Raw genomic sequence first — 144,179 nt, forward strand, 5'->3', positions numbered from 1 at the left:
ATTATGAAAAACCTGAGCTGATGGAAAAGCAGTAAAAACACATGGAAACTCAGGACAACATCAAACAAGCTTAGATTGCAATAAAAAATTCTAGTTTGTTTGATGTACAATATGAAAATTTGGCATAATTTTTAAAAACCATTATAGTGATTCTGACATGCACAGTTTCAGAATAATAAATACACAATTTGGACTTTGCTGTTAAGATCTCGGTAAGAGAACAAAGAATTTTCCCAACTACATCTCTCTATATTGACCTTTATGCATTCACCCTCAAGCCAAGCCAAGACTGCCCCATAAGCCTGCCCCCGCCTGCCCCAGCTAGCTCCACACCACCTTCTTCCTTTCTCACTTCCTGACTGTCCCCTAACCTCAGCATGTTCAAATTGTAAGACCCAGCTCCAATGCTACCTCCTCCATTGTATTTTCTGTATTACTCCAGCCAGATATAACCAAATCTTTCCAACTTCCTCTGGTACTTTCTGTCTGCTCTTGTATGACTAACCAGTTTTTAACCTTAAACTATGATTATTTTAATTCACAGATATATTTTTGTTGATGAAGCCAGAGACAAAGACTTATTATCACTGTGTTTCCTAGAGTACTTAGTACAGACACACATTAAACGTGTAGTAAAAAAATAAATCAGTGAAGAAAGAAAGGGTACTACACTTCAATAACTGATATTTTATCTGGGTATAATTGTGTATAAGGGGAGAGACAGAAAAATGATTTCAAAGAAAATATCTTAACAAAAACAAATAAATATTTGAGTTGTTTAAAATCAGATTATCTCACACGAAACACTGTTGATATTTTTGGCCAAATAATTCTTTATTGTGGGGGCCTATACTGTATATAGTAAATTGTTTAGAATTATCTCTGGCCTCTACTCACTAGATGCCACTTTCACCCCTTCTGTCCATGGTGACAACCAAAAAATATATCCAGAAAATCACAACTCCTGACGAGAATGGGAAAGATGACAGAAAACTTGAGATGAGCAACTTTACTGATTTTCAACAGGGAAGAAAGGTGGATACCAAAATCCCAACTAGTCCCTAAAATATTGTTGAAATGTTTCATGTTGGCAACATTTATGAAGAAATGGTGGTCACTAGGATTAAACATGGATCTATTATGATCAAACCTCTACTGACTTCATTTCCTTATACGATCATACAAATTGGAAAATACATCTGGCAGGATACCCTTATAAAACTGAATTGCCATCCACCTGATAGAGTTCCTTCAAGAAAAAGTCTGCAGTAAATAAATTAAGGGACCTTCCATCTTTAAGATTGTAAGACTGAAGGTACTATACCGTACTCAGGTCACACTTGGTCTCACTGATAAAGCTCAAGGGGAAGAGTTCCTGGTAGAGCAGCCTGAGGATCACAGAGTAATGTTTTTGCTGAAGGTAATTTTCCTGAGTCTCACAGGAAGATGAAAACAAAGATCAATGTTGATCCACCATGTGACTTTAAGTTTCAAGAGGACAGAAGTGATACCTGTTGGGTTCATTATTCACCTGGCACATAATAGGAGCTCATAATTATTATTAAATGAATAAATATCACAGATTGCCTTGGTCCATTTGATACCAAAATATATAAACTGGTTGGCTTATAAATAACAGAAATTTATTCCTCACAGTTCTGGGGACTGGGAAGTTCAAGGTCAAGGCACCAGCAAATTCAATGTTTGGTGAGGGCCTGTTTCCTGGCTCATAGGTGGCACCTTCTTGTTGTGTTTTCACATGGTGGAAGGGGCCTCTTTCGTAAAGCCAAAGTCCCCTTCATTAGGGCTCTGCCCTCTTGACCTAATCACTTCTCAAATGCCTCATCTTCTGACACCATCACCTGGGGTTAGGATTTTAACATATAAGTTTGGCAGAGGGGGGTGGGGCACAAACATGCAGCCCATAGCACAAATTACTTTTTACTATACCTATTCATGAAAGCAAGATTGTGGTCTTTACTCTAAGGATCCAGAAGGCTAAACTATACTTATTCCTTGGGTGAAAGTTTAAAGTTGTAAAGTATTAGACAAGCTGAGAAAAAATTTCTTTGCTGCTTCTTTTGAGATTACTTACAAATAAGCAAAAACATATTATCCTCCAAAGATGCTACCCTGGTGCTCTCCTAGCAGTTGAACTACACTAAACACAGTTTTCCCTTCCTTGCCTGCTGCCACATCAGTGTGGAAAGAAGGGCTGATGGTTTTTCCTTCTTCAGCACATGAGAGGAAGACTCAAGAACAGACATTCACAGTGAATCCAGTCTTTTCGCACACTCTGAGGGTCATGTTTTTGTGTCCCCACATTTTCAGGGCAGAGGAAGGTGGTGGGAAGCCTAGCATGACAATCAATACCAAAATTGCAACTCCATGATAAGAGATGCTGTCAACGTGGTAATGACTTGTTTAAACATTTATTAAACCACTTCACAACAAATAGTAACACATGAAGTGTTATCCTCACATTTCACAGCAACATCACTTCTAAGGAGAAAAAAATGCTAGCCAAACTGTTTTAAAATCTTCATCAAGATATTATTTAGTTAATATTTAGGGGTTTAATTTTTCCCATTTGTTCACAAAGAAAAAATGTTTCTATAAATGAATTTTGCAACCAAATGCAAGCTTGGTTGTATTATTATTGCTAAAAAATAAATATCTGAAATGGGGAAATTCAACATTAGAATATCTACAGTACAATAACTTTCACCTTCTTCTATGTACTTTTCAGGTCTTCTCTTCTTCATTGACTTTTAGAGATCATGAATTATAACAAAGTTATTACTGACACCAAAATAACAATTTATAAAATTATGTGAACTTAATGTTTAACAAGACATATTTTTTTCATTATTTTTTAAACCTTTTTTTTTGAGATGGAGTCTGGCTCTGTTGCCCAGGCTGGAGTGCAGTGGCACAAACTCGGTTCACGGCAACCTCCACCTCCCAGGTTCAAGCAATTCTCCTGCCTCAGCCTTCTGAGTAGCTGGGATTACAGGTGCCTGCCACCACATGAAAATTTTATAAAATACACTCTTATTAGTCATCCCTAAAATATTTCCATTCTCTTTCTATATATATTCTCTCAGAGAATGGGGTAGTCATCTATACATACATATACATTGTGTATATATTTATACTTTCATGTAAAATATTGCTGGAACTGGTTAAAGAAAGTTATTGATAGTGTAACATTTTAATGTCTATTTATTACCCAGTCATTTAGCTCTAGATTAGTTGAGATGTATGTTAGCCTATTGAAGCAAGAAGCCATTAAAGTGCAATGGTTATTAAAGACATCAAGGTTTCGGTACATAGTTCAGGACTGGAGTGGCAGTTCAATGGAGCTAGAGATGAAAAATCCTTCTTTAATTTCACTTTACTACCCACCAGGACTTGCCTGCCTGCAGTTGAAGATGGCTCAGTACAATGACCACTGGGTTCTCATTCCAAATGAGAATGTTGCAAGGAGGTATAAAGTAGCACACCCTTCCTTTAAAAACATTATTTAGAAGTTGTTCACATTTATCTCTCTTTGGCCTTTTTGATCACCTAACCACTTTAAACTGCAGGAGAAATTAGAAAATGTTGCCTTTGTTTTGGGCAGCTATAATTTGGAGGTTCTATTAATAAATTAAAAAAGGAAATGGATACTGGAGACATCTACATGACTCTGCCACACTCACTCACTTTTTGAATATTTGATATTTTCCTATTTGAACAAATACAATCTTGTTACCATAGAAGTGGAAATGCTTTGTCTTCCATTAGCCAAAATACCTGATCCCAAACTTGGTGGAGCAGCTCTGCCTGAGAGACAGTGAAAACCCTTGTGTTTCATTGTTAAGACAGATTATTCTTAGGGTGACACATCCTGATTGCAGATGCAAAAAGGTCTGACTTAACAGACTCTGGGTCTATAGAAGCCTGGATGTCAGCAATGAGCACCATTCATAAATCTGAAAAGAAATGAGAGCAAGCTTCAAAAGGAGGCACACTTTTATGCAGAAGTTACTTTCAGGAGAAGATAACTTCCTTCCCTTTTTCTGATAGATCATAAGTCACTAAACTGAGAGTAAGAGAGAAGTAGATACCTGCTGAAAGAACTCATCTGTTTCTTTGGACTCTGATTCTGCGGTAAGATCATGTACCTGGTTAGTGATAGATGGGATGGCATCTACACCAAGCTGCCTCTGGCAACCTGCATCAGTAGAAATACAATGAGAATGCCCATAGGTCATTATATTGATAATTAAATAATCCAATAGGGGATGGAAAGGAAAAGAAAGAAAAATCCAGTAAACCAGCAAATATTTTATTCACAATAAAGGCTTATATTTCTCTGCAATATAAGCTCCCTGAGAATAGGAATTTTCGTGTGTTATGCTTATTGCTGTTCCTGTCACACAGTAGAAACTAAAGAAATATTTACTGAAAGAATGAACAATCTAGTATCATATAACCACTGATGTATATCTGAAATACAAACTCTGCAAACCCTTTCCTTATGCTGGCTCTCCTTGGAGTGGCTCTCCTTGGAGCATCTCTCCTTGAAATCAGTAGCAGCAGTGTCCAGATGTTATTAAAACGTTATTAAAACATTAATCCCTACAGGTGGGCTCCAGTGGTCCCCCAGTAGCTAGAGTACAGAAGGTCTCCCTTCTCCATAGAAGCAGCATGGATCCATCTAATCACAGTTTTATGCCCCCCAGGAGCATTTTCCTTGTACTGTCTTACGATGTTTTATTTTCCATGCCACCTTCTTTCTCTCTTCCCACCTTTTCCATTTCTCTTTAGAAATCATAACTGGCCTAGTCCTTCTTTCTTACTTACCACACCCATAAGATTTAAAGAATAGAAATTCCTCTTAAAATAATGAGTAACTCAACACTGTGAAATTCTCTAGACAATTCAGCAGTCTCCTGATCATACACTGTAACCTATCTACCCAATTGTAAAATTCCCAATTCACTACAGAAACTCATGATGAATTAGAAAAAGCAAGTTGTAAAAGTACTGTGGGGTTAGCTCTATTCAGGAAAGAAAATGAAAGCAATAAGGGCAAAACAGAAAAAACAAAAACAAAAACAAAAAAACTAGCACTGTGCATTAATACTGTTTTTATAATAATAATAAATCAAAATTGTTGAGTACTTTGTCATTTACACAATCCACTGGTACACGTAATTAAACTGAGGCCCAGTATTTTTAAGCAGGTTCTTTAATATTATGTAACTGATATATCTTGGAACACAGAACTAGACTCAAGTCCTCTGAGTCTAAATGTTATGTTCTTATCTATACATTGTGTTACTTCTAAAAAGATTAATATACATTCAAAAATCATTAAAAAGCCTTATATCCTCTGGCAGGCCAATACATTTACTGAATATAACAATTGTTTAAAATCATGGTATTGTAGCTTAGTAATTTATCTTCATCAGTTGAAAGGTATGTTAGAAGTAATTTAACAATAATAAGATGCCACTCTTCAGGCATGAACAATGGCTACTTTTTCTATAACTTAGAGCAGATATCCTTGTCACCCACACTCATTCACTTGCATTCCAATATGCCCTTTTAAAGGAACACAAAATTAGTGTAATGATAGCTATCACTATCAGGCCAGCATTTGTACAAAATCTTGGTTCCACCAATGAGAGTGCACCTCAAAGGGAAATAGTATTTTTGTGTATGTCATTTATGAGAACCTCTGGGTCAAAAAAAAAAAATCTAAGGTTACAAATGTTTTTTATTTATTTATTTATTTATTTATTTATTTATTTATTTATTTATTTATTTTACTGGTCACAGACTACACCAGCCACAGTACAAAGTTGTGCCTTTGGGTCATAAGTGGGACCAGTGAAGATCTGGGGTTAGAAGAGACCTGGGGCTATTACTGGAAAAGAGAACCAATATAATCATCTCTGTATATAAATGCCAACATCTTGCTTTTGGTCACATTTACTATCATGACCAAAGGAGTAGGAAAAACTAGAAAAAAATTAAAAGAACAGGACTCAGCCTCCATTAGCCAGTACAAATGCCATTTCTCTGTAATCTTCTATGTCTATAACAGGCAATTCTAATTGATTGCTCCTTTCTCCCATGTTCTGTACATACATTCAATACTATAATAGTTATTGCTCTTGTAATTATTCATTGCATTTTTGTCTTCTCCCAAACCTAAAAACTCCTTAAGGGGAAGCAAAATGTTTTATTCATTTTTATGCATCTATAATAGGTACTCATAAAATGTCTATTTAATATGAATGATTGATTAGGATTGGAAAGTAGAACTTATGTTCTCTTTTAAAAAAGCACTGGGAATTTTTCAAGATGTGGAGTGGTCAAAATAAGGGTATTTTTTAATGAATGACTACTAAGACAGATACAGATAGTAATCAAACTCTTGTCTTCACCAGAAAAAAATAACAGTTTTATCAAAGTGATATTTATGTTACTCTTTGTGACAGGTTAAAGGTTTTCAAAGGGACCCAGAGTTAAATGGCAAGTTGTAGGTTGGAAGCAGCCTTTCACATCTACATGTACTCTGATATGAGCTGCCTGCCCTCTCTCCTCTAGTAAGGGATGGAAGTGGGACTCTTGTGAGGGCTGGAGTTCTCAGGAGATGGAATGTATTGGGAGTAAATGATGCTGGGAGATGGTAAGGGATATAGAGCTAAGGAAACTCAAAGGCCAAGTCATTGACCCAGTGATTTAGAACATAAAGGACAATTTTATAGTCAAACCCAAGAGAGTAGTGATGAGATACAAAAAGAAAGATGAAGAATGACACCCTATGAGGCATCTTGGGACTTTGGGCAGAATGAAACTCTCTAAATTGTCATGCGAATTTAAATATAAATTTGTAAATATGTTTATATAAAAATTTAGGACAAAAATAGTGAAAATGGGAATAACACTAGTCGAGGGAAAATACAGCAGTTTTTAAAGCCTCTCTCAATGGTCTACATGAGTTTTTGTGATCACGTTTGTTATACAAGCTTTTACTCATCTAATAATGGATTTTTATAAACATTCAGTTTATATTTTCATGTCAATCTTCTACATCATTTAATTGATATTCAAAATATGCCCCAAATGTTATGGACCTTTTTTTCAACTCTGGGTGGATAAACAAAAGTCACTTCATCATGTCACATGTTATGAGATCCAGTTTTCTAAAGAATTAAATCACAGCATTTATCTGACTTCTGTCATTATAGGAATATAGTCTAGGTCATATTTGTATATGTTCTTCTCCCTTCAGTGCACTGCTGCCTGTATTCAATTGTAAGCTTCCTACAGGTAGTATCTGTAAACAGTCGCTGGTTATCTCTCATCTGTATGGTCTTCATGGCACTTGGCTGTGAGGGCTCAAACAGTGCTCTTTGAACTGTGTGTAATCACTATTTCTACATTTTCTCTAGCCATGCTGAAAGTTTTGCCATGGAAATAAATTCATTACTTTTATTCTTAAATTAGGTTGTCTGATACAAGAGATTTTCCAGGCTCCTTCATTTATTCATTTATCAAACAGATGTTTGTTAAGTACCTTTTTGTCTTAGCCATAGGTCTACATGCTGGAGAAACAGCAATGAACCTCAAAACAATTCTTGTTTACATGAATTTTATATCTACTAGTGGCAAAAGGATTTTAAAAAATTATAAGTATTTAGTATGTTGACAAGTACTACAAATTTTAAAACTGTGGTGGCAAGTCTATTATACAGAGTGTAGTCAAGGAAGGTCTCACTGATAAAATGACATTTCCCAGAAAATAACAGTTGTATGGGAATAAGCCATGTGGTTGTTTGATATAAATAAATAAATAAATAAATAAATAAAAGATATAGGTCAAAGCAAAAGCCTGGGCAAAACCTATGAGGCAAAAGCATTCTTGATGTGCTCAAGAAACAACAACGAGACCAGTGTGGAGCAGAGTGAATAAGGGACAAGATAATAGAACATAAAGACAGTGAATGATTTTGCACTTACCAGTTATTATGGGGCTTCATAGGTGCTATGATTTGAATGTATGTGCCCCTGCAAAATTCATATGTTGGATGTATTAACATCAACAAATTTCAATATGACTGTATTAAGAGGTGATGCCTTAGGAGGCAATTAAGTCATGAGGGTGGAGCCTTCATGAATGGGATTAGTAACCTTGTAAAAGTACTGAAGGGAACTAGCTAGGCCCTTTTGCCCCATCTGCTTTTTAGCCGTGTGAGGACACAGCAACAAGGCACCATATTAAAAGCAGGGCACTTTGAGAGGCCAAGGCGGGCAGATTACCTGAGGTCAGGAGTTCGAGACCAGCCTGGCCAACACAGTGAAACCCCGTCTCTACTAAAAATACTAAAATTAGCCGGGCATGGTGGCACATGCCTGTAATCCCAGCTATTCGGTAGGCTGAGGCAGGAGAATTGCTTGAGCCCGGGAGGTGGAATTTGCAGTGAGCCGAGATTGTGCCACTGCACTCTAGCCTAGCCAAGAGAGCGAGACTGTCTCAAAAAAAAAAAAAAAAAAAAAAAAAAAAAAAGCAGGGAAGAGCCCTCACTAGAACACCAACTCTGCTTGCAGCTTGATCTTGGATTTCCTAGCCTGCAAAATTGTAAAAAATAAATTTATATTATTTACAAACTACTCAGTCTAAGGCATGATATTACAGTTCAGAAACAGCCTTAGATAATAGGGCTTTGGGTTTTACTTGGAATCGCATGGAAAACCACTGGAGGATTTTACGTAGAGGGTTTACATGGCTGCTATGTTGAAAATAATTTGTAGAGAAACAAAACACAAAGACAGGGAGAACAGGTGGGAGGTCATAATAATAATCCAGGCAAGAGATTATAATGACTTTGGTAAGAGTGGCAGTAGTAAAAGAAAAAGTAGTAAAATTATAGATTTTTATTATATGCTTAAAGTAGAGACAAGAGGAGCTCCATATAAATTGATTTCCATGTGTGTAAGGAGAAAGATGACAGCAAACACCGGCTGGAACAGTAAGAAGAATGGAGTTCTACAAACCTTCAGACTGAATCATACAGGTAAGAGAGAAAGTGTAGGTAAAGAGGTATAATGCAAGAGATTTCAAAGACTGTGATATTTAGAAGTGGCCAGAGAAGTAGAAATAGAAGCAAGAGAAAGTGATGTTTTTGAAGTCACGTGAAGGAATTATTTTTAAAAAGAAGGCATAATTGTGTCAAACCAGATGAGGACCAAAGATCCATGGACGTAGCAAAATGGAAAACATTGGTACACTTAAATAACAGCTACTCTTGATGGAGTGGTTGAGCTAAAATTCTATTGCTATGGGAACAGGAGAAAATTGGAGGAGAAGACCTAGATACAGTGTGTATTGATAGCTCTTTTGAAGGCTTATGTTGTAAAGAAAGAGAGAAGAGAAATGGAGAAGAAACTGGAGAGGGGCATGTAATTAAAAAAAGGGGGCTTTTTTTTTTTAGTAGGAAAATCACCTAGATGAGGTTCTAGTGAACATTGGAGGGGTTGCATAGGAGCACAGTCAGCTGATTTACATTAAGGAGAGGGAAGGTGAAGTATATGGGCGGGTCTCCATGCAGATGGGATGGTAGATGTGGTGGTGGGACACTGGGAACAATATTTTCAGATTGTTTCTATAATTTCAGTGAAATATAAATCAAGATTATCAGAGACTGAGTATGAGGGAGAGTTTGATTCTTGAGAAGAGGGTAGAAGTATTGGGAAAAATGAAAGAGACTAAGGAAATGTAGGTCTGCCTGACAGCACTGTAAGTCTAGTGGAAATGGTCATGAACTTAAAGTGCAATGAGTTAGTATAGATTTACCCTCAGTTTAGCTGCTGAGATGTAGGCACAAAGCAGGCAGAGTTTAAATACTGCTTCACCACTTATAAGCTGTGTGTTCCTGGAAGACTTACTTAACTTTTCCAAGCTCCTATTTTCTTATTTATTTTTACAGGTGTGTTGTAAGACTCAAATGAGATAATATATGTATACTGCAGTAATTAGGAGCTCGAACACTGGAATTAGTCTGATTGAGTTTAAATCCTGATTCCTGAAAGAGAGAGGGACAAGGGAAATGCAGGCATATGCAAAGTGATGTTTATAATTACAAACCATGGAATCTAAGCTGTTTAAGGAGGAAAATAAGAATACGAAATCAGATAAGAGAGGACAGTGAACACATGATTGAATCAGTTGAGCTTGTTTTGGAGTCAGCTTACTAGCTAGAAAAATAGAAGGTGGTCACAAAGTAGAACACTTAAAGCTGAGATTATGGAAGGAGTGCAGTAATTGATAGAACCTTGAAAACAAATGTCTCACATAAGGTAGAGGAATAGATTAACAAAGAAGAGGTCAAGAAGCTCAGTGTCAACAAGTGTCATTCATGTGGTTATTGAGATCCCTTAGAAGTATGATGGGAAGTGGTGTTGGTAAGAATGACAATGAGGCAAAGTTAAAAATACTAAAGGAATGAGTGCATTCTGTAAGTGACTGCAGCAAGGAAGGATGTATGGATAATCTCATGGCAGGATTTTCAAAGACAGGGAAATGTTAAGGAGAAATATGGGAAAAAGAAGTGAGGAAGACACCACCTTACCTTGAAGCCTAGTAGTACAAGAAATGCAGGAGAAAAAAAAAAAAAAGTCCCCGCTTCATAGAGATCAGAGCAAATTTGAACTGCCTAGTTTCCTAAGACTCAAACTTCATGTTCCTAGATCATAAGCAAGCCAATCAATTCTGCCACACTTTGTAGGAATGCACTCTACAACATCATTCATCCCCTATATTACAGCATTTTGCTGCATCCTTAGAGGAGTCTGTTGCAAATAAAAGATCAATACATGTAACAATGGAATCAAAAGAGTGTGAAAATATGCAATAGGGCATCCTCAGAAAAATATTCAGAGTAATTAACTAAGTACATACCTGAAGTTAGCATTAATAGTAGGATAAATATAAAACACTATTTTCTTTTAAATAGTTACATTTTTCTGGTCGTTTCCAAATTTTTTTACATTGATATAGAAATCATTGAAGGAAAAACTTATAGATATTATTTTCTCTTTGTTACAGAGTATGTGTGAAAATACATATATATTTTTCTATAATATATATTTGATATATATGTACACACCACTATAATTAGTAATTAGAAAATATTACAGGAAAATATATTTCAATAATACATATTCTCTATGGTGTGTGTGTGTATATATATGTACACACACATGCACATACCCCATTCCTTTAACATGTTATTTTTGAATGCAAAAATCTATAAATACATGAATAATAATTTTTTAAATTTAGAATTTTAATTTTTTTTATTTTTGTGGGTACAGGAGCAAGGTTTCACAATTCTAAATAAAGACGAGATCCACCACTTGCATGACTCTGCCTCACTCACGTTACCCTAATCCCCAGGCCTGGTTTCAACAAAAATTTATTGACAAATACAGGCAGCTGACCTGAAAGCCATAGTTTGCCAATTTGATTTTTTAAATATTGCATTAAAACATTATTTAAGTTGATTACTGAATTTTTTATACCCTCTTGAACTTTATGCTTGAAACATGGGTTTAACTCACATCATGCTATTCCAAGACTGTCAAAAATTTTTGAACCAATAATAGCAAGATGGCTAAATAGGAGCTTATACTCATCATACTGCCACAGAAATATTAATTTTGATAACTATCCAGAGACAGGAATATTTCTCTGAGAACCTGGGGTTCCAGTGGAGAGAGTCCCTAACCCTATCCTAGCAAATAATCTGAAAATAAACACACTGAAGGGGTAAGAGAAACAATTGCACTTTATCTGTGTCACCTCTACTGCAAAGTGGCACAGCTCAAGAGAGACCCCCTTGGCCCATGGCTTGTCTTATGGGGAAAGTATAAACAGAGTGGGCACTGTAATTATCTGTTCTTATGCTCCTATAAGGACATACCTGAGACTGGGTAATTTATAAAGGAAAGAGGTTTAATTAACTCACAGTTCCACATGGCTGGGAAGGCCTCAGGAAATTTACAATCATGGTGGAAGGTACCTCTTCACAGGGTGGCAGGAGAGAGAATGAATGCCAAGTGAAGGGGGAAGTCCCTTATTAAACCATCAGATCTCATGAGAACTCACTCACTATGATGAGAAGAGCAGGGGGGGAAATTTCCCCATGATTCAATTACCTCCCCACTAGGTCCCTCCCATGACATGTGGGGATTATGGAATTACAATTCAAGATGAGATTTAGGTGGAGACACAAAGCCAAACCATATCAGGCACTCAGCCTCATTAGCCTTGCAGAATGCTGTCCAAGAGGGTCACTTACTGTCTTGCTCTACTCAGATTACTGAGGAGACATGCACAACAGAACAGCCTGAGAAGAGTAGTGCAAAGAGCAAGGAAAAGGGGCAGGGCTCACAGCAAATGACACATGGATCTCAAAAACTGTCCACAGATCCCAGTAACTGGCTTATAGACTTCACCAAGAGACCCACCCATGAATTCCATGGGATACATCACCTGTAGCTACCCCTTGCTGGCCAGCGTGTGCTCCAGCTCTCTGTATATTTCCTCAAAACAATGCACATAGCCACTATAGGAGGCATTGGCAAATCCTTGCAGATAGTACATGAATATGAGCAGCTGGCTGAACTGTGCAAGATTGGGAGAAAGTGCACAACTGTGAACACTTAAGGGGACTTTACTGGAGAAGGAAATGAAAGGCTGTCAGCATTCAGACAGACTTTGTGAGAACAATAAAAAACACACAATCCTAAGACTCTCTTCCCAAAAGAGGAGAAAAAGAGAAATGGGACAAGCACATAAATACATAATGCCTGAGAGACTCCCAGTACTTCTACGCAGACTGGTGAAAGCCTTTCTTTGTCTCTCAAAGCCAGTTAGTAAAGACTAGAGAAGGACATTGCTTCTTCAAATGCAAAAACAGTAACACAAGATTTTAAGAAAAACGAAGACTCAAAAACATAACACCACCAAAGAAAAAATATCAAGTTCCAGTGGCTAACCCTAAACAAATGAGGATTTACGAATTTCATGACAAAAATAACCTTTTAAAGAAGTTCAGTGAGCTACAAGAAAAAAGACATAGACAAGAGTATCAAGAAAACAATACATTAACAAAATTAGAAATTCAATAAAGAGATTAGAAACTATAAAAAAGAGCCAAAAACATTCTGGAGCTGAAGAATGCAATGACTGAAATTAAAAATTTGATAGACAGCTTCAACAGTAGACTCAAGTAAACATAAGGAAGAATTAAATAACTCAAAGATAGATTATTTGAAATTATCCAGAGGAACAAAAAGCAAAAAGAATGAAAATAGTGAAGAAAGGCTGTATGACTTATGGGTCACCATTAAGTAAAACAATGTATGCATTATGGGAATTCCAGAAAAAGTGGATAAAGAAAAAAGCAAAGGAAGCGTATTTTAAAAAATAATGACAGAATGATTCCCAAATCTGGGGAGAGAAATGAACATTCAGACCCATGATGCCCAAAGAATTTCAAGTAGGCTGAATATCAAGAATTCTTCACCAAGACACGTTATAATTAAAGGTCAAAAGTTAAAGACAAAGAGTTTTGAGGCAGTAAGAAAAAAGCAACTTGTCACATACCAGGGAACCTCCATAATACTATCAGCAGATTTCTCAGAAGAAACCTTGCAGATCAGGAGAGAGTGGGATAATAGATTCAAAGTACTGGGGGAAAAAATTCAACTAGGAATACTTTACCCAAAAAGCTATCTTTCAGAAATAAAGGAGAGATAAAGAGTTACGCAGACAAAAGCTGGGGGAGTTAATTATTACCAGACTTGCCTTCCAAAAAATGCTAAAGGGAGTTCTTAAAGTTGAAAAAAAAAAAAAAAAGAACACTACATAGCAACATGAAAGCATATGAAAATATAAAACATCCTGGTATAGGTAAGTATATAGTCAAATGCAGAATACTCTAAGACTGTAATGGTAATTAATAAAAACCTTTTAATGATAGTATAAAAGTTAAAAGACACAAGTACTAAAAGTAGCTGAAGCTACAACAATTTATTAATTGATACACATTATAAAAAGATGTAAATTGTAACATCAGTGAAATAAAATGTGTGTCAGAAAGTAAAAGTGTAGATTTTTTGTATGCCATTGAAGTTGAGTTGTTATCAGGTTAAAATAACCTATTATGACTATAAGATGTTTTATGCAAGCCTCATGTTAATAACAAAGAAAAATCTAATAGATGAAAGATTAAGAAGAAATAAACCATAACAATATAAAAAAGTCATCAAATCCCAAAGGAAAACAGCAAGAGAAGAAGAAAGGAACAAAGAAACTGTAAAACATTCAGAAAACAATGAAGAAAATCACAATAACAAGTCCTTATCTATTAAAAAAAATGCTTCAATTACTTTATATGTGAATGGATTACATTTCCCAATCAAAAGATACAGAGTGGTGGAATGGGAAAAAAAAAATCCACCCTACTCTATACTGACTACAAGAGACTCACTTTAACTTTAAAGATACACATAGGCTAAAAGTGGAGGAATGGAAAAACATATTCCATGCAAAGGGTAACCAAAAGAGCAGGGGTGGCTATATTTATATCACATAAAATAGATTTAGGTAAAAAATTGTCACAAGAGACCAAGAAAGTCATTATATAATGATAAAGGGGTCAATTCATCAAGAAGACATAACTGTTATAAACATATATGTTCAACCACCATTGGAACACCTAACTATATAAAACAAATATTAATGGAACTAAAAAAAGTAATAGAAATACAGTAAGCGTAGGGGATTTAAAAATCCTCACAATATTAGATAGATCATCCAAACAGAAAACCAATAAAAATAAAAACAGCAGACTCGAATAATACTATAAATCAAATAGATCTAATGAATATACACAGAAAATCCACCAAGAGCAGAATACATATTCTCCTTAAGTACACATGAAACATTCTATGAGATAGATGATATGTCAGGCCACAAAACAATCCTAACAAATTTAAGACAATTGGCATTGTATCAAGTATCTTTTCTGACTACAATGGTATGAAACTAGAACTCAGTAACAAAAGGAGTATTGGAAAATTCACTAATATGTAGAAATTAAACATCACACTCCTGAACAACCAATGGGTCAAGACAGATATCAAAAGGAAAATTAAAAATCATATATTTAGACAAAAATGGAAACACAGCATTCCAAAATTCATGGTATGCAGCAAAAGCAGTTTCAGGAGAGAAGTTTATAGCAAAAATACCTACATCAGAAAAAAGGAAGATCTCAAATAAACAACCTAACTTTATGCCCAGAGCAACTTGGAAAAGTATAAACTAAGCCCAAAGTTAGCAAAAAGAAGGAAAGAGTAATTATTAGAAGAGAAATGAATGAAACAGAGATTAGAAAAGCAATAGAAAAGATTAAAAAATAAGGTGTTTGTTTTTTGAGAAGATAAACAAATTTGACAAATATTTAGCTAAATTAAGAAAAAAAGAAAGAAGACTCAAAATCATAAATGAAAAAAGAGACCTTGCAACTGATGCCACAGAAGTACAAAGGATCATGAGAATACTATAAAGAATTATATGCCAACAAATCAGATAACCTAGAAGAAATGAATAAATTCCTAGTAACATACAACCTACCAATTCTAAATTATGAAGAAAAAGAAAATCTGAACAGACCAATAATAAGTAAGGAGATTGAATTAGTAACCAAAAACCTACCAATAAAGAAAAACCCAGCACCAGATGGCTTCATGGGTGAATTCTATAAAACATTTTAAAAAGAATTAATTCAAATTCTTCTCAAACTCTTACAAGAAAATAAATAGGAGGGAATACCTGCAAGCCCATTTTATGAGGCTGCCAGCATTACCCTGATACCAAAAACAGACAAGGACTCAACAAGAAAAGTATAGGCCAATATCCCCAATGAACACAGAAGCAAAAATCCTCAATAAAATGCTAACAGACCAAATTCAACAGTATATACCATGATCAAGTGGGGAATTATCCATGGGATGCAATGATGGTTGAACATACACAAATCCATAAATGTAATATACGACATTAACAAAATAAAGAATAAAACTTACATGATCATCTCAATAGATGCAGAAAAAGCACTTGACAAAGTTCAACATCCTTTCTTGATATAGAAAGTATGCACCTCAACATAAAAAAGGTCACACATGACAAGCCCACAGCCAGCATCCTACTCAATTATGAAAGGATAAGAAAATGGAAAGATATCACATTTACAGATCAGAAGTATTAGTGTTGTTAAAATGTTTATACTACCCAAAACAATCTACAGATTCAATGCAATCTCTATCAAAATTCAATGGCATTTTCTGCAGAAATAGAAAAAGCAATCCTAAAATTTATATGGAATCACAAAATACCATGGATAGCCTAAGCAATCTTGAGATAGAAGAACAAGTATATGCAGGCATCACATTTCCTGATTTTAAAATATATTACAAAGCTACAGTAATAAAAACATTGTGGTACTGGCATGACACCAGTCAGACAGACTTCATAGACTAGTAGACCCATAGAATAGAGAGTGAAGAAATAAACCAATGCATACATGGTCAGCTAATCTTCAACAAAGGTGCCAAAAATACACAATGGAGAAAAGATAATTGTTTCAATAAATATTATTGGGAAAACTGGATATCCATAGGTCAAAAAAATGTAATTTCACCTTCATATTACACCATATACAAAAATCAACTTGAATTAAGGACTTAGAAATAAGCTCAAAAACTATAAAACTCCTAAAAGAAAACATAGGGGAGAAACTGCTTGGCATTGGTCTTACAAACAATTTGTTGAATATGACACTAAAAGCACACAAAAGCAAAAATAAACAAATGGGATTACATTAAACTAAAATGCTTCTACACAGGTAAGGAAGCAATCAACAAAATAAAAAGTCAACCTATGAAATGGGAGGAAATATTTGTGAACCATTTATCTGATTAGGAGTTAATATCTAAAATATATAAGGAACTCATAGAGTCCAACAGAAAAAGAAAAAACAATCCAGTTAAAAAAATGAGCAAGGGACCTAAATAGACATTTTTTCCAAATAAGACATACAAACATTCAAGTATATAAAAAATGCTCAACATCACTAATCAGCAGAGAAATGCATATTAAAACCACAATGAGATATTACCTCACACCTGTTAGAATGGCTTCTGTTACAGAGATAAAAGATAACAAGTTTTAGCAAGGATGTAGAGAAAAGGGAACCCTGGTACACTGTTTGAGGGGATTGTAAATTGGTACAGACATTATGGAAAATAGCGTGAAGGTTCCTCAAAAAATTATAAATAGAACTATCATATGACCCAGCAGTCCTACTTCCAGGTATTTATCCTAACAAATTAAAGTCAGGATCTTAAAGACATACCTGTACTCCTATGTTCACTGTAGCATTTTTCACAATAGCCAAGATATGAAAATAACCTAAATGCTCATAGACAGAAGAATAAATATAGAAATGGTAGTACACACACACACACTCTTTCTTTCTCTGTCTCTCTCCCCCTCAACACACACTCACACATATACAAAATATTATTCATCCTTAACAAAGAAGGAAATTCTATCACATATAACAACGTGGATGGACCTGATCGAAATGATGTCAAGTGAAATAAGACAGACACAGAAAAGCAAATAGTATTTAATCTCACTTATAAGTGGAATCTAAAATAGTCAAACTGATAACAGCAGAGAGTAGAATGGTGGTTACCAGAGGCTGAGGAAAGAGGATACGGGGAGATGTTGATCAAAGTGTACAAAGTTTCAGTTATGCAAAATCAATCAGCTCTTGAGATCTAGTGTACGGCATGGTGACTAAAGGTAACAATACTGTATTGCATACTGAAAATTTGCTAACAAGGTATGTCGTAAGCGTTATCATCCCCAAAATAAATAAACAACTATGTTAAATAATGGGTAAGTTAATTAGATTGATTGTGGTGATTATTTCACAATGTATATATATGCACATCAAATCATCAAGTTAAATATATACAATTTTTAAATACATAGAATTTTTAAAGTCCCTGGAAATGAATGTTTATGGTATTAATATTTCTACTTCCACACTCCCCACAAATCCTGCTTCGCTTTACACAGAGACACAGACAACCGATACACAAACACACACCTTAAAGTACCAACCAGTTACTCATTCCATTCATTTCAGTACAAAAAGTACTTCCTGGGAGTCTTGTGACTCTTTGCTTGCCAACTGCCCAGTTTGTCCATGCAATATCTATTAGTGAATTTATCTTGGAGCAAACAAGAAGCCCAGGAGGGTTGGCAATTATAACCAGCAGTTACCAAAATGGTGTTGAAATTATTTAAGACAGTCTTGGTAAGATTTGTTAAATACCCTTTGAAACTATTTCACATCTGGAATGGCTAAATTGAGGTGATCTTCACAGGAAAATTAAGTCACCAAGAATAATATGATTATAAACCATGACAATACAGCATGATTATATCAATGATGTTAAGCTAATGGGAGAAGTACAAAAGTCTCAACTCTATCACCATTCAGTCTGGAATAAATAAAAACTTAGGACAGAACAAATTAAGAAGTGAACAATTTAATACCATAATTGGTAGTGAGAAATGTAAAAATTAGTAATCATTGAAGAAATTATTACCATATGTTTAATGTACTAACTGTAGCTATTAAAAGTATATTATATTATTTTGTCAGATTATGTAATTAGTGAGATTTTTCTAGAGTGTAAGCTACTTCCTGAGAGGAAAATTAGGTTTTTGGGAAGCCTCAGTATTTAGGCCATATTTAACTGTATATTAATTCTGTATTATGGTTTATGCAATGTAAATCTGATTCAATTGTAAAAATAGGTTTTTTAAGGTGAGGTGCCAAATAAGGTGTCAAAAAACAATATTTAGTCACTGGTAATTACAGATCACTAAATAAATCTGGAGCCTTTATGCCTCCTACAATCTTGTAAGATTTTAGGAGATAGACCTGGGAAAGTTAGGGTGACCCTCATAGATCTTAGAATACTCTCCCAGTCGAGATATACACCGATGTCAAAGACCCTCAGAATATCAAGTACATTTCAGAACATTCCCAGGATACTAGTATGGACTGATGAGACAAGTCTATTAATGACTAGAAATTCTTGAAGAAAACTGGAAATGCAGACCTACTTAAAATATTCAGGATTTTTGTAACTTATCGTCGCTTAATACAGGGAATATTCTTTTTCATTTATTCATTCATTTGTCACAAAATATTAAATATCCACATTGTAGCAGGCACTCAGATACATATACTCCACTTATAGGTCTTATATTTTATTAGAGAAAAGACTAAATATAGACATATAAATGCGCAGGCACACACATAAATGAAACTAACTCAAAATTAAGCTAAATGCTATGAAAGAAATTCAAAAAAGATCAAAGATATTATGGGGGCTGGGGATCACCTTTACAAAGCCAGGGAAGACCTCTCTGAGGAAGTGGCATTGGCAACAACTTGAAATAAAAGCAACCTTGAGAAGCTTGGTGGGAAAGAACATTCTAGGGAGAGGTTGCAGCATGTGTAGCAAAATCTCCTGGAGCAGAGTGTAACTTTTGCATATTCAAGAAACAGAAAAATTCTATCCGAGCTGGAACATTACAGAGGAGGGTAAATGTCACACATGCACATCTCAATTTCCCTGGACGTACACAGCATGCAAAATTGGAATACAGAGCTATAGAAATTGGACATAGATGTATAGAAATGGATAAGCATTCAGAATTATAGTCTTACTAAGATTAGTTTACATAGCATAAAATTCACCTCTTATGAGTATCAGCTTAATGATATTTAATAAATACATATATAATTGTGCAACAAACATCCCCAAATTTAAAACATTTTCGTCACCCTAAAAAGTTGCCTCATGTTCTTTGTAGTTGATTTCTACTCTGTTAATCAGCCCCAGGCAACCAGTGATCTGTATTTTTTCTTCATAGATTTACTTTTTCTAGAAGTGTCATATAAATTTAAACATACAATACATAGTCTTAGTGTCTGGCTTCTTTCACTTGGCATAATGTTTTTGAGGTTACTCTGTTGTTTCCTGTATGCACAATTCATGGCTTTTATTGCTGAATTGTATTCCTTTGTATGGATGTACCACATTCTCTTTATTCATTTACCAGTTGATGGACATTTGTGTTGTTTCCAATTTTGAACTGTTATGCATAATGCTGCCATAAACATTGGTTGACAAATCTTTATATGAACACAAGTTTTAGTTAGATACCTAGAAGTGAAATTACTTGGTTGGTTATATGGTAGCTCTGTAATTAGCTGTTGAAGCAGTTGCTGTACTGTTTGAGTCACATGTTTTTAATTTCTTACTCATAAACTGGTTATGGAGGATAATAGTAATTACGAGAGAGCCTGCTGGAATACTGAATGGAATCTGTAGAATACTCATCTCTTTCTAACGTGACATCATAATATCACGAGGAACCTGGATATGAAAATAGCAACTACTGCCACTTACTTGGAAATAAAAGATCATGAGAATAAAGTGGACAACTTTTAAAAGGTTTATGAGGGCTTTACATAATTGTTGTTGTTGTTTTTTTTTTTTTGAGATGGAGTTTTGCTCTTGTTACCCAAGCTGGAGTGCAATGGCGCAATCTTGGCCCACTGCAACCTCCACCTCCTGGGTTCAAGTGATTCTCCTGCCTGAGCCTCCCGAGTAGCTGGGATTACAGGCACGTGCCACTACACCTGACTAATTTTGTGTATTTTTAGTAGAGACGGTGTTTCACCATTTTGGTCAGGCTGGTCTTGAACTCCTAACCTCAGGTGATCCACCCACCTCGGCCTCCCAAAGTGCTGGGATTATGGGTGTGAGCCACCACGCCTGGCCTACATAATTATTTTAATGAACCTCTCAGTTCATCACATTAATGCAGGGTCTGTCATAGAAAACATTTTTTCTAATTCTTGAAACTGAAGTTTGTATAATTCCAACCAGTGTGGAAATCTATCTTGCGATAACCAGAAATATTCCTCCACCATGAGGTCCAAAATGTAAGTTTTCCTTTTCTCCTAATAAGAACTATTTCCATGGCATTAACCTATTTCTTGGCCATCATCTACGTCTGGACAATGGAATTTTCCTATAATAACTTCAGATCTCAGAAATGTAAAAGGTAAATGAAATGCTAAATTTGCCTACTAGTAGAGGGTGGCAAAACTGATGAAGACAATGTGCAATGACTTTCTATATGAGGCAGAAACATGCACAACGCATAAAGAAAAAGAAACTAAAAATATCTGATGTTGTTATAAAGGAAAGCAGAGCCAAAAGCAATTTGTCTGTGCTTCTTGCCCATCTGTGTGGCTCCTTCACTTAAACAGCCAATGCAGTCAAATCTGATTTGCTTTCCTGTTATAAAAGTTGTGGCTTAACTAGGAGCTATGCTGAAATGTCTAGATAAAGACATCTTTACATAAATACTGTATATATGTCTATGTTTTACACATATGCTTTCTACATGTGATTTTTGTACACACACCCTGTCTTCCCATCTTCAGGTAATGTGTTAGCCCATGAGAAATATCTAAAGGGAAGTCTTTCTTCTAGAGCTGGGAGAATTGTTCTTTCTTCTGAACTTGACTATATCACTAGCAAAGCTACAGAGACAGAGTTATTTCTCTGGTCTCATTTCAGAAAAGAAAGTTACCTTCAATGTACTCAAAACTGGAAGAAATAAACTGAGCACTTATAAAAATACCCCTGGGTAGCCAGGAGGTATATGTACTGTGGTCCTTGTCCATCAAATTGGGAGTCAAGAGACTAAGTGATTTGTCCAACATTATTAAGTTCTTCCCATGAGGAGCTAAACACGACATCCAGATAGCCTGTCCTTCAGACTGGTGTTCCAACCAGCTGACCACTCTAGCTATAAACATTTGCCCCGGCTGTATTTTCCCACTCCTGGATGATTGTCTGCCTGGCATTGAGACGACAGAAGCACGAAGCCAAAATATCCTTATGTGGGCATAGCTGCCTCTTCATGGCAGAGCCAATTTGGATCCCATCCATTGGCAGGGATGTCCCAGAAGCAGCCAATTTTAGTTCAGCCTCTTTAAAACTCTGGATTGTAAACAAACAGTAGGAGTTTCTTTCCACAGTGGAAGGGAGAATAATGAGAAGAAGGATGCAGAAGAGAGGGGGTAAATGAGGCTAGCACCTAGTTTACCAGAGGAATTAGGAATGAAAAAATGAGCTGGAAACCTCCAGAGACTAACTGATAATGCCCTAGATCTTTTAACTTTTAAAGAACGATGAACTGCATGTAGCTCTTTCCTCCTTTTCTTCCATACTCCTTTCAATTTCCATCTCATTGCTTGGTTCTCTCCATTATTGTCTTGGCCTTTTTATTTTTTATTTTTATTTATTTACTTATTTATTTATTTTTAGATGGAGTCTCACTCTGTAGCCCAGGCTGGAGCTAGGCTGGAGTGCAGTGGCGGGATCTCAGCTCACTGCAAGCTCCGCCTCCCGGGTTCACGCTATTCTCCTGCCTCAGCCTCCCGAGTAGCTGGGACTATAGGCGCCCGCCACCAAGCCCGGCTACTTTTTTGTATTTTCAGTAGAGACGGGGTTTCACCATGTTAGCCACGATGGTCTCGATCTCCTGACCTCGTGATCTGCCCGCCTCGGCCTCCCAAAGTGCTGGGATTACAGGCATGAGCCACCGGGCCCCGATGTCTTGGCCTTTTCTTGATATTTGAAACAGTAGGTCAAAATTGGACATGTCTAGTAGGCGGTTGCTGGTTTAGTAATAAAGGGTAGTAGCTGTAATTGCCCAGTTTGAATAGTGTTCATGTTTTTAAGGATTTCTCAAACAAATCTTCATCGAATAAATGTTTTTAAAAAATGATTACTGATAAGATTCAATATAAATTAAGGAAGGTCCCATCATATCTCTTGCACAAATCATTGCCTTCCAGAATTAAGCACAGCATCGATATGTATGTCTTACATGACATATTGCTCTGCAATGTGATGGAATCAACAGAACAAGGTGTTTGAAGTCAGATGGCTAAACTAGGATTTAAAGTTCACATTATTTACTAGTTAACTGTGGATGCTAAGGCAATATTCTTGAAGTCTCCATGTCTTGATTTCCTCTTAGTGAAATGGGAATCATAATAATAATAATTTTGCAGGGTTGGTGTAAAAACGAAATGACTGCCTGCACTCAATACAATACCTATTATGGTTATTGTTAGTTATATTATGATTAACGTATTAGTATACTATTGATAAAATGAATACGAAATTGCTAGTAGCCAGCTCACAATATTAGTATGACAAAAATTATTTCAATTTGGTTTAAATACAATACCTGTGGTCAATAACATCATCTTTTCTTAAAACTTAATGCATTGAGCACTGTCAATTACAATGAAAAAAAAATGCGAGTAACCCAGTTGGACTATCCATTAACTGAGAAAATATAATATAAAAAAGCCACCATGAATTAAGGACCACTTATGAATGTAGCTGTATTTTATTGATAGAATTTATATGTGCTTAGAAAAAACACAGTACGTTTTATGTTAGATATATTTATTCAGATTACCAAAGAAAATGCTTACTGTACATATGGATTGATGGGCCCTATCCAATAACTTTCATCACTCCTCAAGGGCCCTTGGCACACAGGCTGGGAATCACTGATGTTGGTTAAGGTCACAATAGACAGGGGAGCCTCATGCTTATAATTCTGCTTGCCAAGTGGAAATGCTAACCTGCTCTTTCCCAGGATTTTAGAAAAACATTTGAAATATTTCACAAGATAAATGAAAATGGGATAAACACAAGGCCTTAAGGAAAATATACTTCTGGTGCATTTATTAAGCACTTGGATCTGATGCATGACACCTGCTTAAAACTCAAAGAATTATCACAGGTTTTGCTGAGGAAGAAAGAACAAGAATTATGACTGCACACAGGCTCATACTTCAGCAAGTCAATGTTTTTAAATCAATGAAAAACAATCCAGTGATTGTGTTTGCTACAAAGGGAAAGCAATGTAAGATGGCATACAGTATTTCAAGCTGTTCAAATTACTGATGGCACAGTGGCAAGACATATATCAATTAAAACCAAATAGTTGTTTCAAAGTATGTTGGCCAACAGAGATAAATAATGTTTCTCTGAAGTGAGTATAAAATAATGTCTCTCTTCAGAATGTTGGACCCTATAATGGCTTTAGCCACAAATACCTCTTGCTTATTTGGGGAATACGCATTTTCCACCTTCATTCAGAAATTCTTTAGTTAGCTCAACAAAATTCATCTTCCACCTCAACAAAAAAGCATGTGCATTAAGTATCAAAGTATGTATATTTCTACAGTAGGCTCGCTGATGGTCTCATTCCTATTGGTAAATTTGTCATAGTGAATGAGTAAAGTATGAATAAATACAATGTGTTGAATGTACAGGCTACTTTCACAAGAATATTGCATCATCAGTGGGCCAATGTTAAGAGCATGTTTGTGAGGAAGAGGAACATACAATTTCTTTTTTTCTTAATTCTTCTCTTATCAGCATTTTAATTAATAAACAGAAAAAGGTAACATTGATACACAAAGTATTAAATCACCATCCATTTGTCTTTAAAGATTTGCATTCTCCTAATCAGTGAAAACAATTCTTTCTTCTTTATCTTTACAGAAAGTTGAAAGTAGCTGATATGGGACCACAGAATATTGGCCAATCAGTAAGTAGCATGTACCGACTCTAGGTGTCCAAAACTTAAACAGATTTGTTCTATACAAGGATTTGGTTGATACAAGTGATGATTTAAAAAATTACCTCAGTGCTATTTCAAGCTTCATCCCTCTCAACTATAACCTATACAAATTCTTATAACATATAGCCTAAAAAAGAGATATGTTAAATTTTCACAACTGAAAAAAAATTCCTCTTTTTACTCCCTCCTACCATACTCCTCAAGAACTTCATCATAATAGTAAAGTCCAAATTTAGACTTCTATTTTCATCAAAAACCTGGAAAAATCCAAAAGATACTTATGAATTAAGTTTGATAAAGATACCAAATACAGAATAGTGGTGTTCATTGAAGGTGAGAATATAGCATGACAGTTTTTAAATAAAATGTGAAATGTAAAAAATATATGATAGTGAATGACTGTTGGTTCTTAGTCTTTTATTATTATTATTATTGTTTTGTTTGTTTTTTGTTTTGCTTTAAATGGGGTCTCTCTCTGTCACCCAGGCTAGAATACAGTGTCGAAATCAGTGCTCACTAAAGCTTTGACTTCCTTGACTCAGAGATCTTCCAGCCTTAGCCTCCTGAGTAGCTGGAATCACAGGCAAATGCCACCATACCTGGTTAATTAAAAAAAAAATTTTTTTTAGAGATTGGTTCTTTATATGTTGCCTAGGCTGGTCTTGAACTCCTGGGCTCAAGTGATCCTCATGCCTCAGCCTCTCAAAGTGCTGGTACTACAGAAGTGAGCCACTGTGCATTGCTGATTCTTATTCTTAATGAGGAAAACCACATAGGATACTAAAGATGTAAAAATGAAAAATGTTTGTATTGGATAATAGTATAAATATCTATAGGTCTTTGTAGACAAATGAACCATTGGGAAGCAACATATTATAGGCATACCTTAAGAATATTGCATAGTTTATTCCAGACCACAGCAATAAAGCAAATATAGCAATAAAGTGAGTCACACATGTTATTTGGTTTTCCCATGCACAGAAAAGTTACATTTAAACTATAAAGTAGTTTTTTAATTTTAAGTGTGCAACAGAATTATGTTTTAAAAATACATATCTTAAAAATACTTTTTTGCTAAAAAATGCTAATAATCATCTGAGCCTTTAGCAAGCTGTAATTTTTTACTGATGGAGGGTCTTCCCTAGGCATTTATGGCTGATAACTGATCAGAATGTCAGTTACCTAAGGCAGTGGTGGCTGTGGCAATTTCTTAAAGTAAGACTACAATAAAGTTTACACCATCTATGGACTCTTTCTTCCCCAAAAGATTTTGTGTAGTATGCAGTGCTGTTTGATAGCATTTTACTACTCACAGAACTTCTTTCAACATTGGAGTCAATCCTCTCAAACCCTGCCACTGCTTTATCAACTATGTTCATGTAGTGTTCTAAATCCATTGTTGTCATTTCAAAAGTATTCACAATATCTTCACCAGGAGTAGATTACATAACAAGAAACCATTTTCTTTGCTTATACATAAAAAGCAATTCATCATCTTTTCAAGTTTCATCATGAGATTGCAGCAATTCAGTCACATCTTCAGGTTCCACTAATTCGAATTCTCTATTTCCACCACATCTGCAGTTAATTCCTCTTCTGAACTCGTGAACCCCTTGAAGTCATCTGTGAGAGTTGGAATCAACTTCTTCCCAAACTCCTGTTCATCTTGATATTTTGATTTCCTCTGCTAAACTGCAAATGTGCTTAATGACATCTATAATGGTGAATCATTTCCAGAATTTTTTTGACTCACTTTTCCCAGATTCATCATAGGAATCAATGTTTCTGGCAGCTATGGCCTTATGAAATGTATTTTTTAAATAATAATCTTGAAAGTTGAAATTACTCCTTGATCCATGGGCTGCAGAATGGATGTTGTGTTAGCAAGTATGCAAACAACACTCATTTAGTTGTACCTCTATCTTTATCTGAGCTTCTGGGTGAACAGGTGCATTGTCAATGAGCAGTAATATTTTGAAAGAATTTTTTTTCTGAGCAGTAGGTCTCAACAGTCAGCTTAAAATATTCAATAAACCATGTTATAGACAGGTGTGCTGTCAGTCAGCCTTCGTTTTTCCATTTATAGAGCATAGGCAGAGTAGATAGCATAATTCTTAAAGGCCCTAGAAATTTAAGAATGGTAAATGAACACTGACTTCAACTTAAAGTCACTGGCTACATTATTCCCTAACAAGAGAGTTAGCCTGTTCTTTGAAGCTTTGGAGCCAGGCACTGACTTCTTCTCTCTAGCTATAAAAGCCCTAGATGGCATGTTCTTGCAATGTAAGACTGTTTCATCTACATGGAAAAATCTGTTGCATAGTGTAGTCACCCTTATCTATGATCTTAGCTAGATCTTCCAGATAATTTGCTGCTTCACCTTGCATTTTAACGTTATGGAAACAGCTTCTTTCCTTAAACCTTAACCAACCTCTGCTAGCTTCCAACTTTTCTTCTGCAGCTTTCTCACCTCTCTCCACCTTCGGAAAATTGAAGAGGGTGAGAGCCTTGCTCTGGATTAGGCTTTGGCTTGAGGGAATATTGTGGCTGATTTTGTCTTCTATCCAGACCACTAAATCCTTCTCTGTATCAGCCATAAGACTGTTTCACTTTCTTATCATTTGTGTGTATGCTGGAGTAGCACTTTTAATTTTCTTCAAAATTTTTCCTTTTGTGTTCACAACTTGGCTAACTGTGTGGTGGGTGCAGGAGGCCTAGCTTTCAGCCTATCTCAGCTTTCAATATGTCTTCCTCATTGAGCTTAATCATTCCTAGCTTTTGATTTAAAGTAAGAAACATGGAACTGTTCCTTCCACTTGAACACTTAGAAGCTATTGTATGGCTTCTAACTGGCCTAATGTCAATATTTTTGTCCCAGGGAAGAGGGAGGCCCAAGGAAAGAGAGGAAGACTGCAGAATGGTCAGTGGAGCCGTCAGAACACAAACATTTATTGATTAAGTTCACTGTCTTCTATGACTGCAGTTCACGGCACCCCAAAACAATGACAATAGTACCATTAGAGATCACTGATGGTAGATTACCATAACAACATAACATATGACGGTAATGATCGTACAATAATAAGGAAGAACTTTGAAATACTGTAAGAATTACCAAAATGTGACACAGAAACAAAAGCGAGTACATGCTATCAGAAACATGATACTACAGACTTGCTTAATGTGAGATTGCCACAAACCTTCAACTTTTAAAAATAACACTATCTGCAAAGCTTGATACAGCAAAGTACAATGAAATAAGGTTTGACTGCACTGCAATAAAATGAGGTATGAGTGTACTATGGTTAAAACAACACTGTGGTATATTTCCCTCTCCCTGGAGCACCGTTCTCCCTCATTGAGTAGGACTGACTCTGCCTTCTTATTTAGATTCCAACTCAGATGTCAACTTACCCGGGAAGAGCCTTTCCTGAATCCCAAATCTAAAGTAGCCAGGCAGTCACTCTTTTATCACCCCACCCTATACTAGTTCTCTGCATTTTTCACACCCAGTATTTTCTTATTCTTGTTGGTTCGCTATTGGGTTTCTACACCCAAAAGGATATTACTTTGCTACTTCGCTAAGACATTGTCTAATTCACTGCTAGATTCCCAGGTCCCAGAAGCTAGATGTTCAATGAATACTTGTTGAACAAATCACAGCTGAAGGGAGCTACTGTAAAAATATGGAGCATTTTATCTGATCACCTACACAAAATGATTTCAGTGATATTGACAGTAGTCTTCCACCTTCCTTTATCTAATTTATATAGTAACCCTGCAATTAAAACATAAATGTAAGAAAAAATGCTCTTTGTTAAAATTTAGGCATCCTTTTCAAAAGCTTACATTTTACACTGTAGCAATCATTTACACTTTAATGTGGATAAGGTTAACAGTTATACATCTGAAGGTTGTTTGACAAGCTATGGATGAGAAAAGCAGAAAAACTGAAGATATTAAGTGACTGAAAATAAGGAAAAGTAAAACTAGGGCTTTAAGACTTACCTGACAACTTCAAAGATTGTCCCAGCTTCTGTCCTGAGTGGGACTTTTGCATTAACAAGCGAGCCTGATGGAGGCTTAATGTTTCTTAGAAACAGTCTTCAAGTACTGACAGAAGATGGCCATCTGTTCTTCTGATTGCTGAGCCAGAACAAAGGGAAAAGAATAAAATGCAGTACAGAGGGTTTAGATTAGATCTGAGGAAGGATGTCTGCACAAAGTGAGTTATTATACAATAAAATAAGTTTCAGGAGAAAAATAGTTTTAAGCTCTTTCAATATGGGACTCTTCAGAACTAATTCAGATTTGTATCCATAAAGGATGTTTAAGATAAAATTTTCTTTCTGAAGCCAGGAAAGCAAACTTTGTTGCTTTATTCCTGGAAGTGTTATCGATTTGATATAGTGAATGAAGATATTCAAAAGACCTTAAGCAATTAGAAATCCAGGGTAATATTTGCATATTCAATCCCACCTACATGACTACCTGTGACCAGGTACTTAAGTTACATTACATAACAGAAATCCACAAATATATATTAATGATACAATGACACATGTGATATATGCAAGCCTGTCACTATATGCTATAGCAGAATGGAGACTCCAAAAAATCAACCTGAGTACATTAAGCTGCTTTGTTCAATTTACTTGTATCAGAAGTCCTCTATTGTATGGCATAGAGTTGCCTGAATGTGGGATTTTAAGTGGCCTGCAAGGAAAGTGCCAAGAGAGGACATAAAATAATAGAGAAGATTGCCAGTGGTTTACTTTTTACTTTTCCAATGTTCTCCTTACAGGATTCTTTCCTTCTTTAAGCCCTCTTTTTTTTTTTTTAATATCTAAATCTCCTAACCCCTGAGGTGCCCATGATCCAAAATTTGTCTTCTTCTATATTAATTTCCTCATTTACTCTACTCCCAATCCAAACCAGTGCTCCAATGAATGATTTCAGGTTTCTAAGGACCCCAAGAGCAAAGGTCTACTCATTTTGGTTTCAGAGCTCTGGAAGTTTTGTTTTGTTTTAGTGTTATATTTTCTTTTCTAAAAGAATTTTGGAAAGTTGATATTTGCATATTCCATCCCACCTACATGACTACCTGTGACTAGGTACTTAAGTTACATTTGAATGCATTCTAAGTGACTGAAGGTCAAATGATGCCCAGCATGCATTCCGAATGACATTGAGTTATCAAAAAGCTTGCAATTGTAGAAACATACTGACCAGAGAAAAACCTCCCTGACAGACAGAAAAGGCCAGTCTTTGAAGTGCTCATTGACTACAGACTATCTTAAGGTAGTTCATTATCAGTGCACATAAGGACAAATATATTCTGGAGAATTTCTTATTTAGTTTTTGATCAATTGTATTACTATATTTTATATTGTGTACATATTCTTAAATTGATTGGCCCATGAAAATAATAGAACAGTAGTTTTAAAAAACTGTTAAAAAGGAGAAATAGTTATAATGCTGATGAATTAAATTATAGCCCCTTATGCTCTCAAAAGCATAAAAATTAAGTTGATAGCAAGTGACACAGTAAACAAAGAGGTACATTTGTCACTTTTAAATATAATAGGAGAAACATAGTTTCAATAAAAATTCTGCCTGATTTTAAATGTTTCTCACTTGAATTTTATGTTTCTATAGTTTTGTTTGAAATTAAACATTAGGTTTAATTTTATAGCTATATAAAATTTAAACATTGTGTTATGTTTGTACAATATTTAAGAAACTTTATATTAAATATAATCTGAGTCAACTATGAAGATCAAAGAGGTGTTTGTTTTGTTTTCCTTTAAAAGGTGGTGGTATATTATCTCAGATTGAGAAATGTTAGAACAGCCTAGTTCTATGTGTGTTAAAAGGAAAGGGACTTGAGTACTTGATTAAAATAACCTATACTAACTCTCCAAGTTACTATCATTTTAAAAGAATCCCTGGTAATCCAAACAAATCTCCACTTGGACTTTTTGCCTTCATAGGCATCCTATGTGAAACCTAACTCATGGCTGTCACCAATTAGAATTGACTTCCCCGTGCTTCATCCCACATGTACTGAAAGAACGGTGTTGATAGGTCATATTCATGAGTTTGATGATCCTGAGAGAGAGCTATACTGAAAAAAGTGTACATAAGAACCACCAGGATACTTGGGGGAGACACGCAAATTTAATTTGTTTGGGTTAATTCTGAGACTATATTTTTCCCAAACACCTAAGGTAGTACTGATTCAAGGAGGCCAGAGTCCACTCTTAGAGAAACATGCCTTACCATGCCTTCATAGGAACAAGACAATGGGTACTTTAGATTTCATGTGACTGTGTATAAGTGACCATATAAGTGGAGTGGACCAAGAATTACAACTGGAAGAATACTCGAAGCTACTTTGCTACTGAATATGAGTCAGTGGTCATCATTGTTTAGAGAGTTTTTTAAACTACAGAATAAGTGTAGACATATCTGTCTATTTTGCACCAAAGTTTTAAGCATCTTCATTTTTGGTACTAGAAGTTTCATTATCTAAGGAATCAGGACATTTGATTCTTGAGGCTTATTAATGGAGATCATATCCCAGCTACTCTACTTATTAGTTGGGTGATTATAGACTAGTCACTTAACTTCTTGGTGCCTCAGTTTATTCACCTATAAAATAAGAATGAAAATATGAGGATAATGAAGAAGTTAAATGAAATAATGAGTGAAACTAGAAACATGCCTAGCCACATAAGAATCCAGTAGATATTAGTTGCTGTTATTATCATATAATATCATGTTTATTATTGCCATTTTCATGACTATTATATAAATAACAGAAATCCACACATATATATTAATGACTTCTCTTTCTAAGATATTGTGTTAGAAAAGATAATAAAACCCAAAATGTGCTCTGAAATACCTTACAAGCTAATGGAAGAATTTAGATATGTATCTAAGTAAAAAGAATAAAATGTAGAGAAAGTGGAAATTAAATGTAAGAGAAATGAAATGCAGAAACATTTCAGAGAAATGACACATTACTTGTGACCTAAGTAAATGAAAGAGAACCAAGGATGGCTTATGGGGGATGAAATATTTGGGCTGAAACTTGTATGACTGAAATATAGAGATAAAGAAGAGCTTTCTAGGTTAATTGGAGTAATGTAACAATGCGATGAAGGTAGGAAACCATTTGGACAATATGGAAAATTGTGGAGAATTCTCCATATTTGAACAATATGGAGAATATTTGAACAACATGGAAAATAATGCATTGGTTACTCTATGTGATATAGTGTTAAGGGTCCAGGGGAAAACAACTTAAAGATGAGCGGAAAAGACAGACTTGGAGCGGGTGGGGAACATGATAGCAATTGCTAAATACCCTGCCAAGTATAGCTTAATTCTAAAGACTACTACAAGCTAACAAAGCTTTGTAGAAATGGGAGTATTAGGGCAAGACTAGCTTTAAGGTAATTTATAAGGCTCCAAGGAAGTGGTTTTCAAAATGTGGTCCCGGAACCTGCAGCATCAGCATCACCTGGGAACTCATTAGAAATGGACATTCTTAGGCCTCTTCCCAGAATAAGTGGATTAGAATCTCTGGAAGTCCACTGTTCTATGCTTTATCAAGTAATCCAGGTAAAAGTACGCTATGCAAGCTCAAATCTGAGAACCACTTCTGTAAATTACAGAAGAGATTGAAAAAGAAAGAGACCAGAAGCTCTGGGATCCACTATGAATCAAGGAAACCAGTTGATGGGCTATCAATGATACTGAAATCCTATGTGAGAGGAAGTGAGGGCATGAGCCAAATCAATAGAGAGAGAGGAAAGGAGGTTGAGCCAGTAATATTATAAAAATAATGTCATTTATACAATATATAATGTTACTATTCTTGGCATCTGTTAGTCTACAGCATCATTAATTTTTAAAAATGACTTATCAAAAGATAATCCTTAGTTAAAACTATACATATTATGCTATTAGTCAGAAAATATTAAAGTGGGCTAATGGTGCCAACTTCCCACTTCTACTTTAAATTTTTGAATTTCATTACAAAAGAAAAGAGGGAATATTCTGCTGTGCTACCATTAAAATTAGCATAGTGAGTACATTTTGTATGAATTTGACAATCTCTGTTACCAGTGAATCTAGAACTACCAATCTTCTCTTGCTAAAACCCAACTCTATTTGGTTTCACACTGTGACTTTTTAATGGTCTTATTTGTGCATTATTTCAATTTTCATTATATATTGTGCCATTTTGTATTCTCCATGATTATGTTTTCACTGAACAGATGCACTACAGTTTTGCTGCACCAAATTCTATGATCCATAATTAGATGTCAATATGTTTTCTTTATGAACTAAATACATTTTTAGTTACTTGGACATTAATTAAAATCACATGCTGGATTGTTACATCCTTTCAACACATTTTTGAGGAAATATTTTTGGTTTACTTGAATGCTTTAAAACATTCAGTTTTATACTATGTAATTCTTTTTTCCTAAGAACAGATACTGTAGCTAATATATAAATATTAATTACAGAATTGTACCACAGAAACCATTAATGTAATATATCCATTCACACACAAAAGAAATGACACTTGATGAATTAGGAAAAAGAGTACCATTATTTGTATTTATTTTTATGGTAATTCTAGGAAAAAATAAATAAAACAAAATTTCACAATAATGGCAAACAATGACCAATACTGAACTACGATGGAAAAAGAAGCAAATTTTAAAATTCACCTACAGACCAAAAAAGACAGGATGAAAAGACAATGCAGAGCTCACACTCTTTAGTCATGTTATATTGTACCATTATGGATATTTTTAACTCTTCATAAGTTTGCATGAATGATGTACTCATCTCATGGAAAAACTGAGAACAGGTTTTCCCAAGGATGAAGAGAACATTTCTAACCTCTAACAAAATGTTGAAAAATCTAATCCCACAGAGTTGCTCCGCATATTCCAGGCATTCCCATCCATTTTTATATCATAAATGTAGTCTGAAACTGGTGAGAGGTTAGAACAGATAGGGAGGTAAATACATATGGAAATTATTATAGCACGTCTCTGTCATTCTATCCCTGTTACTCTAAAGTTTCTGCATTTAAAGTTACATCCAGCTCACGTGAAAATTCAACAGGTATAAAACTTCCTTCAATAGAAGATATAGGGTTTCCTAACACTCATCCAGTTCTGGCTCCAATATATTGGGATATAAAGCTTTGGCTTTAAGGAAATTTGTTTATCTGAAATAACTCCTCCATTTGAAGTTTCTATTGATTTGCTCCAGGGAATATAATATATAGCAAAGTGATATTTATTTGGTTATCTGTGAAATATCCTAAACTACTTATATCTATACAAAGTGGTAAAGAGAACAGTAGTGGGTTCCAATACCTTAGCATTTTAAATAGTGAGGTGGTATTTTGGAGAATATGCTGCAAGAATTGGGTCTATAAAACACACAGTCACATTTTATTAGTGATATTTATGTGCATACTTAATAATAAAGTTCAGAACCTGAGAAAATTAATTCTGCCTTGAAGGCTCCAGGAGGGAGCAGCAAGAAGTCCTTTCCTGTTGAGCAGAGATTATTGCTTGACATTTCTCTTACTTGCTGAGCAGTTTCCATGTTGACATAGCAGAACCCATCCATGTTAGGAAGGCAGAATCTCATACTCCATCCCAGACCTACTGAATCAGCTTCTGTAGTTTGACAAGATCTTCCAGGTGATTCGTATTGCACAATGAAATTTGAAGACTATTTCTTTGAGACTTTCAGTAAGTCACAATGGAGTGTTCATAAATCATATATTCTATCATATCCAATGCTACTTGGATATTTGTAATGAGAGATGACTGGATGCAAGAGAATATGGGAACATATGTTTTAAAAAATTATTGTTCATCTGAAATTCAAATTTAACTGGATGTCCTGATTTTATCCAGCAATCCTATCTGGGATACACATGCTAACATTATTCCTGCCACTTTAAACATTGCACAATGAAACTCCCTGGGGCCCTCACCAAAACTAACCTTTCCACTGGGAGCAGCTCTCATTGGTCTCTGTCCCACACAACTCTCCATAGTCAGGAATCACTAACTCCTGGCATGCCTGTGCTGAGAACATCCTTGCTATAAGGAATTACTAAAAAACCATGGTAACTTTTTTTCTTTTCTAAGTTTTATATTGATATTTGCCAGTCGAAAAGCAAATACTAAGACTTTCCTTTCTGGAAATATGGAACACCCACTTTCCCACTGAAAAACTTCTGAAAATGCCAGATATCTTCTTAAATTGATTAATTCAAAAGAAAATAAGGAATATTAAAAGTAAAATCTAAATTAAAGTGGGAAATAGAGTATTAAGCTAATTATTGAGGCTAGGTTTAATCCTGAAAGATTTACTACACAAAGTAAACCTGCAATGTTTCTAACATGATCTTCCAGAACTCAAAGAACAAGACAAAAAGGCCTTGTAAAAGGCCTAAGGCCTGCCGGGGTAAGGAGTCTAAGAGAAAATCCTTAAAAAGCTGTGACCCCAGAGGTCCAATATTTATAAGTAAAAGTGAAGGTAAACACATTACCCTGAGTTTTCGTAAGTAAAAGCTAGTTTTCACATGGGTTTGTAGTCTAAATTCACATGAATTGTTATTCTGAAAATCTTACACCAAAAACTGAATTTACATTTGTTCCAAAGTAGGTAATACACACAGATGCTATACAGAGGCAAACTGAAACTCTCTTGAGCACATACCTTCATCTTGGACTGGAGTATTCCCACAAATAATATTTAGAAAAAGATAAGATCAAATTGCATAACCTACTCCTACTCCGCCAAAGAAGACACCAAATGAGAAAACAAGCATAGAATAGCAGAAATGGATTTATCAGAATAAAATATTAAATAAATACATCTAATATATTTTTAAAATAAAAGTGGTATTAAAATATGAATATAAAAATTACTATGTTATTAAAGGAAATGGCCAAGCAGATTTGAAAAAGAACCAGAGACAATTTATGAAAATAAAACATATAACTGAAATGTAAAATTCAATGGATAATAATAGATGAGAAATATATTAAAATGGAATTAGTAAACTAATGAGGAGTCTAAGAGAAAACCCCTAAAAATCTGTGTCCTCCCAATTGTCCAATCTTTATAGTAAAGGCAAAGTTAAGTTAATAACATTTATAAACAAAATCCAGCTTCACATGGGTCTGCAGCTTAATTCACCCTATTGGCATGCTGTGAAAAACTCAAGCTAAGATTTGAGTTTACAGAAACATATACAGAAGAAGAAAAAAACTAAGGTAGAGGAAATATTTGAAAAAAATAAATCTGAGCATCGTCTTATACAAATGAAAGACATCAATCTACATATTCAAAAAGCCTCAAAATTCTCAAGGTAAATAAAGGAAAAGAAATTCTCACTAGACTTACAATAATAAAACTGCAGAACCAAAGACAAAGAAAAAAATCTTACAAGAATTGAAAAGCAAATTATTTGTCAATGAGTGAAGGGTAGGCTGATAGTTGACTCAATCAAAGCCAGAATTAAAGTTTACTTCAATGTGAGGATAAAAATAACTATGAACAATCAATTCTACCTATAAAGTTACTATTTCTTGAGAACAAGATGGCATAGGGTCTTTTCCAAAGAAAGCATGATAGATTTTCTTAGCACACAAGAAACAGAAAAACGTTTTTACTGGATAAATGTAATTAGAAAAAAAAACCTATACCTAACATGATTCTTAACAATGAAATACTGAAAACTTGCCCTGTAGCATCAGAAACAAGACAATGGTACTGACTATCATTACTTCTATTCATGATTGTACTAGTTGTGATGGCCAGGACAATAAAGCAAGAAAAATAAATCAAAGTATATGCATTGGAAATTAGAAAATAAAAATTTCCTTAATGATCAACATATTAGAAAGCCAAGGAAAATCAATAGACATATTATTAGAACTGATTAGAAGACAGTGTAGCAAGCTTGCAAGATACAAAGTAGCAAACTAAAAGCAATTACATTTTTATACACGAATCACAAATTTAGAATGTACAAAATTTTTAGTGTCATTTAATGTTTTATAGAAATATATGGAGTCTAAGGAACAAATCTAACAAAAATCTGTGAAAAATGTATGAAGAAAATTATAAAACTTACTTAAAAATTAAAGAATTAAACTAGAGAGATATTAAATAAATTGAACATTAATAAGTGGAAGGATTCTGCATCATAAAGATATTGAATCTCTCTTTTTGTCAATAAAATACAGTTTCTAACTAGATTTTCTTTATGTAGAACTTGACGAGTTGATTAAAAATGAAAGACTAAAGGACTAGGAATTGCTGACTCTTCTAAATAATGAATTGGAGTGTATCACTAGATTTCAAGAATTTTTATTTTTAAATTATTGAAATTAAGACAGTGTGGCATTACCACAGAGACCAAAAAATAGTCCAAAGAAAACAGTCTAGAAAAAGCCCACCAATATAAAGAAACCTGATTTATGACAAAGGTGACATTTCAGATCAGTGGTAGAAAGATGAAATGTATTGTAAACACTGCTGGGACAATTGGTTATCCATATGGAAAAAATAAATAAATCTGTATTTTTAACTCATGCCTTTCACAGAAAATAATCCATGGCATTAGGAACCTAAGTATGATAAAACTTTTATTAGATAATATATACATATATATTTGTTTTTAAGTGAAAGCAAGTTTATTAAGAAAATAAAGGAATAAAAGAATGGGTACTCCACAGGCAGAGCAGCCCCAAGGGCTGCTGGTTGCTCATATTTATGGTTATTTCTAGATTATATGCTAAACAAGGGATGGATTATTCATGCCTCCCCTTTTTAGACCATATAAGGTAACTTCCTGATGTTCTCATGGCATTTGTAAACTGTCATGGCGCTGGTGGGAGTGTAGCAGTGTGGACCAACAGAGGTCACTCTCATCTCCATCTTGGTTTTGATGGGTTTTAGCTGGCTTCTTCACTGCAACCTGTTTTATCAGCAGGGTCTGTATGACCTGCATCTTGGGCTGGCCTCCTGCCTCATTCTGTGACTTAGAATGCCTTAACCTCCTGGGAATGCAGCCTAATAGGTCTCAGCCTCATTTTACTTGTCCCCTATTCAAGACAAAGTTGCTCTGGTTCAAATGCCTCTGACATTTTTCCCCTCCACTTTATAAGAAAACTCTTAATGCTAAGGGTTGTAGAGGGATGAAGATCCATCTTCTGTAATTTATTCAGGCTAATTAGGGGGGATAACATTCCTGCCTAACTAATGGGTCTCTTGCATTCAAGATAGAGAAGAGCTCAGTCAGAAAACATCGATATGGCATGGGCCATTTATAACTCTTAAGTTCCAACAAAAGGATATCTAGAAGATAAATAAGTGTTCAATTTAAGAAAACATTTGGTAAGCTTACCCTGTATTTCTACACAAAGAGTACAAGAGCAAAATATTCCACAACAGTAAAGTAAAATAAGTAAAACTATCCCAAGTAAACTAAATGAGAAGAAGTCTTTCTATGAAGTGGGCAACTGTTGGAACCAAGCTGATACGGGATGCTAGCTGATTCCAATATGTGTCCAGAATTAGAATACTGATCTCGATTTTTACATGACCCATCTCTCTTGTTTCTTTTGAGCTGCAGTCAGAGATTACTGATTGGTTCACAGGAATGAGTAAGGTCAGTCTAAATTGCAGGAAAAAAACCCAAAAGCAACTGATGAGACTGGAACCTAAAACAGGTGTACCATAGTCCTTGAAACATAACTTTTTCTCTCCAGTTTCCCATTTTCACTAAAGACAAATCATGGTAAGACTGACTTGCTGTACTATACTTGGCCTGATTATTTGTGTAAAGTGTAGCAATAATATTTTTTACAGAGGCTTTTTAAATTGACTTTGAACTTTGCTCCATAAAAGGAATTTCAGATAGGACTTTTTTTTAAAGCTGAACCCAGCCGTAGGTTTGGACCTTAAAATACCCATGAGTTGAGTAAATTCCTCTCCTCTTGAGGTCCCAAGATAACTTGGGGCTCCTAGGCCTGTCAGAAAGTGACATTCTTTACTTGCCACAGGTCAGGAACCTGGCACAGGGACTGTGAAGACAAGATACAAGACCAGTTTGCCCAAAGGACTTTTATTGGCTCTATAAGTCAAGTTTGATTCCTTAAAGGAAAGCACACCATTCCAGTTAAAGTCTTGGTAAAATAGCCAGTTTCTCCAATTGTGTCTTCTTACAAAAGAGAACATTCTTATTGCACTTATGCAAATAATCATATTGTCATTAGTTAAGAATACTTACAATTAGTTTCCAAATTCTGGATAAATCAGGTAGAGAGAAACAAATTCTGTTCACAGGAGTATACGTTACTCAATTGTTAAAAGCTGTAAATAGCTCAAAAGAAAGTATCCTTGACTCTGAAAAACAAAACAAAGGATCAACAATGTTTTAAGCAAAGTCAAAAAAGATTACTTTAGTCTCATATTAGTTCAGTTCATTCAGTCAACTCTGTTCTGCTTGATATTCATGAACATTCCAGCTTTCCATGAATCCTGAAAGTGTTTTTCCTGTATGCTAATGTCACAATTTTCAAAGTTTTCAGAAACATACATTCAAGAACACATGTCAAAGTCCTATCACTGATTATAAACCACCTTTCAAAGAAGATAGATAATATAGGAAGATATTTTTATAAACAGTCATAAATGAACTTTTTGTTAATCATACAAAAAGTGTAAGCCATACAAGGTAAGATTAAAAATTGGATCACATTCAATTTCTCTTCTTAGCTGAATGGTGTCTATTGTTTTAACATGTGTTTTCAACATATATAACAAAGTACTAGAATCCAGAATTTCCAAAAAACTTCTACAAATAAATAAGAAAACAGGAGAAAAAATAGGCCAAATAACTAAACAGATGCTTCAGAAAGAGGAAATTCAAATAGTTCATAAAAATTAGTAACAAACAGCATTAGTTTTCAGAGAAATGTAAATTAAAACTACAAGGTAACATTACATACCTACTAAATGTGCAAAAAATGTAAAAGTCTAACAATGGCAAGTGTTGGCAAGCATGCAATGCAAACAGAATATTGATACATGTACACAATGCTTGCAGTATGTAAGTTGTTAAACTACTTTGGGAAGTAGTTTGAAGTTGTCTGTTATATTTGAACAGTTACAATTCTTATGATCCACAAATTCAATTTCTAGGTTTAAATCCTAAAGAAATATGTACACACACACATCAGGAGATGCAATTAAGAACATTCAAAACTGCATTGTTTATAATAGCAAGTAGCAATTAAAAATATAATATACAAGTAAATCAGGGTGTGATTATACAATGAAATGCTAGAGAGCAATGGAAAGTCAATTAATTACCTGCATCAATATATCTAAACCCCTGAAACCTAATACTGAGTGAACAACACTAAGTCCTGAATACATATGGTATTAATCCACTTATGGAAAGTTAAAGACAACATGCAAAAGCAAGCAATATATGGTTTAATGTTAAAAACATGCAGTTAAAAAATAAACAGAGGGCCTGAGCATGGTTACCAATGCCTGTAATCCCAGAAATTTTGGAGGCCAAGGCAGGAGGATTGCTTGAGACCAGGAATTTGAGACCAGCCTGGACAACATAGTTAGACCCCTTCTCTACAAAAAGGTGAAAATTACCTGGGCATAATGGTGTGCACCTGTAGTCCCAGTTACTCAGGAGGCTGACATGGGAGGATCACTCGAGCCTGGGAGTTTGAAGTTACAAAGAGCCATGATTGGACCACAGCACTTAAGTCTGGGAAACAGAGTGAGATCCAGTCGCTTAAAAAAATACACACACACACACACACACGCACACGCACACACAGAAATAATAAACATACACATGGAAATAATAAACAAGTTCAAAGTGGTGGTTTTCTCTTCATTCCATGGCATGGAATGAATTCAGAAAAAGGAGCACAGATTTGTGATATGGAATGATAATGTTCCATCTTGTAATTGTGTGATATGTACATAAACATCCATTGAATAATGATCATGTGTACATTATCTATATTTTATAAATATTTCCTAGAATCTCCTCGACATTTTATAAAAAGACAAAAGCATTAATATAAAGTGACTAATTTTATTAATATTCACACATTTCATATTATTGACTTTGAGAGTAATGTTGTACAAAATTAGCATAGAACTAGAAACAACTTAATAATGCATCAATCTGTATCAGGTCAAACATGGAAAAGCATTTAAATAAAATCTCTGATGTCAGTCTCTACTTGGGGCTGTCACTGAATTCCCCTCCTTTACTTGTGCTTAGGAAACAATGAACTAGGACCCAAAGACTGTATGAAAATGTCCAAAAAACGATGAAATGTTTATTAGCATATATGTTAATCCAACCAATATTTATTAAGCACCTTTATATGGAAGGCAATGTCTAGATATGTGGACTATACAAAAATACAGAGGATATTCAGGTCTTCTCCACCTTTCACTTAGAATTTCTAAATAACCTCCTAGTTTCTCTTCCTTTCTTCAATAAGTGCATTCCCAAACCATCTTCCATGTGGCTACCAGACACATGTTTCTACTACAGAGAGGCTAGCCAAAGTACCCAACTTATGATAAAAGTTTTAAATGAATTTCTCTGATTACTCTTTACTTGCAAGCCACTTATATTTCCCTATCACATTCAGAGCCCATCAAGTTAAATGCCAACCAGGGCAAAGCTGGTCATTTGATGAATGAAGCTTGCCAAGGAGAAGAAAGAAGATGAACAGCAGAAGCCCTATGTAAAAAGGGCAGCAACCCTATTCCAGCCAAGTGTTGCCTCACTAGATGGGGAAAAGCCACTAGTGTGGGTTTTTTTTGAGAAGCATGAACTCTTAATTTTTTCTTAAAATCACCTATGCCAAATGATGCCAATGAATTCATTTTCAAAAACACAAAAAGACCTGTTGATTTACAAAATAAAATACAAACCTCTTGACATATCATGCAAGGCTCTTCAAATTCTATTCCCGAATTGCCTTCCTTAAGCCTCTTTCCACACTCTATGTTCTGCATTCACCCTTCTTGAATATGCCATGCTCTTTGACAGTTCCAAGATGGGTGCACATTTAGACTGTAGGCCAATCTCTGCTCCAGGTCTACTCACCCCCAAGGACTGTACTCAAAACCACCTCCACTCTGAAGTCTTCTTTAACACCTACAGGACAACGTCAGCCAGGGTTTACTATATCTGTCTCCTTTTCTTTGTTCATATACATACAGGCTGTCCCTGACTTTCATATTTTCAGCTTCTGAACAGCCAACACTTTCATGCATTATACATCGACACTCCAAAGTGCCTTTTGTATGCCAAATCCAGACTTTCATACATCAGCAGATCAACGAACATTTTGCACTAATGTGTGGTGGCACTGCCTGACAGCCAAGAGTTCTGTTTGGGCAGTCATGCCATCTTTGTCTGTAAGAGCAGGCTTTATATAATTATTTGAATATTTTTTGCTCTTTGCCCTTATTATTTTGCCAAAATGAGTGGAAAATGAACATTGAAAACGCTGGTAATAGTGATAAAAATCATAGGTCTCATAAGCTTAATACACTTGAAACAAAGATGAAATCATTAGGCATTCCCATCAGGGCACATCTTTAACCCCAATCAGGCTCTTATTAGATTTAAACCCAGTCAACTGTGGTTCAATTATGAAAGGAAAAAAAATAAGACTAAAGGCTCTGTATAAAATGCTGGAAATAAATTTGTTGAAGATTGTGTGTAAATGGCAAGGTATAATCAGAGATTATATCATATATTTTAGCTCTCAAGAGAGAAAAAAACTGTATAACATGTAAGTCTACTTTTTTCTTAATTTAACATGACTCTTCTATATGGTTAAGAAATGCATTATATATGAATCAACAGTTATTTGGTGAGCTCTTTCATTGGGAATCATAGTGCTTTTTTACTATATCCTTTATCTTTGAATACCTTTGATTCACTTTCGCCCTCATTGTTTACCAGCTTTCATACCACCTAGGGATACTAAGGAATCTAGCCTGCTCATCATCCACTTAATAGCCACCAATTCCAAGGTGGAGGCTGCAGTATATCTTCTGCCACCAACAGAGTTGGGATGATCAAGTTAATGGAAACATTGCACTTGCCTTGTGAAGCAAACAGACAGAACCTCGGGTTTTGAGGAGTGACAGACAGCATTCTAACAATTTCTGAAAATCTAACTCTATGTCAAATAATATGTAATGTCACTTTATTTATCCTCATAAATACCTGTGCTTGTGAAACAACCATTGAACAGATGAGGAAAATGAACTCAGAGAGTTTAAGTAACTGACCCAAGGTCACACACACACATGAGTAGCCAAACTGTTATTTAAAACCAAGTGTGTCTGAATCCAAAGTGTATACACTTTCAAAAAACACGATGCCTTCAGTGTATTCAGTGTTACAAATACTGGTCAAGACTATTGTCAAATGATCAATAGATATATTTTCTGCTTCTCTGTCATTTACGCGTATCCGTCTGTCTATAATGATTTAACCTCCTTTTTCTGGGAAGTTCTAATGCAGTCATTACTCAAAGGGTTCACTTTAAAAAGAGCTACAAAGAAACATCTTGTTCTTCACCCAACAAGTGGTGAATTTTTCAAAGATGTTACATGTTTTATACAGTTCACTTAGAGCCAGTTTTCTGAAATGAATTCCTTTTGTTCTTCTTAAAAGTGAACTTTTTCCGTGTGCATCATCTCACAGTTCTTCCACTCAAAAGAGATTCTGAAATTTCAATAAAGCAATATACATGAAAGTAATGAATAGTGTATAAAATACAAGGAAAATTAAACGTAAATTTTCTGCTCATAATGATATACTGTGTGATGCCATGCGATCACAGCAATTTCAAACAGTTTTTACTCTATAAATGTGTGCTCAATACAGAAATGAATAACTAGGCACTATTCTTGTGAATGTCTTACTCCCTTGCCTCAATTTATCACTATCCTTTTCTTCCTTAAGATATTGCAATTAGTTCCTAGAAATCTAACAAATCTGTGGGTCTTAAAGGTATCCAATATCTACCTGCCCAAGCTGATTAGCTTGTTTTCCTTGATCTCTATATAGCATTTAATATGTGCATGGTTCTACTTTATTCCTGTTGTGTACTCTGGCTGCTCTGAAATGAACAACTTTCAAAGGATGTGAAGACTCTGCTCTCTGGCTGCAATCACTTATCTGCCCATCTATATCTACTTCTGCCAGCTGGATCCTTATTGCAGCCACTGCTGGTGCCCCTCCCAGATATTCAGGGATCCTTTTTACCTGCTGCTATAGGTGCTGCTGCTAACAGCTCATGAGTTCATATTTCAACCTTTTCAGACAGATAAGCCCACAGGGTCTTTTAATCACCTCACTGGAGGTGCCTGAGAGCAATACCCTTCACCTTAGGTGACCCTGACCCAATGAGTAACTAAAGCAGATTACAAAAGCACCCCTCCTCAAGGCAGGACAGACTCTGTGATAGAATTTATGCTCCAGTGCTTCCCTGTAGGATCAGACTGAGGTTTGACACCTGAAACCAAGTCTTTATTTTGCTTCGTTCTTTTCCCTATCCTCCTTCCTCCCTCATGTCTAGATTTATCCTAATCATATACCATCTGTTTTAATCCATTTTGTGCTGCTGTAACAGAATACCATAGACGGGGTAATTTATAAAGAACATAAATTTATTTGCTCACGGTTCTGAAATCCAAGATTAAGATGCCAACGGGTTTGGTGTCTGATGAGGGCCCAGTCTCTGCTTCCAAGATGACACCTTGAAGGCTGCATCCTTGTGAGGGCAGGAACACTGTTCCTCACACGGCAGAAAAGTAGAAGAGAGTCAAGAGAGAAGCAAAAGAAGGCCAAATTTGCCCTTTTATCATGGCAATAATTCTATTCATGAGGGCAAAGCCTTCATGGCTTGATCATCTCTTAATAGCCCCATCTTTTAATACTGTTACAATACCAATTAAATTCCAACCTGACTCTTGGAGGGGACAAATGTTTAAACCATAGCACTCTCTTTTCTACTTTTAGGCATTGTCTTAATTGAGGCTCTACTTCAAGGAAACCTGATCCCAGAAAATGCCTAAAACCAAAACAGAGAGTATGTGGCACTTTTTAATTTTTTCCTGGAATCAGTGGTCATAACCCAGTTTACTGTTTGTGTGATTCTAAAATTCTGGATTGTGTATTGTTCCTTCCAAAATCTGCTACTTGTTTGCTGCATTCAATTGGAACTTAAAATAGATGTTAAATCCATCCTGGTAATATCAGAATCATTCATTTCCTGTCCATCCCGTCACTTATTGGCTAAGTTTCCAGTCTTAACACTGCTCTACTGGAGTAAAAGGAAACCTGGTGGTATTGCCAGAGTGGGAATTCAGGGCCTTACAGCTTATGAACCTATAGGTGGTGTGGATTTATAAGCAATTAAAGAGAACATCTCTGATGGAAAGAAGGCTCAGGACCAAAGAAACAACATGAATAAGTCAATCCCAAAAAAGTAAAAATAAATTCCAAAGCAAAGAGCTTATGATGGAATCAAGAGACGGATCATGAAAGTTTGGGTGGTGAATTCAAGGCTAAGCTTCGTACAGATTCAGGAAACACTGACATATAGCACATACATACACCGATGGCCTGGGGGTATGTGGTGACCTTTAACAACTAACTATTCTGCACGTAACTAGATGCTGAAATCCTATCTACTTTATCGCACATCAATTTACTTATTCTCTTCTGGCTTCCAGAATAGTTTTAAAAACTATTCACTGCTTGACCATTCCTTTATCATTAACCTGACAACCTGTGACCAGTGCCCCTCCTCACCTTAGCTCCTATAGTTAAGACTCTTTCACCACTTCTATTCAATGTAGTACTGGAAGTCCTAGCCAGAGCAATCAGACAAGAGAAAGAAATAAAGGGCAACCAAACTGGTAAAGAGGAAGTCAAACTGTCGTTGTTTGCTGATGATATGGTCGAATACCTAGAAAACCCTTATAACTCATCCAAAAAGCTCCTAGAACTGGTAAATGAATTCAGCAAAGTTTCAGGATACAAAATTAGCATACATAAATCAGTAGTTCTGCTATACACTAACAGTGACCAAGCTGAGAATCAAAACCAGAACTCAACCCCTTTCACAAACCTGCAAAAATAATTAACTACTTAGGGATATACCTAATCAGGGACATGAAAGACCTCTACAAGGAAAACTATAAAACACTGCTTAAAGAAATCATAGATGACACAAACAAATGGAAACACAGCCCATGCTCATGGATAGGTAGAATCAACATTGTGAAAATGACCGTACTGCCAAAAGCAATCTACAAATTCAATGCAATTCCTATCAAAATACCATTATGATTCTTCACAGAACCAGAAAAATGAATCCTAAAATTCATATGGAACCAAAAAAGAGCCTGCATAGCCAAAGCAAGACTAAGCAAAAAGAACAAATTTGGAGGCATCACAATACCCGACTTCAAACTCTACTATAAGGCCATAGTCACAAAAACAGCATGGTGCTGGTATAAAAATAGGCACATGGACCAATGGAACAGAATAGAGAACACAGAAAGAAAGCCAAATATTTACAGCCAACTGATTTTTGACAAAGAAAACAAAAACAAAGTGCAGAAAGAACACCTTATTCAACAAATGGTGCCAGAATAATTGGCAAGCCACACATAGGAGAATGAAACTGGATCCTCATCTCTCACCTTATACAAAAATCAACTCAAGATGATCAAAGACTTAAATCTAAGAGTTGAAACCATAAAGATTATAGAAGATAACATTGGAAAAACCCCTCTACATATAGGCTTGGGCAAAAAGTTCGTGACAAAGAATCCAAAAGCAAATGTAACAAAAACAAAGGTAAACAGATGGGACTCAATTAAACTAAAAAGTATCTGCACAGCAAAAGAAATAGTCAGCAGAGTAAACAGACTACCCACAGAGTGGGAGAAAATCTTCACAATCTATACATCTGACAAACGACTAATATCCAGAATCTACAAATAACTCAAACAAACCAGCAAGAAATAAAATTTAAAAAAAATCTTATCAAAAAGTAGGCAAGGACTTGAATAGACAATTCTCAAAAGAAGATACACAAATGGCCAACAAGCATATGGAAGAATGTTCAACATCACTAATTATCAGAGAAATGCAAATCACAACCACAATATGATACCATCTCACTCCTATAAGAATGGCCATAATAAAAAAATTAAAAAATAATAGATGTTGGTGGGGATGCAGTGAAAAGGGAACACTTTTACACTGTTGGTGGGAATGTAAACTAGTACAACCACTAAAGAAAACACTATGAAGATTCCCTAAAGAACTAAAAATAGATCTACCATTTAATCCAGCAATCCCACTAGTAGTTATCTACCCAGAGGAAAAGAAGCCATTATACAAAAAAGATATCTGCCCACGCATGTTTATAGCTGCACAATTTGCAACTGCAAAAATATGGAACCAGCCCAAATGCCCATCAATCAATGAGTGGATAAAGAAAATGTGATGATAGATAGATAGATAGATGATAGATAGATAGATAGATAGATAGATAGATAGATAGATGTATATATAATGGAATACTATTCAGCCATAAAGGGGAATGAAATAATGGCATTCACAGCAACCTGGATGGAACTGGAGACTATTATTATAAGTGAAGTAACTCAGGAATGGAAAACCAAACATTGTATGTTCTCACTCATATGTGGGAGTTAAGCTATGAGGGTGCAAAGGCATAAGAATGATACAATGGACTTTGGAGACTCGAAGCGAAAGGTGGGGGTGGCAAGGGATAAAAGACTACACATTGGGTACAGTGTACACTGCTGGCGTGATGGGTTCATCAAAATCTCAGGAATCGCCACTAAAGAAATTATTCATGAAACCAAACACCATCTGTTCCCCAAAAAGCTATTGAATTTAGAGAAAAAATTAAAGATTTTCATAGGTTAATATTCCTGAGTATCTGACCTCTTCCATGTAAACACAACCATACAAAAATTGGGGTTTCTTGTAGTCTTATGTGCCCCAAACTTTTCTAAACCACTTAATTATATTGCTACCCAAGAAATATTATGGTACATTGTAACATTAATTTTAACCATTAAAGTTACCTACAATTTTTAATTATATATCTACTTCCATCTCCTCAATTGGATTAGAGACTCCTAGAAGAGCCACACTGATATCCCCTTTAAATCCTAGTGTTATTTGCCACAGTAGGTTTTCATAAATTTTTAGAATGAATCAATAGCATGTGTTTATTTAGCAAGGAATTACCGTGTACCTACTATGCCCTGGGACTTTTCCACCCCTACCCGCTGGTATAGGTATATTACTTTGAATAATATAAACAGAATATCTCCTCATGGAATTTTACATCCTGTTGAGCAAAATTGGTAGATTAAAAATAAGCACATAGTAGTTAAGTTATATAAGGAAAATAAAAGAGAGAGGTGTGATAGCAATAACTTCTGTGGGAGAAGAGCTCTTCCAGTTAGCATGGTTAAAGAAGGTTTTCTTAAGAAGTGATGCTTATACTTAGAAATCAAGAACAAGGAGGAAGGGTATAGTGGAAGGAAGAAATAGCAAGTATAGAGTTCCTGAGGTAGGAAACAGAAAGAAATTTGTTAAAGAAAGAGGCAGAGGGGACTGGCAAGTTGGGTTCTATCAGATGCAACCTCAGAGGAAGGCATAGGAGATCAGGCTGAAGTGTCTGACCATTCTGCCACATGTTTGGGAACCAGCTGCCTAATTTGCAAACCTCAGTATAAAAACAAAATGTGGTGCCCCTTTGTTCAAAAATAACTGGGGGAAAATGAAGTTAAAAGTACTAAAATGTAACCCATTTTGCTTTACTTCTCAATCTCATTTTCAACCCTATACTTCAAATTGCTTTCAACTCAGTATTGTTTCCCTATAAAGATGGAGTTTTTCCAATAATGCAATCCTATCCTGCTTCTTCTTCTCCTACTTCAGTGAATTACCATGTCTCTTATATTCTGTCATTCACAAGTATAGGAGTGATCAACAATTCTGAAATACCAATCTCTTTTAAAAAAGTGCCCATCTTGTTTATATTTAGTTACTTCTAGAAGAACTATACTTCAAATTGCTTGAAATGTCTTTTTTAATTTGCTATTTAATATCTCACTCCAGGCACAAGGATACTTGCTAGGCAAGCTGCACATAGGGACAGCGAGTTGCCATGACCTCTCCCAAAACACAAGGGGGTGTAAGTGTCCAAACCCTCATCTTTCCATGCCCCTGGTCCTCTCGGGGACTAAGATAATGTAAATTGTGTTATTCAGAAAGACTGTTAAAATTATCACTTGCAATGGAAATACTGGGTTGTAGTGAAGGTAAGGTCTTGAAGAGTCAAACACAAATGAAAGTACTTGAAACATACTTAAGAAGATACAATAAACCTAAAATAATTATGTAGCTTTTTTTTTTTTACTTAAAGGTAATATTGCATCAATCATAGATCTAGAGATAGTCAAGACAGAGCTGATGAACCTCTTCCTATTCTTTCATTTTTTTAAAAAATAAATTTCTAGTTAAATTCCAAGATTTCTGTCTAAGCCAGTATGTTTTCACTCAACATTTAATGCACAACCCTTTTGAGACAGGCACATACCTGAATACATTAACTCCAAACCTGAAATGTGGACCACAATATAACTAAAATTTATCTTTCATACAGTACAGTCTTTTTAGAATGAAAGTTTCATATTCCCCATGAAACAGGACTTTTAAATTCAGCATTTTTCAATGTCCCAAGTACTGCTTTATTTTAACACTCTAAACCTTAAGACAGAAGTGTTATTATTCTTCATTAGTAGATGAGGTAACCAAAGACCAGAGCTCTTAAGCAATTCCTAGAGTTCCACAGTGGGAGACTGAGCTTTCAACTCAGTATTGTCTCGCTATAAAGATGGAGTTTTTCCAATAATGCAATGCTTTCCTTCTTCTTCTTCTCCTTCAGTGAATTACCATGTCTCTTGTATTCTCTCATTCACAAGTATAGGAGTGATCAACAATTCTGAAATATCAATCTCCTTAAAAAAATTGCCCATCTTGTTTATATTTAGTTACTTCTAGAAGAACTATACTTCAAATTGCTTGAAATGTCTACAAGAAATTTAGAGTGTGATGTTAGTAAACAGCAATCCTTGCACATATCACTGGCTGTAAATATGAACCATAAATTCCTCACTTAAACATATAAAATCAAGCATGGAATTAGGTTATTCAAAGAGGCAAGTCTGTGACAATATTATTTACTATCTTATTTGCAAGGATCACATCTTCTAAAAACTAACTGTTGTATGTTTGTCTTTAAAGAGGTCTATAGATAAAGGCAGTGATTTTCTGAATACATCAAAACCCTCATAGCATTCCTGAGGATCTACTGATTAACCCAGTAGGATATTAATTATGAACACATCTGCCATTCTTACTTTTTGTTCTTTTTCTTTAAATAGGAGTGGAGTAATTCAGACATGTGTGTATGATTAGGTGTAGCTAGCAGTGCATGATGAGCTAGATTTAGATACATTTATGAAGCATCAAATAAAATGAAACAGTTTACTGGAAAACAAAACTTGTACTGGAGACTGGAACTCTTAAAGCAGGAGAAAGTTGTTTTTAAAAAAGCTTAACCTTAAATAAAACACATATGTGGTGGGTGAATGTGAAAGAATATACAGCTTCATTGTTTCTCGAGAACAAAAGTATTTATAGTTCTTCTGCTTTGTGACTCATCTCTCTGCTGTAAAATATTTGGGCTATTACTCATAATTACAAAAAAGGCATCACAGAGAATGGCTTGACGTTAGGGCAAAGGACAAGGTGAACAAACTGGCATTTTATTTGTGACATTCTCATTTATAAGAAGTTGGACAATTTATCTGTTTTTCGACTGCTTTCTTTCTCTGCAAAAATGACTATAATATAGCACTTAAAGTAAATGATAATTCATGTGCCTCTAATCTAAAACGATCAAAACAGGCAAGATGGAAACAAGACACAGAGAGTGCAAAGAATGCAGCATACTGCAATAAATTCCCCTTCTATTTATTTAACAATAAATATGTAAATTTGAGATAATTACGAAGACATGTGCTTTGAGGAGCAGAGAGACTACTCAAAAGGTATTTTGTTCAATCATCCTTTTTCTTTTGAGCTAAGATGAGAACCAGAAGGAAACAGATATAATAACAAAAATGGAGTAAGTATTGATCATGGATGAGAAGACTGAGATAATATAAAACCTCTAACTCAAAAAGCATTTTTTTTCTGGTAGATGAAACTAAGTGATTCTAAATAATAACTTATTAGTAGAAAACAATTAATTTTATAGCCTTTTAATGGTCCTTTTCAGGGAGTAGTACACTCCAAAGTGAAGTTAATCCTCCACAACGATATTAGTTTTTCTTAAAGAAAATGCTAATTAATAAATAGTTGCTCTGAACCATTTAAAGAATACAGAAAAAATGTCAAAATGTTACTAACTTCCCGGGAACACAATTTTAATATTGTTTTTCGTGAGAATTAGATTTTTGCATTACTTACTCTTGACTACAATGAGTATTGCATTTGATCAATTATATTTCTAATATTTTGCCATTAATTTTTTCCTCTTCCAGAAAGATGGTATTTAGCCAAATTCTTAGACTTCCTATTCATTCTAAAGGACAAGCTTTCATTAATGTACAAAGGGGCCACTCTTTAATGGCATAGAATACTACAAAAAGCTCATTCTGAAATATTGTTAGGTAGCTGTTATAGACTAGAATTGTATTAAGGGTGCATATCACATATCCATATCAAAATATATAAAATAAATACAGCAGGATTCCTTCAACATGATGAACTATCACTGGATAATGGCTTTATCTCCAACCATCTCAATCGTGGGTATTACAATGAAATCTGAAAAAGGTGAAAAGCACTGTCAACCTTTCTTAATATTGTTGGAAAATGCTGGCGTATTAGAGCTTAAGTGGTTCTTGAAGAAGTCTGTGTGTGTTATCTGGAACAGCCAGATGATTCTTTGCTGTGTGGGGCTACCCTGTTCATTGTAGAATGTTTATCAATATCCCTGGCCTTCGTACACTAAATGCCAGTAGCACTAGCACCACCCATCCCCCACTCCACCCCATTTTTGAAAATAAAAATTGTATCCAGACATTGAAAATCTCCCCTGCAGGGCATTGAGAACTAGGGATGTAGATGATTTCAACTTTTCTCTCACTAGCCTCATTGTCTCTTCCAAAATCTATATTAAGACACACATCAATTCTTTAATTTATGATATGGCAAACATTCTGAATTAATAAAGTGATTCATTGCAAAGATCAAATTAAGGATATGATCTTTTAATTCAAGCCTAATAGCCTTAAGATAGCCACCATAAAATTGAGAGAGAAGAAGGTATTAAGAGCAAAGACATTTAGCAAATTAAAGGACAATGTCTAAAAGGGAATCTGGGGTGGGCTTCTGGAATATGAAACTTACTGGAAGCATATAGATTTGAAACTTATTAAGTTTGTATGTCAAATGCATTGCCAAAGAAACCACATGACTGGTTGAAAAATCATCTGTCTGCTCAAGACTTAAAACAACTCTTTGGCCCCCAGCCTTTCAAGAGCAGGAAGTGAGCTGAAAAAGAAGGTGCTATAGTTAAAAAGGGCACATTCCTAGACATTCACTTCGCATGGGACTACTGAGAACAATGCACAGAGAAATAGAGCAGAATCATTACCTAATTAAGGAAATTCCCACCCATTCCCTGCCCACCCTCTCACTCCCTCAAGATAGGGGGCCATCACCTTATCTATGCAATGGGATTTCAGATGTGCTATGAACCAAGGACTATGGACTGTTTCCAATTCTTTCCTTTTCCTAATTAGAGTATTCCATTGTTGTGTTTAGGGTGGAGGGCAGATACAATTTGTCTTTCAAGTTCATAGGATGCTGGAAAAAATGAAGACATAGTTGGACCTAATTCAGAGGCTCTCATGAGTCCAGAGTTCCTGGACTTTAAGTTGGACTCAGTGACTGAATAAATTTTAGGTTATCTTTCTTTGGAGGGGTTGAGTTTGTTCTCTGAGAAGGATAAGGAAACAAGCGAATATTTTGTGACTGGGAGGTTGGACTATGGCAGAAACATTTAATTGTCAAATATCTGCATGATCTTCTACATTTCCCAGCCTTCTTTACAGTTAGGTTAGAACTATGTGATGAGTCCTGGCCTCTAACAGCTATAAGAAAAAATGACATAAATCATTTCCAGGTTGAGGCAGTTTAGAGTACAGTGATTCCTCTAAAATTCTCTTTTTCTCTTTCATGACCCCCTTGGAACCTATGCATGAGATGGTGGAGGCAAAAAAATAGAGTGAATCATGATCTCAGAGTCACTGCTTAGAAAAAAATCCCTGCTGCCCTTAACCAGGCTTTGCTGTTTTAAGCCACTGCAGTATGGACTAGTCTATTCTTTCTGATACAGTTCTCCAACCAAGAGTTCTAAGTCATCACAACCACTGATGGAGCCAGGAAATATGCCACTGCTATAGCGATTAACTACAAACAGAGCTGTCTACTGGTAAGGATGAATTTAAGGTTTCATATAGAAATTATTAGAGTGTATGTTGCAAAGACTTGAAAACAAATGACCATGTAAGAAAGATTTCAATAGACCACCACACTTGTTCTCCTCTCAGAAAAGGGATATAGCAAAAATGTTGCCTCTTGATACTATATTCATTAGCAGCTGGAAAGATCATTCAGTTATTTACATAGGATTTTCAAACCACAAGCATCTCCCATATCTGACCATGCTGTCATATTTTCTGCAGCAAAGGAAGAACTTCATCTCCCCAACCAGCACATAGTACCAAACCCTATATATACTGATTTTTCCCCTACATACATACCTATGATGAAGTTTAACTTATAAATTAGGCACATTAAAGATTAACAATAAAGAATAATAATAAATAAAACAACTATAACTGTATACTGTAATGAAAGTTTTGTGAATGTGGTCTTTCTCTCAAAATATCTTAGCGTACTCATCTATTTTCAGACCACAGCTGACCACGGTTGACTACGGGTACTAAAACCATGAAAGTGAAACCTTGCATAAGGGAGAGGGATTACTTTACTAAAGGATCTTTTTGCTTCAACTCTCTCCATTCTTCTCTTCTCGACCTCTACCATAGGTATTTGAAAATTCTCCTCCTTTTAGGAACACTGTGAATTTGAAAGCCAACCACCCTTACTATTCTTATGCTGACAGCATCACATAAGACACAATCTTAAGCAAGCTTTGCTTCTGAGTCCTGGCTATTAGGGCCCTTGAATATCAGCGCTCCCATACGTCCCCACTATTGATTGCTCAGTTCCTCTGCCATTATAACAGCACACTGCATCAACTCAGACCAGTCCAATCAGGAGCTCCGAGAAAATATATCTTCATGCATATTTTATTAAATTGATCTAAGAAAATTTCAAAGAGACTCCAATTCCCATCTTGGTTTCTGCATATATGCCAACTTTTGTAAACATAGTCACATATCATCTGTGTTGATAGAGATACAAAATCAAATCTCAAGGTAGATCCTTCACTCGATGGATTTCTCAAGACAAATTAACACCTCCCTTTGCGCAATATCAGGTCAGATTATAGAACATTAATTTTAAGAAAATAAATATGTGTCTAAACATGAGTGTGGAAATATCAGTGACTCTTTGTTTAAATACACCTTGACCTACATTCCAAAAATCTCCTATAAACTTGAACTGCTTCATTTTCTCCATGAAAGTGGTTGTTGGATTCCACAGTTTTAAATATTCAATACCTCTTCTCCTCTTCTGTAATATGTCTACCACATCCTTATAAAAATCAATTTAATAAAAGGGAAATATGAAATACATGTATGTACTTATAAACATACAATAATAAGATGCTGAATGCACAAATCCAAACATTTAATTCAAGAGAAGCCAAATGAAATAAAGAAAATGGAAAGTGGCTCCAGCATTCTCATATCCCTTTCTTGGGTGACCAACTGTTCTGGTTTGCTCTAGACTGAGGAGGTTTCCGGGACATGGGATTTTCAGCACTCAACCAGGAAAATCCCTCCAAACTGGTACTAATTTATTACTCTTCCCTTCATGATTATTAATATGATAACCTTAGTTCTTTGCAAATTGAAAAATATAAATATCGCTTTGCTTTTTATTTCCCTAAAGTATGGAAGCCAGATAAGATTTGTTCTCAAGAACTCCAGACATCCATATTCAATCTCAGCAGGTGTAAATCCTCTTTCCCAAAGAGTTTAAGTTTTTGGATCTCAAGCAGTGAGACAGGCAGGAAACTTGTCCTAGGGAATCAACTGCTCTCTGGTGGTTCAAATATATTAGCATAAAGAAATCCTCTGTTTCCCTATCTTGCACTTCCTGTCCCAACTCAATCACAAAATGAGAGAAAAATTGTAGTAGAGCAGGAGACTTTTCAAACCTCCAATAGATTCCTTTCTTAGCTAAACCATTCCATTTATACATCTTGGCAGTAGTCATTAGCAGTGAGAAAGCTAAAGAGACAACAAAAGAAAAATGTACAAGTCTTTTTCAGGAGCTTCTGAAGTGTTGAAAAGTGTTTCTATTTAAAAGCTCCTGACAATGATTGGCAGAATCTGAGAAAATTTCACAAGATAAGCCCCACCCTCTGAGAATTAATGTTAGAAGAGCAGTAATTGGCTAACACCTAATCCATTCTTACCACAGTTGAGGGATTACAATCTAATTGTGACTTTCTGGTCCCTCTCAAATGTCACAAGAAGAAGGTGAACAAAGCACAGATCAATACTGAACACCCTGGAAGGACTGCAGAAGTTCAAAGAAGGAGAGAAGTCTAATAGTCTGTATTAAACTGACACAATAAAAACAAAGGGAAACTTGTATTGATTGATTGAGTGATCATCAACAGGCTCATTAGGCTAGTGTCTTCCCAAGAACCTGACATTTAAAATCAAAAACAGGACAGGCCTAATTTTAAATTCTGCAATGAGGGAATTTAATTTAAATGTGAGTGAGAACAGAGGTGCATATATCAACCCAATTTAGTACAGACAGAAAAACAGACAGAAATGGAAATTACAGAGTCAGTTCAGAATAGACATAATGAAGCCCATTTACATTTGATGTAATAGATGTTTAGAATATTAATGGTCCAAGTGGCAAAATTTGAGGCTACTGACAGTGGGTGTCATTAAATACTGATTTTTGAATTTTCTTTATTTTTTCCCAAGCATCTACTAAATTATAAATGTACACAACCATGAAGAAGTTAAACCAAAATTTTACCAATCAAGTCATTGAACTTAAGGCCCTAAACCAATATAGTTATGCCTTAGTGAACAGTCCTTCTAGTCCTTCAATAACCGGTAACTGTGATTCCCCAAAGATACTGCCTTGAAAGTTAATACTGAAAAAGTTGATGGCCATCATTATTATTGCAGGGAGAGGCAAGCAAAAAAAACTGTGTCTTTGACATTTATCATCAATTGCAGAACACAAATGTGTGAATCATTTATCTTTATCCATCGTTATGTAGTAATCAAGAAAGATGTCTTTCTGAGTCATTCGGTTTGTCAACTAGGCAATAGTACATGTAATCCAAACTAAAAAAGAAATTACTTGGAAAAGAAAGAGACTCCAAGAAGAGGAATAGCAGACATATGCTCAAACTGTGAGATTTCAAATGATATAAGATATAATATCTAATCACACATATAGAAAGGAGCCATCTCTTTGTAGGAGAAAAAGGATATTTAAGCACCAGGTTAATACACAGAGATACTAGAAATGTTCTACAAAAACCATGTGAAGAAATTGTGATACAAAACAAACTCAATTTGGCATCAGAATTTTCCATTCAAACTAGAATCCACTAGGAAAGACTGATGATGTCTGTTAGATCCTGCCACATGTTAACATGGAGTCACAAGTCCTATTTTGAAAAATATTCAAAACCAGATTGGACATCTTGGAACCAATGTCTACGTTAAAATAATAAAGACAATTTTCTACTGCCATTACATAACTTCTTTATTCATTATCACACAGCAGATGATATTTGTTTTTCTGTTTCATTTTTTTGCTTCCTAACCTGAGCCACAGGCCAGATTCTCCTCCTCTGTAATTCTGCAGGGACTCTTTGATTTGTACCTTTTGTGTACTTCTGTTTGGCATTCTAAATATGGCTTATTCTCCTGGGTTTCAACATATTTCTTGGCACTCAACTGCAGACTTTCATAAATTGAGGGCCCTGGAATAAGGGGTATTTTTATCAGTAGGAGAAATCTAGGGATAGTATTGGTTTCCATCTATAATAACAAGGTATCTATGTCATACATTATATGTTTGTGCTGGATCTTATTTGAATGATTTTATTATCTTGCAATTAAAATCATAATGTATTGTTTGTGTGGTGACTTCTTATCTAGATTAAAGTAAGATAGTTATAATACTTCATTGATATCATTTCAAAAATTACTTACCAAAGATGAACTACCAGAATTCTCAAAAACGACTTATCAAAGATGAATTAGCAGATGAATCTTTGAAGTCTGAGATTTCTTAAAAATAAAGCTGGGTTTCTGTACAGGACAAATTACAATAACCTAGGCATCTTATCTAGGAAATATAATTCCTGAAATGAAATCAGATGCACTTAAGATTCATTCAATCTTTGTTTTTAAAATGTGCTTTTTACGTTCCAGGTGTTTTACATAATGTCTGTGGAGTGGCCATGTGCTCTAGAAGAGTGAGATAACCTTGGCATAACCTTCTTTAAGAGCCAATCACATAACACTGTGAATATTTATAAAATTTTAGACCATTACCTGTTTCAGCTCCCTTTGATGATTCATGCTAAGGGTAGAGAACCGGAAGGTATGTTTTCCTACAGAATCATAAAAATAGCCAAAATATATTTTTCTTTTAGCCATGCATTTCAACATGTATAAACTCTCTGGATGGTATTTCTTACCATTTGGTCCAACTCTACTTCCTGAAGACACTGTATGAAAAGAACTAGTCTAATTTAAGAAAGAATCTGTCCCTGGTAAAACAATACATATAAAAAGGAAAAAAGAAATCATCTAATTCAGCCAACTTCCCTAAAGCCTTGATCTTAGAATCTGGTTTTTAAATAGAAAACTTAAACAAGAGTTACTATCCAAGTTATTTTGTTCTCAGTACATGCAGGGTCATTTTATGAAAAATACACAGAATTAATTTAATTTTAAGGTCAATGAACCTTACACAGTCTAAATAGACCCCTTCTAGGTGTTCCTATTCCACCTGGTGTAGTCTCAGGTATATATCATTTTCTTTCATCATCAAAAAAATTTTTATTTATAATTTCTATTACTGTGGTAAGTTCATCTTCAGAGAGAATTACCCTAGTTTGTCTGGAGATTTATTAAAATATATATGGCCTCCCTGAAGTGTGAAAAAGTGAAATATTCTGAAAATAACTTAATTCACAACATATGTGCTCCTCATACATGGGTGGGAAACTAAGTAACAGAGGTCTGCCGTTGTCCTTTCTTCTGGTTTAAATCACCTCTTTTGGAGAATATTTGAATTTTTGAAAAAGTCTGGGTATTTATGATTTTCCTTTTTAATTAAAAAAAGACACACAAAGGAATTAAAGTACTATCTACAGACTCACCATGTTCAAATAGCAGTAAGTATTGGGACAAATACTCTCAGTCATGGACTCCGCTCAACTGAAAATGATCTCATGATCAGAGCTAGGAAGCTATAGCACAAAATACGCTGAAGATTAACTAAAATATTAATACTTTCAGTCTGATTCAATGGGGCTATTATTTTACTGGAAATGGAGATAAAACTTGAGAAAAGCATAATGAAAGAACTTAACGAGGTAAATGTAGTGTATTTTCAATATTTTCAGTGGTATTGTTTGCTAGGTATTTGTTACTTATGGGAAAATGCACCCCCACATCCTAGGTCAGCAGTTCTTAAAGCATGTTTCCTGGACCAGCAATTGCAGCATCTCCTGGAAACCTGTTGGAAAGACAAATTCTCAGGCCCCCACTCCAGATCAGAATAGAACCACCACTCTCTGTTTTAACAAGACTTCCTGGTGGGTTTATGCACATTCAAGATTGAAAAAGATTGTTTGAAGTAATCATTTTTAGGATGTACTTAATTCAAATATAGATAGGTTCCTAAAATATTCTGTATATCACAAATAAAAATAATACTTAAATTTATATAGTGTTTTGTAAATTACAAAACACTTTCAAATGCATTAGTCTCATTTGATCTTTTCATAATACTGTAAGAGAGACTGGGGAGGAACTAGTATTTTTATCTTATATGATTAAGTTGAGTTTGAGAGAGATTAACTAAATTCTTAACCTCACAAAGCTAGTTGATGAGGGAATTAGATTGGAATCTGATCTTCAGGCAGTAAAACAGCTATGCTGTGACTAAATTAAGGAAGAGTTGATCAGAATTAGTAGAGGTTCCAAAGTACTTAATATTTTTAATAAAATGCAGTTTTGTTTTAATGTGAATTTGTTGAAGGACACCCATTGGCATCCAAACAATGTTGTCAATTCTTTAAACATTTTGAATTAAGTATAATTTAAATATGCTAAAAAACTTACAAGGAATTCAGATTGCACACCTCCATTTTAAATAGATATTCAGTTTAAGCTCCACCTCTAAACAGTGATAGATCAAAATCAAATTAAATAAATTCTAAAACTAGAAATTTCAGAGTTAATAAGTTTCTACCAATAAATAGAACAATCATTCATTTTTCCTCCTATGCAAAAAGCAATTAAGGGCCCCACATGGCCTCAGCCAATTCTATTTTCATAAAAGCATAAAGAAAAACTTAAATTTGCGGTAATGTAGTCAATTAATTTTAAATATTACTTCTCCAATGGACAGTATAGGAAGTAATTACTCTTCTATCTGGAACTTTTTATCTCCTACCTGTTAGATAATTCTAGATATTGTTCGCATAGTCTTTTTATAAAGTGTTAGGGAATACATAACTTGGACCTGCTTCTTATATTACTTAAGTATATCTCTTCCAAAACTGTAGTGATCACAGTCACTTGATCTATAAAATGGTTTCTATCATGACCCAATCTCATTCTAGATCCTCTTCATAATTTTGAAAGAAGAATTTAAGGATATTAACAAAGTTGATACATTTTCAGTTCACATGGACGCTACTCAAGACATGGGGATGAATGGTATTTCTTCAGTAAAGCTAATATATCACACATCACAGAATCTGTGAGAATATCTGATATCTATAGAAAGATTAAAGCGAATTTTTTTAAGCATGTTTTTTTTCCGACTGTTGCAGATGTTCTCAGATGCAAATGCATTTCTGGAAAAAAAATATATGTGAGATGTTTCTTTGAATGACACAGGAGGACAATTTAAAAATCTGTCCTGGGATCTCTCAAATTAGTATCTGAGACCGGATCCTTGAGAATTAGAAAGGTCCATGAGAATTGTTTTTTGTATATTATCCCTCATTTTGATGGTAAGCTTAAAAACAAATACTTTACCAGTTATAAAGAAACTCTTTTGAAGTGATCATTCACAATTGAACAAACTACTTTTAGACATTAAACATGTGTTCCATAAATCATCTCTTCTCCAACCAGGGTTCAAGGATGTACATCCAAATGCACAATGAGAACGTCTTTTTCTTTTAAAAGGTGTGTTCATCATTCACCTTTGGACATCAATAATTGTAGCAATGTATTCAGTGCCTTAAACCTGATAGCAAGAGATGATAACTATAAAATAATTCTCCATTAGGAAGTTTAAATAAATACAAAACATTATTTTGGAAGCACATAGAAGAACATAGTGACAATGGCACAGTCTAGCTGTATTTTCATGTAGTGTCAGTGGAATCATTTTGACTGACCTCAAAGGGTGTACCAGTGGGACAAGATAGAAGAATCCTGCCCCATCATGAAAGAGTATTTTATCACTAAAAGGTTGAATATTGCTGAGGCATGGTTATAACATAAATCAGAGTGATTTTATTTGGTTTTATTATTGTTTTTAAATTCCTTACAGACGTAGATCCCTGGATAGCCTGTGACTGGGCTGGACTGCTCCCACTGGTCCACCCCTTGGTGCATGGCTGCTGACCTTACCACATACAGAATGCAGTCAAAGACTCACGCCAGCTATTCAATAGACAGAGACTCTCAGTGGGAAAAGGAAGACCACTGTCTGAAGATAATCTTTAAAATAATCCAACTATGTAGAAGATTAAAAATCTCAGTGGTAAAGGAAGGGAGAGGGCAATAGATTGAAAGTAGATGGGAAAATGTGCAGGAAACTCAGTATTCTCCATAATTGTCTCCAATATATTGCTACCTCTTTGTCTTACCCTATCCTCAATAATTTAATTTGTAACTTCAAACCTTTGTCAAGGGTTTCTAAGTAGAAAAGCAGGCCATCTCTGACATATCAAAATAGAGATAGCCAGGCATATTTGTCACTGTCAAAGAAGAGAATTACAATTATGGAAAGAAGGAAGACTGGAACTCTGACTGAAGGTATCCATATGAACTCATGGAAGGATGGACAGATAAGTAGATAGTTAATGAAATAGATACAGCAGTGTGTGTGTGTGTGTGTGTGTGTGTGTGTGTACAGGTGTGCGTATGTGTCTGAAACAGCCTAGAAACAATGGTACTTCAGTGACAATAACCACACCTACCATTCTTACCTTGGCTTCTAAACATTATTTTATACTAGAAGAAAACAGGACTTCTTGGAAAATTGGCTTATGCCAAGGTTGGGTCTGGGAAAATACAATATGTGCTTGGAACATCTTTAAGTCCAGAAAGAAAGAAATCACTCCCTTTATCCCCTTCCCCCACAAAATGAGGACATGTTAAGATACACAAAAAATACTTTTGAATGGAGCTCCCATTGGCCAAATCTGGGACAAATTGTGCATTGTGATAAATAATAATACAATAGTAATCATTTAATTTAATTAAATGAATATAAGAATCCACAAGTCCATTCTAATATAAAGAAGTAAATAGATAGCTTAAAAGGGGAATTGAAAAGCTCATCTCTATAGAAAGAAATGCCAAGTAATGAATTTTTTAAAAATTTGAAATTAGAAATTCACCATGTGGAAATAATTATTGTAACATTTGACTCAAGCACAAATGATCAATAGATACTAAAACAAGAGGGTGAATATTTGATGAGAAAAGATATTTACACAGTCTCAAAGTATCTCCCCACAAGATACTTATTAATTATGGAGGAGGAGATAGTAACTATGGGAGAAAACTGGCAGATACCACCTTAACCAAATGATCAAAGTTAATTCACCATTAGTGGGACAAATGGACATCAAGTGCCTCCTGAGAATGACATAACATCACTTCATGGTATTCCTGCTAAAAATGCCCAATCTGAATCTAATCATGAAGTAATACCAGACAAACAAAAAGATTGAGGGACATATTACAAAATAACTGGTCTATACTCTTGAAAAATGTCAAGGTCATGAAAAACAAAGAAATACTGAAGAATTACTTCAGAATAAAAAAGACTCAAAATGTATGACAACTAAATACAACACGTGATCCTGGACCAGAACGAATATCTATTTTTCTATAAAAAACATTATTAGAATAACTGGCAACATGTAAGTTTTTTGTACTATCATTTACTATATATATATACACACACACACACACATACACACACAATTATAATTGAGTACAGTTTTGTATAAAAGCCAATTTCCTGATTTGTGTAATTATACTCTGGCTGTATAAAAGAACATTCTTAATTTTTTAGGAAAATACACACAGAAACATTTAGATGTAAAGAGGCAATACTTACTCTCTAACAGTTTAACAAACGGGGATAGGATGAGATTACCATTTAGGGAGTCTAGATGAAGTTTAATTACTTGTGCTGTTTTTTTTCTGTCATTCTGAAATTATTTCAAAATAGAAAGTTAAGAGAAAACATATCCCTCCAATATGGCGGAAATGTAAAAGATGGCACAGAAAATTTAGCTGCAGATGGGTTAAAGAATAATCTCAAGAGGTAATGGTGTTATTGTCAGTTTTCATAGGAAAGAACAAAGGAGTCTTACCCCTTTCCATGGTTTATCTCCATAATCCTTAGAATGAGCTCCTACAGGTAAATGCAAAATAAGCATTGAATTAGAAAATTAAAAATGCGAAAGTATAGTAAGAAAACATTTTACCATTTAAAATGTATTTAAGTATTTAAACCTAGTGAACAACATCCAGGCAAACTGAAAGGCATCTCTAAGGTTATTTGTGAAAAGCAATTTACTCAACAATGCAAATGTGAAAGTAAGCCGATCCTTGGTGAATTCTCTTAGACTACAGCATCAAGGAGAAGTATCTAGGTGCTATTCAGGAGACAAGCAGATGTTTTATTCATCTTCAAAAATGTAGATAATGTAAAGAAGAGAAAGTTGCTTGACATCATACAAACAAAATTCTGAAACTGATTACAATCTTCAAATATTTGGCACATAAAAATTAAAAAAGAGAGAGACAATTGCTGCAAGGATCACAAAGATCAAACTCAGCCAAACTAACCTTCTTATTATTATTTTTTTTCTGAGAAGCTTCCTAGCTAGACATACAAGTCAGGATGAAATCTATACACATGTATTTTGTCACCAAAAAGTTGTTAACAACATTTTACAAATCATCATGAACAAGGTAGAAGGGTATGGGCTGATCCCCACATTCTAACACATTTGGCAGAAGGTAGGTTTAAAATCATTTAGATCATTGTTCTAAAGCTTGTTCAAACTGTAGGGAATGATCTACTACTGTAAAGGATTCTATCCTATTCAGAAAGTAGACAATTAAAAGGCAAATATGCCAAATTTATCAGGGATGGCTTCAGAATTTAACTACAGAAGCACAAAAATAAAAAATATTTCCACAGGCTGGAATTATTGGTTGAAGCGAACGAGGCTATTGGTTCAGTAAATATTCTCCAGTTATAAAATATAAAAAATTTGGAAACTGCTGAAGATATAAAAAGTAAAATGTGTTATAATGGCCAACGCTGAGATGGACTTTGCTGATATTTTCATGATATTTCTTCTTATGTTGTGTGTGTATGTGTGTATGTATTTTTAAATGAAAACATTCTGCATATCCATTCATTACTTCTTATATGCATATATGCACGGCATGCCAGCTAGCGCATGGCAATATTGTAGGTACTGGGGACAGTCAGCTATAAATAAAACAGACAAATACCCTTGAATTCATGAAAGTTGCAGTTTAAATATAATTTAATATCTTATTGTCTTCTCAAGATTATAATGAAAGGGTCTTTCATGTTATTAAATATTTTTAAATGGCAGTAAATAACTGCAATGTTTCATTGGTGGTATGTATGACTCATTCATTTTCTTATTGTTGGATGTCTAACTACTTTGAAATTTTATTGTCATAAACAATGCTAAGCTGTTTTGTGCATAAATTATTAATTATATTTCTCATTTATATTATTAGAATATGACCCAAGGAATGATATTAATGATCACCTCTTCCTCTTTATTTTCCAATGGCTTCTGAAAAGATTGTAATGACTATACTTATACCTAAACAAGTAATAAATAAATGCATTTAGCTTCCTTACCTTGAGTATTGAATCAACATTTGAAAACAAAGTAATCAACCTTTGGCAATTTGGTGAGTAAAAAATTATATTTTATTAAGCTTTCACTTTACATTTTTATTGTAATTGAGGACTAAATTTGTATATGTGTATTGGACATTAGTCTTCACTATTTTGTAAATTATCTGTTTATATTTTTTACTGTTAGTAAGTGGAATGCTCATCTTATTTACATTAGTTATAAGCACACTCTATATAGGTAGGAAGAATAATCATTTGACAAGATGAACTTTAATATGGAAAAATTTTAAAAACAAAATTGAGGGTTGCGTTAATCTCTCTCTGTCTCTCACACACACACACACACACAAAAGCACACACACACACTATACAAAAGCAACATGGAGAATTTCTGACCTAATTGTACTTTATTTTGATTTCCAAATCTAAAGTTTTCAGATCATATAAAAGTAAATGATGACCAACACTGAAATACATGAAAGAAAAAAGCCCTTTTATATTTTTTATATTAAGAAAAAGCATGTGTTCAAATGTGGGAGGTAACAGTTTTACTCTTCTTTAAATGTGAAAAAAGCCCACTCATATTTGGATGCACATTTTAAGTGGGACATTGACATACAAAGGCTTTTCTGGAGGAGAGTGACCAGAAACAGAATAGAATTTAAAATTATATTGTGTCAGGATAAGTAGAAGTGGGAATACTTATATTTACAAATGTAGTTTTTTCTCTTTCCCACTCAGAAAAGGAAGGTACTGTGTACCAGAATAGTATAATTTTGTGACCCTCTAGGGCCTTGAGCTGTGACAGCCTCTATATGTGGTAGAATTTTAAGATGATTATTGAGTGCATGTATAAATGAATGAATTAATGAATCAACAAGTGAGCCAAGATCAATGAGTAGAAGTTATGGTATATGTGTTTTTCACCAACTTTCTAAGCATTAGATTTTCCCAACAAAGGATGTGCTTCCTTAAGCAATAGTGAGCACCGTGAGATTCTGACGCAACTGTCAAACATAGAGAAGAGATTGGGTAGATGGAGAGAGAAGCCAGCATTCCGCCAAATATTTAGTAAGGCCATGCTTACCTTCATAACTTTTAAACTCTTTGAGAAAAGACAACTATTATATAGCATTTAAAAGTCAAAAAAGAAATGAATAGAATTAAAAGGGAAGCTGAGAAATAACATAGAAAAAAATTCTATGATTTCAAGCCTGAGGTGAAGGCAAGAGGTTGAAGAAGAGATTATTGAAAGCAGAGCATTTGAAACTCTATTTTAAGTGGGAAACCTGAGTGTCAAAGGCTCAGATTTTAAAATATCTTGAAATAATTTAGATCAGTGTATACCACTTTTGCATTATAGAATGGAATCATAAATTTGAATGTGATACTTTGCCAAAATGTTGAATGAATAGAAAATGTTAGTGAAGTACATTTCATTCATATTCAAATTTGGGGGGGGGTTCTGTGGATAATAAAAAATAATAAATATAAGGTAGGTTTTTATTATCAGTAGGATTCATCATTTAAACATAGCTGGCTTGATAGAATAAGTTATTCTAGAAAATGGGGGTATCATTGACATAAGACTCTTCCTCTAAACTTTTATACCTAATACATTAACTGCAATCATGTTTCCAGCCAAATTAATCAAACAGATATATAAACTATTTAAGACGTTTGAGTAGGAAAGCCAGAGCCACTCTTTGTAGGCTCAGTCTGCCAAAAACCATTGGAGGCGTCTCTATTTCTAATATTAGATACTACAATTGGACCTCCGCCTCCTGCCTCCAGATAACTACTCAGTAGGGCCGACTTTCAGCTTATGTGAAGATAGAGGAGAACAAGATTTGTGACATTCTGGGATTTTGCCAGAATTTAGTAGGTGGTAGAACTAAGGCTGAAGGCCAAGTGACAAATCCACTAGATAGCTGCACAAAACATACCCTCATGCTTTTGTTGATTAAAGTGTTATATTATTTTTCTGAGCATGGGGGTAGGGAGGAAATAGTCTACTTTTTTGAAAGTGTCTCTCCAAGAAAAATAATTCCAAGTTAAGGCTGGTATACTGTGAGGGGGAAAAAACTAAAATAAAAAGCTTAGCTGTAGTTCATTAACTTTAATTGGTTTTTGTTGCCTCTCCTCAGGTTTCCTGGATCTTTCAGCCATCTCCTCCCCCAACTCTCTGCTTCCCCTTCTTCTACCTCTCGCCTCCTCCCCCTCCAATCTGGCTTTCCCTCCTTCCTGGCAGCATTTTTAGCTTTAATTTGATAGTAAAAAACTGAATCCAAAGTTACAAAATTCTTCAGATTCAACTTCTTTGAAAGAAAAAGAAGTTTTAGAAAAAGAATAGATATCGCAGCTTCTAACCAGAACTCCTTCCGAGGCACATGTCCCCCACATGTGGCAGGTGCCCTGTGAAGGTGAAATAGATAATATTCATTCAGGAAATATTCCCGTATTTAAAAATGGGTTTTCTTTTTTAGCTCTTAGAACAGCCACTTTTCTGGGCCCCAGAGATAAGAAGGGAACAAAACAAAGTCCCCATTCTCATTAAACTTACGCTCTACTGGAACAACAGACAAAAACAAATGACCAAACCAACATATTAAAAATTGTTAGCGATAAATACTATGAAAATACATAAATCAGGGAGAAGGAATGAAGAGTGTTGGGATGCTACTTTTGAGACTATGGTCAACAAAGGTTTTTCTGAGTGTGTGATTCTTGAGCAGGTGCTTAATGTGAGACTATAAGCCATGTGACCTTCTGGAGGAACAGCGTTCTAAGCAAGGGAACAGCACATGCTGCAGTAAAAGGGTCAATTTATCTGGAGTGCAATGAGCAAGAGGGAGATGGGAGAGAAAGAGCTCAAAGATAAATGAAAGGAAAATATTTAAAAATTGAATAGCTTTTACATTCATCTTTTACCATTAGAGAGTGATCTGTATGCTTAAGTATTCTGCAATAGCCACCAAATCTATAAGGCTCAGAATAATTGCTATATGGAAATTTCCTGAGCATTTAATTCTGAAACACATGCCTTTTAGATCTCCGCTTCAAAGTCTCTACCCCAATCATTACAGAAAGCTAATCTTTTCAGAGTCTTAATTCAAAAATGAGGTGCTAATTTTGGTTTCAGGGTAAGAAGGAAGATGAGACTGAAATGTATACCTGAACAATGTAGTTGATTCTTATTTACAGATAATTGACCCATCCAAATTTAATTTTTAAGTGAATTTGCATGAACTACATATTTCTTCCACCTTTTATTTCTACTAAATCCCATATGGTTGGAGTCAAGTTGATTCAAACATAGTCCATAACACCTTAAATACCCACACATGCAGACACACACACACTTACAATTTTTATACTCAAATAGAAATGTATGTGTATGGTATGTGTATCTTATACCCCAAGCCCATGAGAAACAAGATTGTTTTTAATTGTAGCTTCAGAGAATGTAAGCACCTGCCTTTTTTAGATTCACTCAGAACTCCCCACATATATAGATTACTTTCAAACCAAAGCAAAGGGAAGGGAATGTTAAATTGCTTTTAGGTGCACTGGATGATTTCCATTAGTCTTCACTTATTTTAAGCCCAACACACACACAAGTGCTAATTTTCATCACTAGTGTAGTCCAACCTGATCTACCCAGGCATAATTGCACCTAAACTTCAGACTTAATTCAATGCTTCCCAATGGAAGTAGCCAAATTTGGAAAGAGAAAAAAAAATTTGGAGAAATAAAACACTGCAATAATAGCTAGACAAAGAATACTGCTGTGGAGAACTGTGTTCTAGCTCTGGTACATGACCACTGGAAAGTTATTTCACTTCTGTATATCTCAGTGTCCTTATCTGTATATCTGTATAATGAGCATATGCTTCATTGATTGATGATTTTTAAGACCTAGTTAAGTTTTAAAATGCTATCATTGAACTTTAAAGGGATTCAAAAAAGATGAAAATAAATTCTTAGATAATAAATCTATATCAATAATTTATTTGTCCTTCATGACACTGTATTAAACAGAATGCTGGTTAAGACTGGTAATTGCTCCTTACAGAAAACAGATTTAATGTAAGAGTAAGTAGCAAAGTAAGAGAAAAATGGGGAGAGATTTTGCAAAGAAGAGATAAAGAGAGCTTGGAAGGTGAACTGAAAACAAAATCTGTAGCGCAGTACCCACTGAATTATGAGAGTAGAACAAGAAAAGCAGAAGTCTATGTGGTTCAACACTTGAGAAAGAAGTCCTATTAATAATAGCAAAAGCAGTATCAGGAAATGGGCCTTTTTGAAGGTAATTAGGTTTAGGTGAGGTCATGAGTGTGGACCCCCATGATGGTATTAACGCCCTTATAAGAAAAGGAAGAGACATCAGAGATTCCTCTTTTTGGCATGTGAGGATACAGAGAGAAGGCATCTATATGCAAGCCAAAAGAGAGCCCTCACCCAGAACCAAATCTGCCAACACCTCCATCTTGGACTTTCCAGCCTCCAGAACTATAAGAAATAAATGTCTGTTGTTTAAGCCACTCTGTCTATAATATTTTGTCATAGTGGCCCGAGCTACAACATATTCATTGTCACATTGTTCAATGAGCCATTGAATGAGAAAGTTTATCTATTAAATGAATTTAGGACCCAAATGCTGTGTATTTTTATTTGCAGTCCTTCAGAGAGAGAGAAACTCCCTTAGAAACCCATATTAAAAGAAACGTGCACGTGTATCCCAGAACTTAAAGTAAAATAAAAAATAAAATAAAATAAAAGAAACATGGGAAAAAATGAGCAAGAGGAAGTTGAGAAGAAAATTCAAGAAGGTGGTGCTACAAGGGCTTCTCAATTTTGTACTTTTTCCTTTCAACGTTTTCTCTCCTGGACCCAAGAAACATCAAAGGACTTTGTATTCTCCAGTGAATGAAGGATAAAAATTAGACATGGAGACACTTGGTTTGGCAGAGCAGGGTAACTATTCTAAACTAAGGGGTTGACACTTTAAAGTTTCTTTGTCCAGAGAACACTATTCTCTCCAATAACAAATGGCTTGTGTTTGGCAGAAGTAATGTTCAATCTATAACCATAGATGAAATAGAAATGGTCACTCACATCAAGGTTTTTGCAAAAGTGAATAATTGGCCAGGTGTTTCTTAAATAATTCTTAAACTACTCTTTCTGTGGATCTATGTTTCCTAGAATTTTCTCCTTCTTAATCTCTTCAATCACATTGAACCTAGGCCTTTGTCCTCACTATCAAGGACAATTGTCAGGAAAAAAATCTGACTCAATAGCAATTTTATCTTTTCATTCATTTTCTTATTCACTCATTCTTTTCACTCTTGGTTATATTTCCATTTTAATAGGATCCAAGCTAGATAAATTACATTCCAGAAGTGGGATTTCAGATAACATTCAATGCGGAGTGCAGGAGTTGAAATGGTGAGGGTAAACAAGGAGACAAGTTCAAAGAGTGAGTGAATCTAATTGTGATATTGGATATCCCAAGATATAAATAGCTTACTATTCTGCCCAAGGAGAAGATGTGCCATGAACACTGAAAACTTGCTCCTGTCATCCCCCCAAGTTATAGGTTCATACATGAATAATCAGTCTTAGAAGTATAAAATTGCAAAATATATTTTTGAGAAAAGATATATTAATAGTAAATTATTATAAATGTCAGTAGCCATACATAGGGATCAAAGCTATTGAAAAATGTATTCTTATACCTTCATCTCATGATGTGTGTGCAGCTCTGTGCAATGAGAATTGTAATAATGACTTTTAAGAAATTTTGTCAATAGATTTGAGAGAAATGCTTTACTTTGACTAGACATTTTAAAGCTAGAAAAGAAATAAAGACCCCAGTAAGGGTAAGATTGAAAGACAAATAAAACTTTTCATTTTCTTATAACACTTTCCTCAAATACATTTATGAATATGTTTTCCTACCCCTATAAGTTTTAGTAAACATGAATCAGATTTTAATGATTAAAAATATCATGGTACTCAAGATTACCATAGCATATATGAAATTATTCTCATTCAGTAGTGAAACTATATTTGTAGTAGGGATAAGAGGTTGAGTTGACTGATTTTCAACACCAGAATATACTCTTAAAAACTATGCGCTGTTACAATTTGCTTTTATCATTATTTTCCTTTTTCTTATAAAAATAGAACTGTTAATTAAAGGTTCCAATTAATAGTCAAACAATTGAGAAATGGACACACACACACACACATATATATGCATATGTGTACATCTATGTATGTATGTATATATTTCTTTTATAGTTCTTCATAGTGCCTTACCTGGTGTTCTGTATATAGAACACACGCAAATTCTTGTTTTCTGAAAGAATAATGCTTCATCAATGTGGGCTCAATATTTGTCTCAATGGTACCAAAAGTCTCAAGTCTTGATGGTTGACAATTTCCAAGGCAAATTCATGCTAATAATCTTTGTTACTGCAGCTCTGATCAAAAGAGCATAGGCTTTACACCGGGGTTCAAATTTTGGCTCTGTTAATTACACATTTTGTGGCCTTGGGCAAGTTATTGAAATTTACTGAATTTTAATTCTCTCATCCATAAAATAGGGGTAATAGTACATGCTTCAGTGTGTTGTTCTGAGGATTAAGTAAGATAGTGTGTATAGAACAGCTGAAAGAGTGTCTATCTTGGAGTAGATGTTTAACTGTTGTTAAACTCTTTTCCCTTTTTTTCCTTCCACAGAGGTGGCTGAATATGCACGGCTTTTATTTACAATATGCTACTGTAGGGTTAGTCATTAGAGAATTTGAGGACATAGGATCAGTTTTAGAGCTAATTAACTGCATGTTTTATACTCTAACTTCTAAAGTCACGTATCACTCTTTTATTGTCTAATAACAACTGTACTCCTCATCATTTTATGAAGTTATCACAGAGTTTTTTCCCTTTAACCAGTCTCAACATTGTTCTTTGAAGTGTGTCATACACATTCTTGCTTTTATAAACTAAATATTATGAATATAATCTTTGTATCAACAAATATATTTTAAAAGATTAGTCTTTGCCAAGCAAGATGGTTAACTATTGGATAAAAAGATTAACAAAGACAAAAAAGCAGTCCCAGCCCTCTCAGAATTCACAGGCCAGTCAGACAGATAAGGATGTGAGGAAATAATTATGCTACAAGCAGGCCCATTCCTAACATTTGCTAGACCTGAGAATGAATATGAATAGAGGCCCACATACCAGATGCCTAAATATTTAAAAGTTATGAATTAAGCTAACAAACAGTTGAGTAAAATATGTTTTATGTTGATGCCTTGACAAATATACCTTCTTAACAATATGACCTACCAGGTTCAAGTTTAGAATTCCTGGATTCTTTAGAGATCAAGGCTGGAAAATAATACCATCAAAGAAACTGTCCTCCAGGCCCAGGCCTGTATTGCTCCTTAATTCTTACACTACCCCATTCCCAATTCTGCCTTTTACCATGAAAGCCCTTGGACACATGCGTGTGGACGCCCTAGGCAACAAGTTTAATTTCCATCCACAATACACATTCTCTTCATCCTTCAGACCTAGTGGTGCTTGCACCAACTACATGGACAACTCTCAGATGCAAAGACCCAGGAAAAGGATTCCAGGCAGTTTCTCCAAGGGGATTGTTACTGTTTGGGTAGAGAGTTTTATAATCCCAGGTATTCAGAGCATGATTTAAAAAGAGAGAGGCTAGGACTTTGGGTAGCACACCCCTTGGACCCCAAGATCGTCTCTCCAGCTAGAGGAGGGCCAGAGACCTTTAAATCAGGGCCCTTCTCATCCAGGTCTGGGGATGGCACTAACTACAGCTATCAAATACCGGTGTCCACAAAAGGCCGGTGGATCTCTGAATAGGAGAGTATAGCCTTTCTTCACAGGAGTGGGAGAGTTTTCAGAGAAAAGATGGCATTTGAGCTGGGTCTTATAGCATAAGTGGGAGTTTACTGTGTAGAGAAAGGAGGGACGGGCACTCCAGGAAAAGTAACAGCATCTGGGAAAACAGAGTTTGAAAGAGTGGCATATTCAGAGAATAGTGAGAAGCTCCTCGTCACTGAAGCGTAGGGGGCATGTGGGAGATGAGAAGAGATGAAGGTGGCAAGGTTTGTAGAGGGAAGACTGGGGAAGCGTTGATCATGATGAATGTTGCTCTCCCAGAAGCCATTAGAGATGATACAATAGTAGCATGGTACACTTTAGCACCAGCCTTGTGATTTGAGAGAGGACAGCTGACAGTATGAACTAGCACTGAGGAGATCAACTAATAGGTAGTTCCTCCCAGAAAAAAATCATGAAGCAGAAGCCCCCTGCCATCAATCACTAAGAGCATATACATGCATGTTCTATAACTTATGAGACTGGATGGGGAGCATGAAGAAGGAAGAATAAGGTTTCAAATGTACGGTCACCCCCAAAACAAAGCAGTGGCAGTGAGAACTGAGACATAAAATTAAGAGATACCTAAGAGGAGGAATCAGTAGGACTTGGATGCAGAATGGGTAAGGAAGAGAAGGTTAGGACAAAGGAAGGTATGATGATGGTTCAAGCTTTGGTAGGCTATGATGCTGTTAACTGAGATGAGACTATGGGGAGAGGAGCAGGTTTTCTGTAGTTGACAAAATTCACTTCATTTGTATATTTTCCCATATGGAAGCTCACTGTCAGACCACAGGTTTCCGTGTGTAGACTGAAAGGCCCCAAAAGTTTTTCATCTTTTCCTTTTTCTGCTGTTTAAAACTTCTCTTTCCTTGTGTTTGCTAAGAGATTTTCACTTGATGCATCTTTGTGAAGTCAAAGCCCCTACATGGTCTGTAAATAGAATCATTCTATATGTTAAGATTATAAGATTAAACAGGAAACAAAACATGGACTCAAAAACTCCTCCAGATTTAAAATGTGGAAGCTTCAGGACACCCTTGCTATGATTTCTTCCTTTGCTGCTTAAAAGTTCCATCCCAATGGTTGCAATTGTCAGATTTGACCTCCAAATGAGAGGAAAACTGGTATCATTCCCAAAACTCTGCTAAAGAGGTCTTGGGGTAATTTGAAGGAATGAAGGCTGTTTGTTCATTTGTTTGCAATCATCTTTTTCTATCCATTGGTGATTTTCTTTTCTGAAATGCTCATTTTTTATTCTCCTGGGTCACAGAAATATTGTTGGAAAATCTTTTACACTAACTCTCCGCATGTTTGAAACATAACGGTATGCTTCAACTCAGTCATTTGAATTTCTCCTTCCCATTTTTCCCAAACGCTTTGGACAGTTTTAAAGACTCCAGAAGCATTTGTAGCCAGCTCAGTTCCTGGGAAAATGATTGAATTGAATGACCTAGAAATAAGGCCATTGTATTTAGCCAAGACCTTGCAGAGAGATTCTGGAGCAGGTACCAGCCACCTTTTGCAGAGCTCGGCTAAGGGCACAAGAGGTCCGCTTTGCCTTCTGTGGCTGGAAGAGCTGTGCCTGACTTCTCTACGCTGTCTCCATAGTTCTCACCTTTCCAACCTGTCAATCTGGTGCCATTCAGTGATTACTAAATATACAAACAACAACGACTAAAAAAATCAAATACAACAAAAATAGTATTTGCCCAGTAAGGAAGATGGTAATAAGTAGAATATAGATATATCATCACTGATTGCTTCCAGTTTAATGGAAATATTTTTGTTTCAGCAACTTGAGTTATGTAGATATCCATGACTGTGATTGCCATACACAAAAACAATAATGAAAGGTTTTTTTTTTTAGCATTCTTTCAGGCGTATAATCAAAACTAAGTAGTTTTAAGGAGATTGCTTTAAAGCATAATTTCTTTCTTCCAATCATTTAAATACATTAAAGATTTTCTCGTGACTTTTTAAAAAATATTTTAATCCTCCATTTTTAGGTTTCCAATTAATTCAAGGATTTTTTTTTCAATAAAAGCATATTTCTGAAAGACCTCAATTATTTGCTCTTCCTAAATGTTTTCCATTGCAAGGATTAGAGGTGATAAATCACATTCAGTTTATCTCCTACGGTTTCTTCTAGCACGTTGTCAACTCCCCTCTCACCCTCATGTGCACACCCCCTGCATAGTAACTGCATATGGGACAGTGTAAAGGCTGTGGGATAAGTGACACTATTAGCACAGTGTGGTGGCTTTGATGTGTAGCTCTCGGCAGGGTTGCCAGAAGAGTGACAGACTCCTGCTCTAATGCAAAGACTATTTCTCATTTACTCGGTTCACTTCTAATAGTCTTATATTACCATTAGTGGCACAAAGCAGACAGACAGCATGGCTGAAAAATCTCACATCCATGGATTAGCTTATTACTTTGAGAGCCAGCTTTCTGTATGCAATAAGCCCTTTTTTGAACAGAAATAAAGAAAAATATTCAAAAGTAGAATAGGTATCAAAATGAGGTCAATCATTTTTATTTTAATGCAAATGAAAACAGTGTTACTTCCCACACCACCACCGCCAGCACCGCCACCACCACCCCCACCCCAAGTCCAGGAGCAGGGGTGTGGAAACTTGATTTTTCTGTGCAATTTCTAAGGCAAAAGCTTTCCTAGTCTCCCTGCATGTGCTAGTGTTTCACAAATTTAGTTTTGCCAGTTTCTAAGCCTTGAGCAAAATGCTGTTCCCAAACAAGAACAAAAAAAATTAACGAATAATTTTTTACCTAAAAATGAACCATATTAATGTTTGAAAATTGGAAGAAAGAAAAGAGGGGGGATCAGAGACACCTCAAAAATAGTGTGGTTTTCATTCTGTGAATGAAGGAGGAGTTAACCAATGAGCAGTTAACCAGTAGGTTTAAAGCAGAAGCCAAACTAGCTATAAATGGGGGAACATTTTATGTGTCAGAAAGCTGTTAAACGGGACTTAAAAGAACAAAAAGTACCATTTGTTCCCCTAATTAACTTTGAAGAGTCTAATTAAGGGCAACATAAAAGTCTAAGAAATGCTGGTTATTAGGCATGTACTTTAACTTGATCAGTGAGAGGGTATTCTTGTAAACAAAGATGCTAATTTCACCCAGCCCAAAATAAACCTCTCTGCAAATATCTCACAACATAATCATGCAGTACCTTGGGAGCAGAATTCCTATCTCGTGCAGCCTGCTTTTTGAGGTTACTAATCTAGGTATTAATGGCACTCAATTTAAAGATGCGATGGAGGATTAAAAAGCATTCTGATAATTTGGTCTGAATATGGCCACTTGTCTCCTTAGAGTGTTATCACGTATTTAACTTGGCCTGAGCAGCTCTAAGAATTGACCATTTCAGTCACAAGGAGGTATAACTGCATCTCTAAAATAGAGACAAGTAGGAAAAAGTTAAAGAGCATTTATATCTGATTAAAACGTTACATCAGTACTATTCAAGGTTAAGTTAGGCTTTGCTATTGCCTCAAAAATACCATTTAAGTTTTAGTTTTAACACTCAAATAGTATTTCTTTTTAGAAAAGGAACCTATCGGTAGCATAAAAATAGTCATAATATTAGAATAATAAGATTATAAAATTATGTTTTTATCTAGTTTCACTTTAGTTGCTTTAAGTGAAGTGAACACTCATTCCAGAGCTAAAAACCCCGACTTCTGGGAACTTGCTTCATGTTTTGATTCAGTGATAATCACTGTCTTCAACTGGGGAAACACAGATAAAGGTATTTTCTGAGTCCTTCACAGGGATGCTATAATGAGACCATTTTAAAGAGCTTTGCATTTCTTGTGAAAAAGATATTATGATTTGTATTATTGTCAACACCAATACTAAGCCCAGGAGTGCATGAAGGTAGACAGTTGTGGTTTAACGATATAATCACACCAAATGGTATTCCCAATCTGATTTAGTTTTGAATTAGCCGTAGCCTGCAATAGCTAGTGCAGCTTTACAATTGACGTACTATTAAAATCAACTCCACAGCTTACAGCTAGGAAAAAGAATGCCTTCTATGAAGCTTTGAGACTTTGGTTCTAAAATCAGTACTCAAAAGAACAGCTTTCAAATAAAAGGACAGTGTCTAACAGCCTTGAGATGAAGGATTAGAGATTATAAATAGAATAAGTTTTAAAAATATATTTTGGCATACAGATACTTCTGAGGATGTTTCCCTGCTGGACTTTGTACAGCTGACTGGTTGTACTTAAACTGAACGAACTTACAGGGAAGGCTACACTGCTTAGGGTCTCAATCTTGATACTCTTGCCTCTGGAGAAATAATCCAATGTAGACATTACAGACAAGAAAAATGAAACAGAGTCCAAATGGAAGAGTTACAGAAAATTAAGCACCTTAGACTTAGCAACAGACTGGTTCAAACTTTCTGAACCAGTAATGCCCTTAGCTGCCATTTCCATCAATATAAACCAGTATGTACACTCTATACTGTGTGCAAAACACTGAACTATTTTAAGAATAGCAAAGAAGAGGGTAGAACACTGATAGGAACCAAGTAAGTATTCACATAACAGAATCATAGAATCACTTTATTTAAGCCCAAACCCTTTAGCTCAGCCTTGAAATTAATATTCAGAAAATACTGGGCCCATGAAAATTCAATTACACTGCTCCAAACCACAATTATCCTGTCTGAGAGTGTTGGTACTACTGCTTTTCACCCAGCCATTCCATTCCCTTCTACTGTAGTTCCTTCACCATTTAGGTAAGAGAATATCATCATCTCCCAGAAGAAAATGCAGAAACTTGTTTTAAGTGTACCAAATCCCTTGAAAGAAATAGTTAAGAATGAAGGGAAGAAACCATTTCAGATCCACTGTCAAATGTATTTACACACTTCCTGAGATCTTATAAGCTCTGATCATATCTTTTATCTTCATATTCCTAATCAATCAGTGAGAGGAATTATCCCCAATAAAGGCAATGGAGACAAGAATCATTTTTTCCTGTGAAAAGGAGTAGAATATGAACATTCTATATATCTTTGATTAGAATATTCCTCTCTGATATGACCATGACTGTCCCATCATATTTTATTGCTACAATGACTCTGTGCCTTCTGATGTGCCCAAGGACTCGATGTGTCTTTACCTGCAGCAAGAGACTAATTTAGTGCTAATCGCTCAGTGTTGTCATCAAACAGTCAGTGTTGTCTGCAACACCTCACTACCTGTATGCAGCTTTGGGTAGGAATGCTTAATCTTCACATACATCCATTTATTGGCCTTTTAATTCATTTATATACCTTCTTTACTTTCCACCTTAGCCAAGTTAACATCATCAAGACAAAAATGACCCATTACTGAGAACACTGTAAGAGTTGTCCTATATGTAATATATGGATCATTCTTCACTCCTTTCTCAATTAGAAAGTTTAGGGAGGAAATAGAGAAAAAAAAATTCAAAGGTTGAGAAGTATGTAAGTCTGTATTCTGAATCTCTTTTTGAATGGAATAAGTACCCATGCCTACATTTTCTCAAAACACCCTTAGAAAACTTATGTGTGGGGGCCTGGCACGGTGGCTCAGGCCTGTAATCCCAGCACTTTGAAAGGCCAAGGCAGGTAGATCTCTCGAGGTGAGGAGTTCAAGACCAACCTGAACAAAATGGTGAAACCCCATCTCTCTCCCTCTCTCTCTCTCTCTCTGTATATAAGTGTGTGTGTGTGTGCAAAAATTAGTCGAGCATGGTGGCACACACCTGTAGTCCCAGCTACTCAGGAGGCTGAGGCAGGAGAATTGCTTGAACCTGGGAGGTGTAGGTTGCAGAGCTGAGACAGACCACTGCACTCTAGCCTGGGCCACAGAGCGGGCTCATCTCAAAAATAAAAGAGAAGAAAGAAAACTTATGCTCATGCACGTGAAGAAGCAACTCCCTGCCTCCCTGGCTTCAGCCTTGTCAGAGTTTAGATGGTTAAATGACAGATCATGGAACAAAACTGACTATTCTTCTCCATATCAAAAGGAAACCAGGCATGTTTCAAAGCCTTATGAAAAGCCAACCTGTTTCTCGTGGTTATCTTACCCAGCTTTGGGCCAAGTCTCAACAAGAACAGGAGCCCAGACACAGTCTCTTCAATTTTGAGTTTTTCCCTTCAAAGATGCATTTCCCACAGGTGGCATTTTAATGAGTACTTCACAGAATTCCACATCTGTGTTGAGTGGGCCTGATATTTCTCCCCAAATAATTTTTTTAACCTCATATTCAGATGAGCCAAAGTTTGGTCTTCAGAATTGAATACCCACATCTACTCTGCTTGATACTTGGATGAGTGGAATGCTTTATCCAGATGTTCTATCCAGACTAATTTTGTAGTCAGGCGCAATGAATGATGACAAAAATAATTCAGCAAGATACAACAGTATGTGGGTCAGTGATTTGAGATAGAGTCACAGACACTCACATCCATAGGTAGCAACCTGTTTCTTTCCATCAGTGGAAAAGGAATTGCTGGTAAGAACATGGTTTATCAAATATAAGAATAACACTGCATACCCACTTTATTTTTAAGGCATAATTTTTTAGAAGTTTTAAATTTATAGCAACAGTGAGAGGAGGTACAGAGATATCCCATATTTCCCCTACCCCCACACATGTATAGCATCCCTTATTATTCACATCACCCACAAGAGTGGTACATTTGTTGCAATTGATACATCATTATCACTCAAAGTTCAGAGTTTGTATTAGGGTTCACACTTGGTGTTGTATGTTCTATGGGTTTAGAAGAATGTGTAATTACATGTATCCACTCATTACAATATCACACTGAGTATTTTCACTGCCCTAAAAATCCTTCATGCTCTAGCTACTCATCCCTCTCACCCCACTAATTCTTAGAAACCACTGGTCTTTTTACTGTTTCCATAGTTTTGCCTTTTCTAGAATGTAATACAGTTAGAATCATACAGTGTAGCCTTTTCCGATTGGCTTCTTTCACATAGTGATATATATTAAGGTTTCTTTCACGTCTTTCCATGGCTTAGTAGCGCATTTCTTCTTAGCATTGAAAAGTATTCCATTATCTACATATACCACAGCCTATTTACCCATTCACTTACTGAAGGACATCTTGGTTGCTTCCAAGTTTGGGCACTTACGAATGAAGTTGATATAAACATCCATGTGCAAGCTTTTGTGTGGAAATCAGTTTTTAACGCCTTTGGGTAAAAACCAAGGAGTGCAATTGCTGGATCATATGATAAGGGTATGTTTAGTGGTTTATAAAGCTGCCAAACTGTCTTCCAAAGTGGCTGCGCTGTTTTGCATTCCCACCAGCAACGAATGAGAGTTTCTGTTGTTCCATATCCTCACCTCACTATTTGGTGCTGTCAGTGTTCTGATAATGGGATTTTGTCCATTCTGATAGATATGTTGTGGTATCTCATTTTAATTTGCATTTCCCAGATGACATATATAATGTGAAGCATTTTTTCATATGCTTATTTGGCATCTGTATATCTTTTTTAGTGAGGTATCTGTTGAGGCCTTTGGCCTATTGTTGGTTTTTTTTTTAATTGTTGAGTTTTAAGAGTTTTTTTGTATATTTTGGATAATAGCTATTTATCAGATATGTCTTTCACAAATATCTTCTCCCAGTCTTTGGCTTGTCTTTTTATTCTCTTGACAGTGTCTTTTACAGAGCAGAAAACTTTAATTTTAATATAGTCCAACTTACCAATTGTTTCTTTCATGGATCACGCCTTTAGCATTGTATCTAAAAAGTCATTGTCAAACCCAAGATCATCCAGATTTTCTCCTATGTTAGCTTCTAGGAATTTTATAGTTTTGCATTATACACTTATGTCTGTGATCCGTTTTGACTTAATTTTTGGGAAGAGTGTAAGATCTATATCTAGATGTATTTTTTTTTGCATGTGGATGGATGTCCAGTTATCCCAGAACCATTTATTAAAAGACTCTTTTCTCTATTGTATTGCCTTTGCTCCTTTGTCAAAGATCAGTTGACTACATTTCTGTGGGCCTACTTCTAGGCTCTTTATTCTGTTCCATTAATCTATTTGTCTATTCTTTCACCAATACCACACTATTTTGATTAATGTAGCTTTGTGGTAAGTCTTGAAGTCAGATAGTGTCTCTTCTTCAACTTTTTATGCAGCACATACTTCAAGGCTTTCACACAGATGAAGTGATGGATCTATACCAATAAATGCAAACTCCGCTTCCTGGTCTCCAGTGTGAACCAATCACCTCTAACCAGGATGAGCAGCAGAGCGTTGAAATCCATTTGCAGATATGGATAGAGAGGAAGTAATTCAATCTCAGGACTATAGAGTTGGAGTCGTTAAGAAAATCTAATCCACTCAGGGGATTCTATCTAATCCACTGAGCTAACCACTTGGACAAGGGAAAGAGTGGTACTGGAAAAATGTGGGTGGCCCAACATAGTTTTTTGGTAATATTTATTATATATCAACCGTTCATACTGACACATCCCTGAAAAATAGTCTTAAAAAGTATGCTGAAGGTGAATCTAAATTATACAAATGAAAAGAAAAGAAAATGCTAAAGATAAAAGTGCAAATTACATGCCATATCCTAAAAGCTATTCATTATTAGCATTGTGAAATACCTGAAAACATTTGTGATTTCTGTATGACTTGTTTTATTTTTTAACAAAAATTCTGCGTTGGTGTTAAACAGATTTTCAACCCTCAACAAACCAGATGGCTAATCCAAAATTATTACATGAAATATGAATAGGAAACTAAGAACTGTACTCTGCAGAAAGATAATGAGAATTTTTCAGCATTTACATTTTTACCAAATAAATTATATTTCTATTTCATTGAGATCTACTTCGGAATTATAACAAATAGTCTCAGTGATAATTACCAAATGTCTATATTTAGGGAAAACTAGCACATGTGTATCATAAATAATAGCACAAATTGATATTTATGAATTGCCTGTTTTTCTAGATATAGACATTTGGTAATTATCACCAGAGTTGGCATGTAAAGAGGTGTTTAGACAATTTTAAAAATTCATATTGCTTACTCAATAGACCATGCACTAATTATATTCTGCAATGAAAATCTATATTCAGGTGTGTTATAATAAGGTAAGATCTTGACCCAATAGGTAATAAAGGAAAAGTATATACTTTGGCTTAATGAGTATAATCACTTCACTTTAGGACTACCTACAACAGCTGTCTGTGACTGACAAATCACTTGCTAATCTAATAGTGGTCCCAAGGTGAAATAACTTTGACCTTAAAACTAAAATGTTTATTTCCCAAATATTATTTTTGTACCTTGGCACAAAGAAGTTCATTAATTCTGCATCACTTTGTCTGTCTCCTGCAGCTTTTAGTTTTGACTTATTGACTGATTGGCAAAGAGTAACTTCCAACAGAGAAAGGTTTAGCACAACTTGGCCAGAAAGGGCCTGCTTTTGGCTCCTTCCCTACTAGAACTCATGTTTGTGGAAGTGTGTCTTTCCCCCCCGCCCCGCCCAGGTAACATTCAGGCAGTATACAGAGAACAAATACAGGCAACAGATGGAATATTTGCTTGGTCCCAACCACCTTAGTGTCTGGCCAATTCTTGGCAAATATTACTTTCAGAACATAGGGAGGTATGTGAAACACCATCAGCCATTACCAGGTGACACTGACAACAGTGATGTCAGCTGTGACTTGGGCAATGGGGAGGACCAACTGGCTGGCAGCAATGAGAAGTTACTAAATTAAAGCTATCTTGCTCATTGCTGCTGTGAGAAAGTGATACAGCTCAGTGGGCTGCTAATGAGAAGCAAAAGAAGAATATAAAGGCAACGCCAAGAGGTACAAGAAAAGGAAGAAAGATAATTATGAGTCAGAATTTAAGCTTCAACTAAAATGTGAATTCAACAGCCATAAGAAAAAAGAAATAGGCTAGTTTGCATTGACTAATAGGAATTTAACAATAAGCATGAGATGCTGAGGAGATGAATAGCATAGCAAAATAGGTAGAATTAAAAAAAAAGACAAGATCATGCATAGAAATTTAGTTAGTATCACAATTCAACAAAATATGAAAACAAACTCTGCTAGGAAAAGTTGGTATGATGAGGTGTTTGCTGGTTCTTGGAAGGTTTCTGAAAATTGGATACAATTTTTCTAGATTAAATATCTTTAATTATTAGCTCAGCCTAGATGATGAAATGAACATATTATATAATTAAATGATGGTTCTCTTCTTTGTCGCACACAAATTCACAGGCCCATTGATCCCATCAGTCCTTTCACATCTTTTTCTCTGTTGTTGTAGCTCTTAATAAATGATACCTTGTGAGACCTAGTATAATTATCTCATATTCTGGCTGGGGTCATTAGAGCTCACCTATTATTTCATATGCTCCCTGGTAATGGTTTTTGTGATGTGTCATTTTGGCAACTTGGGTTAGTGTTCAATCAAACATTATGCTAGGTGTTGCTGTGAAGAAAGTTTGTAGATATAATTAAAAGTGCATCATCATTTGACTTTACATAAGGAAGATTATCTTGGCTAATTTGGGTAGGCCTGATGAAAAGCAAAGCTGAGATTTCCCTGAGAGGAAGAGAAAAAAAAAAAGTCCTGTTGATAACCGCTGTAGGCTATGGTGCAAATGCCCAAAGTACCTATGAGTTTCAGCCTACTTGTAGTATCCCCTTCCTGGTGGCCTGCTTTGTGGGTTTCAGCCTTGCATATCCAGCTCCCACAACTGCGTAAACCCATTTCTTGTAATAAATCTCTTAATATATACATCTCCTGCTGGTTCTGCTTCTGTGGTTTAATCCTAACTCATACATCCCACTAAATTTTCCAGGCTCCCTTGGGTAGGTGAAAGCTATGTGACTAGTTTGGCACATGGACTAAGAGATGAGAATGAATGCACAGCTAAAATCAAAGCTGGCGTGCCTCCTTTGTCTCTTCTTCAGTGGCAAGCCTGAAGACTGTGAGTTAAGATCATAGAGCCACAGACCAGAAGCAGCCTGCATCCCTGAGTCCCAGTACGGAATAAAGTGTCACCTGAACTGCTTCAGACTTTGTGGGAATGAGAAACAAACCTTCCTTTTAGTAAGACTCATATTTGTTAAGTTTATATTTCAGGGTTTATTTATTAGTTCAGTATAGCCAGTCTTGTCACATTTTACGGAAATATTCTTGACTTTCTTTCTGAAATGTCTGGTTAAATGTTTATAGACAATTTAATAGACATGTAATGTGTTAAATGTCTGTACACATAGAGAGTAATCAGAAACTCACTGGACACATTTTTGTCTTTAGTTATGACAAAGTACACTCCCATAGGATGATCAGAAGCTTCTTTTTTGTGGGCAATACTGTAAGCTAAAAACAAGACAGGTAGAAAACAGTAATGGGTCAAAAACATGAGCACTGATTATGCTGACTACACCTATTAACAAGACTTTTGTTGCTTTATAAAATCAAACTCTATGCTTGTTTTTTCTTAGCTCCACTGCAGTCCACTCTTATAATCTGAAGAGGCTCCTATGATCAGAGTCAAAGATATAAATGCTAGGATACCACAAAAATAAGGAAGAAGAAACACCCTGTTAGCAATGTCCAGGTGTGACAAAATAAACTGCAACAATAAACTGGAGGGCTAGTTGAGACAAAATATAATCTGACTCTTCAATCTTATTGGGCCTTTATTTATGTGGTCGAGTTTGTGATGAATAGTTTCAGGATAGGCACCTTGACTTGTCTACAGTGCTACAATCCCACCTAAGAGTTATAGATGGTCTCTTTATGCAGACCATTATTTCTTTAATTACTCTCCTTAATACATTTTATTTATTAAGACAGAAAATGTAAGAAGCTTCTGTGTTTTTTAATTTAAAACAACATTGTTAAGATTGTTTTAATTAAATACTGTTCTAAATTAATTACACACATATACAAAGAAGAGGGTAAGAACACTAAAACTTTCACAATGATGGAATAAAAAGTGATTTAAAATTTTTCTATCTTCTAACTTTTCTATTTGATGTTAATTATAACTTACTCCTATCCATTTGTTTAAAAATAAAAATTTTTAAACAATTTTTCCAAAAAGAAGATGGATTGTTTTAACTCAGGAAAAAATGTACAATGTAATCAAAAACTAAATTAATTAATTATAGAATATTAAGCATTGCAAAAGATTATAATAACATTATAAGTACAAGATCTTAAATGTATGATAACACTCACTTTTCATATGACTTTCCATCTAAATTCACAGCATTTAGATGATTAACAAGTGCCTTTTCTATAGAGTTATCAAAAGTAACTTTTAAATGAACATTCAATCTTTCCCTAGAAACTAAATGATTGCTCGATGCAGTAAAATCTAAATCTGAATGCACGGTTCTCATTTTAACAAACATGTACTCAGGTTTCTTAGTGGATTTTATTTTTAAACAAATGGATAGGAGTAAATTATAATTAACATCAAATGCTCTTTATGTTACAAGATGCTACTAAATGCATAAGTGTGCTTGAAACACTTTATTTCTAGTCAATACAAGCATTATATTCACCTACAAAATTTATAAATACTATTAGCTCACAATATCTCTTGCTAAGCAAAGGTCAACATAATCTAGTCTGCATCCAATTGATCACGAGTTCTTGATTTGCAGAGACTAATTAGTGTGTCTTAATTATTACCCAATTCCACTACCATCATCACATTTATATTACTGCTACATTTCTCACTATTTTTCTTGGCAATATCCTTAATTTCCCAATTCTATTTTATTAGTTTTAATTATGTCATAGAAATTATCTCTAACCTACATATGCATGTTATTCTTTTTCATTTGCCATACTTGCCAATAATTGATCTTGGCTGTTCTCTATTTTATAATCTTCACCAATTATGAGGTTGATAGGGATTTATCTTCATGTATGCAGAACTGGCAAAAAAACATAGATATATACTTATGTACACACATATAAATTCATTTTAGAAACCAGCTGACAAAGTTGAACATGGTCAGTGACTTGTTAAGATTTAGAAGCGTTCAACCTTAGAAACTGAGGGGCAATGGAATACAAAATTACTTTTGGTTCATTTGAAGTTTTAAAGTCCCTGAAAGTTGAAAGGAAAAGGAACCTCCTGACAATTACTGTCTGAACTGTTTTTCTCTTATTTTTGCCTAAATTTGGTGACTCTTTCCTTTTCTCCTTTCACCCTTCATTATCCACCAACATCAAAATACTAAAATGTTACTTTTTCTATGTCGAGGTATCAGTCTAAGGACCAAATATAGTCCCGGTCTAACCTGTTTTTACCAAAGGCTTCATAATGTTTCTGAGGTGTTTTGTAGGCTAGTTTTTGGGTTTGTTTATTTAAAAAAAAAACTCTTTAATGTTTTTCAGAAGATAAGTAAACAAGAACAATTATACCTTTTTCTTAATGAACGGAAAGAATCAAGGGTGTCCCTAAGGCTGTGGTGAATACAGGAGCAGCTGAGGTGAGGGCCAGGGGGCTGTCTCCCGCTAAGGTGTCATTGTGGTTTTGCTGTAGAAGTCCAGGAAAATAAATGCTTTCTGTATCTTAATAAATGTAGCCATGTCATCCCTACCATAAACATGTGTACAGCCCTGCCACCAGAGAAAAACTACAGAATTAATGACTTTTAGGTGTCTATCTACTCTCCTAGATCCCAAAACACTGACCACAGTACCCGCAACCCCATAAGTGGCTTTTGAATTTGGAATGCTACATATATTCTCATCGTTATATACAACAATTGTACAGAAATACAGCAAAAACAGCACGATGACATTTTCAATGAACACTTTCCCAAAATACCAACTATTTGCTGTCCTAAGACCTGTTTGGCAAGAGAGATAAATATAAAAATACAAATAAACATACAAATAAAACACAGAACTTAGCTTCTTAGCTTTGGGGAAGACGGAGAGAAATCATATTCATCATGTGTGGCTGGAACGAATGTAGTCAACATTTATTTAACTGCTAAAAAAATTATCTAGTCATAGAGTATTGAAGCTTCTTCACGTTTATTTTTTGGTCCCATGAAGCGGATAGTTAATGCAGGCATTATTGATGATAATAGCGGAAAATGAAACATTTTATATGATGGAAGAATTAAATAATAATGATAAGAGCCAGCCTAAGAATCAACTCAGTTACTGGCTTAAAGAGAAGAGTGTCTTTCCTATCCTGGGTTTTCCAGAATAAAAGAGGAACTAAAATTTCAGATGCCAAGGTTAGCACAGATATACATACCAAGTAGTCTGCCTGTTCATCTTTAAATATGTTCAAAATGTACAAAGAAAAAAATAAGATTCATTATCATTAATTAGCCAGCATGTAATAAAATCCAATGACAATTTTTTATAGTTCAGCATCAACTCCCCACACTACAGCTGAGTGTTTTTCTTCTTCCTTACGTGCCACAGCTGTTTCTGATCCTCTCACTATTTTTCTAATTTAAAGACCAAGAAGTTTGTTTTCATTTGACAGTGTATAAGATTTTCAAACTATTTGCTGGAAACTGCACTCTAATTTCTGCTGTTATGTGTTCTTCTATTTGAATGTCATTTTTAAAAATAAGCCTTTTCCTGGTGCTCCAATTCTGAGATGGTACAAAAAAGTACGCTGATAGGAAGGCAACAGTCAAAATAATTCAACCATTGCCCTGGAGAACTTGGCACCTCTCTTGTTTGTTTCTCTCCCAATCAACAAGCCCTTAGTTCTACCAGATCCACTGGCTTTATAAAAATGGTAAATCAAACGCCAAAATGTGTCACAATACAGGATGTAAATTAGAGATACATTTATATATTTATACACTCTATCAAGAACTAAAGGACTCAACAAAAATGCAATAAAAATGTGAAAGGGAATATGTGAACTTTTTTTTCCTGGCAACTTGTATCCTCTGGCTTAAGAGATAGCTGCTATTCAGTGAATCCACTGGCAAAACTAACATTTCTGGCTTTCTTTCTCCATTAACTGTGTCCTCCCGCAAGTTCTTCTTTTGATGGAATAACAAAAGTCATTGCCTGTATCACAGTGATCACCACATAACTTTTGAAACCACAAGCTTCCTGTCTTAATTTCTGAAAACTTCATTTTAGCGCCAGTTCTTGATGATCCTATCTGAATTAGTCATAGGAGTACTGCTGGCTTCTGTTTCTGAAGTATACTGTAGTATCATAATTATATTACATAAATATATACTATACCTAAAAATTGCACACTACATATGAATGCAAACCTATAAATTAGAAGTATATTGTATTGCTTGGGAAGAGGGTGGATTGGATTTGAATGCTGACTCTGCAATATATTAGTTGTCAGGCCTTGGACAAATTGTTCATCTTCCTGTGCCTCAATTTCTCCTCTTATGAAATGGAGACAAGAAAGTTTCCTATGCTATCAGGTTGTGGTGAGGATTTTTAAATTAATAAATACAAAACACACAGAACAGTACCTGGCATGCATTAACACTCAATTATTGTTAGTGTTTTATTTTTATTATCATCTTTATTACTTTCATCATCAAATTTCACACCACCACAAAAGTTTTATTACAAATTGCCAATCATGACAATTCCTAAAATATTTAAATATTTCAGGAACACATAGTCCAAAAACATTTTTAAAGTAATGCAAGATTCCTGCATGTGGCAAAGTTCCATTCTCATGTCATCCTTTACATTTCATATTTGGATTCAGCCTTACTCTTCTGTGACAAAAAAAAGTTTCTCCTAAATTTTAAATATCTTAACATAAAAGTTTGCACTACATAAATAAAAATTACGTGTGTGGATAGATGTCACTTCTATTTGGAAATCTGAAATATTTAATTATGTTTTACAATTTCTATGAATTTTCCAGATAATAAAATATCAGTTGGAAATGTCCATTTGATAGGATTGGCTTCTGTGAGATCTGCTCAGCTGCTTGCGTGTATTTTTATGTTTGTGAAAATACAGCCAATCTTGGGCAAAAGAAATAAATCAGGTTTGAACTTTTATCATAACCTGTTGATTAACTACTAGCAATCTGTCATGTTCTGGGTCACATTACTACAGAAAATGGAGCGTCACCTCCCGGAGTGCCCCTCTGAGAACCTTAAGTTCATGGGAATGAACAGTAGAAGGGACCTCTGAACCCTTTCCCACAGCCAAATGACAGCTGTGATTCTTTGGCCTCAGCTTGCCTTCTTAAGCTGATTCGGCGTGAAATTTATTATGCTTCCTCCACAGCATCCCATGTCGGCTAGGGACATTTATTATTCTGACCAATTATTGAAGGATATACATTTTTCCTATCATTCAGTTTGATCAAAATTCTAGCCTCTAAAAAGGAACAAACCACAGCTCAGGAATGAGGTAGGAGTGTACTCTGACATGCTGCCAAAGTTTGTTCCCTGCCTCTGGAGTGCAAACTTAAGTACACTTTAATCCTGCTTTAAAAAGCCATGTTGAGGCTTCATTTTACCAGCAAGTTTCTCAGATCGGAATAATGGGGGAGACAAAGACATCAAAAAGACAGATGAAGAGCTCAAACTTTTTAGAAAAATGCTGAGCTTCAATCTTTTCAAGTTTCTTCGACTTTTAAGCAGTGAGACCTTGAGTAAATTTCCTGACCTTGAGTAAATTTCCTAACCTTGAGCCTCAGTGTTCTCATTTGCAAAATAGAAATAATAATTGCTCCCAGTATTGTTGTGAAATTCAAACGAGATAATGAGTGTTAAACATCTGATGCAGACAGAATTCAATGAATATTAGTTCTTATGAGTAGGTTTATTGAACTTTGAAGTCACATGTACTGTTTGGTCTTTGTTGGAGTTTTTGAATTATTTGCTTATATCTTGAATACTTGTAGCTTAATAAGCTTATAGAAAGGAAAGGACTAGATAATGCAGGAAACCAAAGGAAGTGAGGAGGATTTAATTTTATCTTAGGAGTAATGGGAAGTAATTGAATAGAAAATATCTAACTTGTCGTTAAAATAAATTTAAATAGGAGAGCTGCAAGAGAAAACCAGGGATATTTTTTGGAAGCTTTTTCTGGTCCAGAAGAGAGATGACAGAAGCTTAGACCAAGGTAGTGGTGTTGGAGATGAAGAGAGGTGGTCATTTATAAGTAGAATAAAAAGGGCCTGCTGATATATTTATTGAATGTTGAAGAAAGGAATCAGAGATGGAGAATGGAAGCGCCATTTGCTGAGATGGGGGAAAATAAGGTGTAGAGAATGAGAGAGTGCCAATTGCTGAGATGGGGGAGAAAAGAAAATTGTTGAGATGCAGAGGGTGAGAAATCAAGAGTTCTCTTTTGGACATGTTATGTTTATGAGGACCATTAGACACACATGGGAAAGTAGTAAGGGCTGAGCACGTGGATACCTTGAGGCTGTCATCATAATGACATTTGAAGAGCCAGTCTTAATTTAGCCAGACATGTCCTGCATTGACCTGTTATAATGTTATAATAAGGGGCAACAAGCCCCTTATTCTTGAAACTCCCTAAATTAGAGTGTTAAATTTATTAGATAAAGGATCTTTTTTAAGAAGCTCATTAGAGGAAAAGAGTTTGCCTATTATGTGGCAGAGAAAGAGGACTCTGGCTTATTGAAGTTTCTTTATAAGCAAATAGCCAGAGAGGTCTTGATCTCTTAGCTAGGCCTGGCCCACGACTTACAGAATTGGTAAGGTGAGGTTTGGCAAATGGGAGATTTGGGTAAAGAAAAGACCAACCGAACATCTTAATCATCTAGAAGACATTATTCAGTAATTATGTGGAAGGCAATTTTGAAGATGGTATTCAGGATGGCTAGGTAGGGTAGAAAAATCAGCATTCAATATAAAAGACAAAATTTGTCTGCAATTTTTTTCAAAGCAATAATATGTATAGTCAACTCTCAGTTATGGAATCATAAAATCTACTGTCTCTAAACATTTATGCTAGACTTTGTTTTAATTCCCTTCACCTTACATTTATAAAACAACCAAAAATTAAGCATACATGACATACATAGCTTTTTCATTTGTTCCTTTCACTCTTATCCTCAAATGAATGTTCTAATAAAATGTGAAATATGTTTTTTAAATGGAACAAAGAAGGAAAAAGACAGCAACAGTACGGTCAATATATTCCTCGTTTCCGGATAAACAGAGTTTTACAAATACTCAGAATTCGGTAGTTGTATTTTTAAAACCTTTCTACAATCGTTTTCAGTATCTTTTACTATAATAAGATAGGGTAACTGTTTACAGAATGACGGAATATATCTTGAACAATTCACTACTCTCTTTTCAGAGGATAATGCTTCACAGGAAAGGGGTATGTGTGTATGTTTGTGCCCCAGTGTAATAGAGAGAGGAAGGGGGGGAGGGAAGAAGGGAGGGAGAGAGAGATAGAAGGAGAAGACATTTGGTGACACATCCAAATATTATTTAAATTCTAGCATGGAATCATAGCAATTGATCTTTGGAACCCTGGTGATCTCTGCAGTTGGCGTTATAACTGTTTGAAGGCTTCCACCATGTGGGGTGGCTGAGAACTGTTGTCCTGCAGCTGAGCCAGCACAGTTACACACTTTTGGTCCTTCCATCTGAGCTGCTACACAGAGAGCAGGTTTTGGAGCAGGTTCTTACAACATGAAGCCATCATGACTGAAGCTTGATGCTCCAAACACAGACACATTCTCACTTCCACAAATGTTTAAGTAAAAAGAGAATGTGCTGAAGGAGGAAATTATTGTCTTTTTGTTTCCTTCCTTTCATTTTCTTTTCTTGAAAAAACACACCTCGTATGGTGTTTTGACTTACAGAAAATGAAAAACAAAGATTAATTCTGAAACTGCTAATTGTGTAAAAAGCATGGATTTTCAAAGAAACTAAATGTTCTTTTATTAGCATGGAAAAACTTTTGAAGAGAAAGTATCAACCATTTTTCTTAGAATATTTTCCCCTAATAAAACAGATATTTGGACAAGATTCATCAAAATATGTCTTTCCACCCCCAAAATATGTGTATCTACTATGTATCAATTAAAAGTAAAAGTAAAAAATATAACTGTCAAAAATCCCGCCATATCATGCTGATTTTTCAATTTTCTGTAAGATCATATTTTAAATTAGTATAATTTCTAACGTAGAAACACTTCCTTATAAAACAGCAGATTTTTATTTTAGCTAAAAACATTGATTTCAGATCATGATTATCTGAACTGATAGAGTTAACAGTAAAGAAGTAATATTTGCATTTCTCATAGGCCAAGGAAAATAGAATACAGTTGTAAAACTCTATGGATTAAAAACATTTGCCCATGGTTAACTATTGCTAGAAATCACAGTATAAAACCTCATCTCTGGCTTTTCCAGTGCTTCATCACCATAAGTCCTGAATGTGGCAACCCAACCATAAAAAAATAAGAAGGTTCCTACCCCAAAATATTATTCCTAACAAATCTTTGATTGGGGATTATCAATTTAGACAGAGCACATGTTGGGTGGACATCCAGCATCTACTTAAAGGCACACCGTATCGCTCAATATTTTGGTGTGCACTTTTGACGAACAATTGGCATTGAGGAGGTTTGTGCTCTGAAAGCATTTCTCATTACCCCACTCTACAGTGGTGAGAGAAGAATGCGTGTGCCCAGTTGGCTTCTGAAATAATAACCCCAAATACAGCATAGCTATAGTTGATATCTTTGAGGAGTAACTAGCATTATTTTAAGAAAATTGTTTAATGTATACCTGTATATTGACCTTTGTAAAAAGGAGAAAACAATATGCAGTCTGCAAGGGGAGGTTTATTTTTTAATGCTACAGGAGTGAGAGAAGTTGGTCAATTACCACTTACCGAAAAATGAAAGAATAACCTATGGGTAGCAGCATCGTGATGAAGAGAAAAAATCAAAATGCTCTTATTTATTGGGGAGTTATAACTATCAGAGGGATTGTGGAACAAAACACTCCTCATCTCTACATCCACCATTCAAATGCTTCCTCTGCTGTGTTAGCCCATCAGGAAATCACAGTTCTCTATAAGTTGCATTGTCCTCCTCAGCCAAGTAAACTTATTATGTGATTACATTGCCATTTAATCCCCCGTAATTGTAGCAATATGTACAGTGGGGATAAGTCAGCAAAAATTCTCCTCTGTCCAGGGAGGTGAAAGCCTTGTGGAATCTGGGCATTCCAGTACTTTGGAAGAGTAAGCTTCCATTGCTCAAGATGGTGACATCACTTCCACCAATGGCTGAGACTGAGGAAAATGTGTGTTTCTTTTCTTAAGAGATGACAAGTTAAGTAAATCATCCTAGGAAAATGCTGAGCAGGTTATTTGATATATGCTAACTAGATAGATGATTTAGTGAAGAAGCAAAGGTGCACAAGCAATCTTGAGACTGAGAGATGTTGCTTCCAACAAGCTTGTCTCTCAGTGGTCAAAATATGTTTTCACTCCCTGCTCTCTTCATCTCCTTTACTCTGGAAAACTGATAGGTGAATCACTTTTGTTCAGCTATGATTATTTTTACACCTCAAAACACAGCCTACAGGCTCACTTTTAGGTCATAATTTCACACAGAGACAACTTGTTCAAAAGGTGAAAAAAAATTTAAAAAGCTCTCAAAGTCCTAGTAAATATTAAGCAGCAGATGAGTCAGGTTCAAGTGAAAGCAAAGGAAACATTAACCATTTCTTGCTAGAAACATACTGTATATTATTTAGCTGCATCTAATCAACTTCATTTGGTTCCTTATTTTCACTTCAAGGTTCCTCAGGGCAGTGTACACAATACAGTGTCTCCACCTTTGCAAATAGCTTGAAATCCAAAAATGCATTTGTAAATCAGTGTTTGAATTCAGAATGTGTTTACTGTAGAGGAAAAAAATATATGTGAGGGTTAGATTTCTAGGCTACCCTAAGGCATATGATGTCATTTTAATGTATTAACAACAGTGAACATTTATATTTGCAATGAAAATTGCAAAATTCAATATTCTTAAAATACTAATACTTGTACTTACAGAAAAGCATTTTAACTGTTGCTTGTTTTTTCAAACTGAAATGCTGAAAATAAAAATGATTGTAAAATACCAGATTTCTGTATAGACTGAAGATTTATTGCCTCTATGTAAGAATGATCCAAATTTTTTAAGAGTTAGATTTTAATATTGCAGAGAGCAAAAGTAGCAAATGCAAACCAATAAAATTTTGATAGGTATTACAAATTACATCATCAGCACATGTATTTATTTTGCATGTGTCTTCTTGCTTTATCAAGAGGTTGGACCACATTTTTCAATTATTTTATTTCAATCTCCATATCTATTGCAGCTGTCAACGCTCATCTGGCATAAGATAAATGAAATTATCTCTCAGACAGAATAACTGAATTCTGTGACCACTTTGAAGCTTATCCCCGAGGCTAAGCTTTTCTGGATCCTGTAGTGACTCCAACACCTGACCAACGGGAATGCTGTACATTCAGACACTTTATAACACTTCTCATCATGACCTACAACGACATGGCATTCCAAAGATATTCTCTTTTGAACTCATTAAATTTGGCAGTGGAGGATAAAAAGAGGCATACTGGATTTAAAAGATATTTATGAAGCATGAGAGAAACTACGTTGTCAACAGGTTTCCCTACTTCTGCTATTTCCTTTAGTAGTCCATTTCCACAGAAGCTACAGGAATTCTGTAAGACATTACATTACAATTCTATCCAGCTTATATTCATTCAATGGCTTCTGATTATACTTGAAGTATAATCTAAACTCAAAATTTTTGCCTTCCAGGTGCTATGTGACCTACCGTAGTTACCTTGCTGAACTCATCTGGCTCTACTCTCTACCTCCCTACTTCTCTTGAGTCCCGTTAGCCAGCACACCTGGATCCTCCACATCTGAGCACCATCTGCTCCTTTATTCTGCCTAAAATGTACTTCCTCAAATCTCTGTATGGCTAGCTCCTTAATATAAGTCTGCTCACTATAAAATGGCATTTCTGACCTACCACCCTTTTAAAAATAACTGCTGACCTTCCTCCCTCTACTTTCTATCATTAAACTCTATTATTTTAGATCATTTACTTATCACTATGTGAAATCATATGATTTATCTTGTTTCTGTTTGTCTTTTCCCCCCAGATAGAATGTAAACTTGATGAGGGTAGGAACTATTTATGTCTTAGTTAACGTTGTTTCCCTAGCACCTAGCCTGGTGCCTAGCACATAGTAAATAATAAATGTGTATTAATGAATGAACAGCTATTGATGTTAAAGAGACATTCTTGAATTTAGGTTGATGTCTGTAATCATTACACTATTGCTAAACATTATTATAATTAACTAATTTTGTAGCCTTGAGAAAGGAAATCTCACCCTCTTGACTGAAATGTCAAGTTCAAGAGGTGAAAGTTCAAGTTATGAGGAAGACATAAAGTCTCAAAGTGCTTTAAGCCAATTCTTTCAAAAATGAACTGAAAGGAAAGGTTAAAGCGATTGAGGTATTTTTTTAGCTTACCAAATGGAGACCTGGAAGATTAGTTAATTATCGCCTTCACATATATGAAGACTTTTTTATCATGAAAATGTCAAGCTTTTATCTGTCCACGAAGGGGAAAGAAAAGGAAACATTTAAATTCAAGCTGGAGATAATTAGGGTGAACCAAAGACTCTCTGGGTCATAATAAAATGGGCTACTAAGAGTGATTTGGAACGCATGTGGCCAAAATTCTGACAGGAGAGAGTTTAATAGATCTATTTTAAATGTGGACAATAACTTCAATGAGAGGTGTACATAGTAGGGATTCCCAGGTAACTTTATTTGACTAAGAAATGTGTTTAGCAATATAAGATTAACACATATTGATATATATGTATACAAAATAGCTCAAATTAATACCAATGTGTATAAATGCATGCCTTACTCTTTCCTAGTCCTTTTCATCCAACTAATATGTTCTATATACCTGTCCAAATAAGCTGCTGAGTCTAATAAGCAGTTTCCAAATGGAAACCAAGTGCATCATAATTCTGTCATCACTGATTTCTCCTTCTCCCTCCCCTCTTCTTACCTAGTTTACTCAGCAGATCTCAGAGGAAGAAAAAGATAAGATAAATGTCCAGTCAAACTTAACCAACCACTGGTATAAGAAGTATTGCTTCTAGCTACTCAATGAAATCAGAAAAACACTTTTTCTACTCCATTATTAGCTAATAATATTAATTAACAGTTATTGAATATTTATTATTTGCCAAGCATTTCCCAAGGTGCTGTTGTAAATTACCTACCTCACTTACATCTCACAACTAGTTGATGAAACTGAGACTCAGAAAGGCAAATATCATTTGTTCCAGTTGATACAGACTGTAAATGGCGAAGACAACCCTAGAACCCACCCTCGCAGATGACATTGGCTGTGCTCTGAACCACTCTCCTAGAGGAAGGTGTAATAGACCAGAAAAAGAATATCATTTTTTACACATAGGTAGCATTTTCATTTATAAGAGAGCATTGGCATTTTCCTGGGTTCCACAAGAAAATAATTATTCCTTTCCCCCACCAAAGTCTCTCCCTGAAGAATCACTTCCCATCTAACATTATCCAATACTGGCCACCAACCAGCAAGTATTCTTAAGTCAATCCATTTAAATATTGGACAGACTACCATGCTGGGAAACAGAAAGTCCTGAGTGTGGACTACAGAAATGCCCACAGCATCCAGCTGTTTGCAGCATCCTCTGGCTATGCTCCCTTTAAGATGCCCAGTTTGTATTAAAGTCAAATGAAGGCTATCTCCATGAATACATAGGGGCTAATGAACATTGTTATTCTTGTGTAAACACGTAACTGCCAGTCTAGCTGGGCTTTCTTGGGGGTAATACAACAGCATATAACAATTTTTTTAAATGCATATAATGTTTGCCCTAACAATTCTAATGAATTGACAAAGGACATAATCATAAGTGTGCCCAAAGTTTAGCTAAAAGGTTATTTATTCATTGTAGTGTTGTTTACAATATGATAAATGAAAACAAACTACAAATCCCAACATAGTGGATCAGCTAAGTTAATCATGGTACATCAATGCAATCATTCATTTCATTAAAAAGTATGCACCATATATTAAGTCAAAATGCAGCAAATAAACTGTATGCACATTCAGGGCTCATTTTTGCAAAATAACATTAAAATGTACATAAACATGTATAAAACAAGGAAAAGATGCATCAAAAAGTTAATAATTGTTATCACTACATGTTGGGATTATATATTAATTTTATTCTTGGTTTTATGTGTTTTCTAAAAAAATCACATGCATTACTTTCATTATAATAAAATTAAAAGAAAAAATAGGCTATCATAGTGTCTCCACATAAGGATCATAAGCTCCCCTATGTTCTAAAAAGATTCCTATTTGGATCACATGAATTTAATGAAAATGTATGCTTAGCAATTTGGTATTTTTTCAGAAGTAAAAAGTTTTATCTTGAGTTTTAAAATATGGAAATTTCTTATTTTTATCTCATCATGGAATTTGGAAAGAAATGTAACATTCAGTATTTACAGACATAATGATCACCTAAGTAACCCCTGTATGGCAATGAATTGGCAAAGGAAGATAGCCAAGGTACCCAGGAAAAAATCACTGAACACATATTAGCAACTTGGAAAACAGCCAGAAATTAATTGAAAGTGAAGAATAATAACAGGGACCAGCCATGCAAAATATCAAAATATTGTTAAAAGCTACAGAAATTAATCCTCTTATATATGGTTACATAGTATATGGGAAGAGAGGCTTTCAAATTAGCTGTAGATAATGGACTCTCTAATAAGTGGCATTCAGATAACTGACCATTCATTTGGAGAAAAAAAAGAAGAAAAGATTTCTACCTCACATCATTCACAAAAGTAAATTTGATTCTGATTAAAGGGCCACATGTATAAAACCAAACTATTAGATAATTATAATAAAATAGTGGAAAGTACACATTATTTTTTGTTAACTTGTAATAGACTAGAAAGGTCTTTCAAAGCCATATGTAAATTCTCCAAGAAAATCAATGATAAATTAAACAAACTATATAAAATTTCTAGGATGCAGAATACACATAAAACAATTTTTTTAAAGTGACATTTTGGGAGAAAATATATGCAATGTTTAATGCAGAAAATCTGCTGACATTTATAGCTCTCATAAATCAGTAAGAAAACTAGAAAGAACCTATAGAAAAATGAGCAAAGAATATGAATATGTGATTTAAAAAGCAATTCAAATAGCTAATACATGAATGAAAATAATACTAAACATCACTAGTAATCAAATGAGTAAAAATTAAATAATAACACGATACCATTTCTCCCAAGTAGATTAATAAAATTTGTTTTAATTTGAAAATATTGAGGTCAACAACGTGGGTGAGACGGAGATTTTACACCTGGATTATTAGATTATAATTTGAGACATCTGTTCTAAACATCAGAATAATGTTATCTATCAAATACTTAACTAGATTTCTAGGAATCTATCCTCCTCAAGAAAACCTCATGGTGAATAAACATATGCATACAGCATTATTACTAGTAGTGAAACAAAATATTATTCAACATGGGAATGATTTAAGAAAACACACACACACACACACACACACCCCTAGGCCTTTATGTTATACAAAGATATGTATGTGCGCTAACAAATACAAATATGAAACCCCAAACCAAAGCCTAAGACTAATTCAGTGGATCTTTTCTTCCTCTCCCAAGAGTATAATTTTTACTCTTAAGAGAGAAAAAAAAGTGGAAGGGCAGAGCAACATTCGCAAATGGCCAAAGGACTCCTGGAAACCATAATGGGTAATTTCATCTTAAATTGCTTGCACTGCAGTCATGGCAAATACTTCATCTTCTCAAACTTTAAAAAACAAATCTGCCCTACACACAAAAACCGTGTGTGTGTGTGTGTGTGTGTGTGTGTGTGTGAGAGAGAGAGAGAGAGAGTGAGAGACAGAGAGAGAGAATGAAGAAGAGGGTCTGAAGTTTCATTCATGGGTTTGGATTGAAGCCAGGGCAGATAATTTTTAAAAAGCTAGAATATAAAGAGAAATGAAGAAAATCAAAAGACGCAAGAAAGAGCCATGAAAATTGTAAGCCTATCAGTAAATAATTCTCAGAAATCTTGGAGGTGGCATGTTCTCACCACACACCAATAATAGGAGTTCAAGAATATCTGTTCTAGATCATAAAGAGCAGAGGTGTCCTAGCTGGCCTGCAGGTTACATACATTTACAAACATAATGACATAATGTTTACATTCATTGTAAAAAAATTACAGAAGGAATGTGTGCTAGTGTTTTAATCCATTCTTACAGTGCTATAAAGAACTACCTGAGACTGGGTAATTTATGAAGAAAAGAGGTTTAATTGACTCACAGTTCTGCAGGTTGTACAGGAAGCATGGCTGGGGGGCCTCAGGAAACATAATCATGGCAGAAGGCAAAGGGGAAGCAAGCACATCTTTACATGATGGCAGAAGAGAGAGAGAGAGAGTGAAGGTGGAAGTGTCACATATTTTTAAACTATCAGATCTCATGAGAACTCACTCACTATGACAAGAACAGCAAGGAAAAAAATCCACCCCTATGATCTAATCACCTTTCATCAATCCCTTCCCAACACCGGGAATTACAATTCAGCATAACATCTGGGTGGGGACACAGAGCCAAACCATATCAGCTAGTACACAAAATATACATAATAAATTGAAAAAGCCTCTTTTCACTGGGGAAGTCCCTTTGAGTAGAACATTGCAGAGTTCTAGAGACACAGTCATCGATACAGAGAGACATTGAATTGAACTGTTATTAGGACTATGGATGCTTTGTGGCTCTCCAGGAACAGTCTACTCTGCCTGGCTGGCTTGAATATAGCAAAAAGTGGCATACTGGCTGTCTGTATTTGGATAGATAAAATGAGTATAATTGTTTATATTCATTGACCAAATTTAGTAGACTTTTAAAATATAACTAGGTTTGTGGATCCAGCTGAACCACAGAATGAAGAACTGTATCTGTGTAGAAGCTGAGATCAATGAGTAAAATATTTTTTGTAGAAATTGAGAGAAAGACTAGTCCAGTTGATTCAAAGCGTGTAAGTATTCAACTTGGAAACTAAGTAGAGAACTGGCTTCTTGTTTCTTAGTAAGACTTAGGACACACTCAAGTTTGACCAGAGATAACATGTGTTAGAAACCTAAGAGACTAAAGACATCACAGATGATGAAAATGCATCTGACAAAGGCATCTATAAAGACAAACACAGGGATAGAAGCAAGAGACACTTTGTTGTTACTACCCATTGTCTCACCACATCAGACATTACTATTGGATCCCAGCACTATTTCAAGTGCTGAACCAGCTAAAATTCACAATCCTTTTTTTTTTTTTTTTTTGAGATGGAGTCTTGCTCTGTCACCCAGGCTGGAATGCAGTGGCATGATTTCAGCTCACAGCAACCTCTGCCTCCTCAGTTCAAGTGATTCTCCTGCCTCAGCCTCCAGGGTAGCTGGGATTACAGGTACATGCCACGTCGCCTGACTAATTTTTGCATTTTTAGTAGAGACAAGGTTTCACCATGTTGGCCAGGCTGATCTCCAACTCCTGACCTCAGGTGATCCACCCACCTTGACCTCCCAAAGTGCTGGGATTATAGGCGTGAGCCACCATGCCTGGCCTCACAATCCTTCTTAATATAACAGTCCAAGCAGCAACCACCAGCAGATCAGAGTTAACACAAGAGATCAAATATGTTACCACCCAGGTGATTGGACACAGACATGTAGAAACAAGCTCTCTCAAAGATATCTCCTTGCCAACACAGAATTCAATATGTACATTTGGCCAGGGTGTGGATTACACATGTAGTTCGTAGCCTGAGTGATAAAATAAATTCCTGTCAATCACTTTCTGCCATCAAGTGGTACAGAACAGAGGTGAAAAATTTATGTACTCACAGCTTTAGCCAGGAAAGAATACACCTCAGTCTTCAAATTTTAGCACTAAAACAGAAAACCCTAGTCATTATGTAGAAATACACAATGCTGGCAAGAATATAGAAGACTTTATTCCAACTCTTTACTTCCTCTTTATTGCTTCTCCCAAAAAAATTCAAAGCAGGGATTACCAGCTCCCCTGACAAACATGTCAGCCCACTCCACTCCTAATCTTACCAAGAACAGAAATCTCGTGCCACACAGTATTCTGCAGAGGGGGCAGAATTTCTGCTCAAGAGCTCAGAAGAGCCAAGAATTGCATTCTTCCTAGAGAAGGCTCTTGCAAAGTTTCTGCTGAATTGAGCTTTACATGCGGGTGGAAAACCTACTGTAAGGGATGTGGTTGCATTAATTATAAGATTTCAATTTGACAGTTTAATTAGGAAAAGGAGAGTTAGTGTAGGGCTTGCAGAATTCATGATGAATCACATACTCCAACAGACTTCATTTTCATATTTCAATTACACACATTTCTAACTGATGAACAGCAACATAGCATTTTCTGTTTAATAAATGTGATATCTGTTGGAATTGATAACATTAGTTCAGTAATTACTGAGCCATTATTGTCAGGCTTTTAAAAAATATGGAAAGAGGCCTTAGTTATTAAAGTTTAGCAACGACACAAAACTACATTTTGAAATGTTTCTACTAAAGAGCTTTTTAACAGCGCATTAGCTATCCCTTATAGATAGAAGGGTAAAATTCAACAGCAGGTATTTGCATGAGATCAATTTTGATCTAAGCACACCTTATTTGATTCCCAGACACACCACTGCAGTTATAATGTTCTTTCTACATCTTTATTCAGAATTCAGACCAAAAAACAGGGGAGTAGGACTCAATTGGTTGAATAACATAATTTAGTACAGGATCATGCTAAGATTCTGATATTTGCTTGAAATGATTATAATAAAATGTAAAAAAAAAAACATTTTTTATAAATCTAAAGACAAGTGTGGATTCCAAGAGGAATAAGCTTTAAGTAACTCAGTCAAAACACGTACAAACTTATAAGTTTTTTTCCCGGAGTGCTTGCTTTGAGTTCTGGGAACCAATGTTGAAAGCTGTATGTGCTCATAGATGCATTATTGTCTTTGCATGGGTTATTACCAAACAGAAGTTCATTAAATCAAATACAGATGTCAGCTTCCTCCGGGACTAGGAAAAAGATCACGCCCTACAGTAAACACAACTGCATACAATGGATGTGAAGCACACTTCTGTTGTTTTAATTACTTCAAAATTTGTTCATAATGATCTTTTCGTAAACAATATCTTGAGTTCTATCCACCTGAACGATGAGCTACATGTTTACTCACATACCAGGAAAGTCCTAATGGTAATTTGCTTAGGGAAGCACATTCATATGTTTGTGTATGTTATGTATATTTGCATAGGTATCACAAATATTTCTAAACATTCTTGTCACAGAAGACAGAGTTTAAAAATAGTCTTGCAACATAATGTCACTTACTGCATGTTAGAATTGTACACATAAACGGTTTGTGTCTTACATTCTCAAAAAATAAGTCATACTTCTTTCCATTATTGGTAACTCACTTCCATTAGCTTCCAGGAGACCTTGGTAGTACTGAACATTTTATTGATTGTTTCAGAATGTTAAATAAGATAATGACCACAAAGAGATTAGCATAGTGCCCAGCACATTGCTCAATAAATGGTAGCTATGATTACCATTAGCAAACCTGAGATTCTGGTACAAAAATTAAATAAAACAAAAGTATAAACCCACAAAAATGATAATGAAACCAGACAGGTTTGAGATTTATTTCAAATTTAAAAAGAAAAATTGTAAAGGAATCACATGTCTATCCCCAAATGGCACACTAGCAAGAAAATATTTAAATATAGCTTCTTAAATCCTGACTTGACACAAATTACAGCTTGAAAAGTTGACATTTTCAGTATTTAGAATTGCTCTGCCCAGCCACGTAGTGGCAATATACAGACACAAACAAGAGAATCAGAAAAGAATACAGTTTAAGAGCTAGAGATTTCCACTTTCTCTCATTTTATAAATAACTGAAACCCAGAAAAACGAATCTTTTGCATAATCACAACAGCTAAGAGTATCAGACTAGACAGTATTTTAGCATAGTGAGTTATCCACTTTAGTCACAGTTGTCAAAGTATCACACAGAACCCTTGGACAACCAAAACCATTTCAGGGAGTGCATAAGGTCAAAACTAGTTTTCTAATAATCTTAAGACATTATTTTTTTATTCCTTCTATTGATATTTACACTTACGGTTCAAAAGAAATGGTGTTTAAAACTTTTGGCAACTTGGAATAAAGCCGGTGGCACCAAACTGTACAAGTAGTCATTGCATTTTTCACTGCCACACTCTCACTACGGAAGGCAAATAAACTAAAAAGCCATTGTCATTACATTCCCACCCTTCAGTCTGCATGTTTTCAATATTCTGCATGACAAAATGGGAAGTACACTTAAAGCACTTCTGCATATTGAAGGGCACTGGTTGTCTCCAGGGAAAGCACTATGTGATTGTTTGAATTTCCTCTCACCTAACCACTTTCCTTCATGAAACAGAATTTTTACTTGAAATAACAAACTCTGATTATCCAGATTTGCTTATTTGGAAGACATTTTCTTGAAAAATGACAGATGTGACCCTGTCACACCAGGAAAAATACCTGGGCAGTCTTTTTGTTTTTTGTTTTTTCCAAATGCAAAATTTAAACTTTCAGGCAGAAATTAGAATTTTAGAAAATCTTTCATGGTGACAGTTTCCCAATATTTAAAAAATTTTTTGATAAATTGTTGGTCATATTAATGAATGTGATTTATTGATATTGTATAATGAAATGTGCCAAATTTTGGTAGAAATGCATATCTTAGCCAATAATTTCCAAATCTTGAATATATAATGCTATAAAATCATGCAAGGACAAAAGATAAATTTAAAGTATAAGATAGATCAATGGATTTTAATGTACAGAGTATGAGAAGTTCTTGCAATGGTTTCAGATTCTACCTTTAAAAATTATTACCACGTGTTGAGTTTTGGAATAGTATCAAAGAAGAATATCCATAATAATCTGAAAATGTGATTAAAATATCCTTCCCTTTTCTAATTATGTATGTGTATGAGACTAGATTTTTTCATATTCTTTAACCAAAACAATGTATAACAACAGACTGAATGCAGAAATAGATATGAGAATCCATCTCTTTTCTATTAAACCATACATTAAAGATATTTATAAATATGTAGAACAATGCAATTCTTTGTATTAAATGTTTTTGAAAATATACATATATTTCAAAAAATATGTTACTTTGTATTTACATACAGTAGTAACTTTAAAATTATTTTTAAATGAATTAATACTTTAAAACTTCCCTAACTTTAACTTCGCATATGCTATATATTTGTATATATTACTCAAGAAAAAGGTGTTTTGGTCCTAAATAATTTTTAAGAGTGTAAAAGCGTTCTGAGTCCTAAAAGGATTTTTTTTTTTTTTTTTTTTGAGAGGAGTCTCGCTCTGTCGCCCAGGCTGGAGTGCAGTGGCACGATCTCTGCTCACTGCAAACTCCACCTCCCAGGTTCACACCATTCTCCTGCCTCAGCCTCCCAAGTAGCTGGGACTACAGATGCCCGCCACCACGCTTGGCTAATTTTTTGTATTTTTAGTAGAGACGGGGTTTCACCATGTTAGCCAGGATGGTCTCGATCTCCTGACTTCGTGATTCACCTGCCTCAGCCTCCCAAAGTGCTGAGATTACAGGCGTGAGCCACCGCGCCCAGCCCTGAGTCCTAAAAGTTTGAGAACCATTGTACTATATTATCTAATGGAGATGACAAATGGATTTCAGGTAGTATACAATCTTGGATCAATTGGTGTGATCTGGATTTGGTAGGGAAGAACTTGGAAGCCATGTTTTGAGTTATGAAGACAGAAAATGAGAAAATTTGGTATTGAAGCCACATTTTACTCAGGAACACACTGTGGGACATTACAGATTTTTCAGGATAATTCAATATCCTACCCATATTCCTCCTTCCTCATAGTGCCAAGCAAAGTAGAAGACTAGTAAATGTTTATGCGTTTAACTGAGTCTCATTTTTAAAATCATGCCAATAACTTTTTTCACAAATGCTGAAACAAGGTAGGGGGATAATGGTTATTATTCTAGGAAGCAAGTGTCAAAAAAAAAGTCTTAAGGTAGAGAGAATAAGAAGTATAATTACATAGGTTGCATTATTTTTAAGGGAACAGAATAAATTCCTTTCTATAAATAAAACATTTTCCCCTCATAGTTACTACCTGAATTCACTTTTACAAATAGTGATATGGCCTTTTGTTCTACCATGAAAATGTCAAAATACAAATAGTCAAAGGAAATATAGCATTCACAATTTATTCAAATTCACAATAAATTAAAAATGATTGATATTATCTAGGTTTTGAAGTGACATAATTAAATGGAAATAATAGGGTAGTAGACCTCAGATGAAAGACATGCAGCAGATGGTGTGAGGAGACACTAAGTGTAAAAATTGGAGGTTCAAAAGAAAACTTTATTTTATAATTTGATGTAAAGCCAGTCATGTTTTGGGATTCCTGTAGAACCAAAAAACTTAAAAACTAAAAAATTTGAATTATGTATTTTTCAGCCCATACACAATACTGTACTACATAGAATGAAAATCTACTAAATAAAAATCATAATTGGCCCAGAAACTAAATCTAGACTTTGGCCTACTGGACTCCTACATGACATTTAACACACTATCAAGTCACTGGTGTGCATGTCCTGTATGCAGACTTTCAACAAGATTTCCTTCTTGCAATGGAAGGAAAGAAGGCAGAACTTTAAATAATCCGTGATGGCTCAGCATAATGGAAAAAGTACTAGAGTAGAAATAAGTTAACTTGGGTTCAACCCAACCCTCATAATTGTTATCTCTGTGACTTTGGATGAGTGTTTTGTGCTCTGTGGGACTCAGTTTTCCCGTAAGAAAAAGGATCTAATGATCTTTTTTTGAAATATAAAATGCAATAGTCTTAAATTTAATTATTTAGATAGGAAATTAAAATTGCTGTCACAGACATTATTTTTAGCATGTCTCATTGGAATTTTGTAGAACAATATTTCCTTCAAGGAAAATCAGAATACAGAATATTAAAAGCATTTTAATGAGACAAATTATATGAGGAGAAAAATCTATATTTAAGCAACTCTTTTGTTTATCTCAATTTTTCATTACTAGTTAAGAACATATATTCTTTCATCAGCTTTCTCCAGCAATGCCCAAAGGACTACTACCTGAATGATATAAAAAATGTTTTAAAGACTTTAAAATGGGGATTTGTTTCTATCAAAATCCATCTCTAGCCATTTCCTGAGGGAATTTTAAGAGTTCAAGATGTCAAAATCCTTTATTTCCCAGCCATTATACAAAATATGTAACTGTACAGAATGAAAACTTACTCTTCTCCTTTTTTTTTATTTTTTATTTTTATTTTTTTAATTTGAGATGGAGTCTCGCTCTGTCGCCCAGGCTGGAGTACAGTGGCGCGATCTCTGCTCACTGCAAGCTCCGCCTCCTGGGTTCACGCCATTCTCCTGCCTCAGCCTCCCGAGTAGCTGGGACTACAGGCGCCCGCCACCACGCCCGTATTTTTAGTAGAGACAGGATTTCACAGTGTTAGCCAGGATGGTCTCCATCTCCTGACCTCATGATCCACCCGCCTTGGCCTCCCAAAATGCTGGGATTACAGACGCGAGCCACTGCGCCCGGCCCTTTTTCTCCTTTTAAATTACTTCAAGAAATGTTGAAAATAAATTTTAAATGTGGTAGTGTTTGTCATTTTAAGTCTGTTGACAACTATGTTTGGTCACATTTTCCCCCCAGTGTTTGTTGGAATAGAATTCCAATTCTAGAGTCACTTTAGAGTGGAAAGAGCAATTTTTTAAATATAAAAGTTAATACCAAATGCTTAACTCTCAATAGCTGTTAAAATCTCCTTCCTTTTTAAAGAATGTGCTGTATCAATATAGCTTCAATATTCTTTACCAATAACAACTACATGCAAGGTTTCACTAGACCACCAAAATCAGCAGTCACCTAAATTCTCTACCTGGGCTAAGTGTGTCAGTAACTAGCTCTAATCCTCCCACTTACTTTCAACTTTTTCTTTTCATTTGGAACTCTGACATACATTGATATATGTATGATTTTTTTCTTAAGCCCTTAGAAAAAACTAACAACAGGTAATTAAACACCAAATAACAGGAAATGGCCATCAGATTATCCCCTGATTACGGTAGCTTTATTTGGAGAAACTTTCCCTCTTACTTGCCAAAGGCTGTATAGCTAATAGGATTATTGATGTGGAACAGGAAATGGAGAACAGTTGTCAAGGTGGGGCATTTTTTTTTAACCCAGGTAATCAACAAAGATTCATATGTTGGTCATGTTGGTCTTCATACAGAATAGTTCACAATAAGAATACTTCAGATTATAACATTTGCTCTGCATGCAGTAGTACAGACAGGCCATTGCCTCTGAGCCGATGATCCCATCACTCACCTTGGGCAGAGGGCAGAGGGATGACTTTGAGAAGATAAAGTCTGGATCTGGGCTGGTTACCACCTGTTCTGGGTAGCCTGCTTGCTCTGACCAGTCTATACATTAATTCATACACATAATAATGAACATAATGGTCTCCAGTCTTAATTTGTTTCACGCTACTGTTTTCTCCCCTCACTTTATTGAAGTATAATTGACAAATAAAAACTGTATATATTTAAGCTGTAGAATATGGTTGTTTTGACACACTTACCTATTGTGAAGTGATTACCACAATCAAGCTAAAATTAACATATCCATCACCTCTCATAGTTACCATTTGTGTGTGTGTGTGTTGGGGGGTGTTATATGTGGTGAGAACACTTACAGTCTACTCTCCTAGCAAATTTCAAGTATACAATACATTATTATTAACTCCTGTCATCATGCTGTACATTAGATCTCTAGAACTTATTCATCTTGTAACTAAAAGTTTGTACTGGTTGACGCTGTTTTTCTAATGACGTTATTTTTCTAATGAAGTTTTAAATTATTTTTTAAATTCCAGGAAAAGTATTTGTAACAAATATAGAAGTTCTCTAAAGTTTTGCTGTCCTTTAAAATACAAGTCAAGGATCAATTATCAAAACAAAGTCATTCTGTTAATCAGTTTACAAAGGTGCGAATTGTTTGTCAGAATACAATGCCAGGGAGGCTGCTTTGTTTAATGACAACCCTAACAGCAAGAATCCCTGGGGCAGGAAGTAAGTAATCAAGAATCCATCTCTGAAACTTTTAAGAATGCTGGCAACAGTCTATTATAATGCATGGTTATGGGGAGACCTTGTACAGAGAACAATACACTGAAATAGACCAGACTTGTTACGAAACAATAAACTTAAATATAGCTTTGGACCTGACACAGCTAAGTAATTTTGCCTTCTAGGATCCAATTTAACACTCCGGGCTAAATATTTCAAACAGATTTCTTTTTTTTTTTTTTTTTTTTTTTTTTTTTTTGCTGTCCACATTGCATGCCTGAATGCATATATCATAATTACATTCTGGTGTGCAACTTCAGCAATGTGTGTAGGTCCACGCAGGGTCATGATGTCATTAAAACCCAACTAGAACTGCTGAGGAGATGTAAAGATTGTTTGATCAATCAGATATTTGAATGTATCGATGCACTCATCCTGTGTTAGAAGAGATAAAGGATATTAAAAATTTGTTATAATACATTCTGCAAATATAGCAACAAGATATTTATTGTATGCAAGTGAAATGTCAAATGAAGAGAGCCATATAATTTCAGAGGAAGGACAGGAGTGAAGCTGAACTACAGAATTGGGTTTGAACTGAGCTTCACAGGCTCAGTGAGGAAAAGTGGAGAGGGAGAGAATTGCATGTTACACAGCAGACAGCTTGGTCCACCACCTGAGCTGAAAATAGGGGTTCCTGAGAACGAGTAGTGGAAGATAAATCCAGAAAGGCAGGTTGAGAGCCAAGCTGGCCTTCCAAACAGGATTCTTATTTTTTCAGCAATGTCCCATGACTTTTGGAGAATGTTGTGAGGGTTACATGACGAGCATCATTTTCCCCAACATAGAGGTGGGGTCAGGAATGCTGGGAAGAGGTCAGGGTCACTCAGAGAGTGACACAGGGAATGGCAGAGAGTCCTGTTTCCCAGTCCAGCCATCTCGCAGCCAAGATATACTACAATCTCCCTCCTCTTTCCCAGGTTCCAAAGTACTGAAATGGAATGACCATGCCGAAATGCTGGAACTGCCCCTTATTTTTTCCTTTCCCTGTGACGAGAAAGAAAAGAGAGGAGGACTATTGAACTTTAAACTTCCTGATAAACTATAATGTGGGAAAGTGCCATTTTTAGGTTTACATGAAGGAGCTACCTCTGAGAATGGCCTCTTGGCCTGTGAAAAACTAGAAACATCCCAGGAAGTCACTGAAATGTTGTATTACTGTGAGAATTTGTATAAAAATAAACACTGGATTATTTCAGGCCTAGTCCCTTGAGAAAATGAGCCAGAATTACTCAGAACTACTAGCCTAATCTTGACAGAACAGAGGAAATTAGCAACTGAAGCCAGATTTTTTTCCCTTCTAAAAAAATGAAAAAAAAAAACAAACCCGCTATTTATGATATTTTGGAAAATGAAAAAAAAAATCAGGTTAACTCATGTGATTCCAAATGACCCTAAAATTAAGATGGCTGAGTTCTCTGATGAGAAAATGCAGTACAGATCATTGCCCCTTGGAAGGTGTCAGCTGGAAGCTACAAAGGCAGGAAAGCTTGAACCCACAGATTCAAAAAGTCACATAATTTAGCTGCCTATAAACCCTATTCTCTAGAGCTTGGTGGATTTTTTTAAGCTCTGCTCAAAAATTTTTTTTCCAAGAGACATAAAGATTTAAAAGCCAAAGGAAGCACATTCTATCACATGTCACTATGGGAACTGCTCCCAGGCATGCCCAACAAAGTGCTTCCTTTCCACTGAAAAATAATTTCCCATTGAATCTCTGGTTTGAAAGAACTCTACTCATTGAGAATGCCAAATCACTCCACTACTGAATTCATATTTGTAACAAGAATTCCTAAACAACAGCTCAGAGTCATTTATTGAAATGTTAAAGGTAATTTCCTCTTCTAGGCAATTTCTTCTTCATCCTCTATACTTTAGTTCTATCAATATGGCATATACACATTTGGTACCTTCTCCATGCCCAGAACTGTTCTTTCAACTGTAACAGTGTAAGCCACAAGCCTCTGCTCAAGGAATTAGGCCACACAGGCAGAGCTGTTGGATGCATAGTGTCCTGGGTTTTTTTTTTCTTTTTTTCTGGGGCCACAGAGATAATCCAGGGCCTTCCATGGATCCGAAAAGGCAGATAAAGTCAACATCATACCCCCTGTTTTTCCCTGCTAGCTGTGACCTTATAATTCTTAATTCAGACAGTGGAACAGCTGATTGCCAACTCTTTTCTTTGCAGGATAATCGGAGTGATATACACCCGTGGCTGCTGTTGTTCACCCTGTGTCACATGGATTCACTTCTTCATTTGTCCAGATGCAGCTACTCCAGGGTTCCAGTGGGCCTCACTTCCTGAAGAGAAACTTAGAAAAGGGAGGTTGCCAAAAAAAACTGTATTTCCCATCCCTGAGGTTATCTCTAGGCCATAAGTGGTATTCACTATCTCCTTCCTTCACCATCCATTCTAATTTCCCCTTGCCCTCATGGATCCCCTCTCCTGGAATGGTATCTTAATTGGTGGAATGACACAAAACATTCATTCTTAAAGGATCTGGGCCCTGATGACCACCCTTTTCTCAGGCTGGAGTTGCTACATTTATGCATTCACAGCCATAATTACACAAAGGAACATGCCAGGAAATGTCCAAATAGATCAACTGAGTGTATTCTGGTCTCCCTCAATGAATAACAGTAGTCCTGACTGCTCCTGCTATTCAAGTCAATCACTCCTGTAACATAGTAATTACTCTTCTAACCTGTTGGGTCCTGGATACAGGACATCCAAAGTGCTCAAGCAACAGCCAGAGATTGGATCTCAATGATATCCATGCTGTGTCACTAAGGAGAGTGTGCTATACTTAGGAACCAGGATCTCTACCCTAGAGAGCCCAGAGTGGAAAGGACAGGGAATGCAAAGTCCCCCAACAGGTCATTGGAAATGATGGCAAGTGGGACTACTTCTGCATCCAAACCTTGGTTCCTAGAACCATGAATTTCTCCATCAGACACAATGCCATAGAGCGGTATCTGATTTGCAGAATATACTACATCTTGGAGCAACGTGCCATATCCTTCCAGAGCATTACCCTTCACCAGGGCATTCATATGCATTAGTCAGGCCATTCTAACACTCTATTCATCTGGTAGCCTTTCCATGTTGTGGTATTTAGTGTACTCAGTAGGTCCCATGGTCGTTGTCCTGCTCCTACACTTCTTTAACTGTGAAGTGTGTTTTGCTGGGGGACTCTATGCACTATGGGATTCCATGCCTGTGGGTAAAGCACTCTGAATGTCTCTGGATGGTGGTGTCTTAAATATTATTTAGAAAGACAAACTCAGGTGTTTGAATATCTTAAATATCATAAGAAAGAGAAACTCATGTTCAAAACACATCTATTTCTGTGAGAAAAACAGCTGGGCCTTCTAGGACAGAGTGAGGCCAAATGTAGTCAACTTGCTACCAGTGGGTGGTTGGTCTCGTTAAGGAAGAGAAACATTTTCAGAGACTCAGCGTTGACGATAGCTGATCAATGCTGAGTCTCAGCCTTGGCAAATGAGAGTCATGCTGTTGGGCTTATGTGAACCTTCCATCTCTGCTGCTGAGTCCTTTCCAGTCATGTGTTCATTAAGCCAGTTCTGGGGTGGCTTATGACAAAGGCAGACTAATGTCTACCAAGTCATTCTTACCTACTTTGTAGTTCCGTGATTTTTCTACAATAATGCTTTCTGGTGGGTATTCACAAGCCATAGAAAGCTCTTCACACTTTGTGCCCACTCCCATGTGTTCATCCACATGCTTCTACCTCAGACATTCCTATCTTCAGTTTTCCAGGCCCCTGAGAAGCCAGCCAGGTTATTTGAATTGCTCATGACTCTGTATATATTCTCACTTCAAGCTACTTCTTCCACACAAAATAGCTGCACCACTTGAAACTCTGACATTGGAAAGATTTCTCTCACCATTGTCTGAGTGTAGCTTATAAAGCAACCACGTCTATTTTTGGTTTGACTCACATACTGAACCAACCCATCTGTAAGTTAAGCTTGGACTTGTTCTGCTTCTTCAGCAGTCAAGAAGGACACCTGCATTGCCCCTATGGTCATAGATGTTAGCTGAGGAAGGCTGTTGGTGCAACCCTGTGGCTGACATGAAAAGTCAATGACGTCTAAGCTACCTGCTCAGGCAGGTTCCTCATCCTCACTTGTCTGCTCAGGGTCAATGCAAATTAATCATTTATTATGATCAACCGATGCTGGTTTCACTCAATGCCTTGAGGGATCCAACAGAACCCAGCTAATATGAGTCTCTACAAGGGTCTAGTAACATCATAAGTTGTTTCTCAATAGGCAGATGCTACCCCTCTGTTGATGGCATAGCCTTTCTCTATAACCCTAGAGCCTTTGGTTCTCTAGAACCCTAGAGCCTTTGGGATGATTCTCCCAATGGGCTTGCCATAAGTTTTACACTGTACCTTTTCCCACCATTGACACCTCCAGCATCATAGGATCTGCTAAATAGCATACCCCAAGAAAACATTTGCTTGCCTTGCGTCTGAATCTGCCACATAGCCCTTTCCTGTTCCAGGCCCCACACAAAGCTATAAGTCTTCTGTATCATTTAGGATATCCGCTGAAACAATATGTCTAAGTATGGAAGATATTACCTCCAAAATGCAAAGAGGCTTACCAAATGTTATACCTTCTTTTTTAGTAGAGGATACATGCACCAATTTGTCTTTTATTTTAGATGAAAAACCTGGCATGCACTTGAACACTGAACCCCTAAAAACTACAAAAGTGTCGGGTCCCTGAATCTTCAAAAGGTGTATCTCCCAACCCCTGGGACACATGTGTCTTACCAAAACCTCCAGCATGCTAGCCACCTCTTGCTCATTCTTTTTTATCAGCATGGTATCATCAATTTAATAGATCAATATGATGCTCTGTGGGATGTCTAGATGGTCCAGATCTTTTCTGACTATCTTATGTGAGAGAGTTGAAGCATTAACACATACCTAGGGCAAAATATTAAGTGTATATTATTGTCCTTTCCTTGTGAATGCAAATTATTTCAGATCCTTTTATTCTAATTGCAATAAAAAGAATGAGTTTGCTGTCTCAAAGCCTCATGCCATATGCCCAAGAATTCATTAATCTATTCTAGCAAAGATATTATGTCCAACACAGCAGCTGCAATCAAGAATATTACTTGGTTGAGTTTATAGTAGTCTATAGACATTCTTAAGGGTCTATTTGGTTTCTGTAGGGACTAGACTTGTTAATTAAATAGAGGAATGATAGACAGCACCATTCCTGCATCCTTAAGGTTCTTGAGGGTGATTCTAATCTCTTCTATCCCTCCCAGAGTCAATACTATTTTTTATTTACTCTCTTGGTTGAAAGAGGAGGCAATCCCAAAAGCTTCTACTTGGCATTCTCTGATAGCTCTTACTCCACAGGCCAAAAATTCAACTGGGGTTATTCCAACTGCTGAGTATTTCAATTTTACACTTGGGAATTGAAGAAATGACATTTGGGTGAACCTACTCTAAGAATTTACCCAAGACTCCATTGATTATTTGGCCCATGTATTCCCTGAACTTGAACAGGGACATGATAATGCTTCAGATCTCCAGGTATTAATGTCAGTTGAGACCCTATGTGCAACAGCTCTGAGAATATCTGGCATACCTTTTTCTCCAGTGTATGGGCACCAATGTAAATACTCATAGATCCATTTGGGGAAATATCAGAGGAATCATACAGTAAATACATGACATTGTAATACCACGTGTTCTCTGGGGGATCTAGCCATCACATCAGTTATTGGATTCTGTGTCAAAAAACTGACTCAGGTCTTGAAACTGGACAAGACAATGTGACTTCCTTTTGGGGCAACCACCCTCAAATGCCTGCTCATCTGTCCTTGTCTTCTTTTTATTGTGTATGTTAAGTAACACACAAAATATCTGTCTATTTTTGACCTAGGAGTACCATGTTCTATTAGCCACCAAACTGCCCTGTGGACAGCCTTCTTGGCTGTTCCTTGGACTTTGCCAATTCTTAAAATAATAGCAATCCCCTGGCTTTTAATGCTTAAATGATGACATATCAGCTCCATTTCTTCAGAGCCTCATCATTCCCATGAGCTTGTGAAGATACCAGCTTTGTGACTGCTACCCCTGAGAGTTATTCTAACAATAAGTTTTCCCTTTTCTCTGGTATCCTTGGCAGGGTGTTAAATCCCATGTGCAGATAAAATGCCCTTAAGTAAATGAACTCTTGCCCATGCAGTCTTATGTTCCAGCTCTCTTGATCAAACATCCTCAAAATCCAATCCCATGACTCCCATCAGTACATGCTAGCTAATCCTTGCAGCTTCCTCAATGTCTGCTATAAGTATGCCCTTTACTCTGATCCTCAAATTCACAAAGCATCTTTTATTTGCCCTCAATCCCATTAAGATCAAGCCCTAACTCATATGCTTACAATAAAGAGCATAGCCATACATTTATGTTACAAAAGTGTTTAATTTTAATAAAACAATTTATATCTGTTCAGATTCTTTAGCGCAGGAGGTAGAAACTCCCATAGTTGTCCTTAGGTTTTGATTCGCCTTAAGCTGAGTTTCCCTCAGAACCACAAAATGGATGCCAGTGGCAACTGGGCCACTAGTTTAGAAGGGGACAGAGCAAGCATTTCTTTCCTCCAAGCAGAAATAAAATCTCTCCTCTCTGGTGTGATTGAGGCAATATGGCCCATACGCCACTGCTGGCACTAGACCATAAGAGTCACTGGGGATACTGCAGCCTGATTGGCTCTGTCTTGACTAACTCATTAACCCCATTCATAATACATAGGAATTTTTGTCTTCTGGTATATTTGCTTTTGTTTATTTGTGATATTTTTGTTTTGTTTTATTTTGTTCTGCGCTGTTTTTACAGCTATAACCCCAGCACATAAAATAGTGCCTGGTCATAATTGGTACACAGTAAATATTTGTTGAACAAATGAATGAACTGAGTAATTAGGATGACCTTCTGAAGGTGAGGATAGGGTGGATTTCTGAGCAGAATTGAGGAAACTATCAGGAAGGAGAAATACACTAGGCAATATCATCTCCCTCTCTATTTTAAAGCAGACATAGTGTAAGCAGTTCTCTCTCAAGCTGTGGGCTGCCACATTGTGATGGTTAATTTTTTTGTGTGTCAGCATAACTGGGCTAAGGGATGCCCACCTAGCTGGTCAAGCATCATTTCTATGTATGCCTGTCAGGGTGTTTCCAGATGAAATTGGCATTTGAATTAGTAGACTGAATAAAGAAGATTGCTTCACCAATGTGGGCAGGTATCATCCAATCCTTTAATGCCTCAAATAGAACAAAAAGGCAGATGAAGAGTGAATTCACTTTCTCTTCCTGAAATGGGACATCCATCTTCTCCTGCCCTTGGGCAATGGAGCTCCTAGTTCTCCAGCCTTTGGACTTTGACTTGGACTTATACCAATGGTTTCCCTTATTCTCAGCCCTTTGTACTTGAACTGAATTACACACTAGCTTTCCTAATTCTTCAGCTTGCACATGGCATATTGTAGGACTTACCAGCCTCCATAACTGCATGAGCCATTTCCCATAATAAATTTCCTGTTACATAACTATGTTACCCTAGTTCTGTTTCTTTGGAGACCCTGACTGAAACACACATAAGTATTTCAATAGAAGAAAACACCTTTCAATTGATATGTAGGATTAATCAAACAAATGCTCTTTCTCCCTGAAAGTGTGTTTGGCCTCAGTTTGGAAATGTTTACTTCTCTTGGTATTAATAAAAGTTAAGGCATTTTTCTCTATGTTAAAGAATAGTACTTTAAAATGTTCTTAAGGAGATATTGTACTTTTAACACTACTACACACTCATATGTCTGATATTCAAAATAATCACTCTCAAGCAATATAATATCTAAAGTGAGAATTCAATATCTTCTGCCATTAACAACATCATTAATAACAAATGTCTGTTTAATTACTCTTGCTAAGATTTAAAAGGCCATTATTCTTGTAACTTGAGAAATTCATTAGCTGGACAAGGCTGCTTAATGCCAAATGCACTCTTTAAAGATGTAGTCCCCAATATTTGAAGGTATTTCTGACATTCATGCATTTGCATTACTTTAAAAAAGCACTATCCAACTGTGCTGAAGATCATGCTGTGACAATAAGCAAGCACTGTAACATTTCAAAATCAGAAATGAAGCTACAAGACATTTTACAATATCATACAGAGTCTGTTCTTTGGAATATTTAAACTCCACACACTGAGCCTATTATTCATCATTCACCTCTCACTAATTCTGTGCTCAAATGAGTCTTGTACCAACACAGTGCATCCTAAAGTACACTTAATATTCATAGGCACCTCCTCCAAAGGGATTCAGAGCCATAACTTAAGATCTCTGCAAGTCAATTTTAAAGTCTGAGACTTCAAGGAATTTAGACCCATTAAATGAAAATTACAAGATGGGATTTTAGAACAACATCATTCTTAATCCACTGTTTCAGCTCAATATATTTTTAGCACAGAAACCTGCTTAACATTTAGTAAGAATTAGATCAGTGACAGTGTACTCACAGAAAGCAATTTAAATTGCTTCAATGATAATGGTTATATACCATGTGTTGTATCATTCTTTCACTCTTTTGCCACTGTAAACCATAAAGCAGAGTCATAAAACAAGCTATAATGAACCACTTTGCCTTGCTTCTGAAGTGCATCTACTCACTGAACCTGATTGCATTTTGCACTGTCATAGGTTGGGCTTTGAGAGATAAGATTTCAAAACCAGAGGGACAGAAAGAACTACAAAGTTCAAGCCAATGAAGGTGAATTACTATCTGGGAGAAAGTTTCTGCTCATAAAGAGGAAGTACGCGTCTTGCAATGAGAGAATGTTCTCCCTTTTTCCTTTCTTCCTCCAGTAATATAAATTGGTTACCTCCTCAGTGTTGGGAACTATGCTACAGCCTACCCAGAGTTTAATAAGACATGATGTCTACCATCCAGTAGCTCTTACCACCTGTTTGAGGCTGCTAAACCTGTTGACCGGTGGACCCAATCCTGTTGCAGGTGCTGTGCTAGATGTTTGTGCAGAATGTAGTAAGACACAAAAAGGGAGTGGGAGGTTCTTTAGAGGCAGTAAAGGCATATGAAAATCCATTTGAGCTTTGATGGATCTTGAAGGACAACTAGAGCCTTGGTCATTTCTCTTTACTTGTCTTTCATGTGATAGGGCAAGGTGGGTGTTAATAGTCTGTACCAGCCTCTAGCTTTAGTCAGTGAGCTTGACATCTGTTCCTTTCTCCTATGCATGTGACTACAGTTTTTCTTGTTTGGTCTGTTTATTTGTTTGTCTCCATCTCTCTGGAGAGGCACTGGAAATGGGCTCATGGCTTCAGCACCATTTGCCACATTGCTTCTTGGGATGCTTACCTTTAGAAAAGGCAATGTCTTCTAAATTTTGTCTGATCAATTTTTATCTATCATTGCTCTCTGTTGGGATGCACTGGTGCTCAAAGTATAAACGTACAAGGATGATAACCAAAAGCTAGAGGTTTAATTTTTCTTCATTTCTTGACATGAAAATGCAGTGCTTAACTGATTTTAAGTACTTGGGATGATTAAGTTCATTGATGGTGCTGTAACAATTTGTGATAGTCAAGTGAAAGTGACACATATTTGATTATGCAGAAAATAAGGACAGCTCACTTTAAGGGGAAATTCTCTGTTAAAATTAGCCATCAATAAATAAAGTGTTTTTCTACTTGCTAAATTCTCTGATAGTGAATGTGGGAAAATCAAAGTTCAATGTCATTAACTAAGAAAGTCGATAAATATACCTATTTTAGAAAGATTATTTTGATTACATGACCTGTTATCTCTAAGATTTTTATGATTTTATACAACATTATTGTTTTAGACAAAGCAATAATCTTTTTGGTCTTTAAAAATTTGAAGGCAGCAATATTCTGTTTTTCATGAAGATAAAATGATGGTATCAAGAACAATTGCATTAAAGTTGGCATGTTTTCTTGCTTGGAACTTTTTACCAAATTAATACCTCTGAATTTTGATGAATAAAAGTATTGTGGGAACAAAACAAAAATACTAGATAGCATCCTCATCTGCATCAATGACATTCTTGTCAACACATGCAGAGTGTCTTACTTGATAACATGAATTGCTCTTTGACCCTGGCTGGAGCTTAGTGTCTGAATTTAGCTGTGCTATCTGTTTCTGAAAGAAGTGAAAGAAATAACAGGTAGAGTTTTATCTAGGAAGACTCTTTAAGTGTTAGCATTCTGGTAGGGAAAAAGGCCAGGATTCTATGGCTGTGGAATCCCTGGGGTTTTTAAAGATTGCAGAACAATCACAGTTAGTCCCCTAGGGCTGGAACACGGTCTGCATATTATAGTTCTGGTATCTGAGCAGTATCCCTGGCTCAGCTTGAGCCTTTAGATACCTAAGCCAGACTTCAGCTTGGCCCTGCCTTGTTCTACCTTATGTCATCATTTTTGAGGCTTCTGGTAAAGGAAATCACATATAATTTTTCACACAATGAAAACTTCATAAAATGCATTAAAATAATTCAAACATGCCACATGTTTCCTGGAGAACCTTTCTTTACTCTGCTACATCTTTACCACCCATAGCCCTTTGAGCTTGTTCCATGGAGTACAAAAGGATCTTCTCGCCAAACTCATTTGATCTTATCATCAGAAACAGCGTTTTAGTCTTCATGACTGGGGATTTTATCATGCATGCTTTTTCTCATACACATATACAAACACATGCACATAGATATTCTAAACTTGAGTTTGCATTTCCATGGGAACTAAATAGACATTTATAGTACAGATAAAAATGAAAGGGGAAAGGCATTTTTTTCTTCTATAAAAGAATCATTTTTATTCTGTGAAACTCTATTGGGAAATTTTAAAAGGTAAGACTGTAACTCCTTAAGTGGAAAAAAAAAGCCTGTTTTTGCTATGAACATTAAAATTCACATAAAATTGGTCGAAAGTCTAGCCTAGGATAGAAAATGTGTGTGTGTGCATATTAAGAGAAAGACATATATAGATACAGGTATATATATACACACACACACACACACACACACACACACATGTATATATATAATTTTCCAAGTAATTTAATAATGGTATAGTTTTTAACTTTTAAAAATCCATGAGTATAAAATATATAAAATATTTTACATGGAAATTGATTTTCAGTGAAGGTGACTAGGCTTTAATTTCATGAAATAACACAAGGAACTGGCTTCACAAATAGGACAGGAATTTCTCATTTGATAAATCAGTTTGAATTTGATTATTTGGTATGTAGGTTGAAAGATCTTGGAGAAAATTTTGACTCAGAGTCACAGCTTTGTATTCAAGATAAAGTAATAGTAAGAGGATAGAAAGAAACATTTGATTTCTAGTATAGTTCTATTGGAAAACCTTTTAAGCTACCTTAATGAGAAGAAGAGGTCATTTAATATGAGGATAAAGGAACTCAAGAATAGGAATACAGCTGAACTTCAGAAAGAAATACACTGAAATCCAGAGCCAAAGGGTCATACATAATTTGAGAACTCTTCTCTCCTAATCTCTTATTATCCACTCCTATTATTACCTAGATATATATTCTTGTTGTGATCTCGGTCTAGCCCAACCCTTTCTGCTTCCTAAGCCACTTAAAAAGATCCTTCAAGTTCTTGATTTTCTAAAACAGCAGTTAGAGTGGAGCTAAAATGTATTATTAATAATACAAGTTTATATTTTCAGGTAAATACTGATTTCCCAGTTTGGGTAAAATATTTAACTTTGGACAAATCAAGTGTGGCAAGGTGAAAAGAATCACATTTTATGCACATTGTTGCCCTGTTACTAGGCAGACTGAAGGGGAATAGTAGTCCTTAGAAAATGAGCAGGCAATAAGTTGAGCTACACTTACTGTGTACCAGGCAGATTTCAAAGCCTATATGAAACCCTTCCTCCACCTGATGGTTTTTCTCTATCTTCCCTGGTAGCTGAAAACAAAAGACATAAACTCTTGAAAGCTCTATGGCACTGCCCATCACCTGAGAAACCCAGTACTTACCTTGGTCAATGTAGGGCAGGATTATATCCTCCTACTGATACTACAACTGATACTCTCATGAAGGCGCCACCTCCTGGCTGGAGGCCAACTAACTGGAGCCACTACAGTAACTCATAACAGGATAACTGCTCCAAAGAAGGAAAAAACAATAGCCAGTTTCACCACCTTCAACACACTGACTAACCAGAGGTCCTGAGTCTGTCCACATGACAACTTCATTGCTAGCATTTGAGAAAACCAGTGCGCTAAACAAAACCACAACCAGTGCACTAAACAAAACTGCAACCAAGGATTCCCACAGAGTCCACTTCACTTGCCTGCCACCTCCATTGCAGCAGGTGCTGGTATCCATGGCTGGGAGACCTGAAGATGAATACCATCACAGGAACCTGCAAACACTTCCCAGCACCAGCCTGGAGCTTGGTAGCCCTGTTAGGTAGCTAGACCCAGAATGACAATAACAATCACTGCAGTCTGGCTCTCAGGAAGCCCCATCACTAGGGCAAGGGAGAGAGTACCACATAAAGGAATCAATTCATGGACAAAAGAATCTGAACAGCAGCCCTTGAGTTCCAGAAATTTCCACTGAAACAGTCTACCCAAATGAGAACGAACTAGAATAGTAATTCTGGTAATATGACCAAACGAGATTCTATACACCCCTAAAAGATCACACTAGCTCTTCAGCAATGGATCCAAACCAAGAAGAAATCTCTGAATTGGCAGAGAAAGAATTTAGAAGGTTGATTACTAAGCTACTCAAGGAGGCACCAGGGAAAGGTGAAAATCAACTTAAAAATATTTTTTAAAAATACAAGATATGGATGGAAAACTCTCCAGATAAATAGATAGCATAAAGAAAAGACAATCACTACTTCTGGAAAGGAAAGACACACTTAGAGAAATGCAAAATACACTGGAAAGTTTCAACAACAGAATTGAGCAAGTAGAAGAAAGAACTTCAGAGCTCAATGACAAGGCTTTCAAATTAACCCAGTTTGACAAAGACAAAAAAAATTTTTTTTAAATGAACAAGGCCTCCAAGAAATTTGGGATTATGTTAAACAACCAAATATAAGAATAATTGGTATTCCTGAGGAAGAAGAGAAATATAAATATTTGGAAAATTTATTCGAGGGAATAATCAAGAAAAACTGCCCTGGTCTTTCTAGAGATGTAGACATCCAAATACAAGAAGCTCAAACAACTCCTGGGAAATTCATCACAAAAAGATCATCACCTAGACACATAGTAATCAGGATATCTGAAGTCAAGATGAAGGAAAGAATATTAAGAGCTGTGAAGCAAAAGCATCAGGTAACCTAGAGGAAAATGATCAGATTAACAGCGGATTTCTCAGCAGAAACCCTGCAAGCCAGAACGAATTGGGTTCCTATCTTTAGCCTCTTCAAACAAAATAATTGACAGCCAAGAATTTTGTATTCAGTGAAACTAAGCCTCATAAATGAAGTAGAGATAAGGTATTTTTTTAGACAAACAAATGCTGAGAGAATTTGCCACTATGAAGACAGCACTACAAGACATGCTAAAAGGAGTTCTAAACATCTTGAAACAAAACCTCAAAATACACCAAAATAAAACCTCCTTAAAGCATAAATCTCACAGGGCCTATAAAACAATAACACAATGAAAAAAAAAGTATTCAAACACCACCATGATGAATAAAACAGTACCTCACAACTCCACACTAATATGAATGTAAATGGCCTAAATGTTCCACTTAAAAAACACAGCATGGCAGAATGAATAAAAATCCACCAACCAAATATCTGCTGTCTTCAAGGGACTCACCTAACACATAAGTACTCACATTAATTTAAGGTGAAGGGGTGGAAAAAGATATTTCAAACAAACAGAAACCAAAAGCAAGCAAGCATAGCTACACTTACATCAGACTAAACAGACTTCAAAGCAACAACACTTAAAAAGATAGTGACATTACATAATGACAAAACGATTAGTCCAGCAGGAAAACATCACAATCCTAAATATATATGCACCTAACACTGGAGCTCCTAAATTTATAAAACAATCACTACTAGACTAAAGAAATGAGATAGATGGCAACACAATAACACTGGGGGACTGCAATACTCCACTGACAGCACTAGACAGGTCATCAAGACAGAAAGTCAAAAAAGAAACAATGGACTTAAACTATACCTGAAAACAATGAACTTAAGAGATATTTACAGAATATTCTACCCAACAACTGCAGAATGCACATTCCTTTCATCAGCACATGGGAACATTCTCCAAGATAGACCATTTAATAGCCCACATAAGTCCCGATAAATTTAACAAAATAAAAGTTTCAAGAAGTACTCTCCCAGCCCACAGTGAAATAAAATTGGAAATTAACTGCAAAAGGAACCCTCAAAACTATACAAAAACATAGAAATTAAATAATCTGCTCTTGAATGATCTTTGGGAAACAAGGAAATCAAGATGGAAATTTAAAAATTATTTGAACTGAACAATAATAGTGGCACAACCTATCAAAACCTCTGGGATACAATAAAAGTGGTTCTATGAGGAAAGCTCAGAGCATTAAATGCCTGTATCAAAAAGTCTGAAAAAGCACAAATAGATGATCTAAGCTCATACCTCAAGGAACTAGAGAAACAGGAACAAACCGAACCTGGACCCAGCAGAAGGAAAGAAATAACAAAGATCAGAGCAGAGCTAAATGAAATTGAAACTATATATATATATATATATATATATATATATATATATATATACACACACACACACACACATATATGTATATATATACATATATGTATATATGTATATATATACACACATATATATATATGTGTGTATATATATATGATAAATGAAAAAAGCTGGTTCTTTGAAATAGTAAACAAAATTGATAGACCATTAGCAAGATTAACCAAGAAAAGAAAAGATCCAAATAAGCTCAATTAGAAATGAAATGTGAGATAGTACCATCAACACCAAAGAAAACAAAAGATTATTGAAGGCTACTATGAAGATTATTATCCACACAAACTAGAAAACCTAGAAGAGATGGATAAATTCCTGGAAATACACAACACTCCTAGATTAAACCAGGAAGAAATATTAACAGAAACTCTGAACAGACGAATAACAAGCAGCAAGACTGAAACTGTAATAAAAACAAAATCCCAACAACAACAACAACAACAAAAATCCAGGGCCAGATAGATGTACAGCTGAATTCTAACAGACATTCAAAGAAGAATCGGAAATTACTCCGAAAGATAGAGAAAGCAGGAATCTTCCCTAAATCATTCTATGAAGCCAGTATTATCCTAATTCCAAAACCAGGAAAGGACATAATAACAACAACAACAACAACAACAAAAATACAGACCAATATCCCTGATTAACATAGATGCAAAAATTCTGAACAAAATTTTAAATAACCAAATCCAATAGCATATCAAAGAGATAATCCACGATGACTAAGTGGGGTTTATACCAGGGATGTAAGGTGGGTTGGTTGAATATACAGAAACCAATAAATGTGATATAGCACAATTAAAAACAAAAATCATATTATCATCTCAATAAATGCAGAAAAAGCATTTGTCAAAATCCAGCATCCCTTTATGATTAAAACCACCAGCAATATCGGCATGGATAAACATAGCTTAAGGTAATAAAAGTCATCTATAACAAACCCACGGCCAACACTATACTGAAGGAAAAGTTGAAAGCATTTCTCCTGAGAACTTGAACAAGACAAGGATGTCCACCTTCACCACTTCTGTTCAATATGGTACTGGAAGTCCTTCCTGGCCAGAGTAATCAGACAAGAGAAAGAAATAAAGGGCATTCAAATCAGTAAAGAGGAAGTCAGACTGTCACAGTTGGCCGATGATATAATGGTATACCTTTGAAAACCCTAAAGACTCATCCAAAAAGCTCCTAGATCTGATAAATGAATTCAGCAAAGTTTCAGGATACAAAATCGCTGCTGGTGTATAGCAGTGCTACACAAATCAGTGACCAAGTTGAGAATCAAATCTATAACTCAACCCTTTTTGCAACAAAGCAGCCAAGTTGAGAATCAAATCAATAATTCAACCTCTTTTACAACAGCTGAAAAAATAAAATAAAATACTTAGGAGTATACCTTAGCAAGGAGGTAAAATATCGCTACAAAGAAAACTAAAAAACACTGCTGAAAGAAATTACTGATGACACTAACAAATGGAAACACATCCCATGCTCATGGATGGGTAGAATCAATATTGTGAAAATGACCATACTACCAAAAACAATCTATAAATATAATGCAATTTTCATGAAAATACTATCATCATCTTTCACAAAACTGGAAAAAAAATCCTAAAATTCACATAGAACAAAAAGAGCCCACATAGCCAAAGCAATACTAAGCAAAAAGAACAAATCTGGAGGTATCACATTGCCTAACTTCAAACTATACTATAAGGCTACGGTTAACAAAAACAACATGGTACTGATCTAAAAACAAGCACATAGACCAATGGAACAGAAGAGAGAACCCAGAAATAAAGCCAAATGCAACCAACTGATCTTTGACAAAGCAAACAAAAACATAAAGTGGGGAAAGGACACCCTTTTCAACAAATGGTGATGAGATAATTGGCAAGTCACATGTAGAAGAATGAAACTAGATCCTTATCTCTCACCTCCTACAAAAATCAACTCAAGATGGATCAAAGACTTAAATCTTAGACCCAAAACCATAAAAATTCTAGAAGATGACATTGGAAAAACTCTTTTTAGACATTAGCTTAGGCAAAGAGTTCATGACCAAGAACCCAAAAAACAAATGCAACAGAAACAAAGATAAATAGATGACATTTCATTAAACTAAAAGGCTTCTGCACGGGAAAAAAAATAATCAATAGAGTAAACAGACAACCCACAGAATGGGAGAAAATATTTGCAAACTATGTATCTGACAAAGAACTAATATCCAGAATCTACAAGGAACTCAAACAAATCAGTAAGAAAAAACAAATAATCCCCACAAAAAGTTGGCTAAGGACATGAACAGACAATTCTAAAAAGCAGATATACAAATGGCCAACAAACATTAAAAAAAAATGCCCAACATCACTAATTATCAAGGAAATCCAAATCAAAACCACAATGAGGTAATACCTTACTCCTGCAAGAATGGCCATAATTTTAAAAATCAGAGAATAGACGTTGGCATGGATGTGGTGAAAAGGGAATACTTTTACACTGCTGGTGGGAATGTAAACTAGTACAACCACTATGGAACACAGTATGAAGATTCCTTAAACAACTAAAAGTAGTAGAACTACTATTTGATTCAGCTATCCCACTACTGGCTATCTACCCATAGGAAAATAAGTCGTATGAAAAAGACATTTGCACACCCATGTTTACAGCAGCACAATTTGCAATTGCAGAGATATGGAAACAGCCTAAATATCCATCAACCAACAAGTAGATTCACAAAATGTTATATATATATATATGTATATGATACACACACACACACACACACACACACACACCATGACATATTACTCAGCCATAAGATGGAATAAAATAATGGCATTTGCAGCAACTGAATGGAATTGGAAACCATTATTCTTAAGTGATGTAACTCAGGAATGGAAAAACCTAACATCGTATGTTCTCGCTTATAAGTGGGAGCTAAGCTATGCAGATGAAAAGGCATAATAATGATACAATGGACTCTGGGGACTCAGGAAGGAATGGTGGGAAGGTGGGAAGGGACAAGACTACACACTAGTTATGATGTACACTGCTTGAGTGATGGGGGCACTACAATTTCAGAAATCACCACTGAAGAACTTATCCACGTAATCAAACACCACCTGTTACCCCAAAACTATTGAAATAATAATAATTTTAAAAACACTATGTGAGTGAGAAATATAACAGGAGCAATTGAAGTAAGATATGAGAGAATTGGGCCGGGCACAGTGGCTCACACCTGTAATCCCAGCAGTTTGGGAGGTCGAGGCTGGCGGATCACAGCAAGAGATCGAGACCATCCTGGCCAACATGGTGAAACCCCGTCTCTACTAAAAGTACAAAAATTAGCTGGGCATGGTGGCACGCATCTGTAATCCCAGCTACTCAGGAGGCTGAGGCAAGAAAAATCGCTTGAACCCAGGAAGCGGAGGTTGCAGTGAACCTAGATTGCGCCACTGCACCACTCCAGCCTGGCGATAGAGTGAGACACCGTCTCAAAAAAAAAAAAGATGTGAGAGAATTATATGACCAATTCTTTAGCTCTGGATTAAGCAGAAAGTCAGGAAGCTATGCTGTAATCAGAGTATTGGGAGGGAAACTATGGTGGGGAGAATTAGGCAGTTTTATAAAGTTTTCTGTCCATTACCAATGTAAATCATGGAAGGGATAATACACATTTATAAGTATATGGCAATATTTGAATATCCCTGGGAAGTTTTCATCAGAAGGATCAAGGTCTCATACATGGTCTTTGAGAATTTTCCTTAAGGCTTTACTCCTTAGACATGCAAACCGAAATATTATTTTTTTCAAGACACAATAGCAAATCCATCTCTTCAAGGCAGACTCATGTTAACCCTCCACTGAATGAATCATGAGGCTGCTATATATGCTCCAATGCAATACTTCTTTACATATGTTAGAATACATATGTAAAGAACATGATAGGAGACTGTCTAGAAATTAAGAAACATGGGATGTAACTTCTTTGAATTTATCTCAGTGACACCATTGCATGTCTTCATCAAATATGTACAGAGGTGCTCATAGAATTATTTATATAGAAAAATATAGCAAATAACCTAAATCGATCATGTGTATATTAAGTATAGTAAAATATAAAACTACAGTTTTACATCTTAACCATTTAAGAAATGACTCTGTATGCTCCAAATAAGAAGGCTCTGCATTTTAAAACTACATTCAGTATGGCTTTAAATAAAGAACATATGAGGAATAAAATTATAATCAAAATACTAAGGTATTAATTTACAATGAGAAATATGTATACTTCAGTAATCAGAATACTCATGTCTAAATGATCAGCCAATTTTCTCTCTAAAGTGAGGCCTATCTGGGAAACCATATAATAATTAAGAGCTTGCTCCATGAACATGGAATTAGAACAAGAGGATTTTGTTACCAAAATCAATGTTTAACGGTGTCAGGATAAGAGAGCCTTTTGTATCCGTTTTTAGACAATGGTGATGGTGTTTCTATTAGAACAGGAAGAGCTGAAGGTTGTTGGCTACACTCTGCTATAGACTTTTCCTTGGAAAGTATGGTTTAGCAAATGTGATCACAGAGTTCCAAAGACTTTTTGGCTAATTACAGCCCCCTCCCTTGGGCAAGTTGTATACAAGGGCACATCTAAAGTTTATGACTTTCCTTTCTCTATACTTCATGTATGAATACTCTCATTATTTGACAAATTATTTCTTTAGCACCTTCATTCAGGAGGAAGACCAAGTTTTCAATGGCTTACCTTTGAAGCAACTTAGTGTTTCCCAGCTTTGATACAGTTATGTAAAAATTTTACAGTTTAAATTTCTAGGAACAATCTTATTCACCAATTTGCAAATTCTTCAAGGAAGCTTCTCCTTAAATCTCATGTAATGAATTTGTAGGTTCTCTCATACATTACTCTTTAATTGTTTGGGAATCTACTCCACATGAGAGGAAATGAATATCTACTACAGAATATTTAAAAGTCTTGTGTCACATCCTAGCTGATTCAAGTACAAGCCATCGAGAGACCTCCACAGTGAGCCACAAAAAGGATCTAGGACCAACTTAGGAACAACTCTAAAAGCAAAACTTGACTCTGAATGAGACAAGCCACAGTTCAAATCCAGAGGGAATTCATGACATCAGGAAGAGGTGGTATATGAAATGATGTAGTTGGCAATGTCATGATGCCGAGTGATGTCCTCAGTTAGAGTGAGAACCCTCTGCAGCAGCTCAATAAATGTGAAAATGTACCAATTTCTCTTAGACAAAGTATACTGTTAATCAATTCACAGTAAATAGTAAATGAAAAAAAGCTCGTGTACCAAGGTCAACAGCAGACAAAACAAAACTAAGGGCAAATAGCATTAATAGAGATAAAAAAAAGAACATACATAATGGCCCACATAATGTTGAAACAATCTACCAATAGGATATTATAATTAAACTTACATATATTCGGTTGGTGCAATTACTTTTGTACCAACCTAATACCTAAAAAGATAATTTTTAATAGGTAAAAGGAAAATGTTATAATATTATAAGAAAAATACTCACAAAACCTTAATAAAAAAGGAATTTTCAGAAACTGCCAAAACAATAAGACAAAAAAGTAAAAACATGTAAAACTTGAACATCACACTTAAATGACTCTCTATGTTAAATATAATTAGAACACTGTGGCCGCCAACATACAAAACATTCAACCTTTTTAAGCACAGATAGAAACTTTTACCTATATTGCTCTACTGTTAGACACACAGAAATCTCAACAAATACTTGGAAAATTACTACCTCACAGATCATGTCTCTCACCATAGTTAAAAAATGAATAGTAAAAATACAATACAGTATATGTTTGGAAACTGAAAATGCATTTCTAAATAGCTCACAAGTTAAACAATAAATCTCTAACTAAATTATATGATAAAGAGGAAATCATTAAATACTGCTGCTTAAAGAGTAAAGGGGAAATTACGAAACATTTAAAATTGGATCGCAATGAAAGAATTGCATTTAAAAAACTTGTAGAATGCAAACTAATGCAAAATTAACAGATAAGTTTAAAATCTGAAATAGATTTGATAACTAAGACACTAAAAGTTAATAAAATAAAAAAATAAATATTATCAACAAAAGTTGGGACATTAGAAAAACTAGTAGAAAAAGACTGAGGAAGAGAGAGAACAAAGTAAAAGTATTAGAAGTTAAAAAAAGACAGATAAAACCACTGAAATGGTAGATATTTAAAATCAAAATACTATAAACAAATAACATTTTAAATTTCAAAAACATGTACTTTTCTAAAAATGAACACATTATCAAAACTAAAAATAAGTAGAAAATTAAAGAGTTACAAATATTTAAAAAATAATTAATCCAAAATCAGTTATCATTAAAATATATGAACTCAGACAATTTTAGAAACTATTCTACAAAGCCTTTAATAAACAGATAATCCCTATCTTATAAAATCTGTTCGAGAATCTTGAAAAGAGGAAAAGCTACTCAACTTATTTCACAAAGTTAGCATAAGTATGTTTCCAAAACCAGGCAAGACTATTCATGAAGCTTGAAGAAACAGATTCTAAAATTTGTATATATGAGTAAAGAGCCAGAAATAGCTATGACAATTTTGAAGAAAAAGGAAAGGAAGAAAGAGTGGGAATGGGAGTGGTGCTCACTGGACAATGGAACATAATAAAGAGCCCAGAAATGTAGCTACACATAAATAGCAGCTTTACATATAGGTAAATATTACACTTTGGTGAGAAAAAAAACAGATTGTTTAATACAAAGGACTGGGTCACTTTGCTATCTACACGAAAAATAATTTCTTGTTTCTCTATGGATAGAAAAATCAAGTCAAATAAGGAAATTGGATTCCTCCACACACCATAAACAAAATCGATTCCAAACAGCTTAAGAAAATATTATATAAAGAATAAAACTTAACAACATTTCAGAAAAAAGAATGGAGACTATTTTACGGGCTTAGTAAAGAAGAATATGTCTTAACAAACATAAAGGGGAAGAAAGTAAAGACTACATTAAAGTTCAAAACTATGCTATTACAATAGATTCCATAAACCTAGTTAAAAGACACATTTGTTTAATTTCAAGACATCCTTGAAAAAGATAACTGGATCTTTGTTATACAGCAAACAAGGAAAAAGTATTCAGATCTGGTAGATAATATATAACAGATAAGAAAACAGTAGCTACCTAATTAAAATTGGGCAAAAATTATGAACATTCACAGATGAGAAAAGCCCAATGGCCAATGAAAATATACTCCATCTCCCTCAGTTAAATCAACACAAATTTAAGATTATATAACTTTTTACCCCAAAAATATTGACATAAAATTGTAAGATACTAAGAGTTGATGAAAGTGTGGTAAAGAGGATCTAATATACAAGGTAGGTAAGAGTACAAATTGGAGAAACAATTAGATAGTAGCTCATTAAGTTAAAGATGTGTAGGCATTAAGTCCAATAATTTTATTGCCTGGCATACGTACTAGAAATTAATCAAAATACATGTACAAGGAAGCTTAAACAATAGTGTTCATTTTTGTAATAGAAATTGAAAACAAGCTAATAACCATCAGTAGGATAGCAATACAGATAAATGGTGGTACATTTCTACATGGAACACTATAAAGGGTTACAATTAACAAAACACATCCACAAGAATTAAAATTGATGATTTTTGAGAACATAATGTTGAATTAAGTAAGAAATTTACAGAATGATGCATATTGCATGATTCTATATACAAAAATATTTAAATACATATTATTCTACATTTTCATAGATGCATATATAAATAGTAAAGGGAAAAAGGAAGAAACACTTTAAGGAAAAATAGAAACCAACTTTAGAAGAGTGGTTACTCAAGAGCAAGAAGGAAACCACAGCATCTTCAAAGACTGCAAAAAGGCCATCCATTATATTTATAATTCTTATTAAAGAACTATAAATAGTAAAAGAACTATGAATTATTATTAAACAACTATATAATAGAATAGCAAAATAGTAACATACTTAAACTTTGGTAAGTCTATGAGTGTTCATTGTATTAAATTTTATCACTTCACGTTTTCTTAAACTTTTATAATTTAAATAAAACTTTAAAAAATTAAAAAAGAAAGTGAGAAAATCAGTTGCCTCTGTCTCAATGCATCCCTTTAGGTATATGCTTACAAACCGAGGTACTCATAATTTCAGCATGCACAGCTCTGTGCCAGGGGCCCAACAAAGTCACATCATAAATTAGCCACATCTTCTAGTAACATCAACTTTTTTCAGGGATAGCAGAGTACCCATAATTATGACAATATAAGAAGTATACATTTTCATAAGTAAGAGTTTGAGTTGCTTTTTATTATCTCTAAACTTCATTTCCATTCTACCTTTTCTCCAAAAGATTCTTCACTATCACCTGTAGCCACTATTGGAGGTATTTTAGTAAAAAATTTTTAAAATATTGCCCTTGGAGAAACTGCATGTCCACATCAAATTCCTTTATAAACAAAAATCTATATCAGAATGAAGAACCCAAAGAGAGGAAATAGTCTCATATGGATTTACTCAACATTTGATCTCTTCTATTGTCAAACCTCTTTCTTCAGTTTCATTTTTGTTGGAAACATAATAGCCAGACAAACACCAATGAATTTCTTTTACTGAATTGTGTTGCAGTGTGATGTGTTCATCCTCTACTGAGGGTCAGTGTGTAAAAGCCTTACAAAACTATAAGAACACTGCTGAAAAATGGTCATATTATACAATTCCATTTTATAAAGACCCTCAGTAGCAATTTTTTCTTGACTTCTTTCAAAGAAATCTTTGCTTCTTCTAGGTTGTTGGTTTGTCATTATATTTTGAACAAAGTGACTTGTGGAAGAGTAACAACTTCCTTTTAAGTTATAGTAGCTCACTCAGTGCAGGTAATACTATGTAGTGCCTTTTTCTTTTGTTTTGTTTATTATTTTTTTAAAATATAATTGATGGTTTAGCCTTATGTTCCCCCACTTCTGTTTATCCTTTTCTTTTCATACCCACTTTTAAATTTTGCCATTTTGTTCATTGTATGTAACTTTATAAAATACCATATATCTTAAATAAAAAAAGTAAGTTCATAAATAACAGCCTATAAGATACACACATATACTTTGAGGTTTACCAATCATAGGTGTATTTCTGCTTCTCAACTATTTGAGGTTTTTTAAATCAAGCTAATTTCTCAATTTTTATTCTGGAATTAAAAGGAGTTTTTTATTTTAATTCATTCTTGATTTGATGTTACTATGACAGTTAACTATACTTCTAAACTTTTCCCTTTGGTCAGATAGACAATGTAAAAGGCATTGTGTTTTGAGTCAAAAACCATGAAATCAAGAACTCACTCTGCCAAAAACAAGTTATATAACTTTGACCAAGTCAGTGGGATTTTTATAAAGCACACTATCCTTGTCTGCAAAATGTGCCCACGGGGATGTTTTTAGCATTATGTTAGGTAATGTATATAAAACCATATTTTAAATCATGAAGTTGCCTAAAAATATAAACCACAATAAGAAAAGCAAGTAATTTTGACATATAAAAACCTAAATTTAAATTCTGCTTCCATTATTTACTAGCTACAAGGCTTTGGGCCAGTCTCTTAATCTCTAAAATATCTAAAAAATTGAGATAACAACCTACTTCAGAAATAGCTATGAGAACCAAATGAGGCATATATAAAAAAGAGTCTTGAAAAATATAAAACAATAAAAATGAACCTATAATATTTATAAATGGAATATGTGACAATTATTTTGTTTTGCCAGATCCTAAAGCATTGCCTAAAATATAATTAGTATCCAACAATTCATGTAAATTGAATTAAACTATTTTTATAAATATAAAATACTTTTGAAGTGGGCCTAGTTTTCTCATATACATTTTCTCCCAGAACTTTTTTCTGAAATAACTGATTGAAAAGCAAAATAATAATAATAATGAATTAGCCAGGAGTCATATTTATACACACAATCGACTTTTCAGATATTTTTTCCCACTGCATTCATTGGTAACTTAAGTAATTTTCAAATAATTCAAAAATATATCTTTAAAAATATATAGAAATGAAAAAAATGCTAACATTAATATATGAAATATAAGTAATCTCTGTGTTGGGAATTCTTTTTGGAGATATCTCCCCATGCATGTTTTCTTCTAGTGATCCATTTTATCTTTCTGCATATCATCTAACATTTATTCACCCACTCATGACAAATATATGTATGGATGCATGCTGAATTCACATATGCCTGTGTGTGTATTCATCACTATGTGCTGGATACTATTCTAAGTACTAGGGCTATCCTATTCAGTAAAACAGAATCCCGGTCTTACAGAGTTTGCATTCAGATAGGAAAATACTGATGATAAAAATATATGTACAGTAAATACATGATATTGAGATGAATGGTACCATGAAGATATACCAAAGAAGCATAAGGAAATAGAGAGCTGGACATGGTTGAGGGAAGGAAAATTTCCACTTCACTTAAGGTGAGCACAAAAGGGGTCTATGACAAGAGGTTATATAAAAGAGATGAGGAAATTAAAAACGAGGAAACAAGCCATGTTAATGTATGGCATATGTGAATTCCAGACAGAGAGAAAAAATAAATGAAAGTTCCCGAGGTTGGAGTGCCTTTGGCATTTTCAAGGAAAAATAGGGAAGTCTATGTACCTGGAGTTAAATGAAAAACAGGAAAACCAGTAGAAGGTAAAATCAGAGACGTGGTAGCGGTTGAGTTTACAGGGACTTGATGGGATTATAAAGATTTGATGATTGCATTTTGAGTTAAATGAAGCAGGAAAAATTCAGTGAAACTGAAAAGGAGTGCATAGCTTAGGTTAAGTTCTTCCATATAGAAAGAGAAAGTAGACAGCCCTCCCCCTCTTGGCCCTAATGGAATAAGGATCGAGACGAGAGTCAGAGGTGCAGCAAAAGGGGCCAAATTTGAGGCACGGGCCTACAGAAACTCTAAATATCTATGAGGAAATTTGGGAACATAATAGCAAAGGTCTTCTTTCTCCAAAGCCTGAGAGTCATTGCAAACATCTAGGAATAGTCTTGCAGGAGAGGAAGGAAGGGAAGGAGGTGGGTAGCTCAGTGCTGTTACAGGGAGGTGGCTAGAGACAGGAGCCAGAGGCAGTGATCCCAGTCCCCAAGGCCTATGTGGAGGGGCTTAGAAGTTTTTGCATGCCTCAGTAAGGGTTCAAGGTACTGAGAAGACTGGTGAAATAGCAGAGGCCTGGGGTCAGGACTAAGAAATTGTGGTGAGTTTTTAGTGTACTTGCATGCAAATAACTGGGACCATGAATCTCAGTAGTGGTTGCCTTCATGACAACCAAGGAGGCCAGCTGGGACTAGCAGCACTATCCTCATTGCCACCAATCTACCCAGATGCTATCTGGAGGTGAAAGGAAACCCAAAGAATCTCTTCTTTTTTCAAGAGAAATTGTCTAAAATATGAAGAGACTGGGAGACCATTAATTGTCAAGTTTTCATCCCACCACCCCTCCCTGCACAGTATTCAATGACATAGAGGTCATGAGAAAGATTAGATTAGTTACTTATAGACTATACCCTTCATTTGCAATTTATAAATTGTGACCCTGCCCTATACCTAGAATCTGGAAATTCTATCTCATATATCATTTATCTAAGATCTGTGCCATACATTAAAATGATTTTTCCCAGTTTGTGTGAGTAGTTATATAACCAATAAAATCTACTTTAAAAAGTAAAGACATTTACTATCAGCTTGACTTTATAATGAAACCAAGTTTAATTGTTTGAAAGTCTGATAAGGCATCTGCCCCATAGAAATGTCTTATTAGGCAAAATCTGTAGATGTTGGTCATTTGCTAAAGAGCCCCATTTTCTCCTCTCACCCCAATTTACTGAATGGGTCTGCTAAAAGCATAAGCTTTTTAGTCCCATAAGTAATTTTAAAATGATTATTCTAACTGAACTGCTCCTAAGATTTACTATCTATATTCAAGTGTAAACAAAACACTAGATCTCAGATTCAGTAAGGAACTTTTCCATTTCCTTTCTCTCCATTTAAGCTCAAGGCAGACATTATGATTTTGAAAGTAATATTTATTTGGATAATATCAGAAAACCAGCCTAAACAAATTTTTTCTTCTCATGCTATTATTCTGAAACTTCCATGGCTATTTTTGTATACATTTTTCTTTCCCTCTTCCTTACAATCCTTATAACTTTATCCTCACTGGAGTTATTCTGTGTTGGAGCAGATAAACAAAATGAATTCTTACACTGTATTAGCCGAAGGGCAGCAGACATGAGAAGAAAAGAGAAGTGGTGTTCACAGTCGAAGGACGTGCTTTTCAGTAGTGATTCAGACAAATTCAGAAGAGCTTACTCATCTCTTTCCTATCTGCTAGTGTGACCACTGTATTCTTCTTTTTTCAGATTGCCTTCAGGGTTATCTGCTGTTTGAGTGTCATTACAAAAGTCAGGTCTGCTCAGGATCATGTCAAATAATTTATCCCCATGTCCTCATTTTAACTCCCCATTGCTTCTTCTCAGCCCTGTGTTCTGGGTCCTCACCACACATCAGGTCATAGAAGCTGGGTGCCCCCTCACATTGCTTTCTTTCTTATTATGCATACCAGTGTTATGCAAACCCTACAGGAGTATCTTAGGTTATGCGGTTTTCCCATGACATTTAAAGGAACCCTAAGCCTCTTGTGGGAAGTAAGATAAGGCATCCTTAGAAAGTGTTATCTCTACAGTTTACTACATTGGGATTACTATTCACTCAACTAAACATGATTTCAAAAAGTTAATTGTATTTTCTAGATATCTTAAAAAGAAACCATACATTTTTAAAAACATGCTGCTTTAACTTTGTCTAGAATCTTACTCCCTGCCCCCAAATTTAACAGCTTAGCTTTTCCATTGCTTAAGTAATTGCCTTGTATTTGAATAATACAGCTTAATCAGATTTTTGAAAGCTTTTATTACATCGTTTTAAAGTGGCATAAATAATGTAAAGTAAGCCTAATTTCACATTAGACACCTTCTATGGCGGCTTATGAAGCTCAAGTTTTTTTAGTTTTTTTTTTTTTGTTTTTTTTTAATTAAGGCGATTCCAGCAGTCATTTCTGACTCTGTGGCATCTTTCTGCAAATCCTGTCCACTTTACTGCTATACCAAGGTTCATTTGTGTCATTCAAATCTTTGCTCTTTAAATATCCACTTATAAATTTATTATGGCAATACATTCATATCTTTACATTTAATCTGAAACTTCGGTAACAAGCAGGAGATGGAATAAATGAGTAGCAGACACACTTGACAAAGTCAAAATGCTCTCCTGTCAGTGCCCATATGAACTATTACAATGACAGAAGAGCATTTTAATTTTGTCCAGTTCTTCTTTCTCCTTTTCACTCTGCATTTCTCCTTCTCCAGCTGGCTACGGAAACTTTGATAAAAGATCCAGACTTTAAATGCCCAATATCCTCACAAAAATGTCACAGAATGTTTTAAAATCATAGATTGTGAATGACACAGATGAACTTCACTTGCAGCACTGCTGCAGTGGGGAATTTATCATTTTGTTAATTAAGAAGGGTTTTCCAATAGTCACTCCAGAAATTGCCTCTGGAATATCATTAATTAACAATCTTACTTCCACCACGGGAGGGAGGAATGAGGCCGAGCAGCAAAACTCACAAAAGGAGTAACTTAAAATACACACACACACACACACACACACACACACACACATACACGCATTTGAAAAGCACCAGACAAATCTGGAAAAGAGGAGGGGAATGAATTACTTAACACAAATATTATAGGATCAACAGAGTTAACAAAAAATCCAATTCATAGCATTTAAAGCTATCTTAGTTCACAGGCCTTATGCTAGTCCCGAAATAAAGTCAACAGTTTAGAAACTCTATCTGAACTAAATAATTTACCATGTTGTTTGGAATTTAAGGGCTTTCCCCCCAACGATGACTGCTTCCTTTCTAGGGAAGAAGAAAACAAGTCTTTTTTCCCCCCAGTTTTCTTATTTGTTGAGTATCCAGGTAACAAACTACTTAAAATCAACCAAACAAAACTTGATAATTGGCCCTATCCCCATCTGAGCCACAGAAGGATGTAACCATGGCAACCTGTCATTTAGAACAGACCATCTCACGTACCTTTCAGAATTTAAGCATATGAGAACTTATCCATTCCCAAGTAGAATTATCGTGCTGGGAACATTTTGTTCTTTATTGCAGAGGAAGTATAAAGCCAGACTCTTAAATTGTTCTCAACAAGGTGTTCAGGAGAAAAGGAGGTTCAGTAGCCACGAAAAGATGCAGATACATACACTAATCTAAAGTTCTTTCTGTTGAGGAGTAAACAAGAATAGACTTGAGGAAAGGGCAATCATTAAAGCCGTGGTGACTGTAGCAGAATAGCTTGGTGAAACCTAAGTTTTCAAAGTAAGAATCTTTTCCAATGAGGAAAACAGCAGCTGACTGACACAAACACAGACCCTCCTTGATTTTAAAGGAGTTTGATCTTCATAGTCACTTTTAGCACACCAGAAAGTATCATTTCCCTCACATTTTTGCTGGTTTTTTTTTTTTTTTTTTTTTTTTGGCAATGAAGACCTACAATAAGACTTTACCTCTCTGGATTTCATAATATATGGAAACTTTTTTTTTTTTTTACTTTTTTGTTGTTGTTGTTGTTAGTATTTAGTGACAGGGATCAAACTGGCTGGGAATGTTCTGGTAGACTCTTAATCTTCAGGTGTCTCAAACTGAACATAAAAGAGTTTGAAAAGTATTTCTTATTGAGAAGACCAAGTCGCTTTTCTTTAACCATCAAAATGGTAATCATGATTAAAATCTGTGATCAATTTTAATTGTAGCAATGAAACTGACAACCAACTTCTCCATTTCCACTAGAAAAATTTTAGAGAGTAAGAACATAAAAAGAGAACCTAGTGTCAGAACATCTCAAATTGTAAGGCTAGCCAGAATGAAGTAAGTTTTGTTAGAGCCAGGTGTATTCTCTTTGTAGTCTCTACATCAAGGGGCTATAATGGGTGTCTGAAGAAAAATCAAGGGTTGATTTTATCCTTTATATTTAACATGCTGTCAAATTTATATTTCTACATTACTGCAATATGGGGATCACTGGGAACTGTGACTAACACTTTTGTCTATGTACAACAGTGAGGCATCTATAATAATTCTCTAATTCCTATTCACATCAACAAATGTGTATTGAGAACTTACTCTGTGAAAGATACGCTGAAAAGAGTGGTGGGGCATGCCAAGAAGCAGTAGGTGATTTACCTAGAAGCTAATGTAACTTTAGGGCTCTTCCCCTAAATGACTCCCTTGCAAGAACCTGGCAGGGATGCTAGCAGTTTTTAAATTCATAGTTATTATTTTCCATTAAAAACACTTCCACAATTGCATGATCTTTAGGCTCCGCAAAATCTAAATGGGCTGCCCTATCATCTCCCACTAAAGTTTAGTGGAAGCATCTGAAAACTTAGCACCATTTTTCTGTTTGAAAGTGTTGCAAGAACCGCAATGAGGAGCCAATTGACAATGCTGCTAGAGGTTTGGAGACTTAAGGGAGAGAAAGAACGTGACCTAGGCAGCACTGTAAGTATTGTGATGAAACCTGTAATAATTTAATGAGGTCTGTTTTACCATTTTGGACATCTATATTTAAGATTATTTTTAATATGTGAAAGTTCTTAACATTAATTTAAACCATTTGGAATTTTTTTTGCTACCAAATATATGGAGTCTAAAGTAAAAGAATATAAGTGGAACAATATATAATTTGTCTAATACATAGACAAGTATAATGTATTTGTTGACAAAATACATTAGTATTTTGTGTTGGGCAGTATGTACAAATTTTACGTACATTAAACTCATAATGAGCCTATGAGATAGGTACCATGATTATTTCTGTTTCACAGAGGAACCTGAGGAATGGAGAGATTAAATAATTTTCTGATAATTATATGACTTGTAATCATTTAAAATCTCATCAGAAAAAAACTGTTTAGCTATAATAAAAACAAGAACTCTTTCGGGATCTTGATTTGGAATTCTAAGTCAGTAACACCTCCCTTGAAAGCAATTTAGCAATATAATTTTTTAACTAAAATTTTCATACCTTTGACCTCAAGTTTTATTTCTGGGAGATTAACATAAAGAAATCATCTAAAATTAGACAAAGATGTATATATATAAATGTTCTCTTTAGCATCATGTATAGTAAGAAATAATGAGGAATTAAAATTAAAGATACGTTATTATATTAGAATGGTGAGCAAATATATATGTTAGAGTGAAATACAGCCATTACAAGTTTTGTTTTACATTTTGCCTAATATTATAATATAAAATCATTGAACATATAAAAATGCATATTTTTAAAAAGACTGGAAAAATATGTTAAAACGGTAATAATTGCTTGAGATTATGGCCATACAGGTGGGAAAGTTCTATATGCAGCTGAAGGTATGAAGTTGGAACTGGGTAGTAAGTAAGACGTATCTGAAACTCAATATAATGATGAAATCATGAAAATCATGATGAAAGTCAAAGTAAATCATTCAGGATTAGATGAGATGGTAGTATGCTTTTTTTTTTTCCAACGTTGTGAAGATTCCCCGGACTTTTGAAATCTTCTAAGTTTGTGTTGCGTTTATAATAAAATGATTTTAAAATGGTGGATCGGCCGGGCGTGGTGGCTCATGCCTGTAATCCTGGCACTTTGGAAGGCCGAGGTGGGTGGATCACTTGAGATCAGGAGTTTGAGACAAGCCTGGCCAACATGGTGAAACCCCATCTCTACTAAAAATACAAAATTTAACCAGGGATGGTGGAGTGGCGCCTGTAATCCCAGCTACTCGGGAGGCTAAGCAGGAGAATCACTTGAACTCCAGAGGCGGAGGTTGCAGTGAGACAAGATCGCACCACTGCACTCCAACCTGGGCAACAGAGTGAGACTCCGCCTCAAAATAAACAAATAAATAACAACAAATGAGGGCACTGAAAACTGAAGATGTTGAAGAAGGATTTCAGGTTCTTAAAATATCAATGAGATTCATATGAGAAAAGAGGGTGAGGGCAATCCAGGGCCAGTGGCAGAATGAGTAAAAGCTTGCAGTAGCAAATGTGCAAGTTGCATCTGTGGGCAAATGTCCGAATTTCATGAAATTCAGGATTCCCTATATAAAGACAGAAAATAAATTTTATCTATTTGTGTAAATCCAATTATTGTGGCATTTTATGCCACCTTTGGAGTCTAAATCTTATCCAGTAATAATCATGGGTCCATGTAGGCTTTTGAGCCAAAGACTAGCATGTAAAACCGGCCTTGTAGGAAGATAGATGGAGTAGTAGTAGGTAGAAGACACAGGAGCCATAGAAGACTGAGAGAAGCAGCACTCTGCCATAGTTTTCAACACATATGATGATTAATTTTGAAACTACAGTAGTTAATGCATGATGTTGAATGTACAGCCCACCATCATGGTCTGGCAAAGAATGTAAGACTCCAGAGAAACAACTGGATTTGATGCAAATAAATGTATGAAATGAAAATGATGAAAGAAGAATAAGCATTTTGGAGACTCTGAGTTCCAGTGAATTGAATGGTATCATCTACTTTTAAAATAAATAAATAAATAAATAAATAAATAAATAAAGGCAGCGGAGAGAGAGAGAGAGAGAAAGTCACAGCTTATTTGAGATGAAAATGATCTCAAATTTTAATATGTTTAGTTTGAGGAGATAGTGCACAAAGGGAGTAAGTCCCAAAAGCAGCTGAGATATATAGAATTTTGAAGCTGGGGTAAATGAAACAAAAGTTTCTCTTATGACTCAAACGAACTCGCTGAGCCAGGAAAAGGAGAAAAAACAAAAAAAAAAACAATCAACTTTGCCTGGTACCATCAGCGGGTGTTAGCAGTTACTCATTTTAAGTGTCACTTTGCAAACAGACTTAAACCAACCTTTTGGAACCTAACCAAAGCATAAATAGAAGAAGTTCTGTAAAGAGGAGGGCTATCAACATGGAAGTGAAAGTCAAAACCATGAGTCACAGTTGATTCAGGGAAAGCATACAAAAGAGAAAGAGAAATGGCCAAGAATTAAACTCTGGGAACATTCACAGATAAGAAAAATATAAGGAAGAATTTAATTTCAAAATACAGTTTCTTTAACTACCCAAAACTCAGAGACATGAGGCCAAATTTGGTCAGATCAAATGTGGAAAACCCACACTGAAACACTGGAAAGAAAAAGCCAGAGAAAAACCAAAACAAATCTTTTAAATCAGAATTTGGAGTACGTTGTTTACTGAAAATCAAGAAACTCTCAAAATCAACCAGTATATGACTGTATGTCACAGAAGAAATTTATTACTAAAACAAAAATTCTCTGGGGAAAATAAAAAGCAGATACATTTTAGTTTCAAATTCAATTACAAAGATATTAAGACTAAAAAATATATTTACCTGTGAAGTAGCCCAATTAGCTGAATTAACCTGTAATATTAAATTTGAAATGATTATATTTTTCTTCAAAAATCACATATGTAAATAAAAATACATTAAAAATAATAAATAAGTCCAAAGTTTAAATGCTTTCATATGTATTTTTTTCAGATGGTAAATATAGTGAACTGCTTTCTCTGTAAATGTTCCTCCTCTATCCATCATGTCAGAAAGATCCATTATACTCTTTTTCATAGACTCTCACATTTATGGATTCTCAAGAACAATTTCACTTTCACTGGAATTAAAGCAAGTATGTTCTTTTTCCTGATGGCCAAATCCCAAGAGATTTAGTTAAATTGAAGTTGGGCAAAGGTACTAAGTCTCAAGAGCACTTATTGGGAATCTGTGGGTGTGTCTTGTCACCAGGGTTACAGTAAAACATGTTTCCAAGCTTGGAGGTAAGCAAAAGTGGCTCTAAAAACAATTATAAGTTTTAAACTTGCTTTAATGTGGTAACCAAAAAGAGTAAGGCTACTTTAACATATTTTTATTTGAATTTAACAATTGCCCACATTTTTCTGTACTTTTTTCAAATCATATTTTCAAGAAATAAAGCAATCAAGATAAATTTAAAGTCCTTCATATCTACCTCCACCCCACTTTCACTCTTTTCCTCCCTAAAGGCAAACTTCAGAAACTAAATAAATACTCAGCCTCACCAGTAACCAGGCAAGTACAAATTAAAACCATGAGATACCATTTTACATACATCAGATTGCCCAGCATTTATAAAGCCTGACAATGTCAGGCTGTGGTGAGTCTGTGAGAAAACAGGGATCATCTATCCATATGATGGGAATATAAACTTGGAACTATCACTTTGGGGATAAATTTGCCAGTATCTTGTAAATGTAGAATGTGTTTACTCAATGGCAGGGCAATTCCACAGATAGATTGAGAAAATATTCTTTCCTTCTTCTGGGCATATAGAAGGATTAAACTCCTAGTCCCCATGTCTTTGGGTGGGACTAGTTCTAGCCAATAATTTACAGTCAAACAATGTTGTCATGTGTTGCTGGATATGTAATTGCCAGTGTAAGACTCTCAAGCTCCATCTTGCCTTGTGAAGATGATCTTGGAAGCATATGCTAATATGTAGGGGACACAAAATCAAGTCAGCCTCAGAATGCTGAGCCACATACATGGTCAGGAGCTGCGCTCAAGGATCATCTGAACCTGTTAACAGATTTTATGTGAGAAAGAGATAAAATTTCTCTTTTATTAAGCCACTGAGGTTTGGAGGTTTCTTCCCATGGCAGCAAAACTAGCTTATCCCAGCAAATACATAAATTTACACACCAGACAAAAATTCTTACTCATATACACAAGAAGATACAGGCACAAATGCATCCTTTATAATAAAAGAAAATTGAAGAATGTTTCAGTTTATGAGTAGTGCAGTTAATTGTGGTATACTTTTATGTTTTCAACCAAAAACATAAAATAATTTATGTGTATATGGATTAATCCTGAAACAAATTTTTGAGACAAACAAGTTGACATGTGATATGCACAATACAGTAATGCTAGAAAATAAGCTCTATTAGCACAGGATATTGTTTCAGTAACTATCATATTCCCACTGTTTAGAACAGTTCCTGGCAGGTGACAGCAATAACTCAATAAATATCTTTTAAATGAATAAATTATTATTTTGCAATGTTTAGAAATGTAGTATATACTATATAATACCTAGGGATTCATATATGTAATAAACATTTATGAAACATGCTGGAACTTCATTTTATTAGTTCATTTTAAGTCCCACAGAGTAATTATAAGGGTAACTCCATTGACTTGTAAACCCCAAATTAAGCTTTCCTTGTATTAGGACATTCTGATTTGACATTTGCTGTTGACATTACTTCAGTGCCAGTCTCCTCACTAGTAAAGGACTGAAACAGTATCTACTGCACAATATTCTTGTGAGGATGAAATTAGATGGTATGATCAGAGTGCTCAGAACAGAGAGTAGCATAAGTAGGCAATCAATAACTATTAGCAACTATTATTGTTGTTGTTGTTGTTGTTATGGCTACCATTATTTCTTATCTGGCTTTAAACTATAGATCACTTTATTTTATACTTTTTTAGTATTTGCATAATGATGTAAAATACCTGCAGGAATTAACGAATCAAATGTCCTCTTATATTGCCAGCTTCTTGGCGATATACTAGGTTTGTAAGTAAACTATTTCAACATCTAAACTTTTATACTAACAAAGAGTTCAATATTATACCTAAATTTGTGAAACTAAAATATAGAAGGAAAAAAAACTAACCAGGTTTAGGAGAGAAGTTTGAGATGCTGGCCTCCTTTTTTCTTAAGTTTCTCAATTGTATTTCCTACTATAAAGCCAGATTGAAAAAATGATTGTGAATG

General features: G+C 35.3%; 1 long non-coding RNA gene across 2 annotated transcripts; it reads left to right on the forward strand.

The window, feature by feature from the left end:
- Nucleotides 1–22,262: 22,262 nt before the first annotated feature.
- LOC134758458 (uncharacterized) lies at nucleotides 22,263–93,929 on the forward strand. Of its 2 annotated transcripts, XR_010133667.1 has the most exons (6): nucleotides 22,263–22,322; nucleotides 24,835–24,880; nucleotides 64,785–64,897; nucleotides 69,525–69,821; nucleotides 83,764–83,902; nucleotides 91,284–93,929. It is a non-coding gene; the product is annotated as an uncharacterized lncRNA (long non-coding RNA). The 2 variants fall into 2 exon arrangements; XR_010133666.1 differs by lacking the exon at nucleotides 83,764–83,902.
- The last annotated feature ends 50,250 nt before the right edge of the window (nucleotides 93,930–144,179 follow it).

This window comes from Gorilla gorilla, chromosome 4 (assembly GCF_029281585.2).
Source record: "Gorilla gorilla gorilla isolate KB3781 chromosome 4, NHGRI_mGorGor1-v2.1_pri, whole genome shotgun sequence".
Classification (NCBI taxonomy): domain Eukaryota; kingdom Metazoa; phylum Chordata; class Mammalia; order Primates; family Hominidae; genus Gorilla; species Gorilla gorilla.